The 144,179-nt window shown below is 36.1% G+C and overlaps 6 protein-coding genes and 1 long non-coding RNA gene across 12 annotated transcripts; 3 read left to right on the top strand and 4 right to left on the bottom strand.

Moving 5' to 3' along the window:
* The first annotated feature begins 242 nt into the window (after window positions 1–242).
* On the top strand, window positions 243–5,946 carry LOC135154832 (macrophage mannose receptor 1-like). The gene is made up of 5 exons (XM_064103019.1): window positions 243–501; window positions 1,186–1,264; window positions 1,708–2,079; window positions 4,019–4,405; window positions 5,052–5,946. Exons 2-5 carry the CDS (start codon window positions 1,186–1,188, stop codon window positions 5,297–5,299), a joined length of 1,086 nt encoding a protein of 361 aa, XP_063959089.1. The 5' UTR covers window positions 243–501; the 3' UTR covers window positions 5,300–5,946.
* Window positions 5,947–13,289: 7,343 nt separating this feature from the next.
* On the top strand, window positions 13,290–29,527 carry LOC129266858 (homeobox protein Hox-A4a-like). Its single transcript, XM_064103215.1, has 4 exons — window positions 13,290–13,437; window positions 25,926–26,241; window positions 27,224–27,344; window positions 28,435–29,527. The coding sequence occupies exons 1-4, from the start codon at window positions 13,290–13,292 to the stop codon at window positions 28,714–28,716; spliced, it is 867 nt and encodes a 288-aa protein (XP_063959285.1). The 3' UTR covers window positions 28,717–29,527.
* A 3,343-nt stretch (window positions 29,528–32,870) lies between these two features.
* On the bottom strand, window positions 32,871–37,031 carry LOC129266859 (uncharacterized). Its single transcript, XR_008585143.2, has 4 exons — window positions 36,944–37,031; window positions 35,902–36,110; window positions 35,054–35,119; window positions 32,871–34,442 (listed from the first exon to the last, which is right to left on the bottom strand). It is a non-coding gene; the product is annotated as an uncharacterized LOC129266859 (long non-coding RNA).
* Window positions 37,032–40,803: 3,772 nt separating this feature from the next.
* On the bottom strand, window positions 40,804–49,064 carry LOC129266860 (uncharacterized). The gene is made up of 4 exons (XM_054904641.2): window positions 48,776–49,064; window positions 45,294–45,519; window positions 42,491–42,568; window positions 40,804–41,396 (listed from the first exon to the last, which is right to left on the bottom strand). Exons 2-4 carry the CDS (start codon window positions 45,511–45,513, stop codon window positions 41,377–41,379), a joined length of 318 nt encoding a protein of 105 aa, XP_054760616.2. The 5' UTR covers window positions 45,514–45,519; window positions 48,776–49,064; the 3' UTR covers window positions 40,804–41,376.
* Window positions 49,065–51,087: 2,023 nt separating this feature from the next.
* LOC129267326 (uncharacterized) lies at window positions 51,088–95,664 on the bottom strand. 2 transcript variants are annotated; one of them, XM_064103329.1, is made up of 5 exons: window positions 95,491–95,664; window positions 56,785–56,895; window positions 56,031–56,092; window positions 53,335–53,481; window positions 51,088–52,788 (listed from the first exon to the last, which is right to left on the bottom strand). In XM_064103329.1, the coding sequence occupies exons 2-5, from the start codon at window positions 56,858–56,860 to the stop codon at window positions 52,300–52,302; spliced, it is 774 nt and encodes a 257-aa protein (XP_063959399.1). In that variant the 5' UTR covers window positions 56,861–56,895; window positions 95,491–95,664; the 3' UTR covers window positions 51,088–52,299. The 2 variants fall into 2 exon arrangements, with proteins under 2 accessions (XP_063959399.1, XP_063959398.1); XM_064103328.1 differs by lacking the exon at window positions 95,491–95,664 and adding an exon at window positions 62,891–63,140.
* LOC129266403 (lysine-specific demethylase 8-like) lies at window positions 66,280–101,022 on the top strand. The gene is made up of 10 exons (XM_064103327.1): window positions 66,280–66,406; window positions 71,727–71,874; window positions 76,931–77,118; window positions 77,757–77,922; window positions 79,924–80,077; window positions 85,604–85,795; window positions 94,109–94,241; window positions 95,526–95,689; window positions 97,305–97,478; window positions 98,537–101,022. The coding sequence occupies exons 3-10, from the start codon at window positions 76,944–76,946 to the stop codon at window positions 98,681–98,683; spliced, it is 1,305 nt and encodes a 434-aa protein (XP_063959397.1). The 5' UTR covers window positions 66,280–66,406; window positions 71,727–71,874; window positions 76,931–76,943; the 3' UTR covers window positions 98,684–101,022.
* Window positions 101,023–103,649: 2,627 nt separating this feature from the next.
* On the bottom strand, window positions 103,650–116,407 carry LOC135155014 (uncharacterized). 5 transcript variants are annotated; one of them, XM_064103322.1, is made up of 5 exons: window positions 115,985–116,407; window positions 110,657–110,916; window positions 107,615–107,758; window positions 105,787–106,962; window positions 103,650–104,886 (listed from the first exon to the last, which is right to left on the bottom strand). In XM_064103322.1, exons 1-5 carry the CDS (start codon window positions 116,161–116,163, stop codon window positions 104,747–104,749), a joined length of 1,899 nt encoding a protein of 632 aa, XP_063959392.1. In that variant the 5' UTR covers window positions 116,164–116,407; the 3' UTR covers window positions 103,650–104,746. The 5 variants fall into 5 exon arrangements, with proteins under 5 accessions (XP_063959392.1, XP_063959393.1, XP_063959395.1 ...); XM_064103323.1 differs by having other exon boundaries at window positions 115,932–116,328; XM_064103325.1 differs by lacking the exon at window positions 115,985–116,407 and adding an exon at window positions 115,815–115,833.
* Between the last annotated feature and the right edge of the window lie 27,772 nt (window positions 116,408–144,179).

Raw genomic sequence — 144,179 nt, forward strand, 5'->3', positions numbered from 1 at the left:
CAATGGTAGGTCATTTGTCTATTGTATTTGTGATTAAGTTATGATAAATCATCGATAAAGAGTCTCGGTTTCGTTTTTTGTGAGACGCACTGTATACTTATGAAACTTGCTTCCTTTTGCCAAAGTACGGCAGAAATGCTTTTCGATGAATGTACAATTATCCTTATCACAATTATTAATTGTTGATAAAATGATATCTCACGCAATATTTCGGTCCTACCCATTTTTCAATAAGTAAAAACAGGATATGAGATGGAGTGAGTGTTTAATAAAACGTGTGTGCCTGTCAGTGTGCGTAACTCCCCAAATGTCTTTATTACAATGTTTGTAATGAATGTCTTTGGCTGAAAAAATAATCTCTTGTCACACGAACGAGCACACGATGTAGATTGACTTTAGAAAGAACCTCTGAACATATTATTATCAAGGTAAAACCTCTCATATCTCTCTGTCGAATCAACAAATTGAAGACATTTCAGCCAGGCTAGTCAAGTGTAAAAGGTAAGTAAATAGTGAGGAAAGATTTTTGTTAACATTTGTTATTTGATATATTTTATATAGTCTTGGATGTTAAGTAACTTTATGAAAATATTAATATGTTTGTCTGAAATGTAGGCTTTCAAGGGATAGTTAAAATCTGAGAAAATATTTGAAAGGATGCGATTCTCTGTTTGTTTCTCTTTAGATCTTTATTTAGAAGGGAAAAAATAGTTTACATATGACTTACACTAAATATAAATAGAAGCTGTAACAATTGATGAGTATGTCCGCTGATAGATTGTTAAAGCGACAACTAGCATGGCTACACGACGTTTTTAATTATTTAGAATGTTTCTACAAACGCATTTTGAGAACTGTCACGCCATTTACCAATTTACTGCATATTTTAAACAAGGTTATATAGCAGAACAGCCAATTTCATATAGAGTCAGTGACAGAGAATGGACATGATGGAAGGAAAAAAATGGGTTCTAGGATGCCGACATTTTAGATTATAAAACAAATTATCAGGATCACAATTTATTATAATCATTGATTTACATGATTGTGAACATCAACAAGACATAAAAAACGGTAGAGAGAAGCCCATTGAATTGTTCTAGTGAGGGCAAGATCACGGTGCAATCTCATGACAAATGAATTTAACAACACTTTATTCATTGTTTCTCCATGATTCATTTTCAGATGGATGTTATTTTCTGTGTTTTCACGGTTCTTGTCACCCAACAATCCTCATATTTTTATCAGCAAGTTAATGCCCAAGGTAATTCTACTACTAGTTGTAGGAGTTGTAGTCGTAGTAGTAGTAGTAGTTGTTGTTGTAGTGGTCTGATTTTACTATTTCTATTTTCACTACTGCTTGTATACTTCTAATGATCTTCATTATACTACAAACACTAAAAATGCTACTGCTATAACTAATACTCTTATTGATATGCTGTTATTTCGTCGGTATCATTATGAACGATAAGATTGCCTTATATTCTATTACTATAAGAAAAGAAAAAGGAGACGCTAGTGGAAGAGCAAGATGAGTAAGAAGAAGAAAGAGTGATTTGAATGAAGAGGAAAATCTTAGTAATAAAGCAATATAATGTAGTCACTATCTTCGGGAATCCATGTACATTGATAAACTATGATATCCTGCTCAGTGTTTCGGCTCCCCTTACCATACCAATCCTTAAGTATGATTTTATTTTTGATCAGATGCCGAATTTAGTGGAAATGGATACATCGTGCACAACGAGTCTTGCTACTTCTTCTCAAACATCCAATCAAATTTCAGGACATCGAATCTATTTTGTAAAAATCATGGAATGCACTTGGTTTCCATACAATCTTCTAACGAGCAGTCGTTTCTTGTCGAAAAGATCATGAAGAGAGGTATTGAAGATTACTGGATAGGTCTATCAAGGTTTTCATGGTTAGATGGATCTCCTCTGTCGTATATTAACTTTCCAGAAATCAACAAGGCTCTTGATGATGACGGAAGGTGCTTCAGGTTAAGAGCCCACAGGAATAATTGGCATGATGCACCTTGTTCCCTCCAATACAAGTTTATCTGTGAAGTGGAATATGGTAAGCAATGTAAATGTCGTTTGCAATATTTCCGTTTGTCTTTTAATCAATAACTGAACTATATGTTGAAGCAGAAGAGATGTGTTTCAATATCCAGAAAAAATGCTCGTCTATCGTAATGGTACAGTCTGGGTTAGGTTTTAGCGTCCCCATACATGACATGGGAAATTAGATTGGTAGGAAGAACATCCTATTATTTTTCCTTTCTTTCTTTAAAGGTCAAGTCCACTTCAGAATTTTTTTTTTTGAATCAATAGAGAAAAATCAGACAAGCATAATGCTGAAAATTTCATCAAAATCGAATGTGAAATAAGAAAGTTATGACATTTAAAGTTTCGCTTATTTTCACAAAATAGTTATATGCACAATTTAGCCACCTGCAAATGAGGGAATCTATGATGTCCCTCAATCACTATTTCTTTTGTTTTTTATTGTTTGAATTATACAATATTTAAACAAGTGTTTGGTACTGCAAAATCGTAAGATAGCCTTAAAAACTGACATACTGAAGCTTTTCGACATGCACTCATCGGAGTAAAATCGCATGAATGACTAAAAACGCTAGAGCAAAACAATATATGATAGAACCGTAACCAGACAATGGACGCTAAACAGCGAGCCGTGATTGGCTGTCAAGCAAACAAGTTAGGCTTGGTACCAGCCGTATATTGAAGCGAAGCAACTAAAAAAAACGCAAGGGTTATTTCAATATTTCAATTTTTACAGATTTGACAATAAGGACCGACTTCACTGAACCATAACATGTTAAACAATGGTAATGCCACATGTTCAGGGAGAAATAACACTTTGTTTCACAGGACAATGATTAGAAAATTAGAATATTTCATATAATAAAATACAAAAGAAACAGTGAGTGAGTGATGTCATCAGATCCCTCATTTGCATACCGACAGGATGTGCATATAACTATTTTGTAAAATTAAGCGAAACTTCAAAATGTCATAACTTTCTTATTTTACATCCGATTCGGATGAATTTTTCAGTGTTATGCTTGTTGTATTTTTCTCTTTTTATTTAAATCAACAATGTGTTGAAATGGACTTGTCCTTTAAGGGGGGATACCCCTTCGAATTTTTTCCGCTTGCTTGATATTTGAGGTGGAATACATGTCTTTTTTTATGAAAAAAAACCTTCCTTGGAAAAAAAAACATACGGGCTTTCATATGATCTCCCTTTCAAAATACCATGAATAATCAATACTGCTCATTAATTGCTCTTACAAATCTCGATATAAATATAACCCATTTAACAAGTTCGAGAAAAAAAATTATTTTCAAAATATACTGAATACATATCTGTCTTGGATACAAAAATCAATAGAAAAAAATAATATCCATGTTGCCACTGTGACCACTGGCGGATCTAGGGGGATGCACAACCGGCCCATGCCCCCCCCCCCTTAAGAGGCACAATAAAAATTCGTAATGTCAAAAAATGCCGTTCAAACAAAAGTGTCCCCCCCCCCCCTTCGAAAGTGAAGACCTTTTTTTGCTTGTCAATTTTTTACGTGGACGAAATCCGATATTGTTTGTTGAAACCTTTTTTTAAATTTTGCTTGTTAAATTTTTATTTTTCCTCGGGAAAATAACCCCCCCCCCCTTTCGAAAAATCCTGGATCCGCCCCTGACTGTGACAATAGTAAGTATTTGTGAATCACAAATACTTACTGTGGTCACAGTGGCAACAGGATAAGTCCATGTCATTCATTCGATATTAAGGCCGGAATAAGGGTGTGGGTTCAAAATTCAATGTAGTAATTAATTTAATTTGCATTATTGACTTTTTATTGTTTGAAATTGAGGCGACACTTCGAAAAAGCCCAACATTCGTAACGGATTGGTTCAAGCGAAATAAATCCGTGACAGGGATTGAGCCAACGGCATTCTGACTCTTGATTTTTTTTTTCTTCCCACTTCAGATTTTTCTTTATTATGCCTCATGGGGGAGTTCAGACATTACGTGTATGACCAGTCCTGTTATTACTTTTCTACGCTCATTGAAAACTTCAAAACTTCAAAATCAAGATGTGAAAACTTTGGAATGCATCTCGTGTACATCGAATCCGAGGATGAAGAGCAGTTCTTGATCTCGAAGCGTGAAGACGACACTGACTATTGGATAGGGATGGCCAGTGTGGGCTGGCGAGACGGGTCACAGATCAACTACAAAAACTTCCGTGATGTTCAGAGCACGTTCGACAGGGGCGGTTTGTGCTTCCTGTTACGACATCCGGATTTTGACTGGCACGATATGACCTGTGATTCAACGCATCGTTACATCTGTGAAAAGGTGTTCGATGGGCAAGGTATTAGGGAGTGATTGCAAGCTTCTTACAACACCTAATCATTATATATACCTATCTCCCTTATACACACGCACCATCACGTAAAACCCACACACCCACACGCGCATACACCCCCCCCACACACACACACTCACACCATGTCCATTTTCCCGCCATCATCTTCAATTATATAAAAACTCTCATAATCAGTTTGCGTACAGCCGACATAAAAAATATTTGCAATTTTTCGTAAGCCTTGAAACTTATAAGGACGAACTGCTTTTCCGGTTCAATTATTTTCGACAATGACCTCCCAGGTGTTCTTGATCATTTGAAGGACATTTTCCATTACATTTGCTGAGCTCTTGAACACGCCTTGCTTTTCTTTCAATCTTTATTGATCAAAATATAAATAACAATATAAATCAAACACTTTCATTTAAATGATTAGACAAAGCAGCACTTTTGTATATTCCAGTTTATAAAGACAGATACAAAAGACAAATTAAATATCGAATCTCCATTTTTTTAAATGTACAGGTAACATACAAATATTGTTAATTTTAGACTAAAATTCGACTGATAAAATATTCCATATATGTCGCCCTACTTCTATAACTAACTCCATATGAAGAATGATTCATCTTTAATTGTTTCCCCCACACAGCCCATATGATATCCACCTCCTTCAAACTTGCAGCTGACGATGCAACGCTGGACGATGAAGCCATTATATCATCCTACTCGGTGCGCTCAGTACTTAGGTGCGCGAAGTTGTGTATGGGTGACAAAGATTGTGCTTACTTTACATTTATTGCACACGAGAGGGCGTGTTCTATTGGCCGGTCATTACTCGCAGCGGACGTTTCTCACTTGGAACCACGACATGGAGCTCGGACGTACTCCATAATTTAGAATTTAAATGAAGAATTGATTCGATGATTTCGAGTTCAATATCATTCGTGTACTAGGAATAATATGTAAGCTCTCTCGCATAATATATAGCGTTTGATTTGACTTTGAACGCTTCTTATATTAAACAAATTCATGAATATAGGCTTATAATTATCATCATCTACATATCATCTGCTCTTTTGTTAAGAATATAAACACCATTCCCTATGAATTGGATGTTTCGAGTTTACATTTGCTCATTCGTTCTGCTGTCTTTTCTTGTCTTGCTTCGTGAAAATGTGTTAATACCTTCGACACGTAGAACGTGTAAAGCATGATGATCATACCTTGGAGCTATAGCTCCATGATCATAATTTCCCCCGACGTACTACTTTAAGAAGAACACACACAAAGAACAATATCTGTGATATATTTTAATGTTTTTAGATTTTCGTTTATATATAAATACAAACGATGAACCTGTTGAATATAGGGCGACCAGCATTATAATGCATACATGTATGACAGTGTATGAATATATACAAGTTGACTGTTCATGTACAATCATGCAAATTGTCATATCCCTTTGTGAATTTGTTTATTTATCATGTTGTTTTCATTATTATGCTCATAAAGTTTTGGCAAATTAAATGTTCGATCGTAATTTCAAGGAACTATCGATCTGGAAAGATTCATATATGACCGTTGAATAATGGTATTTAAAAGAAGATAATCTGAGAAGGATAAACAAAGGGAGAGAGAGAAAGAAAAGAGAGGCAGGGAGCAAGACAGGGAAGGTGAGCTGTGAAAACGAAGATAGTTGAAATTACAAAAGGGAGAGAAAGGTGACCGTTAGGCTTATATATCCACTTTCTTTCCTTCTGTATATATTGTACACTCTAAGGAAATATTTGGTAAAAGTGCTCCATGAGGGTAATTATGTGTCCAACCAACATTGGAAATTTCTTTTGGGCATTTTTATTTATCGAGCGTGATGAAACTTTTGCCCATTTTAAAGTAATTGTTGCTTATTTTCTAACCATATATTGGACAATATGCTTCCCGCATTTGGTAAAGTACTGCTCAACATTGGTTTGAACCTCGTGGTGGTAAAAATTTTACCAATTATTTTTATACAGTGTACATGTATAATTGTTATTAGATATCATCAATATGGGGTGAGACTATTCCAAATAAATATATGTATACTCCCTGCGAGGTACTTTGGTCGCATCCTACATGATTGTAATGAAAATTGAAAATGGAGGTTATCCATATTTTCTAGAGAACTTTAGTTTTCAAAAGTTTTGAATTAAAACACACACAAAAACACAAGAGCTGTATATTCCTGCGGTCGACGACGTTGTTTCCGTAATGCGGTCGGAGTAGGCCGAAAAAGAGGCGGGCGCGTGCTCATTTCATAATTGATTGCAGAAAAATTAATAAAATCAATTACCACAAGGGTCAACGCTTTGATCGTGGAGACACGATACAGTGGTGTACATGATTATAGTCCGTTTTGACATCCTAAAGAGTGCTAGAGGTCTAAAGTTCAAATAAAGTGGCTCTTGGATACGTAAAAATGATGCACACGTAGGATACATTTTATGATTCATCAGAAAGTTTCAAATGAATGTTCATTCTACTCGGACAAAAAGGTAAAAAATCAGAAAAAAACATTATGATGATGATAATAATCATAACAAAAAAAATCCGCTTTCGGAACGACGCGACGTCCCTAAGCGTTTTACAGCTATATTATTGTCCCGGTCATCGGATCCTGGCATGCCCGTATGGCAAGCCGTTTTAACATTTATTCACATTTTCTGATATCAAGAATTATATTTCTTGATATCAAGAACTCATTTCTTGATATCGAAAATTCATCTCTTGATATCAAGAATTGAATTCCCACACCAAGTTGATATCTCATTGCCCGCACACAATACATACACTTTTCCACTGCCTACATGGGGAGCATTCAAACAAGAGTTCCATGACTCAATTGCTAGGCATACTACATTCATAGCTACTACGTATTCGATAATTTCATCATCGTTATCATTGTCATATTACTTGACCATCATTAATATCGCCATGGCTGTCAACTTAATTGTCAACATATTCATCATCATCATGATCATCATCGTCATCATCATAGCAATCACAATGGTAATCATAATGACCATGATCATCACTGTCATAGTCAGCAGCAGCATCATCGTCAACATCATCATCATTTTTGTCGACATGATCATCATCACCAACATAAACATCATCGGTCATCATCTCCACCATCATCGTCATTTCCACCACCATCATCATCACCATCACCACCATCATCATCACCAGCATCATCATCACCGTCATCATCACCATCATCATCATCATCACCACCGCCATCATCAATATCATCCCACCACCAACATCATTATCATCAACATCTTCGCCTGTATCCCAACTTTCTAACTTTGAAGGATGTCAAAATAATGCAACAAAAGTCAACCACCCGTCAAAAAGTTGAAATGATCTCATTTGTCGGTAACCAAATCAACCTGATTGACAAGGAAGGATAACTCGTACATGATATCTGCGATTATTGCCAATTTGAAGGCGGGGTTTAAGCGATGACTTGTTTCATCAGGTGGCAATTGGAGTTGATTCACACTCCGGGAGTGGCCGTGAATAGTGGGCATGATTTTTCCCCTTCCAATTAACAGTTCGAATCGAGACTTCTTCTAGAACTTTTCCTAAGTTCGAATACAGACTGTCTAACTTTGCTGCTTGAAAGTAGAAGTCCCTCTTTTTTTATTTAAGAGCCGTGAATGCTTGCATTTCAAAAACTATTTTCCTTTCCATGTTTAAGACGGTCACCTTAATGATACACATGGAGATAAAAGTAGAAATAAAACAGATCGACATAGACATGATAGAGAGAGAAAAAAAGGAGTTGAAAATAGCTGAGTGTGAGGCAGAGAGAGAGAGGGGGGGCAAGTAAAGGAGGATGTGTGTTATTGGAAGGGGTGAACAAGTAGTAGAAAATGTAGGAATGAGGAGAAAGAAGGGGGGTGAGACAGGGGAGAGGAGAGAGTGTGAGGGTGGTACGAAAAGAGACACATGGACATTAAAGTGTGCGAATGTGCTCAGTAAGGCCACTTAAATCTATCAATCAAGCAATGACCATGACAAAATCATGGACCTAGGTACATGATCAAACAAGACTCTTATTATACACAGCATGTTAAAGCTTGGTTTACCACTTATCCTGCTTATTGATATACGTCTGGTCCTTTGAAGTCAACCGCACCAGGTAGACACACCTGAAATACCTCATTAGTAGAAGAATGGTAGACCACTGACAGAAGGACAAGGAAACGTTACTCAATTATCTTTAGAGCTGGTGAGAAACAGTCCTACTAGATTTTGATTTGATAGGTACGCAAACTGATTAGGAGAGTTTTTATATAGTTTAGTGTTAAATTTTAAACTGAATTGACCACGATTAGGGCCCTACATGTTATAATTTTCGTTCGATACATTAAGATTTGCTACGCTCTACTTTGATAAAAATGCAAATAATCAAAAATGATAATTTTATGATATTGAAGATGATGGCGGGGAAATGGACATGGTGTGAGTGTGTGTGTGGAGGGGTTTTATATCATACGTGATGGTGCGTGTTGATGTGTGCGTGTGTATAAGGGAGAGATGTATATATACTATTAGGTGTTGCAAGAAACTTGCAATCAATCGCTAGTCCAGATTTGGTCCTAAAACCATTCATTATTCTGGTAATCAATTACAAAATGATGCCTGATCTTCCTCTTGCAACAAGAGGTAAAAATTAATTTGTTCTAGTTACAATTGATCTATCAATTGTCAATAGAATGATTGATTGTAAATATTTTAATGCAAAACCCATTAAAGGGATGGTCCGGGCTTAAAATATTCATACCTAAATAAATAGACTAAAATTTGCAAAGCATTATGCTGAAAATTTTATCAAAATCGGATAATAAATAACGAAGTTATTGAATTTTAAAGTTTATCAATATTTTGTGAAAACAGTTCTTTGCACATCGTCATGAATATTCATTAGGTGGGTTTATGATGTAATATCCCCACTTTCCTTTTCTTATGTTATTACATGAAATCATAATTATTATTTTTTTCATATATGAGTAAATGATGTGTCTCCATTATGATGAAATTAAGTTGCGGCAATAAATAACTAATGCACTTAATCAGTTGTCAATCCAAATGTTTTAGTTCTTGGTAGAAAAATTCCGAATAAACTTAATTTCATATAATAAAATACAAAAGAACAAGTGGGATATGACATCATCAGCCCACATAAAGAATATTCATGAAGACATGCCCAGAACTGTTTCACCGGAATAATGCAAATCTTTAAAATTCAATAACTTCGTTATTGTTATCAGATTTTGATGAAATTCTAAGCATTTTGCTTTGTGAATTTTACTCTATTTATTTAGATATAAATATTTCCAGCCTGGACCATCCCTTTAAGGGATACCGAAAGGCGGCAAATGAAAGAGGGGAGGATGAGGGGGGGGGGGGCAAATTTGGGGAAGTCTTCATCGATCCAATAATAAGACAGCTCTCAAATCATGTCATGTAATTAGTGTCATATCAACGTCATAATTCAATCGGAGAGTGAGATAATACGATCTCTATCCGCACAGCACTCCTTTGAAATTATATTTTGACACTCGACAGGAAACAGCTATATTTCAAACGCTAGTTTGGGGAAGGTTAGTTGGCGTAACCTTAATTTTGAAGTTTTGACAGGGTGTACCGCCTTGTTATCTTATGGCATTGGTGGTGATGTTTGTGTAAAACGCAGGTGTGATGCGCAGACGAGTTACTAATGAGAAACCCCGTTTATACCGAGACATAGTCCCGAAATTCTCTCAGGTGTCTTCTACGTCTTATCTTTAATAAACACTTTCTATACAATACTTTGACATTTCCGTAGCCATCATTACATGGATTTTATTTTTATTGTTTGCAGTGGTGATAAGTAACACTTGACATAATCTTAGAGCCTTCATCTTTTGACGTATAAGCAGATGCATTTCTACATGGGGAAATGATGGTGAGTGAATCAGAAAATTAACGATTGATGAAAAAATAATGAATGGAAGACTTTCTTATTTTCGCAGGACAGACTAATTTTATCTTTCAAATCCTTGCAAAAAATATACTGGTTAGTTTATACCTATGCGTTTTTGTTGTGTTCTTCTATGTTCACTGGAGGATCCGAAGGGGGGCGGCACATCTGAACCGTGACCCCACCCCCCCCCCCCCCGAGAGCCTTTAAAATATTTATAGTCTGAAATGTTTTTCTTTAATAAAATGCCCCCACCTTTTAGAAAATCCTTAATCAGCCGCTGTTCCTGGATTTTTTTAGTTTGATTTGTTCATGGTAGTCCTAAATTCAAATGGCTCTGGGCCTTGGAAAGAGGTATAGAGACGTGTACTAATCACATACATGCATGTATGGCTACTGAAGTCTGGGAACGTCCAAAAATGTCACCATCCGAAAGACATAACTATGGATCGAGCCTCGAACCCTGCTTTTACTGGTAACTTCCCCATGTAAGTTTGATTATCATGATTACAGGCGCATGCCGTCAAGCCCAGTTATGGTTCCCTTCAAACAATGATCCACCTGAGGATTGATTTTAAGAATATGCAATTCCAAGGTTATGTTTTGGGGCTTTTGTTTTGCATTTTTCATCTGCCATAAGTCGAATCTAATAATGCAAAACCTCTCATTGATGACAATCCTGTTGCATGTGGGTTGATAGCTAGACGTCTAGAGCTCGACTTAATTATTTGCTAATTGATCATGTGAACTGCTTCGAAAGTTAATGATGTGTCTTTATTGAAAATAAAAGATGTAATAAAAAGTCATCAATGTTCAGAATATTCTTGTTTTCTATTTTTCTTATGTCGAAATAGAATTCACCAAATCAAGACCAAAGGCGGTTGCAAGTAGGTTAATCAGCGTATGGAGTTTGACTTTGAAACCGACACGTGATCTGCTAAAAAAATTGAACATCAATCGGAATTGGGAAACATAATAAACATGGAATTATCTATCATTGTTTTTTTTTTCTAACTGCTAATCATATAAACCTGATAAAGCAAGACCATAGGCTTACTGCACTCCGAGTTCGTGTGTGTGTGGGCTAATCGCATTCGTGAGCTTGACTTATCCATTCATTCATAAAGGCTAGGAACACCACCGCATCTTCTCCCATCACAGGGGTTATAAAAATATTGATATAAATTTGATATGAAAACTTCGGGCTTTCTTTGGGCTAACTGTGTGTTCTCGGCAAATTGGTCATGAAAAAAAGAGAGTTTTGAGAGGAATTATGCGAAGGATATAATGGGTGGGTTTGAAACGGAAGAGACCGTTTTACACTGTAGGGAGGTAAGTGGTGGTGTGTGGAGAAGGTTAACAAAGGTGGCATAAACAACTTCTCTGCCACGACCTCAGAAACTATCCAAAGCACATACCCATGAACATGGTGAATTCAGTTATCCAAACTATAAATTTCATCTACAAGTGCTTCTAAAATCAGAAAATGATTATACAATGTAAACATTTTGTCATCAAAAACTTTTTAGTCAATTATTGTAATTTCGTCATGAATCGTTAAGCCCACTTATTTGTTTTTTCGGGGAATGTTGTTTTTAACTTCAGTTTTATCTGAAGAAAACGGAATGATTTTTCACCCGATCGCTACACACTTGCCTTAGCATTTCCCATACAATATTAAACACTTTCTTTACTAAAATATATTTAATTCTTACATCAGGAATTCTTTCAAATTTTGTTCCATACTTCGACAGTTCTGACATACCTAACAAGCTCTGATTTTCATATTATACATAAAATCATTTTACTAGATTGCATAGCGGAATTCATTTGGCGATGAGGTGTTGATACTAAAACAAAGGAAAACAAACAATTTTTTTGTAATGATAATTAAATTCCTCCAGTAATGTGCATCGACATAATTCCTGACAAACAGCGACCATTGTTGAAAGGACCTGAAAAGAAATTAATTTTTAAAATCCTTTATACTGCACTTTTTATGAGTCATTCAGTGATAAAAATTAAGTAAATAAAATCCCTTATATATGATTTTTACTTAGGTTTTCTTTTAGGACACCCATCGGTTGCTGACTTTGTAGAGACAAACTTCGGCACAGTGAGAATGGGGCATCTTTCGAGCGATTATCTCAGCATAAAAACACGATATAAATTATTATTGGCGAATAGACATCATGTCACCTTCTATTAGCATCATACTGGAGCCCTGTCCCGTTAAAAATGAGGAGGAAAAATATGAAAAATTGGAACAAACATGAGCAAGCCACCCAGGTAGACGGGTCAAGAGGACTGGTGGTAGGCTGGTCTCCGTGCTGTGATTCGAACCACAGTAACCTGCGGGCGAGGCCTGGGAGGTATGAAGGAGGGTGTGTGGAGTGGAAGAAAGGGGTGACGAGGGGGGTGTCGGAGTGGTGGTGGTGGTGTCGATGATGATGATGACGGTGATCGTAAAGACACTCATGGAGATATTATGGCGATGTTGGAGGTAGTGGTGAAGATGATAATGATGATCATGACGATGATATAGACAAGATGGTGGTGGTAAGTCTACTTGTGATGTTGACACCGACGACGACGATGAGGATGATTCGAATCGATGATGCTTGATAATGTTGATTATCATGGTAATGGTAATAATGGCGATTGATTGATTGATTGATTGATTGATTGAATTTATCTTTTCTTCATTTCAAACAAATTGACAAAGTAAGTAGGAACAAAACACAATATGAATAACAGAAATGAAAAAAAGGGAACTCACTGGAAAGCTTCGCTTGTTTATATGAGTCCCCTGAAATAAATAACTGATTACGACGATAACAATTGTCATAGAAATCATGATAATGGTGCGTGTTAACGATGGTATTCTTGGTATTAGAGAATGATATTGATCATAATGTTGATAAACGCATAGCCGATGGTGTTGATGGTTGTGAGGATGACGATGAAGATGATGATTCCGTGGGCCGCGGATGTCTTATAATGGAGCTGTGTCGGTATAGTCGTTGTAATATGATGTACACGACCCAGGTGAGGTAAATGGGTACCCGGTAGGATTTATTCTTTGAACGCTTTAGCGGCTTAGCTACAGCCGGGGTAATAATATGATACCAAGTATCAAAGCGCAGTTGAGTATATGCACATAGTAACTGCGCTATATAAATGGACATTTCATATAATTGGGTTACTTGGAATGCGAGATTTAGTTGAGCTTAGTTTTCCTCCTCTTTTCTTCTGTATTTTTAACTCTCTTAACATTTATTTGATATCGGAAAAGAGCTGTTTTAAAGCAAAGGGTGGAATGCGAAAAATCAGTGTGTATCTCAGGAGGCCAGAGGGTACCAGCTTTATGCCGGAAAGTTAAATTAATATGGACTCTGTTACTCAAGAAATTACAACGATTCTTTTTTTATGAATCGTTTGCCAGCACTGAACAAAACCGTTTACTAAAAATTATGATTCCTCTGACCATCAGTATCTTTTCCTTTTCTATTCCCTTTTTATATTGGAATGACCTTCGCTTCGTTCAAACTCCATCTACCCAAGTTCGACTTTGTAACCATGGTAAAGCAATGAAAGACTTCCCATTCGATGCAGAAAAACCCCTCCCTCTAAAACAAACACAAACAATCTCTGATCAGATCTACCTGGCGACTCAAAACAGACAACCCTTTGCCTTATTAGTGAGCAATAAAGTTTCAATCTGTAATTCGTCCCGCTTTGCTATTTGGCGGAAACCCCGCGGTTTTCTAGCCAACCCGCTGTGCTAACAGGCCTCACTCTCAGTCGAGTGAGGTATCATGTATTATCCATGCTATTACCTTCTTCTCACCGGTGTACTTTTTCTTCTTCATCAAATAGTCAAAGTACATTCAGCCAACCTTCTTGTCTTGTCATAATTCTTTGGGGCTTCTTTTTCTTGGTCACATATAAACCATGTTTTATTTTCTTTTTTAAAGTAATATGAAGACTGTTTTTTCCAAGACATTAATAGCGCAAATTCCTTAGTGATATTTTTAACATGTTTAATGTCATGATGCAAATTATAGATCTACAAATTTCCTTTTCCGTAGAACAATTTAATTATATCCATGTTTAAGGCTTTTATCTGTGTATATCAAGTAATAACTGTATTCTTTTATTTCAGCGTTTCTAGATCGAAGTGCACCCATATCCTTTTTCCTATTATAATCGAGTATTGAATATGTTGAACTTTCCAAAGGATTTAACATTATTTTTTTATCGAAACTGTCTATTTATTATGTTCATCTGAATGTGTTTATACGTATCTCTCTAAGATTCTTCATAAAAATGAACGGTAAAAACTGAAAGGGAGCGATGACCGAAAAATTGAGGATTAATGGGTGGAATGGAGAAACTACTGGAGGGGGGTGACTGAGATACAAAGAGAACGGAGAGAACTTGTAGATACGAAGGGAGGATGAAGTTCTAAGACATCTGCAGCTCTAGACATTTTTTATATCAGATCAAAAATAGACCGCCGAGTGCGTACCCCCATCATAAAGTGGGCGGGGCCAATTACACTTTTGGTCTTAACTCGGAAATGGGGTGCGGAAATAGCTGTTGGCTTTCTTTAGGAGACCCCTAGGTAGGATTCCGACACTTTTGTCTTCCTCCGTGACTTGATTGATCTGAATATTTTGACTCCTTTTATCCAACAGCTATTGCCAATTTCTCATCATTAGTGCTTTTTCTTATTTATTAACTTTTGAAGAAGCGAAACGAGTTTAGAATTTCGCCTAGCAAATCATTATAAACTAAAAGTAAAACCAAATGTTTTCTGCTATTTCAAGGCGGGCATGAATCTTTAAGACTGTTATCTCATAGGAAGAATTATATTTATATCAGAATCGATTTTCGATTTGAAGTAAAGAATATTTATCTAACTACAAACTGTTTTATAGCCATGCATTTTAGTGGTTCAAACGTTCAACCAGGTGCGCCTCCTCTCGCCATCGGCACCTCACTCCTTCGCTACCCGAGCCTAGCGGGCGGGGACGTGCCGCGTCCGGGCTTAGACGCAATTCGTCACTCACCTGCCGCAGGAAACGTTGCCGAGTTGCCTCTTGCGGACATCCAACGGATAAACAACCTCGCTATTTTGTTGCCAAACTCGACTTTAAAAACACCAAAAAGTGCAAAATTCACGAACTCATTTATTTCGCAGGCAAAGCCAGGTGCTGGAGCAACAACCATGAAAAAGTGCGGATTTTCAATTGATGATATTTTACATTCGTCATCTCGGCAATCTTTGAAATCTTCGTCACCACCACAACAGAGATGTTCCCCTTCGCCGGAGCTTCGGCGGGAAAGTCTTGCCGGTGATGCGATAACTCCGAGAGGTCATGATGCAAGCTTTAAATTCATCTCAAGACTTCAAAGCAAGTTTTATCAAGATTTAAAATTGAATGGACTTCAATTGTCATCTTTGAGGTCATCTTCAAATGTCAATCTCTTTTCTTTATCTGGTAAGTAAATACGTAATTTCCTGTAGCGCAGTAGAAAATATGTTGTTGGATATTATTGTTTATGTTTTATTAATCATCATCATTATCATCATCACCACCACCACCACCAAAATCATCATCACAATCAACATCATCGTCGTCGTCATAGTTATCATCATCATCATCATTATTATGATCATACTCATTATCATCATCATCATCATTTTCATCTTCTTCATTTGACTATTTATTAGCACACGGCTCATACTGATGTGAACTTAAAATAGTAAAACGATTAGCGAGTAGAGCCTATACTGCTATCATGGTCGTAATCGTCATCATCATGATTCACAAAAGCCCAGTGACATTGAAACTACCAACACCGTGTTCGTCATTACAATCACAACCAACTTCTTGATATAAAAAAATGAATGAAGTACATTTATTTCCAACGATAAAAGCATCAATACATTTTATAAACTTGAACAAAACAATGGAGGTAGCGACTCAGAAAGCACAGCTTGTGATGAGTGCACTGGGACATAAACAATAAATACATAGTACATGAAAAAACTTCTCTAAACAGAATAAGTTTTTTTCTTAAGTTTTGTCTTAAAGTTATTTAAAGTTGGTGCATTTCTGATGTCTGTAGGTAAATTGTTACACTTTTTGGACCTATAAACATAATTATTAACGTTTCCTCGTGATCACCATCGAATTCGTTGTCGTCGGCGTCAATAGTAGGTAGTTTTACTAGTAGAAGTAGTACTTTTGTCGTCGTATTTGATTCATGCTTACCATTCAGGGGAAGAAGATCTAATTGATGGTTAATTTTGATTAAGCACAATGGTTTATAATTGCTTTTATCCAGTGCATTATTCAAAAAATTCAAGTTGTGTTTTTGTTCGTCTCTTCCTTTATCTCCAAATGCACTCGCTTTTTTCGTTTTGTTTGTTTTCATTTTAGTTTTGAATACCGTCTAAAAAATTCACGACATTAATTTTTGTTGACATGTTTTATAAGGATATCACTGATCTGAATATCATATCATCATTAAATTTTTTAAACAATAACGGAATGATGAAGCATCCAGTTAATCATTCATGTCTAAATCAATTGTCAAAACATTAATAAAATTGTATAACCATTCCAGTGCTTTAAATCTATCGATTTGAGTTTTCAAACGAAACGACTTTAATATTTACTAAAATTAAACATGTTTAAACGATGTTTATGAAAAAAAAACACACATTTCAATCTAAACTACATAATATAACAAAATTATTGCAGTCCAGGAACTTGCAACACAATTGCAATGAAATCTCCCATACATTAACAAAAAATACGAAGCCTTTTAAAACATTGTAAAATAAGTAATATCTCCTTAATATCAACCGACTTCCATATTCAAATTAATTCCACTTATGAAAAATATACCAAATGAAATATATAAAGTAGGTAATGAATACATATTAAAGCATGATATAAAAAGGCAAATACACATAAATGCAATGTATATTTCATAGCATAACACATATGCCCTGGTCACACTAAATAAACCCGAAGTCAGTCCGATCAAAGCTACTGCGTTATTTCGAATGTCATATCGTATCATCGGTCAGTTTGGAGTTTCGTTAGTGTGACTAACTTGGGTTTAACAAGCAGGAATCCATTTGAGACTATAGTTCATAACTTCTGTAACTTCAGCATGTTCAATAAAAACAAAGGATAAAATTATGTGAAAGAGGGATGGATGAAGAACACTTTAAAGAAAGATTCATCAACTTAATCATGTTAATATATGTTTTGTTTTTAAAATTCTGTTACATAATTAAGCCGTCTTAATAATAGGTAATTTAACGTCCCCAATAGCCAAAGCAGAAACATTTAAATATAAACATCTTGTTTCCCCATTATATTTACTTCATCGACATAATCGAAGGAAATATGATTTTACAAAACTTCATGCAAATACACCCAACGCATTTGGATCAGGTATTTAATTGCCGTCGCAATAGGCGTCCCATTTGTATTTCAAATAATTGATGTCGACAATGTTGAATTGTTGTTTATAACACCCACTAAATTCCGCAACTTAAAAGTGTAAGATAGGTTGAGTTAAATATTAAAAACACACCCACACACGCACCGAAAAACAAAAAAACCTTCACTCACATTATTGTAATAACTTTTTAATCGTCAAATGGAACTCATTTTATGTCATATTATTCTTTCTTTTTGCATGTATATATATATATATATATATAACATAGGTTAAAAGGTAGACAGGTAGATAATATAAAACCTATTGTCATGACTGAGTGATTGTCCTTTTTTGGTAGAAGGGTTATTTTGTAATTTCTAGCCTGCTCTTTTCAAATGGGAAAATGGTTAGCCCCAAATATGATGAAATAAAAGATAAATACTCACACCCTCATTTGTATTTATCATGTAATATGACTACATTGTTTATATTGTGAATTATTTTGTATATTGTAATTGTAAATATTTTTGTATTGTGTTTTTGAACGCAGAAATAAATGCAAGCAAACAAACAAACAAACAATAAATATCAAAAAAGGAAAAAATCAAGTAAATGAGATTAAAAGTACAAGTGAATAAAAAATAGGGTTTTCAGTGGTTCATTTTTATCAAATGCAATTTAACAAAATAAAAACCCCAATGTTGGAGCAGGCATCGTAATAAGAGAGGTATAAGAGAGTCTTTGTGACTTTTGCCTTCTTTCTCGGACCCCACAGACGTCAGAAGACAGAGACTTTGGCTAAAGAAGGTTTATCCTGGAAAAGTGTGGAGAATAGATAAATAAATTAAGTTATACATATAGATAACGAAATTAATAGCGAAATGAATAAATGAAAAAAAATGATTAAACCAAAAAATATTGTCTTTGATCGTGTGAGTGCGGGTGTGTGGATGAGTGTGTGTATGTATACAGTACCAAGATGACATCACACTGCATATGCTGCAGTAGAGTATATACATTTTTAGTACGTGTATCTGTTAATCATTATCATCGAATGGACAAAACCAGTTAATGCGTTGGCTAGAGTAACGCCACATATTGTTCTCACCTTTCCGGCACACAATAAAAAAACATTTGCTCTTTAACTTGATAATTTGTGAAAATTCTTCCAAATTGAAACTTTCTAGTCACTTGGTACTATCTACGGCGCTCTTTCAACTTGTATAGGTGATGAAGTTTGCTATTGAGACTGCTACATGACTGTTGACATCGCTTGGAGTGTGTCTGACAAGCCATCTTACCCCCTTCTAAAATAATACCACCCATTTTCAGTTATTACTGATATAATCATCCTTCCTCATTATCAAACCATTAGCGATGTAATTGGATAATTGACTGGGTTAGGAAATTGGCCGGACCTACTTAATCGAAGGATAGTAATAATATAGCCCTCTCCCTCCCAGCCATATTGTGTTGTCTGAATAGCAGAGGTAATGAACTCTGACGGGATGGGCGGGCAATAGCATCTTATATCGACCGAGTTATGACGGCGGACAGACGGTGGAACAATCCGATGCATCGCTAGAAGATGGAACGATCAACAATTTTAGCCCATTACTATAATTCGATTGTTTGTTTGTCCGATCCGGCAATTCATGTAGATGATTTATATTACTAAAAAACAGGATTGTCATAGTTTGTTTGTTTCTAAAGCGGTGATGCATTTTTATTTTTTTTTTATTGTCGATATTCCCTTTGTTTCCATTTTCTTTGGAATTAAATATTTCGGTTTTTTATTCTATTTAATATATATATATATATATATATATATATATATATATATATATATATATATATATATATATATTGGGTCATGTATATGATGATATAAGTGATTAAACTTAGAAAATGCATAGATAATTTTCTTGCGCTTTTTCTTGCGCAAGAACGACCTTCGCTTTAAGTTAAGTGCTCTAAATCTTTTATTGCTTTAAATGCAACCGAGGCCTTATATAAAAAAAAAAAATATGGGTTTGTATAGCCGACGGTGGAAAAATATTGACGTGATAGACGATAGGAAAAGCCTACATAGCAAGATGGTCTATGAGAGGGAGAGGGTATTAATTTTTTTAAAGGGGGAGATGAAGAAGAAGAGTAAGAGAACGAAGAAGAAAAAAGAGTAGAAGAAAGGGGATGAAGAAGACAAGTAGAAAAAAAAGATAGTAAGAAGAGCTGGATTTACATGTTGGCAGGGTCAAACAAAAGGATTAAGAAATGAAAAAAAATCGACGAAAATCGGAGTAATATAATGGACTTAGACAATCAGTTGATGAGCAAGAAAAATAATGCAAAGTAGACGCAGAACATGAACAAAAGTTAGTATTCAGGAGAAGAAGAAGAATAAACAAAATTATGTTATTCTCTCTTATCTTTGTCTATTAGCTAAATTGTTCTTTTTTATCATAAAAAAATAATGCATACATGCATACAATTACATATGAATAAATTGCATTTGTTTTCCCTCATCCCACGCATTATACGTCACGAAATCATTGACCAATGGTCATTCAGCAAAATACATGACGTTCACCGATCAAAATCCGAAGAATGATAATATACACAAATTAGAAAGATTCACGCTCGCACTTATAGATGCATTATTCCAATCAGCAATCTTACGCTGGGTGAATTTTCATATTTCAAAATATGGCACCTGTCCGGTCTATTATTCCAAACTTGCCCGAGGCATTGGCCTAAAGATAGGTAAGTAATTGGAAACAATTCCTGGCTTCGGAAGTATAAACACAGGTGCTCCGGCCAGACCTAAATAAAGTAAGATTGGTCGAATAAAAGGGGTTTAATAATCCTTTGCTCATCAACGTTTGAGAGGTAAATGATCTTGACAAACATGACAAATAGACCAACAGTTACTGACCGAATGGAGAAAGACTTCTTATCTGAATAAATTACCCGAGATCCACTGGTGCATAGATGGGGTAGGTGGGTGGGGGGTGGGTTTGCATTCAAACCATCCCCTCCCCTGCCCTCCACAAAACGGTTCCATGGACATGAAAGGGAGGTAAAGAAAGCAAAGGGACGGGGGGAAATGGAAAACAATATTTTTCTGAATATTCTGTTAAAATCTATCAGAAAATTATCTTTCAATTCGAAAAAGATAAAAAGTTTTCTTGCTTACTCATTACTTTTTAAAAGCAGTTTTGCAAATAAAAGGCTAGTTTTTCCCATCAAGATCTGTAGATCTTTACGCTGCCGAGACGCTGCTACACACGTCAAAAATCCTTTAAAGGTTGTTTTGCAGTCGAATAATTATGTCCATTAATTTCTGATTAAGTAGTAAGAACATGTAGAGGTGTTGTGGCTCAGTGGATAAGTCTCCGGACTTTGCACCACAAGATCTGGGGTTCAAATCCCACCGTAGCACTCGCGTCCTTTGGCAAGGCGTTTATCTACATTTGCCACTCTACACCCAGGTGTAGTAAATGGGTACCCGGTAGGAAGGAATTCCTTGAATGCTCGAGCGTCCGATCAGAATAGCCCTGCTAAAGCCGGGTATAGTATGCAGCGCTTAGAAATGTTTGTATTAAGCGCTATGTGAATCTTGCATATCATTATTATCATTATTATTATTATTGTTATCATAATTATTAACATCTATTTGGAAAAATTAACGTTAAATTCGAAAGAAAACGTTGCTGTCTTTTCTTTAACAATGCTGTTTTATACTTCAACTTATTACATCAACATATTAAAAATTTACATTGTTGTTTGAAATTTTAAACAATCATAATTAATCTGTTGAATATTGAATATCAAAAAAACTTTAGTGTGTAAGATTTTACACACTTGTTTAAACACCTTCTGTAAAGCTCGTATAATTTTTTTTAAGTGCACACCTAGTTACCAAGAATGCGTATAGCATTTTCATATTTATCATCATATTTATCATATTTATTTTTCATATTTAAATTTAGGATAAAAGAGCATTGTACATTAAATACCTTGCTCACGGGCATAGGTGCCGCGGCCGGGGATCGAACCCCTGACTTTCCATGTATAGCCTTAGACCACTCGGCCACGGCACCTAACAGCGTTGCCGGTATTGAAAATATAAACAGCGTATTTACTGCGTGGGATATCGATCATGCCACACCTACGGCCCACACCCACCTTTCGAGTTATGCGCGCGCACATAACGCACACACACTCAATAATTATTTCGTTATTAGGCCGTTTAACGTAACTGATTAACACTAACAATGAGAGTGGGAGAGAAGAAAGATAGAAAGAGACAAACAATTCTTTGAAAAGCGATTGAACTGAAACAGCAATTTTTTGTGCATATGGTGAGCAGGTTTAGGAAGTAATGGCACACTTTAAATTTACTTATTTGTCCCCAAACGAACACGTCGAACCCTCAGCGGGCTGACGAGTAAAACGCGCCGAACTCATGGGGTGAGAGCCGCACGCTTGTCGCCCGGTGCTAGAAATAAAAGACGAGCGCCGCTAAGAATTTTGTAAGCATTTATGAATATCGCTTCTTATGTTAGTCGGTTATTCAAAGAACTGAGAAAAAAGTTGGAAACAATTAGTTTGCCAATCATAAGGTAATTAGTTTGCCAATCAAATTGCCCTGGAAAAGGGGTTTCGAAATAATTTGTACTTGAAGTGTATTTTGTAGTGATTCAGATGTTTAAATGATTATCACATTACTTAGTTATTTTGATTGGAAGGAATAGTGGCACCTTAAAACAAATACTCTTTTCTCCTAGTATGCTAGTACTAATATTTAAAATGTATTTTGTATATTTTCTTTTAAACGACATCGTAACATTCTAATATTTTGATAATGCTACAGTATATCATTTTTTTCACTCTGATCAGTTTGTTTTATTATTATTAGTTGATATATATATATATATATATATATATTTACTATTGTTTCATATCCACTATCAATCGCTATAACTTTAACGTTATCAAATTTCTGGATAAAGTACTCTAAAACCTCAGCTTGATCTCTCTATCTGCCTACATACCTACGTTTTTCTTTCTCTTTCTCTTTCTCTTTATATGTGTCTGATGTGTATATATTTTACTGTATCTTTTACTTTATTCCCCCATCTCCCCCCCCCCCCTCTCTCCCTCTCTCTCTCTCTCTCTGTGTTTGATGTTTCTGATTTTTAAGTTTCTTTTACTTCCCTCCAACTTGCTCCCTCTCTCTCTCTCTCACTGGATCGTTATTATTATTATTATTATTATTTTTTTTTTTTGGGGGGGGGGTCTTTTTACTTTCTCTCTCTCTCTCTCTCTCATTCTTTATTTCTGCTCCCATCATATACTTTCTCTATTTGATGTGTTATAACCGAGATCACCCCTTCGCACTGACCTGTTTTCTGCCGGTAACTTGAAGTTTACCCCGGATGTGATTTACTTCTCCAAGTGCATGACGGTAATTAACGGTGACACGTTAATTGTAAAATACCAGTAGGTAGCGCCTAACAGTCTCATTCGACATTTATAACGTATGGCGTGTGTGTTTCTTCTTAGTTTGGAGTAAGATTTTCTTGGAAAATGGCAAGCTATTCCAAAGAGTAGACTTAATGGGCATGTTAGCTCAGTTGGAAAACGAACTTTCGACTGATGAACGAGAAGCCATTTTATTTTTTCCTTCGAACTTTTGGTCTTTTTTTTATTCGAACCAACTCCTCCTCCACCCTGCATAAAAAGGGAAAAAAGTAATTTAAAAAAACACACACAAAACCAAGATGGAGGAGAAGGATGAACAGGAAAGTTAAAATGATAAGATGTGATGTTATTTTCCGAACATTTTATCAAAGGCTAAGACAAAATTACTTTCATATTTTCAAAAAAGGTCAAAATTTGGGCCCGCTCGCTTCGCTCGTTCGGGATTTTTCAAACGCAATGTTGCAAGACACGCCATTTTGCGCTCACACTCAAATTTATCAACCCATTATAGCTCACTAGCTTGTCGAAAAGCAAACTTTTTTCATATTGAGCCACTGACTAACAGTTTTTAGAGGATCGTGGCAAAAAACAAGCAAAACAAAAACAAATCGGGGTCGAGTAGGAAGAGAATAAACTCTACTTCCATTTCTACAAATAGGAAAGAAAAGTGTTATTTTCAAGAGAACTTAAATTTGGTGTTTTGAAATGAGAGAGGGAATGAGAGAGAGAGTGATGAAAGGAAAAGGGTGAATGAGTGGATATGAGAGTGAGTGAGTGAGTGAGTGAGTGAGAGGGAGAGAGAGGGAGACGAGGATACTTAAAGAATGTTTGGACCCCACAACGGGGTAAATAGTTTTGTTAGTGTTGGAAATGATTTTTCTATAAGCGTACCACCCTCCAGCCCAACGTCATTTTTGAATTGCATAGCGCGGCTGGTACTGGAGAGTCGAGCGGTATCCCGCTGAGACCAAGCCGAGAGGAACCCGCCTTTTATCTTGTCACTGTTGGCATGTCTCCGATTCAGTCATGGAGATGCCTCGGACAAGCTATACCAATAATAATCTTGTCATTTATCATATTTCCTTTCAAGTAATCACATTTTAGGATGTTCAACATTGTTACATTAACCCCCTGATATTATATTCAGGCATCGCGCTGGGTTTCGCAATGGTTCATGATGTTATTAATATGATTCTGTTCCCTAAGAGTATACAACTTTTAAACGTTCTTTATAAGATCGACAATTATTCAGTTCTTTTAAAATCATGTTCTTGTTTTAGTTAAATGAAATGCATATATGACAATCGTTTTCTGTAGCTATGTTGCGTTTAGGCACGAGCTTTCTACTTCCAGTTGTACAATTAAAGATTTAAATAAAAAATGAAAATAAAAAAAATAGGCTCACTCTTCCGTTTATATTTATGATTCCAATAATAATTTGCAAGAGTTATGATTAGGGTTTATAGGGAAAATACTAATGGCAAATAAAAGCGATAACCGAAACAAAATAAGCTTACCTAAACAGGCCCTCATCGGCATGCTATACGAAATGCACAATGACGTCAGAAAGGCGGTGCTCGTACGTCTGCGCATGCGTGGTTGTACCCACGCACAAGGCAGCCACCCGTGTGTCCTGAATAGCATCATTATCACAAATAATGCATTTAATTGCAAGGTATCATTTATCGCAATTACTACCCCGCTGACCCACCACCAGTGCACCTGTCTCGTCTCCTTGCCTTTAATTTACTTTGCCTAATTCATCCCGATCGCATTAAATGTCACCACAAATTTGAAGCAATTAAACAATTATATTGTCTATATCTGTTGAAGATCTGTTTTGGCTAATATTAAAACCCATGTTGGGTGCCTCAACAATTGATCTGTGTACAGAAGTCTATTATAGATTTGAACAGATATGAAAAGTAAAGACAGTATCTTGCTGACGATATGATTTTAATCAGTAACTAAGCTACGGGGCGAGGAGACGAGGGGCGGTGCCCCCATCCCTCTTCCGACGTGATTTTCTTGATACGCTATCAACAATGTAGGAAACAAAGAAATATACTAGCAAACAAAATACAAAAACATACCAATAAAATGGCCAAAGAAAGACGGGGAGACAAGGAGAGGAATACAAACGAATCAGAGCAGACTCTGTGGCGTGTTAAACAGTTTGATTATCAATCACCATTAAGAATGCACTATCGACACCATTCTTCTCTTCAAATTTGTAATAGTAGAAGGTTAAGGCCACTCAGTAGATATATAGAACTCAAGGAAGTATATAATTTGCAAATTCATAGCAAATTTCATTGTAAAATAAAAATGAAAGAATACTGCATCATCTAAGAATCTTCAAAAGTTACACAGAACTGCGATGTTCTTAAGGAAACGTGAAATTAATCCAAGCTTTAAATAGCCTTAATGATGTGTGTTTATGTTCCATTAACTGAGCTTAAAAAATCAATTTGAAATTAAGGCCTCGTGAATCTGGAGCTACATTTTCGAATGAGTTCTAATGAGTTCTGACTTTTTTTTTTTTCTCAAATCCAGATGGATTGGCTCAACTCTACACCACGACCCATCCCACAGCCACGCCCTACTACCCCACCCTCCACCATCAGCACCGTCATCATCCATCTTCCTTAACACATAGCAACCAGCATCATCCGCACTACAGCCCCCATCCAGCTCATCTTTACCCCCACCCAGGGACACACCCCTCCCTCAGTGTACCTATACCGGTGCCTGTATATCTGAGGGGTAAGACCCCGGCGGTATCGCCTGCAGAAGCGGCCAGGGCGGCCAAGAAGTGCCGGCGGAGCAGGACGGTTTTCACGGAACTTCAACTGTTAGGACTTGAGAAGAGGTATGATATGTGCACTGTACTTGAATTTGAAAATATTCCAGAAAATGCCCCGAATTATAATAATAAATAATAATAATAATTAACATTTATATAGCGCTTAATACAACAGTTTCTAAGCGCATTGGAAAGAGAAAAAAGAAGTAGCAAAATACAGTGAAAGAGAACAGGATATGGAACTAAGAGGACTGCTTAATGAGGTAAGATTTGAGGTAAGATATATGCTGAATAATCCTAATGTGTTTTACGAAATTTCAACTGTTGGCCTGATAAAAGGTATGATATGTGCACTATAATTTTGAACATAATTTTTTTTCAATGCCATGAATATAATATTTTACTAATGAGTGAACCCAGACGTCACGATTGAGACAAAGGAAAGACATAAATCTGTATTCAAGATTGTATAAGTATATTTCCGGTGTAAAAAATGCTGAGATGACTTTTGTTACATGAACAATCTGTATACAGCATACAATGATACCATCAATAATATTAGTTATATTCGTTCAGCATTGTCATTATCATCATTATTATGAAATGGATATGAAATCTAAAGATATACGTCGAAATGAAAACTAACAATTATAATGCTGATCATAATGTTAAAAATGACCACTGAAATTTTTACAATGACAATGATAATAAGAATCACAAATTTCACCAATGTTTGCAGTGATGGTGAGGGTGACGATGATGAAGATCGTTGCTTTGTTCATTATTTTGGAGGTGCCGTGGTCGGGTGTTCTAATGCGCTTCATAAGTCCGGGGTTCAATCCCCAAACCAAGGCACCTTTATCCTTGGGCAAAACATTTACCAGACATTGTTCTTTCATCCTACATTAAACCTTTTGAAATAAATTACAAAGTCACTGGCATTATTGGTACTGATATGTTAATTATATAAAAAAAAATATGGATGGATACTAGCTGGAAAAACCTAATAATAATGAAACATCTCTTTACTTTGCCTTTATTGTAATAGATTTGATAAACAGAAGTATCTATCTACTCCTGATCGATTGGAGCTGGCTGAGACATTAGGACTAAGTCAACTACAAGTCAAGACCTGGTATCAGAACAGAAGGATGAAATGGAAGAAACAGGTCAGTTTAAAAATTGAATTTTTATTTTGGGACGAACTCTTTTGTCACGAACATAACTTTGCAATGTGACGTCAGGGCGAATTCCTCTTTCTCAGTCTTGATAAATTAACTTAAAGGAATGCTCCGGGCTGAAAATAACATGATATAAACAGATAAAGAGAATTCGGGCAAGCAAAACACTTAAATTTGATCAAAATCGGACAAGGAATACCAAAGTTAAAGTTATGGCATTTTAAAGACTTGCATTATTCCGGTGAAACAGTTCTAGTCATGTCTTCATGGATATTCAGTGAGCAAATTGATGATGTCATATCCCCCCTTGTTTGTTTGTATTTTATTATATGAAATTATGTTTATTCATTTTTTTACCGAGAACTGAACAAATTGGATTGACAACTGATTTAAACCATTAGATATTCATTGCTGCAACTAATTTCATTCAAGGAGACACATTGTTCACACATTTATGAAAAAATGAAACAATTATGATTTCATGTATAAGAAAAAGGTAAGTGGAGCTGTGACGTCATATGCCCATCTAATGAATAATCATGATGACGTGCATATAACTATTTTAACAAACTTTGCTAAAGATTCGATTTGTTATCCGATTTTGATGAATTTTCCAGCATTTTGCTCAGTGAATTTTACTATTTTAGTAAAAAATCTAAATAAATATAAGATTTATTTAGATACAACTATTGTTAGCCCGGAGCATCCCTTTAACGGCTTGAGCCAAATAGAAGCCAAAACCTGATATCAGAATAAAAGAATAAAATCGAAGACACATGTCAGTTTTGAAATAAGAAGTTGTATTTGATTGGTAGTTCGAATCCCATGTTGTCTTTATTCATGTTCGATTAGCTATATTGTATACGTATTTTTAAACTTCACCTATCCAAAACATACATGGCATATTGTACGTAAGTGAGAATAAATTAAAAGAAAAGGGTCTTTTCGAAAATCGTATCTTGGTTTTGTACATTGGGGCGAAATCTAATTTCCCCTTCAAAAGAGAATCTTGAGGAATTGATTAAGGTGAGTTATTACTCAGTATCTTTTCTTTCTCCATATTTTCCCCCCTCTAAAGGTAATGCAAAGCGGTCGACAAGAGCCCCCAACCAAACCAAAAGGCCGACCAAAGAAAACTGACCTGATAGAGGAGAAAGGAACCATTTCTCCGGTATGCTCACCAGGCATTGACCACGATGCGTTATCAGATATATCGGACGAAGAAGAGATGACAGTCTCCAGTGTGACTATGAACTCATGTGTACGACAGCAGAACTTGACCCCAACGCATCAACCTGTGACCTCATTTGCATATGCTACGTCATCATCGTCTTTTCATTCTTCGGCTATGAGTTCATAAGTTATAATCTCTGTATTTATAGCCATACTGACTTTCTGAAAATAGCCTCTGTATAATGCAAATAGAACTTCGCAATTGTTTCAATAAGCATGTGTTTTTTGTTGCTATTCGTAAGAACAGGACATCAAACCCCTTTTCTTCCATAGTCCCGAATTTAGCCTCCGTGGGACAATGACGTCAAATGAGGCGCTTTTGCCCATGGGCCAAGTTAGCCCATCTTCGAGAATTCGGGCCATCATGCCTAGCGACCTCAACGTCAGGACTTACCATATTTGTAGGGGATTTGACCCGTAAGCGGTTTGGGAAGGTCATCCATGTATCGTCGAGTTCAATCGTAAAATCGAGAAAATTACAGGCCTAACAACTGATCTATAACATGATTTATTTATAATGAAAAAAACTATCAATGCTTTATCATATCATTATGTGTGTGCTATATTATACCATCGATGTGTCTTCGAATATCTCAAATTGATCTCTTCCACATCCATGGCAGGAGGCAAGTTGATTTTTATTTTTCATGCTCAAACGATCGAGCGAAACTCATCGTTTACATCGGCTTTGCCCTCAAGGATATTATATGCATCTTTGAATTTAGATGTAAAGAACTTATTTAAACTTTTGATGCATTTCTGTTATTTTATTATATTTTAAGTAAAATGCAGGTTTTGACAATTGTGAGGTTGGGGCGTCCCATCTACGTCCCCTCTCCACCACTGCGTACATGGCCATGTGTGCATTCATGTAAATTATAGTACCAAGGTGTATGCGTGTTTTCTTTGTATATATTTGTAATAAATGACTTAATACAAAAAGTGAGATTAAAATAGTTATTATTGTGTGGTCTAAGAGTTGTAGTATTGGTTATGACTGCGAATGTGGCGGTTTACTGCAACATTCGACATGCTAAGCCCTCCTGAAGGGGGGAGCAGTCCGGGGTTCGCACCCCTTCCCTATGTATGCAAGCGAAGAAAAATATAAAGATAGAAAGGATGAGAGAGAGGGGGGTCGGGGGAGATTGAGAAAGATTTGAGGGATAGGATAATCTGAAGTTAAAGTGCAGGTTGAAAATATAGGATCTGGAGACCAACTTACATTTCATTAATATTTTTAATTTATTATAAAAAAAAATTATAACAACGGATTTCTTTCTTTTTTCCCTGTTAATGAATGCAATATGCCCTAAAATATATAGCTACAATTGTCTTGCTCTTCTGTCATGAATGAAGATTGACTGATATTAAATAACATTTATAAAAAGAAACACACTCACATAGATACAAATAACGCTATGAGTAATATTAATATTTGACCCCTGACCCCACCTTTGACCCTGACATTCGAACGTTAGCCAATCTAGCTTCGCAGGAAATTTTCATAATCATGATAATTTTCTTTCCCAAATGCTCCAGGACTGCAGCACTGCAAGACATCCTACCATTATCACGCCACAGTCTGGGCGATCGGCATGCGACAGGGGCGGACCCATGATTTCAAATTTGTGGGGGTGTGTGTCACGAGTACAGAATATTAATCAATAATTTAAGAAAAAAATGTATTGAAATATCATCGAGACCCATTTTCTTGACCAAAAATTCAAGCAAAAAATAATCATGATTACATAATGTAAGTAACTGATTTTTGTTTGTTTTATGCATTCGCTCCTAAATAGCAGGAAATTATCATCCTCGACACATTTCTTATAAAAAAAAAATAAAAGTGGCATATGTCCTTTCTCACCTCTTGAAGGTAGTCAAAATAAGGAAATGCTCATTGCAGAATGCGATTTTAAAAAAAAGACAGAAAGGGGCATTAATTGCCCCCATGTGCCCCCTCCAGGTTCGCGCCGGCATAGTGAGGATAACTATTGGAGTCCCGCTAACAACACTTTCTTCCTGAAAACAAGACGAAGGAGGAAGAACAAATTTGAATCACAAATTGAACAAAGTTAAACAACGCGAGGCTACATCATCCCTTCTCGGCAGCAAGGCGGGCAAGTGGTAGACCCCCTGGGTGGGTGAAAATTTGAAGACTTCCATTCGCCGTCAGGAGACCCCCTAAGTAAACGGTTGAAGAGAAAGACGATATGGAGAGTCGAAAGGGTGTATTTCCAAGTTTGCTATTTTCGGTGTTTTTGGTGAGTTTATTTGAAATTAGTATTGTTTAAGGTAGGCCTAAAGATCACACTGGCGGTTACTCCCCTCTTGTGCAAAGATGGTTTAAATACTATTCATCCGTGAGTCCGTATAGATAAACTATTCCGTTAAGTGTAAGACAAAAAGTTCAGGAAAATTGTCGTTCGAACGATTTTCAATTATAATCGCATAATAACATTGTTTGTGGGAAATTGGAACGAATAATGACAAAATGTAATCAATAAAAATGGATACGGAAGAAATATATGAATAAAAAAATAACATTGAATTTCATGATAAATGCATAGGGCCTACATTGATTAACTATTCGATCAAACTTATCAAATCCAAAAATCTGAAAGAACCAGAAGTTACTTCGTAACATCCTTCTCAAAATGTAACGAAGTACAGAATACCACCTTTTGCAACTAACCCATGCCCCTGAATAAATCTACTTTTTGATAATAAGTCTCGCATACACAAAAGAAATGTTAAAATGTCAAAACAGTTTGTTTGGACAATAAAAGTGGGGGATAATATGACAAGAAAATTGGAATTTAATTCAGAGCCGCCGGCAACAGCTGCACACATCAGAACTCATAGAGCACGAAGAGACGCAGCAATCATCAATTTATAACTCACCCGGCCACGGCGGGGTAGAACAACCATTATTTGTCGCTTATCACATTTATTCGTAACATGCACCCCAAACAAACCGGATATATGGGGCTGTTAAGAAAAAAGGACCCTTCTTACCCTCAAATCGTCATCTGAGCGGGTGGTGCCACAACTCTGATAACATACATGTTTAGTGTTATATGTTCAGGCTACATTGGGGCTACATTAGACTCTAAACCGACCGATGGTCTCTCATGCTAATAGCTTTTGTCGGCCTGGAGTCGGCTTTACTGGCGCTACCCGGGGCGTTACCGTAGCATTACCATAACTAACATGACTGTGTATTTGTTCTTTTATTTTATTCCCTTTACAATTTACAAGATAATTATTAAATCATGAAATATAATAACATCTTTGTACTGGTTGAACCGTAAACAGAAATGATAAACAGATTTTTCACAGATCCCAACTTCTCTCTGTCTTTATCTCGTTCTCTCCCACATATAGACTATCATACACACACCCACCCTCAACCCACCCATACACCCACACACAACTAAAACCAAATCACAACACGCGCGGGCACTCAAAATACAGATGGATAATGACGAAGACTGAAGTGTGCAACAGAAAATTTGGAGGCAACTAATTCATGTAATTCTTACCGATTTTTATTTTGCATTTGGATCAAAAGTTCAAATTTGTGGATCATTTTAGAAAGGTTACCTTTTTGAATAGGTTAATCTTACATTAATGATAAACAGATAGAGATCATTAACAGATCCCAAATTTCTCTCTTGCTCACTCTGTGTGTGTCTATGTCACTCTCTCGCTCACACAGACTCTCACACTCATCCGCAAACCTCGCTCTCATACGCGCACTCATTAAATCAAACAAACATGTACGCACCCATATACACACCCACCCTAGTGCACACGCACACAACTAGAACCAAAGCACCATGAGCGCGCACACACTCAGAATACACACACAGCCAAGGATGAAAATACATAAAGCATGTACCAGCGGTAATTGGGGATTCTTGTTACCATGAAGCTATGTCCTCCCAGTGGGTAGAGCAGATCAGAACAATCAATCACATAATCAATCAATTAATCAATCCATCCATCAGTTTATCAACCAACCAATCGATCAATCAATTATTTAATTAATCTATCAATCAATCTACCAATCAATCAACCAATCAATCTATTTTTCCCCTTTTTTCTCCTTTTTAAAATAATTTTGAATTATCAGTGCATCACAACCTAAAACCAATTACAGTTTTTGAAAAAAGCAACCAATATTAGGGCCTATCATGACAATCATGACAATATTCCACAACATACATTATACACATACATTGCACGTTGGCAAAGTAAAATAATGCATTAACAAAATAAGGGATTTATTGATTTTTTTATTCGTCTTCAACATAAAGAAATAAACATCTTAACTAATACCCCATATTGAGTGACTAATAAACACATTGATTAAATTGGATGATTGAACTTGCAATGTAAACATCAATGAAACCATTTCTTCAGATATGTTACCATGGTTACTAATAACTCTTACCTCTTTAATTCATTTTCTCTCGACGTGTTTAAGGCAAAACTTGGAAGCCAAGAGAATGACATTGTCTGTAACAATAATACCAATCGTTACATAAATAGTTAAATAAATAAATAGCCTATTCTGTATGTTTCCTTACCAATTTGAATTACAGTCGGCAGCACAGTGCTATTTATCAGTCCATTTTGTAGGACTGCCTAATGCAATATGTGTAATGAGCGTTTAATATGAATTTGATAAATTGTGTTATTCAAATATCATTCAAAATCATTAGAATAACCAAGATCACTAAGCATTTCATCGTAATCTAATTGTTTGTGTCAGCTTCTGATTTTGACGGAAGGATTTCACTAAAAATATCATGAATATGTTTATTCTACATGACCAGCACTCTGTCGCTGTGTAGGATTTTAAGTTTTATCAGTTGTATGGGCCTAAAACCTCACTCTGCTAACCAGAAATAGTAGGCCTACACTTAAAAAAACTATGCAAGCGATATGGAGCATTAGCCCTTTACATAATGGGAAATAAACACAAACATGCATCTAGCTCTGCGTGAAGTCTTATATTCTTTGGAAGATCGTTGTTGTTGAAGTTGTGTCAGTCAAGAACATTTATGTACAATCACAAAAATCAGACCCACACCTAGGACCCCGTTTTACAAATAGTTGCAATTGATCCGATCAGCATCACTCCAAAATGAAAGTTTGTTCAAAATATTTACGAGATGTGATGTATGTTCTCATACATTCATCATTCTCGTGAAAATTCAGTGTGATTCTCTTTGTTTACAATGAAGAAAAATTATGGCATGGATGTATTTCCATGTAGTCAAGATTGATTTGATCAATCGTAACTATTTGTGAGACGGGGCCCAGATCGATCAACAAAGTAATACGATGTTTTCAATAAGATATAATTGGTCAAGTTGGAGTTGGTTTCATTCGTGTGCCTGCGACATTGGCAAGTTTTCGCAACATTACGCAGACGCTTTCTGCAACGTTTAGAATCTATTGATTGCCTGTCAAATCACAATGAACCGTTCAGAGGTCTTTGTCGAAGATTGGTGAACCTGGACAGCTGATCGAAACATTCTGAGCTGACCAAAAATGGCAAATATATCATTTGTCCAGTTTCCAAGATGAGACTGCTGTTTTAATTTTCGACAAAGACTGCTTTGTCATGAAGAGCTTTTGTTGTAGAATCAGTCCCCGTCGCGATTGAGAAAACTTGGTATTGATACAGTACACTATAATGTGTATGTTGCCGGACATTGGAATAAATGTGAGCATGACAAGATGAAAATAAACTGAAGGTCGGTGAATGGTGTCCAAAGCAAAAAATAGGCATCGGGAAATTAATAAATCACCATTCCAGTCAGGATCTGCTGATACGATCTAAATTGGGTCAAAAGAGAAACATAGAAATAGTTAATCTGATTAATAATTATATGAATCATGGGCACTTACTCCTACATCATAATGATAGTAATAGTTACGTTTCTATAGCACTACATACTTTGGTTTCTAAGCGCTTTACATTGTCATTATTCTTTTTATCCCGGTCATAACATCCACTACTGCTCCGCACATAAAGCTCACCATCTCCACTCCCTGGGGAGTATCCTGACCAGGCAACCATTTATCGGTGCACATGTGTCAATCTAATCACATGCGTGTACATCCTACCGGGTAGCCATTTAACACATGGGTGGAGAGTGACAAACGTGGATAAGTGCATTGTCAAAGGACATTAGTGCCGGGTGGGATTCGAACCCTCGACTCTTGGTTTAAGTGTAAAATGACAAAACCGCTACATCACGAAACCTCCACTAAAAATAAGGACCATTTCTCTCCCCCCCCCCCTTGCACCACTCTCTAAAGATCTGATTAAAATGATTTTGAAGAAAAAATAAGTTTCAAAAACATAGGTGACAATATGTAATTATGTATTGTCACCTATATTCAGTATGACTATGTACATGGTATAAGATGAAAGTATAACTCACCATATGCAGTTGCGTGTTTTATGATATTACTTCTTTCCACCGTATCTCCATCCGTAAGGAAAAACGCTGAGAAGTAAAACAAATATTCAGATCTCAACATTTCATAATTGAAAGTTTCATAATACGCAGTGCAAATCTATGTGTTTTTTTTTACATTGTAAAAGCACGATGAAACCATTTATCTTGGCATTAAAATATTAATTTTGACGGGCATAACGCCCCGAAACCTTTGGACATTTTTGTCACTCCCCCCTCCCCCATCCGAAAAAAAAAAAGTATCGACGCCCATATAGAGTGAATATTCAATATAACCACACATGGTTACATCATTAGACTTGAAATAGTATGAGATGAACAGAAAAAAATAATATTTACCGTGGAAAACACATTTTAATCAAAATTTGATGAAAGTATAAACTTTCTTTTGCATTTTTATTTTTTCCATGATGAATATAGAATCACTTTCTTGTTCTTCTTCCTCACATGTTTTAATAAACATACATTGAATATTTCCAAATGCAATCTAATTAAACACAGTTATTTCTCTGCATGCCAACATGATTATGAAGAGTTTATGAGGTGACCAAAACATAATTATCGTTCGCATTGTTTCATTCGGCGAGATATTATCTTCATGGGTCACTGCAAACGGTCCTAAACAGGTCCTTTTCAATGTCTGTTTATTAAAAAGTTTAGCTCGTACTTTGCGCTCGATTCTTCGAGACAGGCAATGATCTATTGATGAACACCATAAATGAAATGAAATTATAGGCCCTATGAAATTAAATAATGAAATAATGGAATACAGAAATCGAAATAAAAAAAATAAAAACCGACTTCTGACTTACAATGGGCGTCCTTCCTTACTCTTCCCTCTCTTTGACATATCCTCCATTCCGATGATGAGGTCGGGATCTCGCTTATACCCGTCATCATTCACCACCTCGACGTCGAATTCATCAGCAGCTGATGCCACCAGAATGAGAGCGATGGAAGCGAAGGCGAGGACGAGTAAGAGCTTGGATGCCATGATTCAGAGAATGATCAGGAGTTTTAACTAAAAAAGATATGTAATAAATATAACAAATGACCATAGATGACAACAATGAAGTGCACTAAAATCACTTCATAAAATTACACCCTTCAAAAAGAATTTCGAGATAATAAGTAATGTGCATTTCGACATATGTGTCCGTTCAAATACTCATGACTAAACTTATTTTTTGGGAAATTTTCAAATAAATAATTTGGCTATCTTCATTCATTTGATTATATTTGGGGAAGGAGGGGGGGTTGGAACTATATCTCACAAAACACCTGTAATCAAACACACGCTAAAAACTGAAATGTTGGAGGAACTTTGGTGACCGAACTTTTTCCAAATGTCATATCGAAAGCAAAAGTTACGATATGATATGTACGAAAGTAGCTCGCATATGACGTCACAAATAAAATTATCAAAATTCTAATAATTTTTGTATTTTTTGATTGATTTTCCTCAAACCTTCGCCCATGAATAATTTTTTGCTATTTTTACAATATTTTTTGTGAAATTCCCATTTAACAGCCTTGCGCAAAATTGATACCCGATCAATCCAATTTGCCCGGCAGTATGTATACAAGACCTTTGCGAACAATTGTGCCGACTCTTCCTTTCGATAATCACCAAAAACTGTAACAAGGCAAAGGCATTAAAAGCCCCATCTCTTTTGTACTTTCAAGGCTACATAATTCAATTTTAATAATTCATCGTCAGAGCTTTGGACTTGATGGGAAAGCGCAGTATAAGATATAATAATACTATTATTAGTAACAGAATGATAACAGAAAAACTTTCTTAAACCATTAAAACACATGCATTAGATGTAAACGAAAAAAATAAGTACTTACTCTCACTTGAAGATGGCGATGTATTATCCAAGGTAGCGCAGGATTATGTCTGTGTGGTGCCACCGTGTCTCCTAACACTTTTATAGCCTTCAAGACTGTATCAACTGTCAGTTAAACCGTCTTGCTTCGCCATGCCTGACGTAGCATCCTACCTCTGGGAGGATTCGATCACAACATTAACCTAGTACTAATCAAAACAAAAGGATTTTGGAAGACACCTTTTCAAGGCTTTTAATGACAGAGCCTACCAATCTCATTTTGATCGATTACGTAATATCCTATAGCATTACCGATTCGGGTCAGTCACGGTAAATTTATAACGGTGAAATTCAAAGGTGGAAAAATCTACTAATATCACTCGATATTGTCAAGGGGGTTATAAACATCGCACGCCACTTCACAATTGACCCCCTAGCTGTCCGATATGTCTAAAATATGGCCAGAATCAGGTGTGATGTTTTGATTAAAAGTCACTCGTTGGATTAATGCTACTGACCTTTTGGAAAAAAAATAAATCAATACCCTATATATGTGTTGGACGATGTCAATGTCTTACTGTTTTACTATAATTAAAGTGAAGTTAATAATAATAATGATAATGATAATAGTAGTAATAATAATAATAATGATAATAATAATAATAATATTAATAATAATAATAATAATGATGATAATAATAATAATAGTAATAATAATAATAATAAAATGTTTATAAGCTAAATATATAGAAAATCAGTTAAATGACACATCACTATCACTATGACCAGGCCTAACACGTAGAAGGTGGATGCAGCTATACCCCCCCCCCCCCCACCTCCTCATACCATGGACACCATTGAGCCTGACTAAGAAATTAAGATGGCAAAGGGGAAAATAATTCCAAGCAATTTGATACGAGAAATGTTGCACCTTCAGCCACAGATATGTTTGCAATTGATAAACGAAAGCAACAGAGCTAATCTGGTCCCTTCACCCCCCCCCCCCCCATGTGGAGCGTTGTGGCCCAGTGGATTAGTCTTCGGACTTTGAAACAGAGGGTCGTGGGTTCGAATCCCAGCCATGGCGTAATTTCCTTCAGCAAGAAACTGATACACAATGTGCTGCACTCAACCCAGGTGAGGTAAATGGGTACCGGTAGGAAGTAATTCCTTAAAAAGCTGTGTGCACTATGAACGCCTAGCTTAGCCGGGTATTATATAGGAGCGCCTTGAGCACCTAACAAGGTGGATATGTGCGCAATATAAATACCCTATATTATGAACAGGTTGAATCGTACACAAATGATACACATTTTTCACAGATACCAACTCTATCTCTCTCTTTTTGTCTCTATATTTTTCTTTCTCTATCCCCCCCCCCCCCTGTCTGCCTCTCTCTATCTCGCTCTCACACACACATATAATCTCCCTCACACACAAACACACACTGACAATCTAACTCTCCTTATACACGGACACAATCGTCACTAAATCATCACAAACATGCGCCTCAACACACAAACACACACTCACACCCACACACACAACTAGAACCATATCACACACCACACGCTCAAAATAGACACACAGGTACATCCACTCCGTCCACAAATCCGGGGGGGGGGGGCAGTCAAATATATTGCTGTACACACGTGTGACCAAGGAATTTCCAAACACCCCTAAACGAGTTTTTCACTGTGTGCAAAATAACCCCCTAAACAAGTTTTTCGCGGGCTTTATTTACACATTTTGGTCCCTAAACAAGTTGCTGCCAAAATATGACCTCGGGGAAAAAGCTTGGGGAAAAAACGTACCATAAACACGTTTGGCTAGTCTTTAAAACAAAAGCTTTGTGGGAAAAACATACCCTAAATACGTTTGATCCCACGATTAGTCTTTCAAAACCACCCTTTTTCTTGAAAATCGGTGTTTTTTTATACCCTTAACGAGTCCCCGCGCGGACCGCGTCCAAAACTGAAAAACAACCCTTTAAACGCATTTGTTTGGTCACGCGTGCGTACAGCAATATATTTGACTGCCCCCCCCCCCTCCGGGCACAAATTCCACATGTACTTCTCTCCTCGTCAGCCCACCCCCCCCCCCCCCCCCCCCGCGAAATGAAATATTCCAATTGCCCTCTATATTCAATCAAATTTGTTGAACAAATGATATGATAAGTACAGGCAATTAGTTTTAAGGCAGGAACCTGTCGCGGACGAGACTATGATGGCGGGCTTCCCGTGGCGAAGGGCATTCGTAGAATTCCGCTCAACAGTCCCAAAATGAAATTAGAATCAATCACAGCAGTTACTGAAAGTGGGTCATAGATGATTTAATTCTGAATTTTAAGGCAATTATGAATATTTAGTTGTTGTTTTATTTTAATGAATATGGATATCTTTAGTGATAAACCGGAAAAATATGAAATATTTAGATGGGACCTTGATCATTTGACATTCCCCCCCCCCCCCAACAGAAAAAAAGATAAATAAACTAATAAAACGATGAAAAATGGTCCTGAGTGCCGTAAGTTGCATAAAGATATAATCATAGTGGCATTCGATCAGGGGCCCGTTGCAGAAAGAGTTGTGATCAAACGCAACTCAAAAAATCTTGCGCAACTTGATTTTCAGCCAATGAAGCACCCGTATTCGGGACTTGCGCTTGATGTTTTGACTTGCGTTTAAAAGCAACTCTTTCTGCAACAGGCCCCTGATCAGTAATATGTCATATTCAAGATATTCTTTTTTTAGCACAGAGTAAGGGAAAAAGTGTGGGGCGCCATTTTTCATTTGTCAGTTTATGCATGTTCAGCGTCAATATTTCAGCTTGTTCAATATCCTGACCATCATTATTCCCACTGCCTTCGACCTTCATCATCGTCATCAATGTCACCATCATCATCATCATCATCGCCAGTACCACCATCAGCACCATCATCATCATCACCATCATCACCGTCATCATCCTCATCCTCATCATCATCACCATCATCACCATCATCATCATCATCATCATCACGATCATCATCATAATCATCATAATCATCATCATCCTCACCATCATCATCATCATCATCATCATCATCACCATCATCATCATCATCATCCTCATCATCCTCATCATCCTCATCATCATCATCCTCATCATCCTCATCATCATCATCATCATCATCATCACCATCATCATCATCATCATCATCATCATCATCACCATCATCATCATCATCATCCTCATCATCATCACCATCATCATCATCATCATCATCATCATCATCACCATCATCATCATCATCATCCTCATCATCATCATCATCATCCTCATCACCATCATCATCATCATCCTCATCACCATCATCATCATCATCATCCTCATCATCATCATCACCATCATCATCATCACCATCATCATCATCCTCATCATCATCATCATTACCATCATCATCATCATCATCATCATCAGATCATTATCTTCCTGTTCATCTTCAATATATCTTCATTACCAAAATTATGACATTTTGATTATTTTGTTTCTAATCTAAGAAAATATCCCCGCTCTGCTTATCGATTAATTTGGAGATGTCACTTTATTCAGGTATGTAGTCTGCTAAAGATGACAATCCTTCTCCTGCAAGTTGCAAATTAATGTAATCATCATCATTTTACAATAGGTCAGTTTTGTTTGGAATGAAACAAAAATCACCGTGTAATGTCAATGATTGAAAAAAAACTTGTTATGAATCCTATATAAATAAAGGATAAAAATATAAATAAAGAAAATCAAAGTTTGGTGTATCAATCTAAATAAATAGACTCAACTGCCCAAAGGGGTGTAAAACCAAAATCGTTGCAATCATCAAACGACACCAGACGACATGCAATGTTGCTCTGCAGGTGATGTATTTATTCGAATTGATCAGTCGATTTAAATTTTCTACATTAAATATATAATGAAATGTCCATTATTACATTTAACCCATCATCTATTTATATTTCCAAGAACAAGCACATCCCACTTAGTACCTTTTTAAATATATTGGATATGGCATTGTACACTAAACCTGAGGCATATTATGACAAGTACTGCCCTGCATTAACCTTCAAGTAATACAGCCCCCTCTACGATGAAAAGTTTAGATGGTTTCAAAACCAAGCCAATACAGAAAGCCTCGATGATAACCGAATTAAAAATAAAATCCAAAAGCATGGCGCAATGCATGCGAATTCATACTAATATCCCATCATGGGCTAACTTACAAATAGAACGATAAATCCATCATACGAAATAAAATTGTCACTACGGTACTGTTTGAAGGGGGTGACTTTGTTGGGCTTCGGCATATACCAGAAGAAGAGCAGAAAATCTTATAATTAAAGTGACTGTTTAGGGAAATAATTGTCGACATTACAGTCAGTCCCAGCTGTGGCTACCGTTCCATGTGATGGCTGAGGGTGATTATTTTCCATTGGATATTCCTACATTAAATAACAAAGAAGAAGAAATTATCAATATTGTGAATTACATAACACGGTAAGCGGTAACTTAAAGATAATTTCATTTATTCTCACTTGCCATATTCATATTGTCCCATTTTATACACGAATCGTTGATAATTGGTAAATGAACTTTCTCTGTTTTGCGGCTTTTTTGTTCGTAATCATGATGATTATTGTATAAACGAAGCCATAACGTACTTGATGAAAAAGATTTGAAATTATGAATTCAAATAAAACTCACTTCTTTACATGTTTGTACACTGCCAAAACGCCGGTGTTGATATAACACCTGCCCGGTATCTATATCACCAGAGAGGTGTTGAAACAATACCAATTTAGAATCAAGCAAATATTGGCTTAGGTCTAATTGATGTTGCTTAAATGCCAAATTGATGTTAGCCTAACGCCAAAACCGGTGTTGTTTCAACACCTCTCTGGTGTGGACCGATATAGATACCAGGCTGGTGTAAAATTAACACCGGTATTTTTTAAGTGTATGTGTAAATGGCAAGGTAACTATTGGTAGTTACCGCAAACAGTGATTATAAAAACAAAACCTTTGAAATCATGATTAATTGTTACAATGTCATCGTGGAGTTAGATCTTTATTTACACAAGCAAAGGGGCTCGTTAAAACTCAACTATTAGGGAGTTTCCGCTCCCATCATGCCCATAGCGCACGACGTATTCAAGAACACAGTAACTGTTCTGAAAATGACTGTCAAATGACACAGAGCAGCTGGGAGGTCTTTGTCGAAAACTGGTGAACCGGAGGAATAGCAGTTTCGTCCTAAGTTTCGGAGTTGACGAAAAATAATTATGAATATATCGTTGGTCCAGAGTCAAAGATGAAATTGCCGTTTTGATTCACCAATTTTCGACAATGTCTTCTTGGTTGTGCTTTGTCACGAAGGGAATTTGAAATTACATTTTCTATGTTCGTGAATCCGTCTTGTGTCGTGGAAGTGAAACACACAAATATCATGACCCGGACACAACATGTCAAAAGAAAGTACAAAACAGGTTTTTACTAAACCCCAAAAGCATATGATTGATCAAACTAAGTATCTCACCGAAGCAATGGAATATCTTGTGTGGTGGTTTCTTGAAGCACCAACATTCTTGGGAAGATCCCGGAATCGGAGGACACACTGGAATGTGATGAAGAAAATTTATTATTATCAAAAGTAGTGGTAGTAGTAGTAGAAGAAGCAGCAGTAGCAGCAATAGTAGTAGTATAAAAGTAGAGTAGTAGTAGTAGTAGTAGTAGTAGTAGCAGTAGTAGTAGTAGTAGTAGTGTATTCATCATCATCATCATCTTATTGGTGCCTTAAAGCTCAAGTCCATCCCAGAAGAATGTTGTTTTGAATCAATAGAGATATATCATACAAGCATAGCGCTGAAAACTTTATCAAAATCGGATGTAAAATAAGAAGTTACGGCATTTCAAAGTTCACTAAATTTTTCACCGAACAGATCTATGGATAACTAAGTGACATGCAAATGCATGAAGAATCAATGATGACAATTATTTTCTTCATTACAACAAAGTTTGAGTATCTGAATATGCAAGAATATTATTTAACAGTCCAAACTCCGGATCCATCGGCTTTGCCTAGAACTTATCAAAGGTACATCGTGCGTGTATTCCAATGGTGATAGGCATCATTTATACAGTGTACATGGTATAACATGATAAAATGACTAATCATACTAATGAAAGTGGTTTTAGGAATGATCAGCAAACTGCTTCGGATGAAAAGAGTTAATAGAATAACTATGTTGATGTGTGTATGAACTGAAAATATGCCCAGTGTTCGTACAAAATTCGACCAAAATTGTACTTAAATCCCTGGTCAATTTCACTCCAACCAACCATTGATTTAAAATGATTAGACATACCGTAAACAGGCATGATACTCCAAATTTCATTCAAATTAGAAGTAAAATTATATGTATTATTGTACTCGTATTATCTCCTTATGGTGAAGTAAGATGATCATACGTTTTTCGTACGGATTCACGATTATCGCAAGGTCGATAAGGTCTAATATATATTTTTTTTTCAAAATGGTAAGATCGTTTCCTTTAAATACATTGTAGGGACCATTAAAGGGGCTTTCACAATTGCCCGTGCGATCGTTGCGATCATTAATACATGTTGCATAGAATCACAAAGGTCGTAAGCAGTCGCACTACCAATTGTGAAAGGGACTTTACTCATGGTCATCATACGACTGTTGCAGGGGCATCGTAGCATCGTATAATACACATGCATCGTACGATAAACATAGGGTCATCACACGTTCACCATATGGACATCGTACGATATCTGTAGCTCTCGGAACGGCCTCTTTACGACTTTTTCTCTGGTCCTTTACGACTCCCAACACATGAAATCGTACGGTTGTCGTAAATAATGTTAACATCAAAATTGTAGGCCGTGACGACAAAATACGATGCCCCTACAAAGCCGCAGACGAATCCATCCTACGATGATCGCAGCTAACATGCTAATGTAAAATGGGCATGAATGATGACATAGCGTGCAAGGGGGGACGGTGCGAATAAGGTGAATTTAATGACTTTGCACATAAACCCGTGACGACCTACGATCCCCTACAAGCCGTAGACGAATCTATCGTACGATGATCGCAGCTAACATGCTAATGCAAAGTCGGCATGAATGATGACATGGCGTGCAATGGGGAGAGGTGCGAATATGATACGTGAACGGCGAATTTACGGACTTTGCACATTGATGAACACAAAGATGAAAAAGGATGGTAAGAGTACGAAACCTGACTCTCTTGGATGAAATATCACAAAAATAATGGTAATGAGAACATGGTGAATGATGATTTGTTATATTTATGAATCATGAACTACTTACTGACGTACTTGGTATTGGCTATCATTCGGTTATCTTGCCGGTTGTTTGATTGTTTCGATTTCTGTTTCTGTTTCTTTTTCTTTTTCTCCTTCTGTTTCTTTTTCTTTTTTTCCTTCTCTTTCTTTTTCTTTTTATCCTTCTTTTTCCTTTTCTCCATTTCGTCTATCGATTGCGTTTGGTATAAAATGATAAGCAATAAAGTCAGAAAATTCATTTCTTAAAGATAATCATGCCTAGATGGGCTGTACGGAGTCCCTAAGGTAACATACTGGCATAACATAATTTGTTCTGGATAACTCGTTCCCATTAAATACCTGGTTCTCTCGACATGTTCCCTAGATCTTTAACTCGTTCCGACAACTCGGCTAAATCATACGGCATTTTCTAATTTTACAGGGTGTGCACGCAACCCTCACCCCTCCCCCCTCCTGCATCATTACCTGACTGTTACGAGGTTACCTTATGAGAACGAGTTATATGTCGAGAGAAAAGTTTAGGAATTCATGGCAATTGGTTTGGCAAAAAGAAATCACGTCTCCTCGGGGGCTCCTTATAGATTTGCTTTTCAGCGGACCTTTTTGCACCTAATTTTCCATTGAAGACAGGGCATACAGATTGAATTTTAATTACAGTCTATTTCTCCATTTAAAAATGTCGGCATATAACCGTTTCCATGTTGATATATATACATATTAGCTATAAAAAAAATTATGAATGATATCAAACGCTTACTTGAAAAGCAAAATAGAGGAAAAGTAATTATGAAAGTAATCATAATACATTCAAATAAAATATTACCGGTGCCCTTTTTATAGTTGCTTTAAACTTGAAATCATAGTGTTCTTTTATATCATTGCATTGCATCTGCAAAATAACCTATTAACGAAATGAATAAATTCTTTTGTAGTAAGCTTCTGAAGAAAGAACGATACGAAGTAAATAGTTTGAAAAAATGACAACAATGATAAAGCCCTTTTACTTACTGAAGTATCGTCTGTTGGCCTTGGCTCTGTTAGTATCTCTCTTGACTGCGAGTGAGGGTTGAAGACTGTCAATGAACTGGTCTAGCGAATACCCATCGAGTGCATACCCGCCATCGTCCGCATACCCATTGGCCATACCGTCATCGTCGAGGTCAATCATGGCGCATACAGACCCAACGAGGACGACAACGAGGGCGACTGCGAGTAGCTTTGAAGCCATGGTTGACTGAAATAACAGAGCACGTGACGATTAATAATGAGATAAGATTTCAAACATCACCTTAAATTGATGTTTTACTTGTTCATTCATGAATTCATTTATTTATTTATTTATCTATTTATTGCATCATTCATGTATTTATCTATTTATTGATGTATTAATTTATTTACTCATTTATTTATTCATATATTTATTAACATATTTGGTATTTATGTATTTATTGTATTATTTATTTAGTTATTTATTCAATCAATTTGGGCATGTCTATTCGCTTTGTCAACATGGTCAATGTTTGGTTCTTGTCTACTAAAAGTTTCCACGCTAGAAAACTCTTTCGGTGGTACATATAATTTCCCACACCTAATGATTTTCAAATTATTTAAAAAGAAATTTATTTATTTCTTTCTTTATTAAAACATTTTTATACAGGATAACAAGCTCAGATTGACTTTTTTTCAGCATGGTCCTGTTAACATAAAATAACAATATATACATAAAAGATAAAAGTGTAACTTAGGTTCTATACAAGCAAATATATTGTGAATAAAGAATAAATAGTACTTCCGTAGTCTATTACCAGATACATAGGCGGCGGAAGCGGGGGGACGGGGGACCTGTCCCCCCCCCCCTAAATTTGAGGTAGGGGACGATCCCCCTAAATTCTTTGTTGATAACCTTTTTTTTTTTCTTTTTTTTTTTGGTTGTCAATTTTGTTTGGTGGACCCCCTCAAATTTTGGTTGATAACCTTTTTTTGGGGGGTCAAACAATTGTGGTGGTTTCCCCTAGATTTTTTTGGCTTCCGCCGCCAATGACCAGATAACGCTCTAAACATGCGTATGAAGCATGCCACCATGTACATAAATAAATCAATAATTTCATTAACAAATTAACAAAAATAAAAAAAGGAAAAAGAAATGAATAATTATTTAAAAAAAAACAAATATATCAAGGGCGTAGGCTGGGGTGCGCTGGATGCATGTGCACCCTCCCGCTGAGGCGAAGGAATTCCGACACTGGCAAGCAAAACGAAATGTGTACCCCTCCTGCTTTCAACAGCTGATTTTCCAAACGTTAGTTCCACCTCCCCAAGATGTGCAGTGTGCACCCCATACCACTTTAGTTCTACCTGCCCATGCTCAAACCAGTCTATAAAAAAACAATATAAAAATAACAAAAAACGTCTTTAATAACTAGAAACTCCAAAACTTAACGAGGCAAGAAAGACGCCCTTCAGTCTCATGTGTAACCAAACGTGAACACAGAAGACTTACTTTACATTACGATACGTCAGGCAAACATCTTTTCAAAAGATGACATTTGAAGTAATATTGGCTCTGTAAATTGGTTGGATTCGGACAAATGAAGCGATTCAGAGCCGCCGAGCAAGATAACGTTTACTACAAGTCATGACCAACGTTTATTGGGCGATTAGAGGGAACATTATCAGTGATATGCTGACAGGAAACGTTAAATACATTTTTGGGGGGTAAATATTCCAATGAAGAACTCATTAAAAATGAATATGAAGTGAAGGTTTAGAAGAGAAAGATTGATCAAAGAAAATAATAACATTTTAATTGTTGTCCTCTCTGAAATAACAATTTTCAACTATTAAAAATATAACAATAATAAATTATTAGATGATTTTTAACAATTCATGTGAGATTTAATAAAGATTCGCTGATTTCTTCTTTCATCAATCATCCATACAATACCATTACTGAAAAGAAAGACAATATTATTTTTTTATGGATGTTAATGCAAACTTGTAGGCCTGGAATATATTTCCTCTATTGGTTTTTCATATTATTTGGAATGGTTTTTCCCAGAACGTTACCAATTCAAAAATATTTTGCAATTTGCATATAAGAAGATTTTGTTAGAGCATGGCCTTACGCAGCAGGGGAGTGGTAGGGGACAAGGCAGTTACGCCCCCCCCCCCCACACACACACACACACACAATTTTGAAAACTTCCAATTTTCTGACAATTTCACAAAATTCACCAAAGTGTGAACGAAATCCTTCAATTTCACTCTCACAAAGGCAAAAGCGCATCACTGACCATTTTTTGTACCCTATAGGTTGAATTACAGACGATCTGTAAACTATACCAATTGATGAGAGACCTATGGTTGGTGTTTAACACGGGAACTTGACCACCGTTGACAATGGTAATTGGAATAGCATGTGGTGCATGGAATTAAACTAGATTTAGTCTACTACGCTTGTCAATCTTCGCCATCTCACTAAGATAGCATCTCATCCGTGACGTCACAATACAGACTGGCGGCAGCAAAGGTGTTTGTCCAACACAATATAAGCACAAACAACAAGCTAAAGAGGCATATAACATGAACACAGAATTTATCTTAATACTCACGAAAATTCGAGAAAAAATAGGAATGAAAGAAGATTGACTGAAAGAGAAATACCATTTTCAGATTCTTTCTAACATTACTATGACATTGTACAGTTCCTTTCTTTAAACTCGTTGCGTGCAAATTTGCCAATAATTGCCATTACATAAGGTCGATTATTGGGGACTTAAATTCAATATTTGATATTTTTATCATTTTGAAAAAAGTGCAGAATTTAGCAATCATTATCATTATTATCTATCCCTAGCTTAGACTTGCAATTTTGATTGATTGCTTTGATTTCTGCATTCAATGCCTCAAATATAAGTACAGTTTCAGCTCTGTAGAGTTTATATATAGTTGATCTGAACGACTGAAGAAATATCAGTTTAATAAGATCAAACAGCTTTATTCTTGTGATTTAAAAGTACGATAAACATTCACTTTCTAAATGAAAAACTCTACACGGTATAATATTTAATAATCTGAAAAATGTCTTGATATTATAGATATATTTTCTTTCATGAAATTTGAACTATTTAAGGTTAAATTGTAAACAATACTGAATGTTTGCGAAATGGGCCTACAGACATATTAGCCGTCATTATTGTATTTCATCAGTTAACAACAGTTTCAGAAATCATAAGAGATGCTTAATTCTATATAGTATTAAAGTCCTGAACCAATACCACTGCCCGTATTCTGGTCTTTCCTCATACATGTCATAATTGTACATAAATAAATAGGCCCCTTGGTCGTAAATGATGGTAGGAAATCGGACCATTAATTTAAAAGAATCGGAAGCTCGTGGTATTTTCTTATAGGTATAGAGAAAGAGAAGAGATACAAAATAAAATAATCAGAGACATACAAATGAAAATTTTGAAAAAGGTATTACTTACAGTTGTTCGAAATTAGGATATCTTGGCAGAATCGACAGAGTGGTTTCTTCTCAGATGACTTCAAACTATCCTTTCGCTGATCCCTGATGATGGACGGTTTATATAGCATCCAAATAGAAGGATCATCCACCAAGAGCAATGCGAAATCAAACTTGACCGAGTTACATATTCATTAATTAGTCGAACAGGATAATGATGCGCGATGCTTTTAGGGCGTGTCTTTCTCGAAGAAATAACGCGATCGAAGGAGGGACGTTGATAAGATGTGCACCATCGATTATAATCTCATATCGCGATCACAAATTCGATTGTTTTTTTTAAGGAGGTGGCATGGAAGTGCCGTGACCGTGTGGTATAAGGCACCTGACTACACACGTCGGGGTTCGATTCCTGTCACGGCACCTCGGCCCTTGAGCAAGGCAATTTCTTTTTTCTATTACTTATATTGATTTATGTTTTCTTTTATAATTGTTTTTACTATTGTATGTTTGTATTTTTAAATGTATGTGTACTGGATACCTCAGAAGAACAGCCTGTGGTTGAAGAGTGCTATCCAGTCTACGAGTGGATAATAAATAAATGAATTAATGAATGAATGAATGAATGAATGAAATAAATAAATAAATAAATAAATAAATGTATTGCTGAATTATCTTACATTAAACGAATTAAAAAAGCTACGCGTATCATTGATGCCAACGTGAGCCGTATGGTTTTAAAATATATATTTATATGTATTAAGAGGAAATAACATGAAAAACTTTTAAAATGTAAATAAAGATTTGAAAAATACATTTTATTTCCGCACTTCATATTCAATTATATCCTGACGTCATGTACCTTTATGAGGAAACTCAAGAAACAGCTCCCAGAGGTCCGTTCAACTTTAGTATCTTATGTTGCTGACTGATATTCTCATTCTCTGTTTTGATAAATTTTCTAGATTTTCTAGCATTTTCTTTGTTAACAAGCATCTGAAGGTACAGGTAAAATATATAATAGTCAAAAACTAGATAGGTTTATAGAATCTTTCCTCATGCTCCATGAAGGAAAATTTAGGGTATCTACTTTATAGGAGCTCCGCCAGCATACTTTGATTTAGGGGATGGGGAGGTTGGAGACAATCTAAAGTTGTCCCCTTTCTTCCCATTCACAAATTGGGCTATTGCAGACTTAAACGAGAAAAAAAGTCTGGCACTCTTTTTTCTTCATTCCCTCCATTTACTCATTTTCTTCCGTTTTTCTGTTTTTTATACGTACAAAAAATCAAAGGACATTCTCCCCTACCCCCCCCCCTCGCTCTGGCGTCGGCAGATCACCAGTCGTGCGTAAAACATAAGCACATTTTAACCTAATTCAAAAGACGATCCACTGGCGGATCCAGGGGGTGGGAGCACAGCCGGCCCGTGCCCCCCCCCCCCTTGAGAAGCAAAATTAAAATTTGTAATGTAAAAATGCCGTTGAAACAGAAGTGTGCCCCCCCCCCCTTGGAAGTGAAGACATATTTTGTTTTGCTTGTCAAAAATGTGCCCCCCCCCCTCCTTTTGGAAAATCCTGGATCCGCCCCTGAACATACCCAATATCCTCATTTCTCCCAAAAGTAAAGCAAAGGTAGTCCAAAATCAATGATCAATGTTCACAAGTTCTAGTGCCAAGGCCAACAAACAACAACTTCTTCAATTCAATAAAATCCACTCGTGTTGTAATATCAAACTCATACAAATATAAACGGCCAAATGTTTATAGTGCTGCAATATAACTCTTCACATCGTGAGCCATCAATCAATATTCAATGCGGGAAAATCTCATTTGACCTTCATAAGTCAACGTGCCTGATATTCTTAATTCAGAGAAGGTGTCAAATCAGTGCAATAGTAATTACTATCGCACTTAAGGGTGAAATATATTATTGATAATCTATAACACATGTCAGGTGACTTTACATAGATGATTTCATCAATTATTGTTTCCTTCTTCGTTCAACAGATTCATTTTATTCATTTATTTTCCTAACTACAAGGTTTTACTTGTGTTTTTGATTTAGTTTCTCTTGGATTGTTTTACTTTGTAATAGACAAGATGATTTTCCACGAAGACATAAAAACAAGTCTCCTCTTCTTCGTAATCTGTCACTCTCTCTTTGTCTTTCTATCTCCAATTCTCCCCCTCCCTCTCCCCCTTCTCCCCCCCCCTTCTCTCTCTCCCTCTTTCTCTCGCGATGTGGATGGGAACCCTCTATCTGTTATCTGTATACAGAGATATAATGTACACTACAGAATATAGACATAAAGACACATGAAGCTTTTCTTTTTATCGTTTCTTCTTTAATGTTTTATCAGTATATCGTACAATCTTTACATACAATTTGAAATAAGAAATTATTATGGGCACTTAAGTTAACCCTTGCCAACTCGAACCTGTACCTGTATACCTGTACCTTATACCTGTACAAAGTCTACGAGAAGGACAGAATTCAGTATTCAACGGCGTATATTAATACACTTTGCAAATCGATGGAGAATGCTTCTGTGAATTAGCATGTGATACGAAAGTGATAGACCGATTGCTTGAAAATGTTGAATAATAATTAGGGGATTTCGCTAATATATTTTGCTTTTTTATGGAGAAATATATAATAAGAGCTCAGATATAAATGGCATAATATAATTTGATTGCACATCTACTCTATGATGGACTTGACTCTTTCTGTTACTGAAAAAAGGTCAAAAGTTTCGATTTCAAGATTAACCTTGGAATATAAAGTGTATAATTTTTTAATTATTATTTTACAATACATAATAATATTCACGTTGATAACACTATTTTTTGTAATTTGCAGGGGGAGGGGGGATTTTTCCATATTATATAGGCTGCTATATGAAATTCTGATTCGGGGGGGGGGGTGCACGCACACCACTTCCCCCCCCCCCCCCCGTCCCCCATGGTCGCCGCCAATTGTAGGAACCAAATGTTGGAAGCATTATTTCCTTGAATATTATAATAGATGATTAGTTCGTTGAAGAAACGTGGCTACAATTAAAGAATTTCATAATTCCATTGGAAGTTGAACAAATATCAAAATAAAAAAAGGGGGCTCTATAACTCATATTGAAGGAAATGTCATGTTAGATGGTTAATATATAAATATATTTTCTATTAAGGACTTCACGAAGAAAGCGGGGGTAAGAATAAACGCTATAGTGATTATGATGCGAACTATTTTCTTTTATTTACACTAAGGATAAATCGAGTTGTTCTTTGAACTAAAGTACGTTTTGGATTGGCGTTTCAGTACAATTAGCTTTTAGTAGCAATACTCAACAGCAGCAAAAAAAATTGGATCAATACGTATTTATATCTTGCTTCTATTCAGCTTCCCTCTTATAATTCCATACAGTAGAGGTGTTCGGTATTATTTTGCACAGAGTCCTAAAATGCTTTTGGCTCAGAAATTAATCTCATTTGCGAGTGCAATACATATGACAATTATCTTTTGCTACATATTGCAATCGTTGATAAATTTGTCAATTTTCATATAAAGCATTCAAGCCCAACACACTGTCCATACATGTGTACTCTGAAGCACTCCCCATTGGCACATACTCGTGTGCAAGATCGAGGTAATTCGCATTCGCTTTCTTGTCATTTCTCTGCTCGTCTCCTGATTGGTCCGCTGGCGATGTCACGTGCAATCCTGGCAGCGTGCGACTCCGCTGCATGGACCTGTCACCGACCGCACCGGCGCTGCCACTGCAGGCACCGTCCGGGATCATATACTCATTTTCACGCATCGGTAGACGATCGGAGTGAGATCGGTTCACGTTCGCTTCTCGTGGTTGAGCCGACGCCTGGTAATATTTGACATCCGATGATTTCAGGGTGAGGCAGATCTTTACATCTCCCATATTCCCGCTAGGCCCTATCTCCGCCGTGGTCTCACACACCATTGGGGACATCGTATTGGGGTTCGTAGGTCCTTGGTAGTCGATATCTCTACATACAACAGCAGGCTCCTGCATCACATCAAGAAAGAAATTAGATGATTTCCAATGGTATGTTGATAAATTGAAATATATGATATATATATATATATATATATATATATATATATATATATATATATATATATATATATATATATATATATATATATATATATATATATATATATATTTATATATATTGAAAACAAATGTTTACGCACGTTTAAAAATTCAGAAATGACATGTGAAATTAGAAAAAAAGTGAGATCAGACGCTAAAGGATACAACAATAATATTTGTTTAAAGATGTAAATTTATGACGTCATTCTATTTTTAAGTTAAATATTACGTGAAAAAAAAATCAGATCCACCCCCTCCCCCCCCCCCCTCACCGAACAAAGTTTCTTGCAGGTGCACCCACCGAATAACCTAATAAATTAGTGTTGTGTGTTTAATACATTTTTTTTTTATTCTAAGTCTCATTAAACAACTGTTCTTGAATAGTTACTGAGCTCTCTTGAAAATACAACTCAATCAATGTAACAACTTTTTTTCCTTTTTATTTAACGGATTTACCTCCGGTATATTTTGAAGCTGTGACGTAGTTGTGTATCCGCTTGATGGCGCAGGTGGTTGGTCATCAAACTCTATATAAGGGGAAATGTCGCCATCTGTTGGTCTGGTTGTATTGCTGTTGGAACCTTGCTGTCGTTTTCTGCTTGACTTAATGAGTGAAAAAGTGAGCAAGAATTACACTACTACTGTATAAACTTGATAAAGGGAAGATGCATGAAGAAGGGGAATAGAGCAAAATGAAATGGTTATGCCACTGGCGGATCCACGGGGGGGGGGGGGGCACAGCCGGCTCGTGCCCACCCCCTTTGAGAGGCACAATTAAAACTTGTAATCAGCGGCGTACCCAGGATTTTCCAAAAGGGGGGCAAATTTTTTGGAGGATATTTTGTCCGCTAACAAATTTAAGGATTTCGTACCAGAAAAGAAATTGACAAGCAAAAAAAAAAAAGGTCTTCAAGTTCATTAGAAATTATTAATTTTGCTTCTCAAAGGGGGGGGGGGCACGTCCCCTGGAACAGTTGTGACTCGTCAGGGGGGGCAAGGGTACGTCCCCTGCATGAGTTGTGACTCGTCAGGGGGGGGCAGTCTGCCCCTCTTAGGTACGCTATTGCTTGTAATGTAAAAATGCCGTTAAAACGGTGTGCCCCCCCCCCTTTCTGCTTGTCAATTTTTATGTTGACGAAATGTACTCGAAATGAACTCAATTTTTGGTTCAAATTGGTTGTCAATTTTTTTTCTCGGGAAAATGTGCCCCCCCCCCTTTGGAAAATCCTGGATCCGCCCCTGGGTTATGCTACAGTCTACCAACGAAACCGACCCTAAACCGACTAATGGTCACGCCCAATTTACCAGACCATTCAATGGGCCTAATTTTGCTATCATTTTCACAGAACATCGGGTAAATTGGACCCGAGGTTTCGGGAATTAAGGATGCCCTTTTTTCGAATGGTCTGGTAAATTGGACCCAAAGTTTTGGGGAGTGCCCTTTTCTAGAATGGTGGGGTTTCACGATTGCCTTGGCCCGACGCGACAGCCGCCAGTGTGATGACGTCATAAGCCCATTCGGCGTTGTGACTGTTGCAATATTTGGAATCATATGACAGTCGCATGAAAGCGACTCAAGGACCCTGTTGCATGGAATCTTTGATTTGGATTGGCTGTTGACCTGCGTTACCATGGTAGTTACCATTGGATGGCAAAGTTACCACAATGGTAACTTTGGTTATGCAACCATAGCAACGGAGCCCAGACCGATTGAAAAAACATTGATCGGTTTGAAATTAGTTTTTCATGCGTGTGACAGAAACATTTTAGTCAGTACAGTATTGTCATAACTGTCGAAACGGGAGTGTTTATTACCAATTTCCTCACCACTCTCAATTTATACAAATAATGTATCAATAAGTTTAGAGTATCGATGGCCTATAAACACGACTTTTTAATTTGCAGGCAAGATTGCCTAATTGAATAGGCAGGATTGCCTACTTTTTTAGTTGAATTACGGAATCCTTTGACTACGTTTTGTTTTTTAACACTAAGGCCTTTGTATCAGACATGGTGACAATTCAATGAAGAAAAAAACAGAAGCCCGTTTAATAAAACTTGTAAAAAACAAAACAAATGTGCAATAACAGTTTAAAGCTGCTGAACTCATTCTAAGGATGATAAAGGTCAATTATCAATAACGTAAACTTGAGAAGAAAAGGAAAAAAGAAATATATACAAAGAGCAAATAGGGACTAAATAGTCTAGATTAATTTTGTTCGATGAATACTCATTTGCCGAGTGGTTAAAGGTGAGATAAGAATGAAAAAAATTGGATCATGATTAGCGGGAATAAAAGTGCTATATAAAATGATCATAGACCCTTTTATATATTTATATTCAATATATATTGAAAGTTAAAACAAAAATGATCATAGCTCCATCACAGGCCATAAAATAGACTTGCAAACGTGGAAATAGAACAATGATGCATATGAAAAGTCAAGATTTCAAATAATCTTTAAGATCATATTGGGAGATGATACAACATTCCAAATTTTGAGCAAAATTCATATCGTTGTATTTATATCAAAATTCATATTTTTTTACATTGTGGTGTTATTTAATGTGATTTAAAGTCCTAAGTTGATAAAATTGTAAAGATGAGTGATTTATCAATGGCATTGATTTGATCAATGTCATCAGTAACTTATCGTACACTACTACACTTAACTTGAAGAATATGATAGGCAACATATTTTTTGTACAAATTATACCCCGCTTCCACAAATATACCTGGATTAGAAATGATTCTGTAAGAATAGATTGAGCGCGGGTCTGGAGCGGATCGACCGCGCGAGAAATTTTGCATGTTTAGAATGCAAAATTGGGCCAATTTAAGCACTTTGACTGAATTCAAACAGGAATCCACTCATAAACAGTAGCATAAAGCGTTCGATGATTAAAAAAATATTTCCTCTGTCTTGAAAAGACGGGGAATGAGTGTGCATGTTTCTCGATCTCCGAGAAGTGTGGGAAAATATCCCCCATCCACCCGTGATTTACGCCCGTGAATTGGATACAGCAGGAGTAAAGAAGGAATTTAGACGCTTATCATGCTTATATATAGACGGAATTATTTTAGGTCGGTTGATTCTCAAAATTGGTGCCTTAGAATATGAGGATGCCATACATTTGTTTAAGATACTTACTCCTCTCTGTAAGCGCTCAATCTTCCTGATGGCCGAAGATGCATTTGGGATTTGAAATGAATCTTGAAAAAAAAAATGACAATGAAATGTTAAAAAGGGGTTTTGTGATATAAGTAATCCGTTTAGATGATATTTACCGTATCATTAGCTTAATAGACTTTATTGACAGTGATTTGTTTACGTTCATTATGCAGTCATGGATGATGCAATTGAAGGCTTTTATTTCCATTGTGTCTTTCTTTTCCAGTTCATTTCATTTTTGTCAAATAATTAAATCATCAAATCATCGTCTTCATCATCACCATCATCATCATCATCATCATCACTATCACCATCATTATCATAATCATCATAATGACCATCATCATCATCATCATCACCATCTCCATCATCATCGTCGATCACCATCATCATAACCATCATTATCATCATCACCATTATCATCATAATCATCATAATGACCATCAACATCATCATCACCATCGTCATCACCACATTTTTACAGAATTCTTTACTTTGAGGGCAGGACGCGTAAAAACTTTGAAGAAGCTCGAAAGCGAGGGAGCGAAGCGACCGAGCTTGTCATTGGGACAATTTTCAATTTCTAATGTAGAAATTAAAGATTCCATGCACATTTTTGGTGAATTTTTTCAAAATTTTCAGTAAATGGAAGTTTTCAAAATTTCTGGGGAGACAACTGCATGATCACCACTACCACCACCATCATCATCATCTTGTCTGTGACTTGACTTACTTGGTGCTTTGGGTCTTATTGTCCATACGACGAAGACTACAAAGATGACTACACTCAGAAAGATGAAAACAGCCATTAGTATGGCAAATTCCTTGGACTGCAAGACATGTTCTGCAATCAAAGATAATACATCGTTATATAACGCGTATAATCGTGAAACCGACTCCAAACCGACACAAGCTATTAAGGCCTGGTCACACCGCCCGAGCAATGTTGGAGCGGTCGTGGAGCGGTAGGGAGAGAGGGTCGAATTTCGACAACGCTCGTCACCGATCACAACATTGGGGGAAAACAATCGAAAACATGGGCGTTGCCTTAGCAGTGGACCGCTGAAGCCAGCGTAGCTTTAGCGTTGGTTTAACGGTGGCGAGCGTTGGTTTAGCGGTGACTCGAGCGTTGATAGAGCGGATTTCTGCGCATGCGGGCGTCGCACAGTGGGCCAGAATGAGTTGAAAGTGCGCCAAAATTATTTTCCGTGTTATATTTTTACTTTAACATGAAGATTAAGGGTAATTTGGGGCGTAGAATCGACTGAACATAATTTAAAGCCCATATAACGTCACTTTGATACCAAATTTTGATTGGCTGCTTAAAACCTGTCTGTGAAAAAAAAAATTACGCTAAACAATGTGAAGTATACAAACTTTGTGTTATGTTTTACATAAAGATTGATCAGAGTGAATGTTGGTTTATGCTTCTCACATGCCTAAAAAGTGTGTATGAGATCCTGAAAATAATTTTATGGCATCAAAATGATCATTAGATTAAAAAAATACTAAAATCTGAAAAATATTAACCGTGCTTTATCAAGCTGTTTAGACTTGGTTAAAACGCAGAGTATATAACACAACGAATGTTTTACTTTGATGAGGGTTTTTGGCTGAAATTATTCTACAAGTAACTTTTATCTCTGGAAGAGGGCTGGGTTGCCCTTATATGCGTTATCAACCCTCATTTTGTTTACATAATGCCCGGAATTTCATGGAATGGAAGGGGAATCGTCCCTGCCGTGCAAAATTGCAAAAATGAACGGCAATGTATACACCCCACACGGTGCGCTGCGATGACTGCACGGTATAAAAATAACCGTTTTTTAACAGGTTTTTGGGGTGATGTCTCAAGTAAAATCGGCTCTAACATAAAAACAGACAAAAACGGGCAGCTAAATTTGGTATCAACTTAAAGCTTAGACACCGGGCGAAATGATGATGATAGAGTTTATTAAAACGGAAATCCACGGAAATCAAAACGTTTCTCATGTAAATGCAAAAAAACATGGATTATCAGCCCATTTCGATTCCAAATGAGCTCCTTATTCATTTCTCCCCGTATTTATAGCCAAATTCTGGTACCGCTCCGACACCTCCATACCAACGCTAAACCAAGGTTCATCACCACAATGGATCGCTACTTTAACGCCCAGCACCAATCCAGCAATCCCGTGTCCGCTCGGAAACGCTTACAACCGCTCCCCCAAAGTTTGTGAATCGTTTAATCACCGGCCGGGCAACGCTGGCGAAGCAGCGGTTGTCCAGCGTTCAAGATTTCTGCGTTGGCCTAGCGGACCCAAGCGTTCACGAACTTTCGTCTAGCGGTGCCAAACTTTGACTGGGCGTTGTTAGAGCGGTAGTCAACTTTGCTGGAGCGGAAAATTGCCCGCTCCTCACCGCTCGCAATATTTTGAGCAGCTCAAAACTTTCGGAGCGGTAGGAGGGACCATCAGCGGTGGCCGAGGGTATTCGGCGTTGCCTTAACGGAGGCCAACTTTGGTTAAACGGTGGTGAACGGTAGCGAGCGGTGATGATTTTTTCTCTCCGCTCCACGACCGCTCCAACAACGCTCGGGCGGTGTGACCAGGCCTTACGTCAATACTAATCGGACATAACCTTAGTCGGTTTGAAATCGATTTCATTCACTCGAAAAACAGAAAGAGTTTTTTTTTCCCAATATTGGGTTGAAAGGGAACGTGCATGTTTGCAGGTAATTTTTCCCTCCAATATTTGGCAAAATGCATGTTTGAAGGATAAATTTCAACGCAACATTGCGTAAAAATTTACAAAATATTTGGTATCTTTTTACCCAACAAACATGCATGTTCCCATTTTACCCAATATTGGGTAAACTGTTTTTAGAGCGTTGGTAAGACTGAAGCATTATTTGTTTCTATTTTTTATTTTATTTTTTTTATTCATTTCTACCATCCGTATAATTTCGAATGCATGGTCACTTTATTAATGTAATAATCTGTTGACAAAAGACTGATTTCCTAGACTAAGAAGCAAACGCAGGCTTGTAATTAATTACGTCACGAGCTTGTTGATCTCTTAAAGAAATTTGTGAATGCAATATATATATATATGTATATATATATTATATATATATATGTATATATATATTATATATATATATATATATATATATATATATATATATATATATATATATATATATATATATATTATAATAATTTCAAAAGTCTCTCTACGTTAAGGTTTTGTGACTTGACGTAGCTTTCACGCGCATTGCGTTTCAAGGAATAAATTCTTGTCCGGCACCAATTCACGTAACCTGGGTTGAGTCCACCATGCACCTTAAGTCATGGATGGGATTCGAACCCACATCCGTTTGGTTCAAAGCCCGGAGACTAATCCACTGGAACAAATCGTTCCGTGTTTTTATCAATTTTAGGTTAGAGACATTCAAATCGGTCAGTAATGAATGTAAGTTTGATGACAATGTATTAATGTCAAAAATATAATACAATGATTCAACCACAGATTCAACCCAAAATATAACATTTTTTGTATGATTTAGAGAAGCAACACCCCCCCCCCCCCTTCCCCCAAAAAAAATATTGGGTAAAAGTACTCCATGAGGGTAATCATGTGTCCAACCAACATTGTGCATTTTTATTTATCCAGTGTGATGAAAATTTTGTCAATTCTAAAGTAATTGCTGCTTATTTTTTTAAACCTAAATGGACAATATGCTTCCCGCATTGGGTAAAATACTGCCCAAAATGGGTTGGACACATAATTACCCTCGTGGTGGTAAAAATTTTACCCAATATTTTTTTTACAGTACATCCACCCTTAACCAGTACGCCAACGCGCAGGTGGAACATTCTCATGAACAGATTACTCTTCTCATAAAATTGTCCTTCCTTAATAATCATTCAGAACATTTGACAACTCTTTCGAAAGTGAAAATAACCAATATATCTCGGATGAATCATAATGTGCTTTTTATCGATGTAATTATGAAAAAAAATAACTTTCAATTTGACAATCTATTCACAAATGATTTCCAAATTTTGATCAATATTGTTTGCAATATTTTCACGACTTTCCATGGTATACATGTTGACTTTGAGTGTACCTTGATTGGAACAAATATGATAAATAAATCAAATCAATCCATGAAATAATATATATATTCTTTATATTACTATCAACGAGAGCAATCTTGTCTCTCATAACAGCCATATATTTTGACCTACACATTTAAAACGCTCTTTAAAATTAACACTCTTCACTATATATGAACCTTACAGTACACTCTTAAAATAGTTAGGCAAAAAATGCCCAACTTTTAACCAACCCTGGGCAACATACTGTCCACAAAACTATTGTTTAAAATGTGCCCAAAATGGGTAATAAAAACTAATATTTGAGTAATAGATTTGCTCAATTGGATAATGATTGCCCAGGATATATTTATAGATAATTATTACCAACATACATTACCAAAAACAATGGACAGTATGTTGCCCAACATTTTAAGTTCGTAGTTTAAGAAAGTGTATAAACAATTTCATTTTCAATATTTAAATTAAGCAGTTAAGCATGGACGTTTAAACATAAGAAAATACAGTGATTAGCGTTGTATGTAATTTTAAACTGCGTTTTTACTGTGAAAGTACACTCTAAAAAATATTGGGTAAAAATGCTCCATGAGGGTAATTATGTGACCAACCAATATTGGGCATTTCTTTCGGGCATTTTTATTTATCCAGTGTGAAGAAAATTTTGCCCATTCTAAAGTAATTGCTACTTATTTTTAAACCTTACTGGACAATATGCTTCCCGCATTGTGTAAAATACTGGACATATTATAATAACCCTCGTGCTGGTTAAAATTTTACCCAATATTTTCTACCGCGTATTTTCCTTCAATAGTTTTAATCTTCAAGCATGCAACAACATGATTCCTTCTTTAACTATAGTAACAATAATAAAACTTAAATGTATTTTTTAGCAAAAAATACTAACAAAGCCGATTAAGTACAGGTCAGTTGCGGGGAAATTATATATGATTATGCTTTAAAGGACAAGTCCACCCCAACAAAAAGTTCATTTGAATAAAAAGAAAAAAATCCATCAAGCATAACACTGACAATTTCATCAAAATCGGGTGTAAAATAAGAAAGTTATGACATTTCAAAGTTTCGCTTAATTTCACAAAACAGTTATATGCACTTCGTGGCTGGTATGCAATTGAGGAGACTATGACATCATCCACTCACTATTTATTTTGTATTTTATTATATGAAATATTCTAATTTTATCCTCATTGTCAAGTGATACAACGATTAATTCCTCGCTGAACATATGGAATTAGCATTGTTTAATACTATATGTTCCAGTCAAGTTGGTCCTTATTGTCAAATCTATTAAAAATGAAATATTGTAAAATTCAAACAATAAAAAACAAAAGAAATAGTGAGTGATGGACATCATCGACTGAGTCACCTAGTTGTGCATATCACTGTTTTGTGAAAAAATAAGCGAAACTTTAAAATGTCATAACTTTCTTACTTTACATCCGATTTTGATGACATTTTCAGCACTATGCTAGTTTGATTTTTCTCTATTTATTCAAGTCAGCATTTTCCTGGGGTGGACTTGGCCTTTAAATATGAATGTTTATTTCATCATTTGACATTTTCTTATATACTTTCATCTGCGTACAGAAGATAGAGAATTTTTATCAAGATAGTCCCGAATTGGTATCGGTTATATTCTTTGCTTCTGTCCTTAATAATCAGAATAAAATCCCTGTATCATATATGTGTGAAATATGAATCAGATATGAAGAAAATCAATCGAATTCAATGTCAAAGAAAAAAGGCCATATTTTTGTTAGATTGTTGGGGGGGTTGTTTAGACCTACAGCACGTGTTTACTCTAAAAAGATAGGAAGAAATCGAGTCAGTTTAGACCCTGAAATCAGTCAGTTTGGGTCATATTCCAATTTCAATTTTCATTTTCAAAATAATTCAATTCAATTTTCAATTCAATTCTTTATTTCATTTCCATTCAAACATAATACAAAGTAATATAAAACGGATAAAATTTTACAGATAAACATTCTTATCTCGTAGAAATATTAAAAAACAGTATAAAATTGAGCATAATTGGAAATGAGGGGGTCCACTAAAAGCAATGCTTGTAAAGTGTGGATCCCCCTTGGAAAAAATAGTAAATTGTCAACTTAATCATAATATGCAGGAAAGAAAAAAAAGAAGGATCGAAAAGTTGGAAATCAGATTGTAGGGCTAGTCACACAAGGCAAAGATTTCATAACATCCAACCCACTTATATATTATATATATATTTATATATATACATAAATATCCTTCATCAGGATCTAAACCCATATATGAAATACAAAATATAGGCCTACTAATAACAATGATAAATACAATGCAATGCAAATATATAACGTTATATATTGCATTGAATTGTATTTATCATTGTTATTAGTAGGCCTATATTTTGTATTTTATATATTGGCTTAGATCCTGATGAAGGGCATGTGCCCGAAAGCTTGATAAAGACGGGTATTGATTGACCTTGCTACGGCCCTCCCCATACACTTGATCTCAAATATGATTATGAAGGAGACCCGTACACGTACATCGCCAAGATTGATTACTTAATCATATTATATGTGTCTCAACAGGCTAAATCGGCAGCTCCTATAACTGTTATGTTAAAATAGTGTGGCAACGAAAAAACATTATATACAAAGAGAAATATGAATATGATGATCATCGCAAAATCAATGAACAAATCAGTTGAAAATCAATATTGAATTTACTTACCAAAGAACAGGAATGCTAGCCATAGTGCAAATCTTGGTATGTCATGAAAAGCCATGATTTCATTTTCCTTGGGAAATAATATGATAGAATTTCCAATGTTCTTCAGAATTAGACAAGATTAGCAAAACCTATTCGTTTTTTTCTAGAGCGAAGCACATGCAACACAATCAAGAGTTCATTTAGCATGCATGTTCAGTAACAAGCCGTTCGATATTGCAAAAAAGAGAGATGTGTTTCCTGCCTGTCTGTCACTCACTCTATCATTTATCATTTTCATATCACTTTCGGAATTACATCGAGGAGCCTGTTATCAAAAGTTGATTTGCTTTCGATCATAATATGAGGAAACTTATCATTTTCAAGTGAATATTTTACAAGTATACACATCACGCACTTCCCCTGATATGTCAAACTTAAAGCAATATTTATCAATATTTTTGTTAATGGTGTACAACTTTGTATACGCTGTCAAAAAAATGACATGATGTAACAATTTAATAGGTTGTGAAAATTATATTCCCTACATCAAAGAATCTGGCAGTATCTGATATGAATATTTATGAGAACGTTTGAGATCTGGTCTCAGTATAGTTAAGATACGTAACATGCTTTTTAATGGGTGATAAAGTGAATTTGAACAAAGTGCAATCATTTGTGTGTGAGGGAGAGGGTGTGGGTGTGTGTGTGTCTGACTGGAACTCCTTGCTCATTTGGACTTTCATGGCTTCTTATGCATGATATTGATTGACTCAAATTCTAGATCAAAATCACTCACACTTTCCTGGTTTCCAAAAATAGTCATGATAGTAGGAGGTATAGTGATAAACCATCATGGAATTGTTTTGGTTGCATGAATAATTGGGAGGATTGATTGATTATTTTGATTGATTGATTGGTTGGTTGGTTGGTTGGTTGGTTGGTTGGTTGGTTGGTTGGTTGGTTGGTTGGTTGGTTGGTTGGTTGGTTGGTTGGTTGGTTGGTTGGTTGGTTGGTTGGTTGGTTGGTTGGTTGGTTGATTGATTGATTGATTGATGGGTTGATTGATTGATTGATTATTTGATTGATTATTTGATTGATTGATTGATTGATGGAACAGATCGAACAATTCAATCAAATTTAGTGCACCATCTGAACCAGCGGCGTAACAGGGGTCGGTGGCCAGGGGGGGGGGGGCAAGAGCCAAAAATTTCCCGGTCAAATGGTGTAATGAGGCGACTATTTTTAGAGGGCCAGACATTGCGTATCAGGCAGAATTTATCTTTAAAAATAAAGTTGCGAGCGAGCGAGCAAATTTTTTTTACATTTTTAATTCAAAATTCCACTTGTGTGATAGATTTTGACATGATATCCAGAGAATAATATATTTCACTCTTCTCTCTTTCCATTCCTTTTTTTGTGGTCTGTATGCCACTGTGAACATGATTCTTTGCGGCAGTAGCGTGAAGAGTAAAAAACGAGAGGTGCAGTATGTCGCATGTGCTAAAAAGCTGCGTAATATAAGTCCCGAGCGAGCGAAGCGAGCGAGAATAAAAATCAAATTTTTATGAGAATTTAACTTTGAGGTTTTTTTTAATTATTTTTTTCAGTAAATAAAATCATATCCTACACTTTTCCTTTGCTTTACTTTCCTCCTTTTTTTCTCTTGGTTGTAGAACATTTGCCGGGACCATGGCCCAACCCTTCCATACTCATATACGGCAGTGCTATGCGGTTGGGGTCCGTCTGGAGCTCCCGGAACTTTTTGATATCAAAGCCATATTTAAACCTCGCAGATTGCCGCTATTTTTAATCAAATCGCGGGTATATAAATATAGCTTTTACACAACACATTTATTCAACCCAGTTGAATCAAATATTTTGAGAGGGCAAAACATAGCAATATGGGAAAAAATTAAAAGTCGCCAGCGTGCAAAGCGAGCTGGAAAAATAAGCCTCTTGAAATTAAATTTTAATTATGTGATAGATATCCATTATATTCAGCAAATAACACATTTCATTGTTTCCATTCATTTCATTATACGTTGTCTCCTATAATTTCTTTTATTTCCTCTTGGGAGTGGAACCAAGACCCCCCCCCCCCCCCGCGCCTATACGCCAGTGATTGAACGTAAAGCTTTATGTAGGAAGGGTCCCTACAGGGGGGCGTTATAGAGCCATTTGAAGGTTATAGATGAAGAGCCCCTATTGCGTGGGGTCTGGGGCAAAGCCCCGGGAGCTTATTTGCATGAATTTTAGCAAGCTTATAGCACAATGTTTTATGCAGTCCATCTTTCTTTCCGCTCTTTATTTTCTATCCTCGGCAGCCCGGTCATGTATTATTATTTTTTCTTGTCCCTTTTCTTTGTTTTCCAATATAGCTTTTGACTAATTCCATTCTACCTTCATTTCCCGCTATTGTTTGCCATTTTGTCATCTTTTAAATTATATCCAATCATGCTATTGCATTACATAGGCCTATTTCGGAATGATTTGTTCTTTCTCAAATGTCCTTTCGTTCCTTTTCCCGCTTTCCTTCCTTTTCCATTAAAAATATTGTTTTTCTTCTTCGTTTTCTTTTCACTTTTCCATTTCATTTTCCCTTTCCTCCTTTCTTTTTCCCCTTCCTTTTCCCTTTCCCTTTCTTTCTCCCTCCTTTTTCTCCGTTTTTTTTTTCCCGGTGAAATCCGCCAGAGGGGCAACTTGCCCCCCCTGCCCCCCCCCCCCCCCGCCTATTACGCCTCTGACCATCTCAGAAAATGGGAAATTTTCACCCGAATAGAGGTGACGAGAAATGCACGGATACCATGGATTGATACGATACTGATAGTACAGGAGGCTGTGTACTTCCGAGTGTGTGTGTGGGGGGGGGGTACGGGTGCTGTGCGTGTGGGTGGGAGTACGTGTGTGTGTCCGATTGTGTTTGTTTGTGCTGGGGCTTTAGATGACGGGGGGGGGGGTTGAAGACAGATTAAACTTCTCACAGACCTAATTCAGTCAAATTATGCATGTTCATTATGTTTAAACAATTATCAATGATGTATTTCTTTTTATATGAAAAATGAAAATGTTTTGTTGATTCTACTGAAATTTATGGGTTGGTTTTTTTTTGGAGAGAAATAAAACATTACTTTAAAAAGAAATCAATCAACACTTTATGGTTCGATCTGTTCGATCTTTTGGGGGTAACAAGAATCCCAAAATAACCCCAATAATTCGTTTTAAATCGTATACTTTCTCCTCTGTTAAAACATGTTTACACCAGGAGTTGGGTCACAGGCAAAGGCCATGCCACAGGAGCAGGGTCGCACCCCCTTTTCCCAGGCGCATACGACCAAAGATAGTATCTTTGATTTATTACCACGCATGCTCATTCCAATCCAAGAAGGGAGATCCCCGACAAAATAAACTTCACTCGCGCGTCGTTAAGCTCCTGTAAAGGCTGTATGTAGGGCTGCAAGCCGACGGCGACGTGGACAAATCTTTTGGGTTTTCTCTTCTATTTTATGTCTAATTTGCTTTCCAGGCTCATCAGAAAAGGTAGATTCTGAAGTAATTAATTTTGGCTTCATTTTGTTAATTGACGTTTGTTTGCATGTCGCAGTGCTTCTTATAAATGCTTGAAGTTTTCGGTAGCTGTAAATTCTATGCGAAGGCCCTAGCTCCGGCCCCCCGATCCGTCCGGTACGTTGAGCCGAGCCGAGCCAGGAATCCGCTGGTGCATGATGTTATTACCGTGCTATAACATTTGTATAATAACGCTACTCACTACAGATCTATATTATTGAATACCATGGCAAGCTCTATTTAATGTCGTCCTTAGCTGGTTCAGAGACTGTATCTACAGCTAAGTACACATGTAGATATTTCGGCCTACTTGTGCAGAAGCTGTAAATAATTGTAAATTAATGTAATTTGTAAACGAAACAATCTAGGCCTAGTCATATTTTTGTCCCAGATTTTTGTGTATGATCAGACTTAGTCTTAGACCAAAAGCTTCAGACTCTGTTTTATTGGTTCCGCTAAACTCCGTTGGCTCCACTCACCAATTACAGAGACCAAAGTTCTAATTCGATCTGTACAGGGACTCAATGGCCATATGTTTAACTTTATGTATTAAGTTCGGATAAACCAGGGTAGTGAAGTTGCGCGACAGCCGAAGTAAGCCACTGTTTTTTGTCCTTTAAAGTTTATTTTTTTCCTGTTTTGGTGCATTTCAGGCCAAAGTGGAATAATAATCTTTATTTTGGTCCAGTTTTTTTAATATATTTTTATGAAATAAAGACAAAAATCGATGAGCCCCGTCGGGGGGATTTTGCATTATTTACCCCCTAATGGCGGCTGCACGATCGCGAGCCGTCTGTGAACAAGGAGAAATTTTTTTAAAATGTTTAAAAACTCCTCAAATTTGACGGCTGCCAGCTGTCTAGGCCAAATAATGAACGATGTGCGAGAAGAGCCAATTGATATAACGGGTACCGCACCCCTTCCGATATCACTGCTTCTCGCTAGCATAGCGGGAAGAGGTCTTGACTGCAGTTACAACGAGGTGAGTTCGAATCCCAAGTTAACGCAACACCAGAAATCTGAAGTGAAGAAACCGGAAGTCCCAACAATCTTTGTTATTTTAGGTAGGGGGGGGGGGTACATATGGAAGTCTTTCCTAAAAAATATGCAACGCTGTTTAATATTCAAACCTTAAACTTGAAGGAGTTGTTTAAACAGTTTAATTAAACAAGTGTTTAAAAATCTTTAAAAAACAATAAATTATGCATGGTTGTTTAAACGGTAATAAACAACTGCTTTATATACATGTAGTAAACAGCGTTGTATAAAAATCAATCAGCATTTTTACTGTGTGTCAAAGTTCATCCAGATTGTTGACATTACAGGTGAAAATGACTTTTTTTTAATCTAAAGTTTTGATGATCACATAATTTATGCCTATTTGTGAAATCATTTGATCCAACAATTTTTATTTACAATTTCTTTGTAATCTCACTAGTTTATAAAGACACATATTGATTTTATTTTTAAATAGTGTTTGTAATGCTTGAAATTTGAATGTAGATCTATAGGCCTACAGTAAAATAAAAATTACACAGAATGTAAGTTACCTCAACTACATTTTTTTTTTAATGTTATAAGTTTTTAACTTTTTAAATGACCCCCTCATATACATATATACTGTTCTCTTCTTGTCTGATTTAAGTATTGTTCAGATTTTGGTTTATTGTTTTGTGTAGTGTATGTTTTCTTTATGCATTGGAATATATTGTACTGTATTACTATTCTGTAATAATCATCTTTACACTGTATTGTTCTTTTTATGAAGTGTGGAAATAAATGAATGAATCAATCAATCAATCATCATAACTTGGTTTATATCACTACTGAACTTTTGTTTGTAATTTGAAAGTTTAATCAAAGTTCAAACAAAAAATGCCCAACTGTTCACATTGCGATTTTCACAATTAGTTAAAACTTTAAACAATACCTAGACCTAATCAATCAGTTCATGGTAGTAAAGCATTTTTTACTTTGGTATATGAATGTATATGAAATTATGAATTTTGAAAAATAAATTTGATCAATAGGCATTGTTGATTAGTCTTTAGCTCAGCATATAAAACTGTACTTGTAGTACCGTAACGTAAAATCTCTTTGTTGACTTCATTTACATCCAAACTGTTGCTGCGCTAGCGCCATGAGCGTCTCTGCACTATGTGTGCACTCAATAGTTTAATTTAGTCTAAATTAATTATTGGAAACAAATTTTAATTTTTCACTTTTGCATTTGATTTTTAGAATTGATTTAGAAGCATATCCTTCTGTAATTATGTGCTCCAGAACAGATTTATTTTGTGTTCTTAATTGTTGAAATACTTGTATGTGCAATTGTAGTGGGGTTGAATTGCATTTATAATGAAAAATAAGTGGGAGGGAATCAGAAAATTTGATAATGATGATAATAGGAAAATGATGATTGAAATGATAGTGATGAAGGTGATGATAATAATTAGGAAATATGGAGAAGAATGAGGTGGAGAAAAAGAAGACAGATGGGGAAGAAGAAAAGAAGAAGAGGAAAAATAAGAAATATAATTCAGCAATGAATACTCGCCATTCATATAAATCATGTAAGTCAATTACTGGCTATTGCTAGATAACAGGTCAAGTCCACCCCAGAAAAAGGTTGATTTGAATCTAAAGAGAAAAATCAAACAAGCGTAACGCTGAAAATTTCATCGAAATATGGTGTACAGAAAGTCATGACTTAACTCTTAATGTGTCATGAACACATTTTCGTGCAATGGTCATACAGCTATTGTTATGCCTATTGCATTTTGAGGAGTGCATTGCATGCATGAGTGATTCCATTGTTCAGTTCAGCTTATGGTCAAGAGGTTTAACATTATTGTCTCAGTAGTGATTCCCTTTTTTTGTAAATAAAACAATTGAATATAGACTCTTTGAAAAAAGATGGCACTCGCTGATTCCAGTGAATGGCACATTAAGAGTTATCTCTCTTAAAGTTATGCTTAGTTTTCACAATATGCACAACTCAGTGATATGCAAATGAGAGATTCAATGATTTTCTTCTTATAATATTTCAATTTTTACAGATACATGTACCTTTAGGACCACCATAACTAAATCATTAAATGTTAATTGTAAAAGAACTTAATTTCACATGTTCAGGGAGGAATAAAACACTGTTTCATAAGACGAGGAGAAAATTAGAATATTTCATATAATGAAATACAAATGAAATAGTGAGTGGGTGACATCATCAGTCCCCTCATTTGCATATCGACCAGGATGTGCATAACTATTTTGCGAAATTAAGTAAAAATTAAAAATGTCATAACTTTCTTATTTTACTTCCGATTTTGATGAAATTCTCAGTGCTTTGCTTGTTGGATTTTTCTCTTTTTATTCAAATAAACCTTTAGTTGGGGTGAATGTCCTTTAACTGTGAATCCTGAATACTTTCAGTAAAAGTTCTCTCCCTTTCTGCGGCCCCTGCCATCCATGTAAAAAAAAACATAGGCTCTACATTGTATTTTTTGTTGCATACATGTAGTGCTAAACAAATAGTCTGTTAGTTACAAATGAGTTCTTACTGATAGCGTTGAATTGATAATACATTCCAGTTACCTGGCAACTTATTTATTTTATACCAGGTTACCTAATATATGTACAGAGGAAATAAATTGTTGAATTGCCTCTTTGCACAGTTCTCCCCATTTGTTTTCATCACACATGGTCTAATCCTAACTCATCTTTAATCGGTCCGTCTACTAAACCGTAGGTCTATTATCTTAGTCACCATATTTTCACATTGGCTTCATTTTTTCCCCCTAGACCATGTAAGTGAAAAAAACATTACATGTCACAAATCCCTACTTTAAAGGTCAAGTCCACCCCAGAAAAATATTGATTTGAATAATTAGAGAAAAATCAAAGTAGCATAATGCTGAAAATTTCATTAAAATCAGATTTAAAATAAGAAAAAAAAATTATGACATTTTAAAGTTTCGCTTATTTTTTCACAAAACAGTGTTATGCACAATTCAGTGTCATGCAAATGAGACAGTCGATGATGTCCCTTACTCATTATTTCTTTTGTTTTTTATTGTTTGAATTATACAATGAATTCATTTTATACATGTACATATTTGACAATAAGGACCAAACATGTTTGGTCTTTATTTGTTTTTCTCTTTCCCCTATTTCTTACCTCAAGTGATAAACCCCTCTCTATCTTTCTTTCTCTGATTGCTGTTATATTCTCTCATTCTAAAAACTAAGTTATTCTCAGATGACTGAACTGAGACATACTGTAAGTATAATCAGTACACCTGATGGATTTACTTAAAGCTCAAGTCCACCCTAATCAGGTTGATTTGTGTTAGGTAATAAAACCAATATTTCTTCAATTGTTTAAACACCATTCCTAGCATAAACTAGCAGGTGAATGAGGTAATCTTTAAGCATTTTTCAAGAGATGGAATTTTAGTCTTTGAAGTAATTAAATTGATTTGCTTGATGCTTACTATGTTTTCCAAATGTAATCAATAATAAAAATTTATTTATGTTTTTCTCTCCTGAAATTAATACACTGCCAATTACTGAAAGCTATTCTGTATTTTTTTTACTATTTTCACTTTGATATATTTCTTGTATTTTTGTTGTTTACCAACAATTGACATGCATGTTATTATGTAAATTCAGATTATCAGTTAATGAAATGTCAACGTCAATGTATTATTTATTTATTTATTTCTTATACATGTAGGTCTTCTTTATACAGGGTAGCCCTTTCAATATCGAGTATTGTTCTGCCAAGGGGCCCTGTCTATACAGATAAAAACATTTAAAATGTACACAATAAATTACAAAGTAAAACCTTACATAATACATGATAATAATAAACAAAACAAAATAGTATTATACTTCGGATATTAATCTGTACAACCCTGTACATTTCTGTCTACAGTTGTCTATATGTGAGAATTAAACGTTTCTCTCTTGTACATTTACAGCTGGTGCTCTTTGCCATATGCTTGAAGTATGGCAAACAACCGCCGTGATTTATCGGATCAATGTTTGCTGTATAATGAACTCAAGTCCTCTCCTCTCTGAGAGCTAATTACATACATCGGACCAATACTGAATTAACACGTTAAATCTGCCACATCATATTCCTATCTGAGCTCAGATCCACATCATCACCATAAATCGTTGCTTGATCCTGCTCAAGTTATCGCCACGTGGGATATCATGTATACTCTATGAATGTTTCAGTGGGTTTTTGACACCGCAAGAGATTTATTGAGGAACCTTTTATTATCAGGCTTTATATACAGGACAGGGTTTGGTTCATTCAGCTGTGTTCAAAACAAAAACCAGTTATACTGTATGTGAGGTGTAGAGCCGTTCACATGTGCACAACAATTGCTGTGTGTGACATCAATAGAAGAAAGAGTTTTCTGCTATTTTAGGTAAGTGATAAAAGACTACATGTAGGGCCTATGTGGTTGTTTACACACATAATTGATAGTGTTTTTTTTTGTTACAAAAAGAGTGCTTAAAGGACAAGTCCACCCCAACAAAAAGTTGATTTGAATAAAAAGAGAAAAATCCAACAAGCATAACACTGAAAATTTCATCAAAATCGGATGTAAAATAAGAAAGTTATGACATTTTAAAGTTTCGCTTAATTTCACAAAACAGTTATATGCACATCCTGGCTGGTATGCAAATGAGGAGACTATGACGTCATCCACTCACTATTTCTTTTGTATTTTATTATATGAAATATGAAATATTCTTATATTCTCCTCATTGTCAAGTGATACAACAATTAATTCCTCACTGAACATGTGGAATCAGCATTGTTTAATACTATATGGTTCAGTCAAGTTGGTCCTTATTGTCAAATCTGTAAAAAATAAAATATTGTATAATTCAAACAATAAAAAACAAAAGAAATAGTGAGTGATGGACATCATCGACTGACTCACCTAATTGTGCATTATCACATGTTTTGTTAAAAATAAGCGAAACTTTAAAATGTCATAACTTTCTTATTTTACATCCGATTTTGATGAAATTTTCAGAACTATGCTAGTTTGAGTTTTCTTTATTTATTCAAGTCAGCATTTTCCTGGGGTGGACTTGACCTTTAATTGACCACCATATATAGAGTGGCATGATGGAGCAGTCCACATACACATCTATTGCTGTTTATAAGACCCTCTTAGCTTAAGGTCTTTCACTGGCCTTACACTAACTTCCCTTTGTGTCTGCCTACTCCTTTTCTTTCATCCCCTTCTCTAACCTGATTGGTCATCACTACTCTCTAATGCCCTTTTTGTCTCCTTGTTTCTAGTATTGCTGTTGCATGTCTGTGGTCTATATTATGGTTGTTCCACTTTTTATGTTTGTCATTTTGCCTCCGACGAAGATTCTGCTAGGATCGAAAGCTTAGGCCCCTTTTGACTTTCTAATTTACTCCATTGGCTCTCTTTTATTAGATAAGCAGTTTTCAGCAGCTTCTTTTTGCTGTTTATAAGAAAGAGTTTTCTGCTAATAACCATAGGTAATTGATAATGTAATATCTGTGCATAAATCATGTTTCAAGCAAATGACCTTGTACACTTGGACCCTGTAGGTCTTCACATTTAGGCCTTCATTTTTATTTTTTACTGTTTTTATTATTTTAAAATAATAAGAAGTAGAGTTTTTACTTAGGAGTTGAGGAAAATATGTCCTACAGAGCTGTTCACATTTCATACCCTTTCTTTTCAAGATGCCAATTTCAAATTTACCTGTATAAAGTATAGGCTAAATAGTAGGGTTATTTTTACACACTTGATTATTGATGTTTTAACTCTATTCTTAAATGTCAGCAGGTATTAAGACTGTAGAAATGTTCCCAATAATGTTTTCAATAAAGCAAGTAGTAAAACTACCTATTTCTCATAATTCAATTTATTTTCAAGGACCTATTCTTTGGAATAATTTACCGCATTATATTAAAACATGCCGAACCCTCAATTCTTTCAAACGTTATTATAAATTACGTCTTTTAAGTTTGTATTCTTAATTTGCTTGTATAACTACGCTATATATTTTGAATGTATGTGTTAATATATGTTTTCATTTATGTTATCTTTTTTGTAATATTTATTGATTTTGTCTTATAGTTGTTGGGTCAACGCTCAATAAGGCTATCTGCTCTTTTTTGTTGGCCCCTCATTCTCATAAATATGTTTTTTGTATGTTGTCACAATGTTTTACTTATGTACCTTATGTATGTTTTTCATGTTTTTATTGAGAGTGTAAATAAATTGAATTGAATTGAATTAGTAGGCATGATGTACAGTGAAAAATGAAAATCTATGGCTGTTCATACATGTTATTACTCACCATAACAGTGGGAATTGTTCAAAATACACAATATTTTAATGTTTCAAATCTATATTTCATTTTGTTACATTTTAATAGCAAATAATCGCTAGTCTTTGTGTTACCGGGCCATGATGTACACATATGCACATTATTATGCTGCTTTTATCAGATATCCTCCCACTATTTTTTCTTTGTCTTGAACCATATGGTCCTCATTCATAAAAGATCACTCCAACAATATTTTCTAACACTTCATTGTCTTCATGCAGCTACAGATTGCATGTACAATGTAAAGCAGGCTATTGGAAAGGTGTATGATACCTTTTTAATAAATAATAGTAATAATAATAATAGTGATATTTTATATAGCGCGCACACCGTCCAGAGACGCTCATGGCGCTAGGCCAGCAACAGTTCCTTTAGATAGCAAATATTATATACACGTACATTACAAACAGCTACTTAGATATAAATAGAAATCTTGAGTCACTACAAGTATAATCCTGGAATGGAAATTCCCAGCTACATCCTGGTGGGGCCTGGTGCCCTTGTGCTTGCTGCCCCGTTCACCGACAATTTAAGGGGCAAGCCCGGTCAGCTCAGTACTCACAGGAGCTCTAGCAAATAAGGGCACCAGCCCCCATGGGAAGCTAGTCAGACCAGCGTGTGATGACACAGAGTGTACCTTAAATGCATACAAAACAAATATTATTTCTTTAAAAATGTACATAATTATACAGTGTATATAGATTTAGTTGTGAAGGTATTAAAGGTTGAACATATAGGTCTTAAGGTGTACTTTAAATGTTTCATGTACTTTAATGGAGCAAAGTGACTGAGGAAGTTGATTCCACAACTTGGCCGCAGCATGTGAGAAGGACCTATCCCCCCAAGAATGTCGGGTACGAGGAATCAGAAGCAAATTGTCACTTCCAGATCTTTACTGGTTTTGAAAGCACTTTAAATGATACTGTGTGACATCATTGTAGGTACAGAACCTGATTGAAACTTTGATCTGCAGGTGGCTCTTCATACAAGACTACCACAAGTCTCTGTAGGCTGCAAATTCAGACCCTGTTAAACTTAAGTTAAGGGTTTGCACAGCAGATTTTAAAAGTACTCTCTCATAGACTGTCCATAAATACACAAATTTAAAAATGCCATTAGCTTTCAGCATTATCTTTTTTTTTTATTCAAATCAACTTTCCCTAAGGACTGTAGCTCTGATTAGACCTAAATAAAACTTCAATTTGCTAAACCAATGCTAGCCATTAGACGATAGATATTGAGGCCTGCTATTATATGTGTTTGTACGATAGATATTGAGGCCTGCTATTACATGTGTTTGTACATGTAATTTTTTTTTATCCCCCTCTAGTATAGCGCTATTAAGCAAATAATCACTGTTGTTGAAGGTGATGGGCAAACTATCACTTACGAGGCAAGCTGGATGTAGCAAAGCTGAGGAAAGATAGCAAGTACATCCAGCTTGCCGAGGAAGTGATAGTTTGCCTCATCACCAGAAATCAAGAGGTGATTATATGCTTTATATTCCGCATCGAGAACCTCAATAAACAAAGAAACCGATATCAATACGTCTCTTTAAGATTTTTTTTTTTTAATCAACTTTCTGTTGAAAAAAAAATCCATTGAGACGACTATGCTTGTTTTAATGCTAGCGCTGTATGTAATCTGTGCGCAAGCATCCAAGATCTTGCTCTAACAAGATTTATTTGGACATCACAAAGGAAGTTTACAATCACAACAAAACAATCGAGGGGCGATGCACTTTTTTGCGCATATGTACACAGCGTGCGCCCATCAAGATCTTGCACGATCAACACTGCAGGTGATGGAGAAGGATGGACCAAAAAATTTGAGTGGCAAAATGTGCACGTACTCAAAATAATTCATAACTCGTTATGATCCAGTGGCTGAAAAGGATCAGCGAAACAAAAGAGGTTTATCACTGCAAGTGATGATTGATGGGGAAACTATACCCTTTATCACGTCTTAGTATACCGGATATAAAGTATTTTAGCCGAGTTATAACAAGTGGTGATCAGATCAGTCATATTGTAACATGCAATCAGAAGCATACATGTATAGATATGCATGGTCGCAAGTTGTAATCAATCTTGATAGACAATCAATAACCACTTGTGATTACGGAGAATTCATATGTGATTTATCAACACTGGTGATAATGATTGATAGAGTAGGTCCATTGAAGGTTGCAGTAACTTCATGAGGGGGGGGACTCATGTATAAAGGCAGTATGTGTACCACCATGTATATAGTGTCCGTAAGAACCCCTTTTCAAGCCTTGCCAGCCGTTTCCTCTAAAGCATATCGAACCAAAGATTGTGGGTTCGAGTCCACCCCGGGCGGATGACTGAAGCCAGTGCGTTGTGTGTAAACGTCTCTCCCCTGTTCCATAGATGCAGGCTATGTTACAGTGGAAAATAGTCCATCTCTTGGAAAAGACGTTATTGGAGGCCCCGTGTAGAGGAGAGTCACCACCTTTGCACGTTAAGAACCCACTGCACTATTCCTATATATATGTAAGAGTAGGGGGAAACCCCGGTGTTGTGGTATACCTGCACTCCCCCTAATCAGTTTAAGGAGAGACCTGCGGGTCACAGTGATTCAGTACGCTTTTCACCTCCCAGGCCCAGGTGACGCCAAACAAATAATAATGATATAATTTTCACCCTTTTTCATTGACCAAACCGTTCTCCCCCATTCGTATTTAATAGCCTCTCATAAAGTCATAATAATAGGCATATGTTCTCAGAGACCCATTGTTCATGTTAACTTCCAGTTATCAAGCATCCCCATTTGCAGAGGGACATCTGATTCATGTAGTTCTTGAAGCCCCTCATCTCATAAACAACTTCTATTCTTGAGCCAATGGTTTCAGATGGTTGGGCTACATACCCCTCCCTATACCCTGATCAAATCCAGTACCCCCCCCCCCCACCTTGGGAATAACTGCTCAAAGGGGGTATAGAGGGATTAGACCAAATTGCATAATTAGACCAAATGGCAATTCACCATGTAGGGTATTCATGTATATATCCAAAGTTCAAAATATAGTTCTGAAATTTTTTCATAATTTGTGTCTTGTTTTCTTTTTTTTAGATTATTATTATAGATGAAATACAGCACAATGGCTCTTTCAGGTCCACTCCTCCTGCTTGCTGTGTTGTTGGGTATATGTCAAGCCAAAGTCAACTTCCCGAAGGACAACAGGGTGGATGTGGAGTTTCCTCCGAAGATCACCTACAGGAAAGATGGTGTCATTTCAACTGGGCATCTTAGACCGTTTGGTAGGTGATGATCATGGTCATTCTTGAGGTCGTGCTAAGGTGAAAATTACTCTGATGATGATGATGATGGTGGTGATGATGATATTGATGATGATGATGATGGTGATGGTGATGATGATGATGGTGGTGATGGTGATGATGATGATGATGATGATGATGATGGTGATGATGATGATGATGGTGATGGTGATGATGATGGTGGTGGTGATGATGATGATGATGATGGTGATGGTGATGATGATGATGATGATGATGATGATGATGATGGTGGAGATGGTGGTGATGATGATGATGATGATGATGATGGTGATGGTGATGGTGGTGGTGGTGGTGGTGTTAGTGGTGATTGATGGTGGATAATAGTGACTGCCCCAATGATTATGGTGATATACATGTACATGTATGTGATGATTAAAATTGTAATGCCAGAGATCATGATGATGATGATGAAACATTAAGATAATCATTATTGATGAATACTGGTCTAACAGACATAAAACAGTCTTACCAATCATTTACTTTCCATACCAATAGTAATAACCATCTACTTACTGAAATTCCACCATACACAGAATTCCCACTGACACTGACAGACATGACTCACATAAACTCCTAACTCCCTCCTTCTCTTTTTGCAGGATACCAAAAGAAACCTACGAGTCGTGTCAGGGAATACAGGGAGCCGCTTCCTCCTAAGAACTTCTGGGAGGACCATGTCCGTCACCGGGAGCCTTGCGTCTATAGGGGCGCTGTCACCGATTCGCCAGCAATGACAAACTGGACTGATGACTACTTGAATAAAGAGTAATTTGGTTCAAGGAGATTTAACCCTAACTAGGCCGGGCTTTTTTGGCTGTTCTGTGGCCGGGGGGGTTGATTCAACCCCCCCTGAGATTTCGGCCGCCGATCACGCGAGCACCGCAAAAATTTGCATGCTGGTAGTGTGCGATGTAATCTACAAGGCTGTATGGTTAATTTTTCCAAAATAATGAGATTTTATTTTATATGAATTAATTATGCTAATTTGTGCATAAATCATACTTTTTGCTCTAATTCACTAAATAAAGCTCCTAGAATGCTAATTTTTGGTAAAAATATTCTTTGTAGCATTCTTAACAATGGCAATTGAAAAAAACTTCGGTTTGGAAATCAATTTCTTATGTATTTTATTGTTTTATGAATTTCTTATGTATTTCACTGTTTTTCAACCTTTTGTTTTTCTTTGTTTTTTTCACCAGATTTATTGCACAACCTTTTTGAAGCATAATTATGCTAAAATCAATTGATTTCAGCTGTTTAAAGTAAAAATAATCATATCTTTATGAATAAGATGAGAAAACTCAATTTGCATTGACTTTGTATACAAAATCATGTTTTGGAACAATTTTTAGTCTGACATGCACTTACAAAATGTTGCGTAATTTCGGAACTGCGTACCCGGGCGTCGTAAATTTGGTGTCAAAAGATGCGCGAGACTTAAAAGTATAAACTCTGCAAATGGCGCGGTCAAAAAATTTCGCGCGGCGGAATGATCGCAGAAAATGTTGAGGGGGGGTTGATTCAACCCCCCCGGCCTGTTTAGGGTTAAGATTGGGGAGTCTGATTTTTTTTCCTAATCTGTTCAAACTATATTATTTTTAGCCTGGAGTACCCCTTCAAATACTCCAAAATGAACATAATAGGAAAACTTATTTTTCACATATAATAATCTGGTCATTTTATAGGGCGCCAAGATATATTCGTAAAATATCTATACACTAGAAATTGGTCATTCCAACACATGACTTTACATGTATGCACATCCCTCAATTCCCTGGGAAGTATTGTCATTACTATGTTGCATTATTATTGTTGTTATTATTATTTTCATTATTATTAGTAGTAGTAGAATAGTAGTAGTAGTAGTAGTAGTAGTAGAGGTTCTATGATATTTGCTCCAGCGAAATTTGCTCCGCTCTAAATTCCACACACTAATCGAATGACCAACTTCAACCCTGGGTTTAACACTATACCCTACCCTACAACTACAGATAAAACCCTATTGCAACCCTAAACCTTAGTCGAAATTAAGCCCGGAGCAATTGTCGCAAGAGCAAATGTCATATCACTGTAGTAGTAGTAATAGTACTAGTGGTAGTGTTACTACTACTACTACTACTATTGTTATCATCACTATCATTACTTGGAGGGCCACTTCCATTGATGAGTGGATACTAGGCCTGACCAAAGAAACGCGTAAAAAGGATCTCTTTTTCAAGAATTGGCACGTTACGTACGTAACATGATAAGGGTGTCAAAAACACTAAAATACTGAAGAAAAGGGTATATTTGATATTTTGATAGGAAAGCTATAGGTTTACGGTCAAATTTGCGTGGGTATAAAAAAGATTGAAATGCTTTATAAAGGATGTATTCTTTGCCCCAACACTTAATATGTTCAGAGTCCGATTGGGCGAGGTGTGGGAGGTGGGGTGGTACTAAACCCAGTGTTAGTAAAGGTACAGCCGACATCCGTGATCACGTCATAACAATTAAAATATCGGCGTCCTTGTTTTAGGGGTCATTCAGGGAATATTTGTCAAGAGTACCGTTTTGATTCCAATATTTGTTATGGGTAGGGTTTTATACGCCAATGGGGATGCATTTTCAGAATATGGAAAACACTTGTTTAGGGTGCTTTTCGAAACCTCATGGTTGCGCCTGGTATCCCCTTGTCAACATAAGTGCCCCCCCCCCCCCGGTATCATTATTATGTTGCATCATACTATTTATAGTATTATGTAACTTTTTTCATCCTCGACCCAGGTACGGTGACCTTGATGTCTTGGTAGAGTTAAAAAAGGAGCAGCGAGGATCCAGAAACAAAAGAATGAAGATCTCCAAGTTCCTGAGCCATTATGGTGTTGAAGACTGGTATGTGGTGACAGTTCTACCGGACGAGATGAGACATGAAATACAGGTGATTCACCTATTCATCCAATCAGATTGAAGGATTTCAGTAGCTTTTAACTGTTATTGTAAATTTGCTATTGTATCAGGTTTTATGAAACTGCCCCAATGGTGCAGCAGCAGGTGCTCCCAAATGATTTTTCCAGAAGTGAAAAAAGAAAGAAGAAGAAACAGGGGGAAAGGAAGAAAGAAGATCAGAAAAAAGAGTTTGCCAAATTGAGAATAAATATCATTACATTCAGGTCATCACCCCCCCCCCCCCCATCAAAATATCCCTGTGCCGTTCCTGACACTTACCGTAGCAGATTCTAATTCGACCAATAAAATTTCTTTCACTTTCCTATTATTTGTATATCTACTAAAAGGATATTCAAAAACTTTTTTTAATATTTTCAAGTCTTCAAAATAAATATTTCATTTCTTGTTATGTTGTAATATTAAGTGCAAACAGTTTTTTTGGTTCAGACAGGAATCACCTGAGCTTTTCAGACTAAGCTATACCTTTTTTTTAAAAAGATATCTGCATTAGAAAATTTGTGTTTCTTTACCACCAAATTAAAGAGAGGTACATGTAGACGTAATTCTCTATCTCTTTCATGGTGGTTTATTTCTAGGAACCCGATAGCTTGTTGTGTGGAAACTTCAAGTGGTTCATGATTATCAATCTCTTTCATTGTGGTATTTGCAAGGTACCCAAACCCTGCTGTGTGATACCTTCAAAATAGCATATGATTACCAATCTCTCTCATTGTGGTTCTTTGCTAGGTACCCAAACCCTGCTGTGTGGTACCTTCAAAATAGCATATGATTATCAATCTCTTTCATTGTGGTATTTGCAAGGTACCCAAACCCTGCTGTGTGATACCTTCAAAATAGCATATGATTACCAATCTCTTTCATTGTGGTTCTTTGCTAGGTACCCAAACCCTGCTGTGTGGTACCTTCAAAATAGCATATGATTATCAATCTCTTTCATTGTGGTATTTGCAAGGTACCCAAACCCTGCTGTGTGATACCTTCAAAATAGCATATGATTATCAATCTCTTTCATTGTGGTTCTTTGCTAGGTACCCAAACCCTGCTGTGTGATACCTTCAAAATAGCATATGATTATCAATCTCTTTCATTGTGGTATTTGCAAGGTACCCAAACCCTGCTGTGTGATACCTTCAAAATAGCATATGATTACCAATCTCTTTCATTGTGGTATTTGCAAGGTACCCAAACCCTGCTGTGTGATACCTTCAAAATAGCATATGATTATCAATCTCTTTCATTGTGGTATTTGCAAGGTACCCAAACCCTGCTGTGTGGTACCTTCAAAATAGCATATGATTATCAATCTCTTTCATTGTGGTTCTTTGCTAGGTACCCAAACCCTGCTGTGTGATACCTTCAAAATAGCATATGATTATCAATCTCTTTCATTGTGGTATTTGCAAGGTACCCAAACCCTGCTGTGTGGTACCTTCAAAATAGCATATGATTATCAATCTCTTTCATTGTGGTATTTGCAAGGTACCCAAACCCTGCTGTGTGATACCTTCAAAATAGCATATGATTATCAATCTCTTTCATTGTGGTTCTTTGCTAGGTACCCAAACCCTGCTGTGTGGTACCTTCAAAATAGCATATGATTATCAATCTCTTTCATTGTGGTTCTTTGCTAGGTACCCAAACCCTGCTGTGTGGTACCTTCAAAATAGCATATGATTATCAATCTCTTTCATTGTGGTATTTGCAAGGTACCCAAACCCTGCTGTGTGATACCTTCAAAATAGCATATGATTACCAATCTCTTTCATTGTGGTTCTTTGCTAGGTACCCAAACCCTGCTGTGTGATACCTTCAAAATAGCATATGATTATCAATCTCTTTCATTGTGGTATTTGCAAGGTACCCAAACCCTGCTGTGTGATACCTTCAAAATAGCATATGATTATCAATCTCTTTCATTGTGGTATTTGCAAGGTACCCAAACCCTGCTGTGTGGTACCTTCAAAATAGCATATGATTACCAATCTCTTTCATTGTGGTATTTGCAAGGTACCCAAACCCTGCTGTGTGGTACCTTCAAAATAGCATATGATTATCAATCTCTTTCATTGTGGTATTTGCAAGGTACCCAAACCCTGCTGTGTGATACCTTCAAAATAGCATATGATTACCAATCTCTTTCATTGTGGTTCTTTGCTAGGTACCCAAACCCTGCTGTGTGATACCTTCAAAATAGCATATGATTATCAATCTCTTTCATTGTGGTATTTGCAAGGTACCCAAACCCTGCTGTGTGGTACCTTCAAAATAGCATATGATTATCAATCTCTTTCATTGTGGTATTTGCAAGGTACCCAAACCCTGCTGTGTGATACCTTCAAAATAGCATATGATTACCAATCTCTTTCATTGTGGTTCTTTGCTAGGTACCCAAACCCTGCTGTGTGATACCTTCAAAATAGCATATGATTATCAATCTCTTTCATTGTGGTATTTGCAAGGTACCCAAACCCTGCTGTGTGGTACCTTCAAAATAGCATATGATTATCAATCTCTTTCATTGTGGTTCTTTGCTAGGTACCCAAACCCTGCTGTGTGATACCTTCAAAATAGCATATGATTATCAATCTCTTTCATTGTGGTATTTGCAAGGTACCCAAACCCTGCTGTGTGGTACCTTCAAAATAGCATATGATTACCAATCTCTTTCATTGTGGTTCTTTGCTAGGTACCCAAACCCTGCTGTGTGGTACCTTCAAAATAGCATATGATTATCAATCTCTTTCATTGTGGTATTTGCAAGGTACCCAAACCCTGCTGTGTGATACCTTCAAAATGGCATATAATTACCAATCTCTTTCATTGTGGTATTTGCAAGGTACCCAAACCCTGCTGTGTGATACCTTCAAAATAGCATATGATTATCAATCTCTTTCATTGTGGTTCTTTGCTAGGTACCCAAACCCTGCTGTGTGATACCTTCAAAATAGCATATGATTATCAATCTCTTTCATTGTGGTATTTGCAAGGTACCCAAACCCTGCTGTGTGATACCTTCAAAATAGCATATGATTATCAATCTCTTTCATTGTGGTATTTGCTAGGTACCCAAACCCTGCTGTGTGATACCTTCAAAATAGCATATGATTATCAATCTCTTTCATTGTGGTTCTTTGCTAGGTACCCAAACCCTGCTGTGTGGTACCTTCAAAATAGCATATAATTACCAATCTCTTTCATTGTGGTTCTTTGCTAGGTACCCAAACCCTGCTGTGTGGTACCTTCAAAATAGCATATGATTATCAATCTCTTTCATTGTGGTTCTTTGCTAGGTACCCAAACCCTGCTGTGTGGTACCTTCAAAATAGCATATGATTATCAATCTCTTTCATTGTGGTTCTTTGCTAGGTACCCAAACCCTGCTGTGTGGTACCTTCAAAATAGCATATGATTATCAATCTCTTTCATTGTGGTTCTTTGCTAGGTACCCAAACCCTGCTGTGTGATACCTTCAAAATAGCATATGATTATCAATCTCTTTCATTGTGGTTCTTTGCTAGGTACCCAAACCCTGCTGTGTGATACCTTCAAAATAGCATATGATTATCAATCTCTTTCATTGTGGTTCTTTGCTAGGTACCCAAACCCTGCTGTGTGGTACCTTCAAAATAGCATATGATTACCAATCTCTCTCATTGTGGTTCTTTGCTAGGTACCCAAACCCTGCTGTGTGGTACCTTCAAAATAGCATATGATTATCAATCTCTTTCATTGTGGTTCTTTGCTAGGTACCCAAACCCTGCTGTGTGGTACCTTCAAAATAGCATATGATTATCAATCTCTTTCATTGTGGTATTTGCAAGGTACCCAAACCCTGCTGTGTGGTACCTTCAAAATAGCATATGATTATCAATCTCTTTCATTGTGGTTCTTTGCTAGGTACCCAAACCCTGCTGTGTGATACCTTCAAAATAGCATATGATTATCAATCTCTTTCATTGTGGTTCTTTGCTAGGTACCCAAACCCTGCTGTGTGGTACCTTCAAAATAGCATATGATTACCAATCTCTCTCATTGTGGTTCTTTGCTAGGTACCCAAACCCTGCTGTGTGGTACCTTCAAAATAGCATATGATTATCAATCTCTTTCATTGTGGTTCTTTGCTAGGTACCCAAACCCTGCTGTGTGGTACCTTCAAAATAGCATATGATTATCAATCTCTTTCATTGTGGTTCTTTGCTAGGTACCCAAACCCTGCTGTGTGGTACCTTCAAAATAGCATATGATTATCAATCTCTTTCATTGTGGTTCTTTGCTAGGTACCCAAAACCTGCTGTGTGATACCTTCAAAATAGCATATGATTATCAATCTCTTTCATTGTGGTTCTTTGCTAGGTACCCAAACCCTGCTGTGTGGTACCTTCAAAATAGCATATAATTACCAATCTCTTTCATTGTGGTATTTGCAAGGTACCCAAACCCTGCTGTGTGGTACCTTCAAAATGGCATATAATTACCAATCTCTCTCATTGTGGTTCTTTGCTAGGTACCCAAACCCTGCTGTGTGGTACCTTCAAAATAGCATATGATTATCAATCTCTTTCATTGTGGTTCTTTGCTAGGTACCCAAACCCTGCTGTGTGGTACCTTCAAAATAGCATATGATTATCAATCTCTTTCATTGTGGTTCTTTGCTAGGTACCCAAACCCTGCTGTGTGGTACCTTCAAAATAGCATATGATTATCAATCTCTTTCATTGTGGTTCTTTGCTAGGTACCCAAACCCTGCTGTGTGATACCTTCAAAATAGCATATGATTATCAATCTCTTTCATTGTGGTTCTTTGCTAGGTACCCAAACCCTGCTGTGTGGTACCTTCAAAATGGCATATAATTACCAATCTCTCTCATTGTGGTTCTTTGCTAGGTACCCAAACCCTGCTGTGTGGTACCTTCAAAATAGCATATGATTATCAATCTCTTTCATTGTGGTTCTTTGCTAGGTACCCAAACCCTGCTGTGTGGTACCTTCAAAATAGCATATGATTATCAATCTCTTTCATTGTGGTTCTTTGCTAGGTACCCAAACCCTGCTGTGTGGTACCTTCAAAATAGCATATGATTATCAATCTCTTTCATTGTGGTTCTTTGCTAGGTACCCAAACCCTGCTGTGTGATACCTTCAAAATAGCATATGATTATCAATCTCTTTCATTGTGGTTCTTTGCTAGGTACCCAAACCCTGCTGTGTGGTACCTTCAAAATAGCATATGATTATCAATCTCTTTCATTGTGGTTCTTTGCTAGGTACCCAAAAACTGCTGTTTGGTACCTTCAAATGGCACATTATTGTCTATCTCTTTCATTGTGGTTCTTTGCTAGGTACCCAAACCCTGCTGTGTGGTACATGTACCTTCAAAATAGCATATGATTATCAATCTCTTTCATTGTGGTTCTTTGCTAGGTACCCAAACCCTGCTGTGTGGTACCTTCAAAATGGCATATAATTACCAATCTCTTTCATTGTGGTTCTTTGCTAGGTACCCAAGAGCCTGCTATGTGGTACCTTCAAGCGGTTCATCCAGGAGACCAACCTATGGATCAGCAGCGGAGGAACAGCATCGGTCATCCACTATGACGCTGATCACAACCTTCACTGCCTACTGGCTGGGAAAAAGAACTTCATCATGATACACCCAAAGTTTGCCAAGTACTTGGAAATGGCAGAAAAGGTAAGGTTGTTGGATTGCTTGAGGGAGGGAGGGAGAGAGAGAGAATGGATGAGAGATTAAAGAGAGAGAGGAAGATGAGAGGCGGGGTGGTAGGGATGAGAGAAAGAGGGAGTGTGGGAAGAATAGATTAGATGCGGGGAAGAGGAGTTGAAGGAAGAGAGGAAATAAAGGATGGGGAGGAGTGGAATGTTGAAGGGTGGAAAAAAGGAGCTGAAAGAAGGGAGGGAGAGAAACAAAACAAAAAACCAAGAGAAGAAGTGAAGATAGAGGTAAGAAGGAAGAGTGGAAGAGATTGAGCAAAGAATGGAGGAAAATGAATGGAAGGAAGGGAGTGAGGCAGAGGGAAAGGAGAGAAAGTATGAGGGAGAAAAGGTGGGATGGATAGAAGACTTGGAGAGAAAGGAAAAGAAAGAATGAGAGGAAGGGAAGAAGGATGAAGGAGGAAAAATAAATGGGATGGTAAAGGAAAGAATGAGTGGAGAGGGGGCAATGAGGGGGTGAAAATGAAAATAAGAAATATCCACATACCTGTATTATGGTTTAATAGATTACATATTTTTTTATATTATGAAATTTTAGATATTCTAAACGTCTCTGCCCCAATGGTAGTTTTCAGTCACTTGATCAGAAGTCTTTCCTTGCTCTACAAAAATAAAGTGTAATTGCCCTTTCTTTAGCAGAGCAGATGATATTTCATTAATAACCATTAATACGCTCCCCGGATATCATTAGCTTATATTCTTGAAACATGACCCGATCACTCAAAATGTGTTTTGGTTTCTGTCATGAATACACATTGTTATCCTGCCAATCAAGATATTTGATACAATAAAAGCTTCCAAAGATTATTACTAATTTCCATTGATTGAGGATATTAATTGTTCCCCCTGTTAGCTTTCAATTGATACTTAAGTACATGTAAAACTAATGGTTTTTTCATTTCTATCGAAAGACAATGACATGTTTGACTTCCACTAATGTAGACTCCTACTTATACTTAGCAATTAATTTTCTTGTTTGTATCCTCGTACCACATTTCCTAATAGTAATGCACCCCTCCCCCCCAAAAAAAACAGCTAGATAACTTAAATGAATGAATGAATGAAAGAATGAAGTGAATGGATAATTATATATTAAATGAATAAATAAATAAATGAATGAATAAATAAATAAATAAAGAAATGAATAAATAGATAAATGAATAACAGATTAAGAAACACAATGTAAGAAAAGTGTTTCATATCTTTGATTTCCACTGATAATAAAATTGAAAAGGGTAATGTTTACTTTAATCCATTATCAAATACGTTGTATTATGTAGTTGTGATGTTAGGTACATGTATGGGGGTTTTTTAAAGAAGAAATGTACGAAAGTTGAGATAATCACCAAATAGTCTAGGAGATAGGGGGCTTTATTCAGAATTTTTGGTGGGGAAGGTTTGACAAGCTTATCCGGGGTAAAATTGTGCGCTGAATCCAAAAATGTCACTCTTATTGACCGTACTCATGCCATTTTGGCAAATTTTTGACCAAAAATGACAATTTTGACCACTCTTTGGAAAATGGTCCATTAACAGAATGCTTTTGTAGCCACATGCAATTAAAAGGGTCTATCTTATTAAAGTAAAAATGCACCCAAATTCCAGATAAAGTGGTTTCATTTGCCAAATCACAATAGAAGTGGTCATTTTGGTTATATTTTGGCCAAAAATGCAAATTTACATGATTTTTTGTCCGAAATGTGTTACAATTATTGATCAGAGCTACGATTGGATGTCTGTAAAAATCCACATTTATTTTCAAAATGTGCGCTGGAACAATCAACCTCATGTAATTTATTCCGTTAGTTTTGACCTGTTAGGGTCATTTTGGGTACTTTAGACATAACTAACCATTCGCGCAGTTTTGCATTATTAACTGTTCAAATAGGCAGGAAATTGAGGTCTTCAGCATGTTTTATCTTCTTCCCTTATAAAATGATAATGCATTCAAAGTCCTTATTGTGTAGAATTTCATGCTGATTCCAAATATATCAGTCTTAATGACCCTATTCAATTGCTTATGCTCATTTTGGCCACTTATGGCCCTCAAAATGACCAACGACATCAGTTCAATTTATCCAAAAATACTTTGAATGTTACCAGAATCGTAACAAGGGTGTGCTGTGACACCTAACTCTGGTGAATGAATCTTTAAAATTGAGCATCCCCAAAGTTGACTACCTTGGTCATTTTGGCCACCTTGACCCCCGGGATTGAGCCCTGCTCATTGTGTATATTAATCCAGGCTATATCAAACATGATGAGGATAAATTTAAGATTGCGTTAATATTAGCATCAACTATTGTTAAATGGGGAAAGTTTGAAAGCTTCTGGGTGGAAATCAATGAAATGATTCCACACAGACCAGTTTTATTGGCCTAACTATTGGACCCTGTGGTTATTTTGACCACGTTTCCCTCAATATTGACTAGTGACCACACATGCTTTGATGATTCAAAACTGGCTCATATGTAGGTCAGTATCATTATCAGCATGAGCTACCATTGATCGGTGAAGAGTGTTAAAAAATTTGATAAAATCCTTTACATCGAGCATACATAAGGTTGTTTGACCATGCACTGTGGTCATTTACATGATTTTAGCCACCTTGACCACACAGTAAATGTTTATGGAAACCTCACATATATGGGGCAGCAAATTCAGGAATGAGACATTTTAGCATCATTTACATGTAATGTTAGGACATTTTTCTAGATTAATGATTCCAAATATATCAGTCTTAATTACCATTTATGAGCTAGTGGTCATTTTGGTCGCTTTTGGTCCCGACAATGACCAATCATATTTGCATGTATCAAAAAGGATTCAAATGTTGTTGTCGCTCCGTATTGTTAATAAGATGTATTATTGATTTCAATATAATACTGCTAATAGTACATAATCAAAATGTTGTAACCATTTTGGCAATTTTGACCATTTATCCCATGTATGACTTTTGTAAATAAACATAACTGAGGAGCAATTGTGGAAATGCGTTTCAGTTCCTTTCGATTGGAAATATTGCAAGCTCACCTTGAGTAAAAAATTGTGCCAAATACATCCAGCCATGGCGTAATTTCCTTCAGCAAGAAACTGATCCGCAGTGTGCTGCACTCAACCCAGGTGAGGTAAATGGGTACCGGTAGGAAGTAATTCCTTAAAAAGCTGTGTGCGCTATGAACGCCTAGCTTAGCCGGGTAATATAGGAGCGCCTTGAGCACCTAACAAGGTGGATATGTGCGCAATATAAATACCCTATATTATTATTATTATTATCACCACTGTCTAATACGGCCCAATTGGTCATTGTATGGTCCTTGAATAGCCATAACATCATTCCCTCCTTTTTAATTTAAATTATACAGAGAACTATGTTCTAGAAGAAGGCACTAATCCTCAATTCAAAGGTGCGTCATTACAAAGCAATCGGTCAAAGTAAATTTCACGAATAGATTTGACCATGATGCATTTTTTATTACTTTTGCCATTTTGTATAATGTTTCACAAACCTCATATTGGCATGATTGGTAAAGTTGAAAACTTGCCCTAAGTAATATTGTTAAAGAGTGACCAAAAATCGGCACAGAGAATAATTTCATATAGAGAATGTGTTTTATTACCCAGTATTCTTCAAAAGAATTAAGGGTTAATTTGCTGCTCACCAATCATGCCAATGTGAGGTTTGCAAAGCATTGTAAAAAAAAAAAGATGGTCAAAATGAATGATAGTCAAAACTCTTAGTGAACTTCACTGTGACCTATTTCGCTTTGTAAATTCTCAGGCTATTTAGGACCAAAGGGGGCCAAAGGGGCCACAGTAGACAGTCACAAGATATTTGGCACAATTTTTACTCAAGGTGAGCCTTTTATATTTCCCATCAAAAGGGATTGAACGCATTTCATCAAGTTCATAGACCTACAATTGCTGCTCAGTCATGTTTATTTCAAAATTCACACATTGGATAAACAGTCAAAGTAGCCAAAATGGTCACATTTTGATTATGTACTATTGTTAATATCATATTGAATTAAATAATTTGTCACTGATTATGATTGATACAACAAATCTTACAAAAATACAGAGCAACAACATTGGAATACTTTTGATGCATCCACTTGTCATTGCTAATTGTAGGGACCAAAATGACCAATAAATAGTAATTAAGACTGATATATTTGAAATCATGGTATTAATCTGATTCAAAAAGTTTTTGCAATATGTCCTATCTAATATAAAATGATGCTAATAATATCTCATTCCTGAATTTGTTTCCATGAATAGGGGAAGGCGGGGTAAGTTGAGCATAGGGGCAAGTTGAGCCACCACCCCCAGGCCAATAATGAATGAGTCAGACATTATGGCGGTGTCATGTATTGATGACCCATTTACATAACCCTTAACCCCACCACATTGTTTTCAACTTTGAAACAAAAAGTACTTTTTAGAGGGAAAAATACAAATTTCAGCCAAAAAAGTAAAAAAGGGTGTGAAATAGATAAGTGTTTTTTACACACACACGTCTTTACATATAAAAAGACATAAGAACAACATTGTCAGTCCAGGTATGGATCTTCATTCTTGTCACAGTCTTTTACATGATGGATGCATAAGAAATGTGTAGATGCGAAATTATCTCATTAAGTTCGGACTGGGGTAAGTTGAGCCTGCCAACATGGGGCAAGTTGAGCCATTGTAATTCTTATGGTAATGTAAATTAAAAAAAACAATCAAACCTTAAAAAGCCATCGATATGCAGGCAGAAAAGAGCAAATTCACATGACAGTTCTTTTACTTTTAGAAAATGTTAGTATTTATAAAGAATTAGCAAGTGAAAAGACTTTAAATTAAAAATTGACATGCTGGTTCTTCCCGCATACATTTTGTACATAGTTTTTGTGGCTCAAATTACCCTAAAAGGTGACACAACTTACCCCACAGATGGGGCAAGTTGTGCCACTTGACATCGTTTTTTTCAAACGTCACAACTACTTTCAGTGTGGGGGTAGAACGTTGTATATAGGTGAAAAAGATTTCCCAAGAATCATATTCAAAGGCAAGGTACTTATTTCTACAATATTATTAGTCATATCAATTATGTCATGCAAAATGCAAAAAGTGTCACAACTTACCCCGCCTTCCCCTATTTACAAAATGTTCAATGTGCCTAAAATCATGAAAATGACCAAAGTGCATGGTCAAACAACTTTATGTACTTGATGTAAAGGTTTTTATCACATTCATTAAACTCTTGATTATTGGTGTTGTACATGTAGCTCACGCTACATTTGAGCCCCTTTTAAATCAAATAATGTGTGGTCACTAGTCATTATTGAGGAAAAAGTGATCAAAATAACCACAGGGTCCAATAGTTCGGCCAATAACACTGGTTTATATGGAACCATTGCATTGATTTTCACCCAAAAGCTTTCAACTCTTCCCTTTTAACAATAATTGATTCTAATATTAACACAATCCTGAATTGTCTCCTCACCATGGTCGCTATAGGCTGATTTAGTATACACATTGGGCAGGGGACAATGTGGCCAAAATGACCAAGGTGGTCAAAATATTTTTTGGACGCTCAATTTAAATGATTAATACACCAGTGTTACTGTAGGTGTCACAGCACACCCTTGTAACGATTCTAGTAACATTCAAGTATTTTGGGATAAATTGAAGTATTGAACAGATGGTATTGGTCATTTGGGGGGCCAAAAATTGGCCAAAATGACCATAATCTTTTAAATGGGGTCATTAAGACTGACATATTTGGAATCAGCATGAAATTCTACACAAGAAGGACCTATGCATCATTCCCATTTTATAAAGGAGGAAGATAAAGCACACCGCAGGCCCTCAAATTCCGACCGATTTGCACAGTTTTGCACTAAATGGTCAGTTATGTCTTTAGTACCCAAAATGACCCTCATAGGTCAAAAGTCAAAACTAATGAAAACTATTGGAATTAATTGCATGAGGTTGATTGTTATGATCCAGCGCACATTTTGAAAATAAATGTGGATTTCCAAAGACATCCAATCGTAGCTCTGATCAATATTTGTAATACATTTCGGACAAAAAGTCATGAAAATTGTCATTTTTGGCCAAAACATGGCCAAAATGATCACTTCTATTGTAATTTGGCAAATGATACCACTTTATCTGGAATCTGGGTTCATTTTTGTCTCGCCCACCAGAGGTGAAGGCGAGACTTACAGTTTTTGTAGGGATCCAAATGTCGTCCGTCGTCCGTCTGTCACAAACCTAATGACAAAGCTCCACAACCATAAGTCGCTTTTGAACTAAACTTGGATGGTAGATGGTTGGGGGACCTGCATGTTATGCTGCAGTCGGAGGTCTCACGGTAAGGTCAAAGGTCATTTTCAGGTCAACGTTAAAAATTTCATGCAGATCAACATTAAAGTTTACATGCAAGACTCTCTTATGACACCTAACTCCGCAACCGTAAGTTACTTTTCAACCAAACTTGGATGGTAGATGGACTTGAGGGACCCGCATGTTATGCTACAGTCGGAGATCACATGGTGAGGTCAAAGGTCATTTTCAGGTCAACGTTAAAGTTTGCATGCAAGACTCTTATGACACTTAACTCCGCAACCGTAAGTCGCTTTTCAACCAAACTTGGATGGTAGATGGACTTGGGGGACCTGCATGTTATGCTGCAGTCAGAGGTCACATGATAAGGTCAAAGGTCAATTTCAGGTCAATGTTAAAGTTTACATGCAAAACTCTCTTATGAGACCTAATTCCGCAACCGTAAGACACTTTTCAATAAAACTTGGATGGTAGATATACTTAGGCGACCTGCATGTTGTGCTGCAGTCGGAGGTCACATGGTAAGGTCAAAGGTAATTTTCAGGTCAACATTAAAGTTTACGTGCAAGGCTCTTATTCCATCCCAGTCATTTCACAATAAAGTTTTGATACAATTCTGTTGCGTGCCCTCGCAAATCACAATATTTCTGGTTATTTTCATAAGTGGACGAGACGCAAAATCGCTTTTGCCTTGTTACTTATGATAGACCCTTTAATTGCTTGTGGCTACAAAAGCATTCTGTTAAGGGACCATTTTCCAAAGAGTGGTCAAAATGTTCATTTTTGGTAAAAAATTGCCAAAATGGTCAAAATGGCGTGAGTACGGTCAATAAGAGTGACATTTTTTTAATCAGCGTACAATTTTACCTCGTATAAGCTTGTCATACCTTCCCCACCAAAAAATCTGAATAAAGCCCCCTATCTCCTAGACTAAAACAATCTTTGCCTTCTTATGTTTATTCAGTCCATAGTTATTTGGCTTTAATGGTATCTTTTTATAGAACCTTATTTTTTCTGATCTTGATTTTACAAACTTGATGTTAATATGATCTACATGTACCTATTCCAGTCTTTGGGCTTTGTCTCGATGTTTATATTACCTACATTGTCACGGCCCTATATTTGGGTCCGGAAAGAAAAGAGAGAGGTAGACTTGTGAACGGATACTCAGTACAACAAAACCCTGACACTTTGAGTAAATTTTATAATAACATTTAATTAATGATGTATACAAAAGTATTTGTTCCAATCCTCATAGACACAACAGTTATTGATTTTTTCATTCCTTTTATTTTAGCCCTTTTTTGAAGAATCTGGCTATTCTAAAGTTGATGTTGAAATGATCAACTTGTTCTTGTAGCTGAGTTTCAGTTTTTCTTGGATGTCTATATAACCAATGTGTTTTATAACCGATTGATATTCATCACATTGCTTGCATATTTCCTTTTATTTCTGCCCTTTCTTGTTGGATCTGGCTATTCTCAACTTGATATTGATGTGACCGCCATGTTCAAATACACTTACCTACATGTATCTTCATTCACAGTGATTCTTGTTTATGATTTATTCCTGTGTCTGCTATTTGTTTCAATTCAGGGGCCCGTCTTACAAAGATTTGCGATTGATCTGATCAATCACAACTATAGATGGCCAGCAGCATCAACATCTATGTTTGTTCAAAATATCTTCTAACTATGATTTGTATTCATGCATTCCATGTTTTCTTGAAAATTCACTGTGCTTCTCATTGTTTACCAAGGACATTTGTGCAAATTTCCAGTAGAAAAAATTATGACACTGATGGATTTCCATAGAGTCACGATCAATCGTAACTCTTTGTAAGACGGGCCCAGATTAATAAGCTTGGCCTCCACATGTTCAATGAGTCAACATTGTAATATTTATTATGATTATTGGTCGTTTCTTTCTCTTTCAGCCCAATTTTGTCGGATCTGGTTATTCTAAACTTGACGTTGATATGATCAATATGTTTCAGTATCCCGACGTAGCTAAAGTCCAGTGGACCTGGGCAACACTCAATCCTGGTGATTGTCTATATATTCCCGCAGGTAAGGATATTCCCTCTTCAGTACTAAAATGCTAATGTTGATTTGCAGATAAACGCTAGTTGTCATAACGATTTAAAAACGAATAGGTGGAAATATCTTTAATGTTTTCTATGTATTGCCCTTCTCTTTTCTGTAATCTCCAGAATTTTAAAGTTTGAGGAAGAAAAGCCCACACTCCTACAATGATTTAAAACCCTCTGTGATCAAAATTTTACTCCATGACATGATACTGATTTGTTTTATTATTGTTGTCTTGTATGTATTTATATTGAGCACCGGTGCGAGCACTAATTGGCCGGTGGCTTCGGCCAATCACAGAGCGGCTCACACCCGAGTTGAGCCAGACAATAGCGTGCAGCCGGGCACGCCACCCCTCGCCGACGCTATATAACCCGTGCGCAGCAGCGTCTTTGCTCATTGCCTGACAAAGTCTAGCAGCTTGCAGACAAAACGTCGCTTTCCAACTACGTTTGATACATTGTGAGACAATTGGTTATTTCTTCTACTCAACCCTTAACCACGATTAACCACATTATATTTTTATGTTTGATGTTCAATAATGTGTTTGGTTCTTATTTTCAATTTTGATCTTCATGTACGATTACCTTGTAATTACTGTGAACAAGTTCTGTTACTACTCCTTGGATCTTTGAATTATGTATCCATGCTTAAACCAAATAAATAGAATAAAATGAAAAATATAAATAAATATATGAAGGTGTGTACTTTATTCTTTTGTCAAGCAATGGTGAATTTTTTTTTTTCAAATGCATGCACTGAAGAATCTGTCTAGTTTGTATTGAAATTTTGGATCAACAATAACAGTCGATACATCGTTGTAGCTTATGGTATTTTTCTTTCAAAAGTAGGAATAATAATAAAATATATAGCGCCATCTATCCAGAAATATTCTATTCCGAGGCGCACAAGAAAACAAAGAATGAGAGAGTTTTGATGAGTGTCAAAGTGCCAATAACTAATACTGTTAAAATACATAAGACTTCAGTTTAGATTTGAAGGTCTCCAGTGATATGATTTTTAAATTCAACGGCCAATTATTCCTGATAGAATGTGCTGAGGCAGAGAAAGCTTGCGCACCATTTGCTACACGTGTCTTGGGAGTCTTAAGAAGTTGCTGGTGTGATGATCTTAGGCTACGAGTCACTGTATAAGGCATGACAAGGTCTTGTAGATATTTTGGTGCCATACCATTAAATAAACAACTTAAAAATCATTTTGTCCTACTTACAGTAATTTCTTCAATATCCTCGTTTCTAAATCCAGGTTATCTACACCAGGTTCGTTCTCATGGCAGGAGTGTATCAGCTACCATTCTCTTCACATCTCTGCCCACGTTTGATGACTCAGACTGTAGCAGAGATGTTATAAATACCTACACCGGTCTGGATGAGGTCAGAGTTCTCTGGACATATAAAAAGGGAGACAGAGTGAGTATCTATGGGAAAATATATATTCATTTATCTACACTACTTCACTACTTATCTGTGTATCTATATATTTCTATATCTGTCTGTCTATCCTCGCTTTTATTAGCTTTTGGCAAGGCCTCGTGACTTTGCTATATTCCTCATCAAGTAGTGGGTGATACAAGACTAGTAGCGACCCCGAGTTAGCGCAAGGTCAAGCAAACTTAGTCGTGAGGCCTTTTGAAACCTGGAGCAGACTTGAATGTATGAATTATTCGTGAGCATGCCAATGCACCAATCAGCACCATCGGTCTTTGTACGGGGTCATACAGGGTTCATTGATGCGAACGATACCTCGCTGATTGGCCGAATCGGAAACAATGGTTAACATAAGAAATCCTAGTCAGGTTCCTAAAGGCCCTGTGACTGGGCTCGCAATCCTTGCATTCACTAAGCCTTTCCTGAATAGTCTGTTTTCCATTCGGTAGGCATTTGATATAAATATTGTTACTGACACAGGTCGTTGTTTAAAGGCTACGTTTTTACAAGACTTATATTTCACTAGCTTCCGAGGTGGTGTACAAAACAAACAGCGAATATCCTGAGATTTCGTATTTTGTGATACAGAGAGAGACTCTATATTCCATGAGGCGTAGCCAAGTTCAATAGAGCATCTCTTATCCACCTTGTATGAAATCTTGTACCTTCACGTCTGTGCCAATAAAAATGGGCATGGTGATCACAAATAAGTCACCAGAAATTGTTCTCTGTAAATAATGAAAGGGTCTCCAAAAGGTAAAAATGGCATATTGGTTCATCCAAAATTGTAATTCTTATTATATGTACTCTCAAAATGAGTTTTAATGTTGAATAAAAGATGAGATATAGGAGTTTTTTTAACACCATATTTTGGACAGTTTGGAAGTTTCAGAGATTGCACAGTAAGCTCATCTCATGCTTGAATGAACTGTTAAAATACGGTGGTTCCCTATGATCATACTGTTACTAAACTCCGGATCATCACAATATCATTATCAGGCTTAGTCCACAATCTGTTCAATAAAGCACAAGCACACATTTCCATGTGGTTATCTTTAAATTAACGTATGTACAAGGGTTTGTCGCTCGCAGTCATCTCTGATCGGAGAACCACCATTTTCTCGTACTCTAGCCTTAGTCTGAACTCCAGACTATAATATCAAAGTACATACCCGTCACATGAACCTTGAAAATCAGTCCTTGTTTTGCCCTATATATTTAAAGCTGCAAATGAGTTTCTTCCACATCCAATCAAGTACTTCTGCAGGTTATTGTTGATCAGTTTTGACAAGCTACATGTATTAATCAGTTTAAAGCCGAGGATGCACTTTTTCAATCTCAATAAAAATCTCAGAATTCATTTTTGTTGACTTATGGTTGGTTTTGCAGAGGCGCACTTCACAAATATAGCCCTACTGCTCTCCAAGGGACAGTCTTACCTGGGCATCTGTGTTTGATGCTCAGGTTTCTTTCGTTTGTCCTCTAACGTGTCTGATTTTGGGAATGCTCTATATAAATATCCTGTATTACTATTATGTTGTATGAAGATAAATTCTAACCCTGCTTCTCTCTCTCTCTCTCTCTAACCTTCCTAAAGGTGATTGAGATGGGTTACATGAACCCTGAAGCTCTCCGAGACAGTTTTCTCACACTGCTCGGAGAATCCCATCAACTCAACTTTGAGAAGTTCAAGTATTACTTCATGGATATCACCAAAGAGGATGAAGATGAGACAAACTCCAGGGATATAGAGTATCCGATGGCTGAAGAGGTATGGCATGCATTCAAAATTATCAACAATTTTACAAACAGAATGGCGAAAACCCCTCATTTGTAACTCAAAGCTCTACATCTAGATACCTGGGCTCGTATTCAAGCGAAATTATTGATTTTACTTAGCTAAGAAAAATGTAACTTCTGAAGGTTTCCATGGCGAAGAAGAATAATGTAGTAGGTTTTACGGTACACCATGTATCTTTCTTGGGCAATTGTTGAAGAAAGAAAATTGCTTAAATCCTGTATTTATATCACATTTGAGCCAAATTTAAGGAAAATATTTACTAATAATCATTGTGCGTGATAAAGCTTGAGCCAAATAATGTGCAATGATGAATAGACCAATGGGACCACAATGTCTCTAGATTTTAGAGTGGGAACTTTTGTTACACTTAACAGTCCTGTGTCATTTTGCTTCAAAGATTAATACAAACTTTGAATGAATTCCACAACTATTAAAGAGTTTCACTCAAATTCTCAGTAGCGTGCATCATATTGTTGTTAATATTGTTTGTCTGTCAATGCAACGAGGACCAGCCAATCATCCAGGGGTTTGTAGTATTTTGGCTTGTTTGGTCTTATGGATAGTCAGGCCAATCAAGGATTGCCAACACTGTAGCGGCAGCTGCCAGTATTCCGTCCACAATTACAGAGACTATTCAGGCCATTATATTACTATGTATGCATCACCCGCACAGGTCGGATCATACTCACAGGACGTGCACTACATGGTATTCATTATTGAGGTTATGTGTAAGATACCATATACAGTTAAAGCTGCTTATAGTGAAAAACCTTTCTTTATAGTGGCCTTCAAACTTGTTTCCCATTGGAAAGGAATGTGTGTTCTAGAACCTTTCTATAAGGGCAACCTGTCTGCAGTGGCCACTTTTCTGTTTTGCTAGGACAGCCTTAATTGACAGGTCTGACTCTATAGCATAAGTGTAACTCCAAGTAACACTTAACTGTTTGTCAAACACCACCCCCCCCCCCCCCAAACATAGCAAGTCAAATTGAATCAACTTGTTTTCCTATCTTCTCTCTAAAATCCAGGCTTTTAAGATGTTTGACCATGAAAACAAAGGTTACGTTACGAGAGAAGAAATCGTAGAGATGGACGTGGAGTACTTCAAAGACTTTGCCAGGATCCTAGATCTTCCAAGCGGTCCCACTGCAGACGATATGCACGATGAGTTATAACCTCTAGCTCTTCTAGTACCCCTTCAGTCACGCCTCTGAAACTGGCTCCAGGGCTCCTGTCTTACAAAGAGTCTCGACTGATCTGATCAAACGCAAATGTGGAACTGGGGGCGATTTCATAAAGCTGTTTGTAAGTGAAGAGCGACTTTAAGAACGACTGGTGATCCTTTCTTATGTGCTAAACCATCGCTAATGAATATACCATTTACCACAAGAAAGGATCACCAGTCGTTCTTAAAGTCGCCTCAACTTACAAACAGCTCTATGAAACACCCACCAGATGTGTTCAAACTGTTTTCTAGATATCTGATGTATACTCATGCATTCATTGTTGTCTTGACAATTTGGTGTGTTCCTCTTTGTTTACAAAGGACATTGTGCAAACTGCATGCAGAGCTGCCAAGTGGTACTGGTTTTCAGTAATTATTACTGAAAAATGAGAAAAAATACTGGTGGTTTCATGCAAATTACTGATTTCTAAAGTGTCAGTTAATGCGTCTTATGGTATTTCTGTGGAAATACTGATTTTCTCACCAAAATACTGATTTTCAGCCTTTCAAAAAATAGTGAAATGTTCTTGATCAGGTTGGCATCTCTGTTTCTGTAGTAAAAGATTATGACAGTGATGGATTTCTACAGAGTTGAGGTTGATTGAATCAGTTGCAACTCTTGGTAAGACAGGGCCCAGATCGATCAAGATCGTTGACAGACTATCGGTTGGTTGGGGTAAGTTTCATTGGTGCGAGTGAAACCTTATTTATTGTAGACTGTCAGGATTTGATGTCTTGTAATAGCTTTCTATTGTATCTTGGATGGGGGTGGTTTGGGGGTACCATGACATTTGCTCCGGTAACAATTGCTCTGCTCGAAATTCCATCTATTAATAGAATGACCAACTTGAACCCTGGATTTAACACTATACCCTACCTTAAGACTAACCCTAAACCAAACATAAACCCCTAATGCAACTCTAACCCTATATCATAGATGAAATAAAGCTTGGAGCAAAAGTTGTGTGACCGGGTTTTGTGTCAGTGCCTTGAAATTGTATAAACAGATTCTAATTTTATATAGCACAACTAAAAAAAAGAACTTTTCTTGTAATTTTAGTTAAATCAGAGAGAGAGAAAATACTGGTAACTTATAACCATTGAACTCTACAACAGATAATAGCCTAGAATTGCGCTAGAATATGAATTTGGGAGGCGCGATAGCTCCGTCGGTAGAGCGGGGTATTCGGATTCTGGTGACCCGGGTTAGATTCCCACTTGGTGCGCTAGTAGCTTTTGGTAAGACATTTATCCTCATTACCAGGTCCCTCGGAGAGGACCTTAAGCCACCGGTCCTCTGGTTGCTTGCTTACAATCATTCATGCTTTCTTTAACAATTGGGTAAAAAATCACCACCATTTACCATTTAAATTTTTATATATTCAACTCATAAATATTTTTCTACTGTACTATTGTAATTGAAACTGACATCTCAAGGCTAACCTACGTAGTATACATGTATATACTTAGTATATCTATATATTGAATAGAAAACTGTTTTATTATACCCCTGGTGTAGTGGTATTCACAGTACTGTCTTCCATTTTTATCTTTGTCTTTCATTTTATCAAGCAATACGAAATATAGTTTCAAATTTTTTTTTATTGCTTTCTGCATGGTATATGATATTTAAATCTTAAACATTGAATCATGCTATAATAATTAATCATATTATTGTGCCTTTGATATGGTTTACAGTATTAAAACATTTAAGTACAAAGCATTATAAAGCATTTTTTTAAATCTTGATGAATATGATGCTGTTATAATTGTGCCTTATTATACGTTATGCTAGGCCTATCTATAAATGTTTTTGAAAGGAATGTGAGGATAACATAACAGTACCCTATTCAGTATCTATACTATTTGAAATTACTGAAAAAGGCCCCCGGTACTACAATACTGCAAGAATCTTCAGGATTGAAGGAGGCAGTCAGTGTAGGTTGAAGAAGAATTATATTGATCTAACTATGTGTATGAGAAGGATTTCTGCAACCCCCAGCCCCCCCCCCCTCTTCTTTTTTTTGTCCGTAAAACTAATTAATTTTCATGAAAAAAATAAACTGATACAAGATAAATTTCATCTGGAGTATAGCCTTTCACCTTGAAGAGATTAGAATACTTAAAGCCATTCCAGAAGACTAAAAACAAATCCAGAAGTTGAGATGATAATTATATGAAATGGAACAAATATACTTCGGTATTTTACTTTCCTCTTCTTTTTTAAAGTAAATCATATTCTTTTATTTTAATGAAAATATATTTTGTGGGCCAGTTTGTGTATGTTTATTTTTGAAAGCTTATGAGCTTTTGGTATGCTTGTATGTTAGTATTGTTTATTATTTGTTTTCCACTTCTGGTGAACTCTTTTACCATGACATTTTAAATGTTACTGAATCAATGAGTAAATTGATGAAATAGAAGCCACAAACAAGGATCAAAAGATTGACGTGTCATTCAGGTAATCAATTTTTATTTGGTTTTGTACAAGTTATCCTTATTTCTTTGAAAGAATGTTAAATGGTCTTTTGTCTCATTCCTCCTGGTCTAGTCCTTGATTGCCCACAATCAATCCATCTAATAAACACTTGGTCTCATTTCCATTTAACTCATTTATTGTTTCGTCAAATTTCCAGATAGACTACCCAGATGATCTTTGTAGGTTTCCATGGTGGAGTTTGTAACGTGGAGAAGGTTTACGGTTCACCATGTGTAATATGAAGAAGGGAAAGGAAATACAGGCAGAAAAATTGAAATGGAAAGACGAGAAAGGATGAAAAGAGGAAATTAGAAGTATTCTTTGAAGTCCTGAAAAGGACTGTAAACCAGATGAGATGAGCTGAATATTAGAGGTATTCCTCAAGACGGCCGACAGTCAACCTGCCCGAAACGTCAAGTAACCTCTCTTCACTTCAACCTGCTACTAAAATCATAGCTACTTAAGCCACATTTAGCTCATCTCATCTGGTTTACAGTCCTTTTCAGGACTTGACTCACTTCAAGAAAAGAATACCTATAATTTCCTCTTGTCATCCTTTCTCGTCTTTCCATTTCAATTTTCTGCCTGTATTTTCCCTTTCCCTTCTTCATATTACACATGGTGAACCGTAAACCGTCTCCACATTATAGACTGCCCGTTTTGTATAATATCCACTTTGTCTTACACCCAATAAAAGTCCATATGATTAAGGGAACTGGACCCAACTTTTATTTTATGAAGTGTGATTTTACTAGATAGATGAAGTGGAAATGACACCATCTGGAATTAAGACTAAAAGACAGACCAATTGAGTATTAAATGAGAACATCTGGAATTAAGACTAAATGACAGACCAATAATTAGACCAAGGGATGATCAGACCAACATTGGAAGATTTCAAGTCCGGTGTTGGTGTTGGTGTTAGAAGCACAATTTAGATTGTGTTTTCTAGCTTCAAAACCGACTCTGATTTTGCACAAATGATACAGATCACAATATTGATGGTTCAACACTGAGTGAGTGGCTTTTCAGGACCAATTTCATTTAACTGTTTGCTATGCTCATGTAAAAAATGTAAACACCAAAAGGTCAACACTGAACTCGAAATCGTCCATTTAATTAGACCAATTTGATATAAGTAGGTAAGTCTGCAAGCACAGACTCAGATTTACACTTTAACCAAAACCAGGTCTGGTGTGAAGACTAGACTCCAAACTCTCCATCGGTATCAATTAAAGGCCACCGCACACCTTACGACTGTTCGTGATCCGATTTTGGAACAAATAGCATTTTGCTCATTTTCTGAAAATGTGAATGGAACATATCATTTTATTTGAGGTTAAAATTAATTGAAAGGATACTAATGTAACCATTTTGAAAGATTGCAAGCCTTTATTTTGGAGTAAAGGCCCAATTAGTTTCAAATTGTAGCCAATCGTACGACTGCTATGACGTCATTACGACTAGATATTAAATTCGCTTTTATTCTAATAAGGATGAGAGCATAGTCACAGGTTTGAAAATAGGAAATCTTACGATGATTTAGAACATTACACAGCGAGATATTCCAAGTCTCAATAGTAGCATCAAATTCTACTACATTTTATTCTGAAATCGGGTCGCAGACCAATCGTAAGGTGTGTGGTTGCCTTAAGAACCAGCCACAGCACATAGTAAATCTAGTCTTCCTACTTCAGACTCTGCATTATGCACTATACCAATTGCGAAAACAAGGGTCTGTGTCTGCAGACTATTAGCAAGTTTAGCCATGATGGTGTTAAATAATCTGATAAACAGACCTGTAAGTAGTCCAAGTCGGCTTCATCTCACCCACTGGTGTCCGTTTGAAGTATTTTTCTACAGTATCCCAAATGTGGCCTTCAGTCCATGTCTTCCTCACCCCCCCCCCCCCCCCCCCCACCCATCCCCTTGCTCTTACTCTTTCGCAATCACTCCGAACTTTTCGCATTAACTACGGGGAAACTCTCCAACGCATCAATTCCTTCGAAAATGCAAGTCAAATCACAATGGAGAGCTGAGAGGCTTTTGTTGAAAATTGGTGGACCGGGACAGCATCTAAATCTCTTGACTCTGGACAACAAAATATTTGCAATTGTTCGTCCGTTGCAAATCTTTGGATGATCTGCTGTCCCAGTCCACCAACTTTCGACAAAAACCTCTCAGCTCTTCATTGTGATTTTAATTGCATTTTCAAAGGAATCGATGCGTTGTAGAGAGTTTCAAATGCGAAAACTTTATCAATCCTCTATTTCACTTTCTTTTTATTTGTGAAATTCTCTTTCTCTGCCCCCTCCTTTCTCTCGTTTTCTTTTCTCCCAGCATCTTCCGCATCTTCTATTTCTATTGGTTCAATATTTTACCACCTCAATATTACAGCGTCTTTATTCCAAGATTATCAAACAAAAAAAATTGATCATTATTCAGCATAAAAGAATAAACTTTTATTTACATCAGGTCCAATAATTTTCATTTTGTCCATTGTATAGTATGCAGCTTTTATATAAATCGATGGTTAATGCCTTCTAAAATATGACCCCAAAGGGATTCCTTTTTATAATTGCCGTAGAGTAAGCAAAAGGCAACCTTACGTGGAATAATTGCATAAGTTGAAGCAATTTGTTCAGTCCGAAATGAACAAAACATCTCGTATAAACACAAGATTATTTTAGCTCATACGTCGAAATGATATTTGTTTCCCCAAGGGATTCGACTTCATACTTCGCTTTCAAGTTTTTCATATATTTGCCTCGTGCCCTCTACGTCAGGTATAATAAAGCAATGATACCGTTCATGATTCAGCAACTGCACTGCAAAAACTCAGGTGTTGATTTAACACAAGCCCGGAATCTAGTATATATGTCCACATCAAGGGAGTGTTAAACAGCAACAGTTTCGTTTTGGTCTAACACCAGAAAGGTGTTCATACAACACCAATTAGTATCGGTTTGAATCCAGACTGGTGTTGTTTCAATACTTCTCTGGTGTAGACATATATAGATTCCGGGCTGGTGTTAAATCAACACCGGGGTTTTTGCAGTGTGCTACAGGTCACATGGGCCTATTAACAATAGGAAGGCAAAATATATTCATTCGAGCCAACCCATTTTCATTTTTGTATATAGCTAATTGACAAAGTGTTCGAATATGATTGTCCATCTAACATTGATTCCATGGACGGTAACTACTGAAATTTCTTTTCACAAAGTGGGAAGAAATATCACCAAGTTTGGAACTAAATATAACTGGCGGAAGGATTAGGGCTATTTTACTGTAAGTTTCAGGTGATGAATTTGATCCATCAGGAGATGTCCTAATAAATGCCGATTTATTTTGTTTTAAATGAGCTGGTCGACGGACCCTTTTCTGGTCAGATATGGATTGTCAGACATCCACTGGTAGTAAACATTCGACCCCCGAATTTAATCCTTATTTTTTATGATTTTAACACACAAATCTATGGGAAATGTTTTATTCCGTTGAAACCTCAGCAACTGCTACAGCTCTTAAAATCCGTCATGTAGGGTTCTGTGTATTCTCCTGAAACTTTGGTTTAATAAAGCGTGGAGGACTCATGCTGAAGAATAGAACGCCCTCTATGGACAGGAGGAATATGAAAGATATTCTGTAGCTACCCGTTATGTCCGCAAGCATTCCTGTCGGAGAAGAGAAAACGAAAGAAATAAAATGTCATTGCAATCGAAATGTTATTTGATCTTGGAACTAAGAAAATACAGTAGCTCAGCTTCAGGTCGATCTTACATGGGAAGATAGGCAAAAGTCAAATCGAAGATTTTTTTTTCTTTAACATCGTATTTCAGTGGGCTTAAAGGTAGGCCTATTGCCTGAAGGAAATACAAGTGCTATATTTCAGGTAGCTTACCAGTTGGTCAACATCCACCTTGAATACTTTCCCTTGGATTTGGTCTCGTCCAACATAGTCTAATCTTAGTTCCGTCTACAACAATTTGGGCTAATATCCTCATGGTCTGACATCACTCAGTATATAGATGGTTACAAGAATACTGTTTGTGAACCAAATTTTCATTTGACAGAGTAAAAGGTTATACTGAGACGAACCGGAAATTACATCAAATGGGCTAGACCGAGTGTAGGGTAGACAAATCAGCCATTCGAGCAAATTGACAGAAATGGATTTATCCCCTGAGATGCTAGGTAGTTTTCGCTTTTACTACGGGGAAACTTTCTACAACGCATCGATTTCTTTGAAACTACAATTAAAATCACAGTGGAGAGCTGAAAGGCTTTTGTCGAAAGTTGGTGGACCGGGACAGCAGATCAGTCGAAGATTGCACTGGATGAACAATTGCAAATATGTCGTTGTCCGGAGTCAAGAACTTCCCAACTTGTCCCTGTCCACCAAATTTCGTCAAAAGCCTCTCAGCTCTCCATTGTCATTTGACTTGCATTTTCAAAGGAATTGGTGTGTTGTAGAGAGTTTCCCCGTAGTAAATGCGGAAATTGTGGATTATGACTATCTAAAAATCATACCACTACTTGTAGACCGAATGAAAATAAACTGTTGTACTACATACCTGTAAGGTAAGTTCCGAATAGTGCACCTATTCCAAAAGCAATCTGTATCACGGCAAAGACTTGCGGAAAGGCCGAGCGAGGTGTTCGTTCCTTTGAGACGTAAATCATGAACATGTTCTCTTCGTTGATGGCAAATGACGTAATGAATGATGTAACAATCATGACAGGAAAGCTGGAGAAGTAGATGTCCGCAAGCATCGATGCAACATTGGCTATTCTGAATAGAAAGAAGAGATCATAGGCGGAGATGCATCGAGGACCCAGAAGGACACCACTTAAGATGCGAGAAACGAAACAAGCAATGGACGTGGAGTACAGAAGACAGTTCAACGCATAGATGGACTTTCCTTGGCTCTGGGCTCGCGGTATAAAGAAGGAGTGCCAACCTCCGTGTACCATGGCAACTAATGAATTTGAAATCACCAGGACGATGAGGCATTTGTCCTGGATGTAGATGGAGTTCTTCAAAGCTTGACGAACTCTGTTAAAGGGGAGCTGTCCAGTTTTATATGAAGATGAATGGTCGTTGTTCTTTGACCTGCACAGGTTGTTCTTTTCTTCTTGATGTTGCTCTCTGGTTTGGGGTTGACTGATTTCCATCAGTGAGCATAATTCACTAGATCCATCTCCATTGTCTCCTTGGGATGTTGTTACAGTGGCTGGAGGAGGGATATCTTTTGATGATCCCTCATGGTGTCGACACAATGTTCCATAGGGTTCTTTGTCATCAGGTTGAACTGCCTCAGAGAACTGTCTTTGATGGTGTCCCGAATTATGCACAGCGGGTGCACTCTCCGAAACCTTTACGATATTTGTCACTTCTGATGGACATTTATTAATCAAGCCGTCAATCATGTCCTTATCCTCGAAAGACGTTTCTTCAGAATGGCTCTGCCATTTGGATGAATCCGAAGGTCCTTCCGTTTTTGACTTGTCGCGAATAGTTGTATCTACCATCATGGTGAGAGGTATAATATTAGAGGTGATCGCCCCCATGATCAGCATGGCGCCCCTCCAGCCATAGACATCCATCAGGTAGGCTGCAAGTAAAGGACTAACCAGCATCCCAAAGGCATAACCTGACTTGCTGATGCCGAAAAGGGTGTGGAAATGGTCATGGGCGTGTACGTCCAAACAGATCACCAGACACTGAGATAGAATATTTCCACCTAGACCTGTATTGGTCAAACAATTAAGATTGTTGTTTTGATTTTGTAGATGATCATATGGTGAAATAACATGATGAGATGGTCAACATAGCAAAGATTGTGGTAAGGATGAGAGAGTCTACTGTGATAATAAGGAGGAGGAGGATGATGGTATTGATGACGACGACGATGATGATGATGTGGATGAAGACTATAAACATAGTAATCATTATCATGATCATTTCTATCTCTATAGCAAGTATCGTAATAATCATAATTTCCATCAATGTCACTATCATAGTCATCACAACTGTCAACATAATTATCAACTTCATCATCAAAACGGTAATTCATTGTTATTACTGTCATCGCCATTATCTTCCTCGCTTTGACCTTTGTCATCATCATTATCATCACATCACCACCAACACCACCCATACTGTCATCGTCATCATGATCATCCCCTTCGGCATGAAAATGAGATCTGGGGCCTTTCGTGATCAATTTCAGTATTGTAACTAATGGTAACTTTGCCATCCAATGGTAAATACCAGGGTAACAGTGACCAACAGCCATTCAAATCAAGGATTCCATGCAAGTTACCATTGCAATGCAAAATGACCATAATATGGTAACCCAAATACAAGTACATTAGTAGCTTATAATTAGCCGTACTAACCTGCAAAGGATAGACAGACAGCCAGTTCAATGTTATTGGTCACTGTGGAACTTAGAAGAAGACCCAACGGTGCTAAAACAGATCCTGTGATGAGTAGAGGGCGTCTTAACCAAGCGTAGCTGTAAAGACTTGCCACTACCGGTCCTATGATATTCAACAGAAGAACAACAGTCAAAGTTTTAATTAACAGTGATTATTATATGCGCCTGCATGGCTAGAAAGCCGAGGTCATAGCAAAGGGCCCAAGGCTACGCAATTAAGGCTTTCATGCCTCTGATGCCAGGGACTTTTGATCTCCAAGACCAAAACCAAGGATTTTAGACTTTCGAGGCCAAAGACCAGACATCCATGACCAACAATGACTATTTAAAACAAAAACAAACTCCCGTACTTGCAGAAAATGGCCATTTAAGGACGTTCCACAGTTAAAGTGAAATCCATGTCATTTTCACCAAACTTTGCATATTGATACTTTAGAACCTTAATATTCGAAATATGCAAAAATTAATATAGATCCATGTGCTTGGTTTTTTGCCATAAAACTTCAAAGTTCACCCAAATTGATGTTCTTAACAATTGCGCATTCAAAAGAATTTGGCATTTTTAGACCGCCCAAGATTACTACAATGAGTTTAAACCTCTATTACTCAGTCAAAATACATGAAAAAGTAAATAATTGTATCGTTAGAATGGAGAATCTATTTATAGTGCTATTTGTTTGCAATTTTAAGTTTAACAGCACTGTCAGATCTTAAAAATGTCGTAAAAGATAACAAAATCCCAATCTAAAAAATGTAAAATTTCAGTAACAAACTACAAACGTACAATAAATGCTGCACTTTATTCAAAATCCATGTCATTTTCACCAAAATTTGCAGAGTTGTAGAGGAAGGTATACCTAAGAGGTACAAACATTAAAAAATATGGGTTCATGTGCTTGTTTTTAAACTATCAGCATTTTTATTAGAGCAAATGTGCTTTTGAAAACACCAAAAATGCGCCGAATGCTTAGTATCTATGTGAAGAAAAAATCAAAACCACTCTGCCATTTATTTAAACTCGGGGTAATATTCGTGATTCTTGGCAGCACTGCAGAGTAAAGTATTTTGAAATTGTAGAGAATATTTTTTTGAATGGTCCATGGAATAATTCAATTTTTTAGCTACATGAAATATCGCATCGGATCTGCAGTTAAATGCAGAAGATGATAAAAAATCAGCTCATACCCGCAGCTAATTAATCACCTGTTCATCCATTGTGACGTCAGCGCGCAGAGTATAAACCTTTGGTGTAAACCAACGAACGTAGAGGTCAGCAACACACAAGCGTGTTGCTATAAGGAAGGTCAACTCGATACGCGCATGCAGCTGAGCTGCGCGCGTATTTTATTGTTCATGCCAACGAAATCAAATGCCGATCCAATACAACAACAAATTAGTAGCGATCAAAAAACGAATATGAAAGAATATGACTACAACAATATCAAAGATAACTTAAAAAATATGTTGAGGAATATACATACATATAAAAACATACTTTGATATTTAAAACTTTACAAATATAAGTTTCAGGAAACTAAAATCATAACCAAATCGGTGATTGTTGTTATCAGCGATTTCACCAGACGGCTGTATTAGGTGATTTGCGTCGAGACGATTTTGTGACCACTCGCAAAGCATTTCGGGATTGAATATAACCACCTTATTTTCTCTGAGCTCTTCGCTGAACCCATCATCACAGTGCAGCTGCAGCGCAGCGCGCAGCCAATGCAATGCATCCGATGCATGGGTTGTTTTATCGCCGTCCATGCCAAGGTCTCGGACTCAGAGTTGAAATTTAGACCCGGATTTCGGGGATACAGCGCCTTTATTTCAGATTTATAGACTTAAAAGTCAAATGACATTTAAAATTTGAAATCTAACCTTGAACAATCATCGTTGATAAACATCAGCCCTGAAGCCATTACACTTCAAATCAGGCCAGGCAAATTAGACGTCATTGTCTAAGTTGCTAGATCTATGACGAGTCGCCTGAAGCCCCAGCGCATCATCAACGTCACTAGCTAGCTGCGCGACCGGCCCAGACTCGGCGCACCCAGGCCAGAAAAATGACCTCGATTATTACGGTGGTTGTCTATGCATTTATTAGTGGTGCAGCGAAATTCAGCAGAAGAAAATAAGAGATATGAGGTATCCTCGTCACAGGCTTAATATTCCAAAATGAGGAAAAATGTCAAAATCATGATTATTTAAGCTAAATATTTTCTTTAAAAATGTAAGTAATATTTTTAATATTTATACTCAGAATAACCGATCTAATAATTGTTCATTAAAAAATATTTGAAATTAACAAATGAAAAAAAATCAACTCGACAAATTTCCCAAAACCCCACCTTATTTTTTAAAGTGGTCACAAAATTCGAGCGGAGTTGACCTTCCTTAGAGCAACACGCTTGTGTGTTGCTGCCCTCTACGTTCGTTGGTGTAAACTATGCGTAGATCATAATGCGCACAAAGAAAACCCACATTGCAAAGCGCTACTCAGGGGAGCGTTTCATGAAAGGACTTGTCAGACGTTTTATCCGACAAGTCCCATTTTATCCGACAGTTGCCATAGTAACAGTGCTTCTTAGCCAATCAACATAAGGAAAGATGTCAGATCTGACAACTTGTCGGACAAAAATGTTGATGAAACACTCCCCAGGTCTACGTTGCGCATGGATGAAAAATAACACATTGAAGAGTCCTTCTGGAATTACCTTCTTACTTGAACACGAAAATTACAAAATTCATCGGAATAATCTGGCTAGAAAGGAGACAGTGCCGTGCAGAGTGTTCACATAGAACGTGGACATGTGTTTCACCCTCTTGAGATGCTCTGTTAAAATGTCATGATGTGAAGAAAATTACCCTGTTGTTCATAATTCTCCACACTGCAACCGCAAGGGTTGACATGGGACTTAGTTTTCTTTCAAGCAGGGAACTGTGGGCCTATTATTCTACCAAACTTTTAAAAAGAATGAATGGAAGCATCTTGACTTACCCGGTCCGAACGTGAACGCATTGAATAAGCCCAGCGAAATGCCAATGTCTGCAGATGATATCCCCAAGGTGTCTTTGAACTCTGAGAAGAAGACACCGACCGATGTAACAGTGCCGAGAACGAAACAGGTCTGTACGAACAAGACAATAACCACCCAACCAGTGGCCATGTTCATCGACTGAAGCAATGAGGAGGCCATCGTCACCTTTATTTTGCTTCCTTGTTGCAGAATCGGTTGTAGGTCCAGGTCCCGCGGTATTCTTGAAAATAGAGAAGATATGAATTAAAATTTGTGTTTAGAATCTTTATAGGGATGGGAAGTACACGATTAAATTGCAACATGTCGTTCACAAATTGCAACTACAGTCCTGGGGAGCGTTTCATCAATATTTTTATCCGACAAGTTGTCAGATCTGACATCTTTCCATGATTTTGATTGGCTGAGAGGAACTTTTCCTATGGTAACTGTCGGATAAAATGAGATTTGTCGGATAAAACGTCCGACAAGTCCTTTCATGAAACGCCCCCCAGGTAAAAGTTATGGAAAGGGTGGCATGCGGTGTGATCGAGGTCCCCTCTTTTCTCGAAATTCTTCATCAATGGGCGGGCCATATAATGATTCATGATTTTTTTTATTCATGATAGCCTCGTAAAGGATGAGGAAAAAAGAGAACGAGAATAAAGAGGGATACACATGATATAATTGTCTGCAGAGTAATAATATGACGATTCGTGTTTATGATGCTTTAAGATATATTGCTGCAAAATGCCGTTACTGATTCAAGTAAAAGGGATCTGATAAGTGCTTATGTATAAATTGGTGATACGTTAGGACGATTGGATACTATTTCCTATAGTATGGTGGAATTGTCTTTAATGATGTATACTTATGGTTGTGTAATGAACGTTTATAGGTTATGGGATTAAAGTCCGTACATTTCGTAGATATAGCTTAAAGAATGATCGTATGTACAAAGATTATTCATAATTTTGATGTTATAACTTCTCGGTAAATCATTTTATCGTTAACTAGAAAGTCCTATATCCATGGTAACTCGTGCTTTGTATCGTAGCAGTGCCGTACCTACGATTTTCCAGAAGGGGGGGGGGCAAATTTGTTGGAGGATATTTCGCCCGCCAAAATATTTGACAAGCAAAGAACAAAAAAATCTTCAAGTTCAAAAGAGCGGCCACTTCTGGCTCATGGCTCGTCAGGGATCAGTTATTACTTGTCGGGAGTTGGGGGCAGGGGTACGTCCTTTGCATGACTCGTCCCCCCCCCCCCCCCATAGGTACGCTAATGTATCGTAGTGAATAAAGTAAAAGGAAGATCGGAGGTGATACATTTTCGTAAGACTCCTGCCTTATTTCTTGTTTATGTGTTCGTATGACAGACGTGGTTGTGCTCGGTAATGATAAAAATGATGCTGATGATTGAAATAACGGTGATAATGTTGACGATGATAATGTTTGAAATAATTGTGAGATGTTGATATGATACTGCTGTGAAAGATAATAAGCCCGTTCGTAGTTCCACTCTGCGCATGATCTGAAGATTCTGCGCATGATCAGAGGAAGTTCATTTGTACTTAAGTGACACGGTGGTTTGAAATTTAATGAGATAAGCACCAACTACATGTCTCGATTATTCATATATTCTTTTTAATTGTGTTTTTCATTTACATCTCTAAAAATACAACAATGCGTTCACAAACGACTGGTATTTCACGGTTGCCAAGTACATTGTACAACATGCTATATAATTATGCATTCAAAGTAGAAATGCAATTGATACCGTCATAGATTGTTAATTGATGTGATATTCTAGTCACCTGGTCCATTCAATTTCTTCATCCCGCTATGTAAGGCATGCATACGCAATATCTTGCTTTGAAATCTGCCTATCTTAATGAAAAAAATGAAAGGTCATTTGACCAAAATTGTTCATGAAGTAACTACGAACTGGTCTATAGCGCTGATTTTGATGATGCTAATGTTTGAAATAGGGCCTACGTATGAAGGGTATATTCATTAGCTAGGTTAGGGTAAAATCCATTTATTTAGGGTCAGGGTAAAGTCTATTTCATTAGGGTCAGGGTAAAGTCAATTTCGATGTGAATGTGTGTGTTTGAAATATGTAAAGGGTAAAGTCCATTTCATTAGGGTAAGTCCAGACAGTCAAACTAATTATAAAAAAAAAACATCCATTCGCTCGTGTACAAAAAATACCCTACTACTTTTTTCTAAGTCCGCTATAACTTTCTCCTAATAAAAGATATCCCATTCACTCTTGTACAAAAAATATCCATCAGAATTGTTTGAAGTCCACAATGCCTTTCTCGTAATAAACTCTGCCTCATTCACTCGTGTACTAATTCAAAACGTGTGTACTACTTATGGGATGCCCATGTTGAGTCGAACACAATGAAATAAAGACAAACTTGTGAGTTCTTGAATGACGACAACAATTAAAATTGTATCTATAATACCAAGAGGTCTGGCATTTTGATTTATTCAAAATATGAAATGATGCGATAAAACACAATAAAATATTGGGTTGTATTATGGTACTGACAATACAATATGCATGATTGGTCTTGGTTATATACATGCTATATACGGGTCGCTAATACCACGAGTACAGTGCATTTCTTACTAAATGCCTTTAGCTCACAGATTAAGTACTAGCTCACCCATAAAATTCAACGGTTGAATTCGTATTATTTGTACAATCAATGTTTACGCCACTAGCGTACCTACGGGGGGGGGGGACAGATGGGGCAGACCACCCCCCCCCCTCTATATTCAGTTGGGTTTAACGGTTTAAAGTTTAATGGTGAACCCGAGCACAAATCACAAATAGGCCTAATCACTCCTTTGTGGTGAGTGTTGAATGTAGATAACAACAATACAATGTTCGGCGAGCTCAGAGAAACAAATTATATGAAATGTAATATTTCGTCACCTTACTTAATAAAACTAAAACATGACAGAACTTGAACATTCAAAATATATACTTTTTTCTGGTGGGTTGACCAAGGAGATATCACTCCTTGGGTTGACAAACCTTTGAGTACCACTGTACATGTAATAAATATACATGTATATAAGCGTACCACAGACACATTTTCGTGCCAATATTGCACTTGTTATACAATCGCAATAATTCATTTTTCTTATGCAGGCTTACGAGTGGATCAAAATTAGGTTAATTTCCCGACGAGGGGCACTCGGCGGATTTTGAACGGGAAGGGGTATGCGCGGTCCCAAAGTCTGAAACCACACCCTTGCGGAACTGGACTTGCTTTGAAATGAGGAGCTTAAGAACAATATAGCCCTCTGCAAACGGGGGTGATTGGGGACTGGAATTTAACATGAAGAGAACTTCAAGAACTGACTCAATTTGATGGGGGCGGGGAGAATGGTTTCGTCAATGAAAAAGGGTGAAAACGATCTCCCTGGTAGTTGCTTGCGAGCCGTGGAAAGGGGTCCTTTAAGCTGTGGCCACATCCCGTCGTACTTGCACGTGCGCGCAGTCTACGTGCGAAAACGTGGGCAAAAATCGGGAAACTCGTACGTCACGCACGTGGTGAGTACCGACTCGGTACGGATTTGGCAGTGCGCAGACACGACGCAGAACTTTTAGTGCAGGAGGAACTTTCGCTGCGTGCAGGCTACGTTCGAGCTACGGATTTGCCCCACGTGCGCGCACGCACGCCCTCGGTACTGCAAAAGTACGCACAACGCACCGAATCCGTGAGACTTTTTAGATATTCGCCGCGGCCACTTCCTGTACCGAAGGTGCACTTAGCAAGTGCGCGTTGCCGCACGGATAATTGCGTGACCCGTGCTACTCGGCACTTTCCCAATGTAATTATTCAAATGAACGTGAAGAACTCACGTGCTCGTGCGGAGTAAGCATGTGATCAGCACTTACAACGCACGTCGTGCTCAAATATAAACAAGAAAACACAAAGTCATATTCTATTACCATGTTCCACATAATGACCTTATTCTTATTTATTCACACACTATATAATACATTAATTTCATGAACTATGTCTAAAGTTCATTATCATGAGTGCTTGAAGAGTTGTAGAATGTAAACAAATGCAATCGAATCGTGTATCATGAGTTCAAACAAAGACAGTGTATTAGTCCGCCAAATAAAACAAAAAAAGAATTAAAAAAAATGATTTTTCATAGATTTCTATGAAATGAGATAATGCTTATTACGAGTTCCTGCGTTCACACAACGAGATCCTGCCATTGATATATAGTCAATATCATACTGACTATATATCAATGGTGTAGATACTTTCAATGTTTCAGGAGTCACCGCGCCTTGGAACCTGGACTGAAACTCGCCATCACTCTTCGCTTTTTGGCAACGGGAAGCAAGTCCATTGCGTATGACTTCCGGGTGGCACACAATCACACGTAGACAATTCCTTCTTTTTTCTAAAAGGAAAGGCAATCCCCCTCCCCATAATGGAGAATATAAGTTTTAATTGGCATTATAATTGGAGTTAGTTTTGCCCAAACCTTTCTAATAGTACATGGACCTTTTCTATTCAAGAAGGATTGCTTCAAAACTGTCAATATTCTTTATTACAAAATTGAGGAGTTAGAAGTAGCGAATGAAATAATTGTTTATAACACGTCAAGTAATATTTGCCGTCCAAGTTATCGATGTTAATAAAGGTGCCACGTCTTGCTCATGCCCTGTCACTTGAAGCTGCTCTGCCAGTATCAAAAGTATTTGGAGTCTCTGTGGTAGAAGAGGCGGCATTTTGAAGGACGTCAGAAGATCAATCTCTATAAATATACCCCACCACATGGGGGGGGGGGGGGCTTACGTTCATCGCAAGTGCATGCAGTTGCAACCTGCGCGTAAGTAAGAACGGCGTACGTGAGCAGCACGTGTAAGTACGGCCTCCATTCCAAAATGTGTCGAACGCACGGAGATCGTACGTTGTAAGCAGGTACAACCTTGGGTACAACTCACTCCACACGTGCGCGACGTACATTGCACGCAATCGCTCACTGCAAGGCGTGACACGCGGGCAGCGCACGCACTACGTACTTACACCTTGCGTAGTCGTACGAGTGACGTGCGTCGACGCACTTGCTCCCTGCGTTCGCGACTTTTCCCTACGTTTTCAGAAAAACGCAGCGACCGTAGCCTCTCCCAAAAAACGTACGGCCAAAAAAACCGTACGGCGGCTTGTGACCAGGGCTTAAGGGCCGCACATACCCGTTCTGCGGTTATTACGTGAGTGCCCACCACCGGCCCATTAATTCCTGGCCAAACTGAATGAGATTTACCTGCAACCAAAATGTTCCGGGGCGGGGTTCGATCCTATAAAAGATGGCTCAATCTGCGGGTTACAATAATGCAATCGAAAAGTATTAATGATATTCCAGCCGACTTGATCGAGGAGCTTCAAACACAATTGACTCGATTCCCAGACATCAACCTTGCAGGGAGTAGAGTCCAGCTTCATGTGACCCTACAATAATGTTAATGGCTGCTTTATAGTCTTTCCATTTTCTTGTAGGTCCATATATTGTCCTCCAAACGACGTCCGAAACTGGTCAGAGAGGTATTAAAAGTTGGCCGTGGACGCTTTTAAAACGCATCAATTCACGATGATTGGCTATACGCTCTCTGTTTATTGTAGGTCTATACATATTTATCGTCAGTGCTTTGTAAGTATTGACAGTCATAGTATTTATATTTGATAGCACAATGAGTAGATCTTTGATCTTTCGATTTAGTAGGTCACATAACAGTGTTAACGATTCCACTTTACTATTGCGAAATGGGGAAGGTTTGCTGACGCCTTTTTTTTTGGGGGGGGGGGGCATGTCATTTTTTTATCGAGACAAAATGCCAAATAGTTTTGACTGATGACCCTTTTTTTGTTTGCTTGTCTAAATTCAAAACCACATTCGAACCCCTTCCTTGATATCCCTGGCTATGGAGTTGACTAAATAGCTAGGTTATCAAAGTTCCAATTGACTCGGGTGATGAGAGGAACCTATTGCAATCGGTTGTACACTTTTGCAGTTCGTTTTTGTTGTCTATGGATGTTTTCTTTTCTGTCATAAATGAAAAGCATGATCAAACAAGCCATTCGCAAAAGAAAAATAACTTGAACGCACTCAACGTACGTGACAGTGAACAACCGTGAATATACATGCAAGCCCTTCATACGTGTCATAATAAATAAGCTTTGCTAGCACGAAGGGGCCCAGGACAGGCAGCACAAATTTGGCTATTAAATTAATCCAGATATCATCAATTATTAGGCAGCATAAATTTGATTACCAGTATTAGTGGTGTAATGAGCCGAATATTTTGAGCGGGCCAGATATGGCCTAAAGGGAAAAATTGAGTATCTGAAAATAAAAACGGCCCAAGTCCAAATTTTGGCGAAATTGAGTTAAATATGGAAAATTGTTCTTTATAAAATGACTCATCTTGTGTATAAATGATAAATCTAAAATCATCTCAGAAATGCCTTAAATAAAGGAGGAAAATCTGGTATGAATGTAAGAAAAGCCCAAGTCCTGGGAGCCGTTTCATAAAGCTGTTCATAAGTTAAGAGCGACTTTAAGAACGACTGGTGAACCTTTCTTACGCGCTAAACCATCGCCAAGAACATTTTGGTGCACACCATTTACCACAAGAAAGGATCACCAGTCGTTCTTAAAGTCGCTCTTAACTTACGAACAGCTTATGAAACACCCACCAGGACTTGGGCTTTTCTTACATTCATTTCATAGCGCCCTCTCTTATTACATCTACTACTTATTACAGAAGTCGAACAGTCTAATATGTATATGAATGTAAGAATGACCCAAGTCCATATGAATCTATAAACGACCCAAGTCCACCAGACAAAGGGCCCCGCCCACAATTAACATGAATATTAACATGATTAATGTTCATAAAAAATGTACACTTAAATTTGTTTTAGATGTTCTCTGATAGCTTATGGCTAAATATACTTTAATTGCCCAAATTTAAAAAATAACAATTTTTCTCTCGAAATGGCCTCCTATGGACGTGGGCCTTTTTTGTATTCATATACTCAATTTATAGAAGAAAAAAAAGTAGCGAAGGCGAAGTAAGCGAGCAAAAATTTCGACCTTTCATTACAAAATTTAATTTTTTTGACATAACATACAGAAAACGATATCATATTTTACTTTCCTCTCTTTCCTTTTGTTTCCTCAGTTTTCTCTTTTTTTGTCATGAAAAATGGGGGAGGGGCAAGCGTCACCAACCATCCCCCCCCCCCTCCCCTATCTGTACTGCACTGATCAGTATCCTTTTAGCCAAACGATCACCCAACGTAGGCTAAATAAAATGTTGCAGAACCCTCGAGAATTGAAATCAACTTATAAAAATTAATATTCTCCCCATCCCTCTTAAGAATTCAACTGAATTTTCGAATTCATAACGTTTGCGATGAAGTAATTTGCTTTTCTTCTTCTCCTTTATTTTTGTTTGAAATAAATTCTGAATTTATGTGCTTATTCATTTTGCTTTCAATCATTGATTTCAATGTTTTCTTTCATGAAACAATTTACATTCGATCATGATTGGTCTGTCCCGAAATGATAGATCAAATTTGATAATTGTAATTCAACATATGATTTCGGAGAGGAAAAAATCAATCAATCGACATGATCTCACAATGTAAATTTGCAATCAATAATTGCTTGTAAGACTTTATAAGTACGTTATTAAAAGATTCCCCCAAACACCTTGCAGTGTTCTTAACAAACAAAAATGACAAAATGCAGGGCCCTATGAACGATTTTTGAAGAGGGATGCTGGTTTTGAAAAAAAACCGGTAATCAAAAATAAACCTTTCGCTTATAGTTTTAGCATACCAATCTGATTTCCAGGAGGTGCTGCCTATGAGAGTGAATAAAACACGTAGCACCTCCAGACAAATCTTAGGGGTGCTTCATCAACCCCCACCCCTAATTAAACACCCCTGTTTCCCTGGCCCATGAAAAAAAAATGGTATAATGGCATACCAAATGCTAAATAATAAGTAGACAAACTGGTTGTAGACAAAATGTAGGATTAGACCAAAACAAGTTAGACCAAGCGGGTATAGATCAAATGGCACTTTACCTAAAAACGTAAACGAGACATCGAGACGAATGGGATGAGTATTTAGAGACTAAACAGGATATCATTACCTCAGCGAACCTTCGACAAAGTTTACCTCCATAATAAACTCTATGAGAAAGTAAACAAACGTACATAAAAATTATCATAAACACTAAACTGAGAACGACAAGGTCAATTTCTCACCGTGTACATATCACTCTTGATCAGCATGTGAAGAGCTTAACTCCAAAAGGGGATTAATCCACTTTTGACCAAACTCGACCAAATGCAAATATTTGTATGTTAGACGTTGGAATAAAATGCACCATATCGCGTTTGAAAATATTTGGGGGAAGGTTGGCAAGAAATGATTACAAATTTGAGTTTTATTTATAAAAAGGAGGCAAATCAAAAACAGCTTTATTCCAAAGCGAGCTTTAAGTTAATTTTACCACTTACTTACAATTACCACATACCTACACGTACCTACAATGAAACAATTTGCATTCGATCATGATTGGTCTGTCCTGAAACGATAGATCAAATTTCATTATTGTAATTCAACGTATGATTTCGGAGAAATTCAATTCAGATTTTAAGTTCTAGTCATGTTGTCGATACAACCACAGCCGGCTCGCCCCCCCCCCCCTTGAGAGGCACAATTAAAATTTGTATTGTAAAAATGCCGTTAAAACACAACTGTGCCCCCCCCCCCCCCCCTGAAAGTGAGGACTTTTTTTCTTGTTTCTTTTTTTTTACTTGTCTATTTTTTTTGTTGACGAAATGTACTTAATTTTTGGTTAAATTTTTTTTTGGCTTGTCAAATTTTTCCTCGGGAAAATGTGCCCCCCACCCCCTTTGGGGGCAAAATCCTGGATACAACTTCACGTCATCAGTGCAAAGTTTGAGATAAACGATAGATTTGCGCTATTATTATGAGGAAGTCAGGGCAGATGATAAAACATTACATCCAAAATATTAAAATTTGTTTCTCTTGGCTCGCCGAGCATTGTATAGTTGTCAAGATATTCAGCATGAAGAAGTGTATTTTGTGGTGAGGTCAAATAATATGAGCACAACTGTACATGTTTATAGACACTCGAAGAAAAAATATATATTTTAGGCTGGTTAAAACATAAACCTACTAACTGCTGGTTAAATGAAATGTCAAACGAATGGAGAGTTATTTTATTAACCAACAACCGGTTAGAGTGTATACCCCCCCCCCCCCCCCGACAGAAGGGCGTTTTATCTTTCAGGTGCACCATGGGAACACTGCATGGGGTGTATTTTATTTCATTCGTTCGTTTTTATGTTCCAGTTAGGCACTATTGTTTCATTAAAAAAAAAATCAAACATTCATATTGATTGATTTCTATACTAAATAAGTCGAAAGGGGGCGTTTGAAATACTGTATCCAAGCAGCTTCCACGGAGTGGCATTAACGCATTCTTGGTTGTATACGGTACAGACCAAACAAACTCAATCTTCGATTTTCGATCATTTTTAAACGCCCTCTACCATGTCTACGTTGATATTCGCATGATCTCATACCTATAAACTGGAACTAGAGGAGTCTATAACTTATTATGGAAAGTTAAGTATAGATATGAATTTACCGATATTATGATCATGATATTAAATCCGAATTAAATCTTAGTCATTTTCACACCGAAACTTGGACATCGATGCAAACTAGTTGTTATTTTTCATTATTCATTCATTATATCATCGTTATTCTTTTATTCATTCATTAAATTCTTTATGAATTTATTTTCCTAATTAAATAAATTCAATTAATTCATAGATTCACCCATCCATCTATTTTATTCATTCATAATTCATTGTCAATTTGTTCACCCAGTCTCAAAGAGTTGCGTCTTGAAAGCACCCTCTCTTTTTGTTGCGATTAACAACAAATGAAAAGTCGGTGCACAGCTTTGTAGTTAGTCCTTAGTTTTACTCAATCTTTTTTCTGATTTTTTTTCTGACTTATGATTTTCATTACAGATTGAGAATGCAATTTTAAACACATAGGAGTAATGCCGAAAATTTGATTACAAATTGTAATTTCCTCCTATTAAAGCCTCTTTATTTACTATCTATTGTCCACGGCGGACTATTTTGCATATTAATGAGTCAGAAAGAAGAGGATCGAGGGTATTTGAATTCCAGGTCATCGTGACTTAGCCGTGAACCAGAATAGCCTGGTGGTTAAGTCGCTGCCCGGAAAGCAGTAGATGGCTGGTTCGAATCCCATTGGTTCCAATTTTTTCTGACTTATGATTTTCATTACAGATCGAGCATGCGATCTTAAACACATATAGGAGTAGTGCCGAAAATTTGTTTACATATTGTGATTTCCTCCTATTAAAGCCTCTTTATTTGCTCCCAGACGAACGTTTGTCCTGAAGTCGTGATACCTAATATCAATGCATGATTCGTGTCACGATGTAAACCGTGGTCTAAATCGTAGAGTAATCGTAGCGATCGTATCAGATCGTATCAGATCGTATCTGATCGTATTAGATCTTGAGGTCAGTCGTGGCAACCGTATTGATTGTAGAAAAAAAAGTAGGACTGCTCCAAAAATTTCGCGATCAGCAACGAAAGTACAATCATAACGGATCGCACGAAAGCGGGAACAAGGTATAAAGGATATGACAAAGATGTGATTTATCTTATGAAATAAATTGCAAATTCGACCTTTTTTATGATAGATACATTACAAATGTTCACATTATTTTTATATGGTGCCGTTTAAAAAAGAATATCTGTGTTGTTGTTTTCCTTGTTGTTGTTTTTGTTGATAAAACCAATTCTCAAGCACAGAATGATCGAAGAATTATAACCTTTATCTGTACGTAGCTTCGTGATATTCAATCACTAAATTTGTAACATAAGTGCTCAAATCTTTTGGGGTTTGTTTTCTTTTAGAATAACGGTTCAAAAACCAAAAGTTTTGATGGCCACTACATTAAAGGGGGCTTTCACGATTGCTATTGCAATCGTTTGCGTTCATTAGATCACAATATTATTGTTGCGCACAATCGAAACGGTTGTAAGCAGTCATACCACGGTTACCACCAGTGTAAAAGGGGCTTTGAATGAGACATGATAGTAACCAACTATTAGTATATTGGCAAGCTTCAGATGGGCTTTAAATATCTGTACGTTTCTGTGCAGTGTGCGAATGAAAGGTTGCCCCCTGCTTTTTAATGATGTGTTCTCGGGGATGCACGGTCGATTACACCTATATTTTCAGAGTGAAGGGGGAAAATAATCCTAGTTTTCCCTAACATACTCTAATGAGCACAAAAAGAACACATCCATGCGCAAACCAAACCATCACGACATCTTATTAATTTGGTTCTTCTTGATGTATTCACTGATTTCAAATCCCCAATCTCCCATAACAGATTCCAAGGTCTCTTGTTAACCATTCCTTCGTGACGTGTTGCCAGTCTCTTGATTTATCCTGATGCCTTAAAAGTGTCGGACTGGTACTTAGATTGTCATGATAGGTTTTTAATAGTGCTTCCCACTTCGCCCGCTTTCAGCCTCCAAGAATAGGCTCGGATGACTGGAAGGAAACACGAACGGACGATTTAAAGAGCCATACACTTCATGGATGTAATTTCTGAAGGTTTCCATCATCAGGACCAACATGCAAACGAAATAATACATGGTGTACCATGAAACCACTACATGTACTTGGTGAAATGCATGGTGAGATATTTGATCTAATCATGTCGACATAATAGCCTTGTCACGGCATGTCGACATGTTTTGACACATAGAACTTTAACTTGTCAACATAGCGAGATACGTTATCTTGCCGAGTCGACTAATAAGTACGCCGCCGTCATGGTGGGTAACGTATCTACTATATCTCGTCCTGTCGACAAAAATCGATTTATAAGTCGACTTGGCAAGATACATATCTAGGACTAAACATGATAAGTCGACTAATGCTGTAGTTACATTTACCGTACGGTGTCCGCACTGTGAGTCGAAAACAGCTTTTTACGGATTTTCATACGAACCACATACAGGAAGCTGGTACAAAAATGATAAAAAACGGCCGTTTTCGACTCACCGTACGGCCATCTTAGGCCCGATGTGATTGCGCCATTAGCAGGATAATGTATATCGCCATGATTGTCGACACAGTAACGCAATCCAGTCGACATTGTATGATTTTATATCTTGCCATCTAATCAATTAGGTATGTTGCTTTAAATTACCTGTAGAAATGTTGTGTAAATAACCGACTAAAACTTCATGTTCCTATTGTAGTAACTACCTGTGTTGACCAAGAAGGATTATGATTTAACGGGCCGTTTGTTAGCTACAATAGTTCGTGTTGAAATCACGTTTGTCACTCGGTCGGATGTTGGTGTGATGTTTATTTTAGAACATGTACGTAAATGGTGAGAAGAATGCATCTAGTTTGAGGCTGCAAAGTATAGAGTAATCCTGTTCATTGTTCACTGGCGGACCCAGGTTTCGTGGAGGTGGGGGGCAGAAAATATTGTACCAATTACTATTTTTTTTTAAATCGCCAAGCCCTCCTTTTTTTTCTTTTGCATGAACTGCCCAAACTCTCGCAAAAATGATACAAGCAGCCCCCCTAAAAATAAATAATAGGGATGTATGAGCCCCTTTTCGTCTCCATATAGGCATAGAATGATATCAGCGGATTTCCCAAGGGGCGGCCCAGGGGCGGCACATCCGCAATATCCACCATACATGTGCAACAATAATGGTAAAATATGTCTTTATCTTGTGCACTGGGCTCATTTGTCATCTGGGGCCAGACGACCCTGTCATAGCTGATTCAGGGGGGGGGGCATTCCGTCGGGAACGCCGCCCATTTTAGATACACCAAGAGTTACGTAATTGATGCACAATACTCAGTAACGTAATGACGAAAGCATTTTCACATGTTAGAGGGGGCCAGATATGGCGAATTGAACAAAATTCCTTTACAAAAAATATGCCATAAAGGGAAGTGGGCGAGCAAAAAAAATGTGAGCCTTTGATACAAAAATCAAATCTTGTGATAGATTTTTGAAGTAATATTCATTACAATATTTACATTATATAAACCACGTTTCACAATTTTCTTTTCCTTCCCCCTTTTCTCGTATTCAATGGACGTAAAAAGTTAGGGGCCAATTGCCCCAAGCCCCCTACCTCCATACCAGTGGGTCTACCAATAAAGCTTGAATGTTTGCTTTACATGTAATTTTGTCTTTAGCAACAAATCAAATTATGGTGTTCTCTTGGAAGTATATACGGTATCTCGGTTTTAAGTGGAAAATACAAAATGTCAAATAGTGCTCACTGCTGAGCTTTAATGCAAATTCCATGAATAATTATTAGTTTAATGTTTGATGAGAAAGCATCCCCACCTGAATCACATCAACCATGTCAACGCAAATCTAGAGCTCGTCTTCATGATTTGTATGAAGGAAAAGAAAAGAGAAACGGGCTGTATTTGATATTTGTAATTGGTTTTCGCACTTCAACGTTATGAAACCCCTGGGGCCTGCTATTTTGTCAACAATCTTACGGTGTATAGGCTTTCTCCCCATTCTCTTCTAAATCTTTTCCCTTCCTTTATATTGTAGTCTTTCCAAGACATTGCAAGTTAAACTAACGAACCAATAGCTTTAGGCGATCATTATATCCGATGAAAATGGCGTTCTAAACCTGCACTAGGTAGCCAGAGAGGGGGTTAACGACGGCAATTTTGTTAAGGAAATGGCGGTTTGAATGGAGACGCCTCTAGTTCCCTTCTTCGAGGAACTTCTAATTGCTTTGTGATAATTCTATCACGTGGTTTGGTGACAGGACTGGAGGAGGGGGAGACGACCGAAGTATGACGTAATTTGGTTCCTCAAAATTGAAAAATGTAGGGTATTACAAAAAATATACCGGATCGAATCATACCTCTTCCCTTGATCATACACATCTTTCTTCTTTCTTAATATCTTTACCCCCTTTTACTAACTTGAAAAAATCATAACCTATCCCCCCTTACGCCTCCCCCTGATGGACGGCAGAAACTTTTATCATCGTGGTCATATCTTCATCCCACTACACAATGCTCATTCCTAATTATAGGCCTAATACCTTCCTATATATTCATCTGCGGCGATGGGGGGGGGGGGGCTGATCGTGTTTATGGGACAGGTGGTATCGCCCCCCCCCCTCCCCCCACCCAGAGGGACAAAAAATCTTACGAAATCGCTGCATATGAATGCTATTATGACTTTAAAAAAAATGACCTCTGCTTACCGATAGCTTGTGGTTTTATACTTGGGAGGGGTCGTATACAGAATCTCCCCCAAATTTTCATAATATTGAGTTTTTTAAGAGGCCATGCTCTATAAAATGCATTTTTCAAAATGATACTATTTCGAGAAATTTCGATGTACCAATGCAGTCACCATATATATAAATAAGCCATGCAACTTGTAGAGCTCTGTTCACAACAATGTAATCACCATGCACTTGGAGTGCTTCGTGAATTTTCAATCTCTTCTTGTCGTTGTGACTACTGACAAAGTGTGTATTTATTTTGTCTTGAAATCTGACATATTGCTTCCAAAAGCCCTTCAGAATGTTCAGGTACCGAGGATGTATATCCCATCATTAACGGATGAGTCTGTGATACAAAACAAGGCAAGGATCATCCAGAAACCTTATACTGAGCATTACTACAAAAGGGGGTATTAAATCACGCAATCGTGGCAGTACCACGACTAAAGATCTTCATGACTTTACTCATGCAGTACTCAAGTGAAGTGCCCTTTTTCCTTCTCGTTGCAGCTTTGTATTTAATGTCATCATCTAAGGTGATTTGCATCTTCATGGCTATTGCCTACACTGTTAAAAACGACATTAAAAAAAATAAGTATGTGGGTTAAACATGTCACTTTAACATTATTTAAAGTTTTAATCAAGTTGTTTTAACAGTTTAACAATTGAAAAATAAAGATAATTGTTTGATAGTTTAGATAACATATTTTTGGAGTAAGGGGCTTAAACTTTCAAACAACGATTTTACAGTGTAGGCCTCCTATGACTTGAAAGAGGAGGGGGAGGGTGAAACTGAAGAAAATAGTAAGTAGGGGCGACGCTGAAGGGGGCAGGGGAGTCTGTGAGAAAATGGAGAAATGAGACTGAAAGGCATGTAAAGGTTTTGTGGCTCAGTGGATAAGTCTTAGGACTTTGTACCACAAGATCCGGGGTTCAAATCCCATCGCAGCACTAGCGTCCTTTGGCAAGGCGTTAATCTAGATTTGTAAATTGATATCCGGTTCCGTGAATGCTCGAGCGCCCGATAAAGCCGTGCTAAAGCCAGGGTAATAGTAGGCCCTATGAAGCGCCTAGCGCTGTACATGTATGTTGCATTATGAAAAGGGAGAGTTTCATCGTTTCAGTTCTCTAGTACCCTTTATCATTTAATTGCGAACAATGGCAGCATTTTGAGGTCGTCGTCCCCGCGTCCCATCGTACTTCACTTACACCCCTCCCCCCCGATTTCGTATATTGTCATTATTTCGTTTGGTCTTTTTCACTGCAAATACCGGTAAACCTAAGTAGGTTTGGGTCTAATTTTATGATACCAGGGTTATCCTTCTTCAGGCCGAACACATTTAGTCTAAAATTAATTGGGTCTAACTGGTTATATGTGAAACAACAAAGCTAGGTCATCTCGCCAATTGAACTACTGCAATGTTTGAATTTGTATGATTATACAGTAAAAAAGACACTCAATCTCAGTCGAGCGCATGATATGTTTTATACATTAATAATATTACGCTGGTTAAAGGGGATGTTCAACCTGAAGAAAAAGTAATAAACAATATTGGTGCAGGTTTGAGGAAAATCCGTTAAAGATAAAGAAAGTTATAAGAACTTTAAGTTTTGGATTTGTAACGTCATAAACAAGCAGCTGCCAAAAAACATTTGTCTATTGATATACAAAAAGCACAGTAAAAGCCATTTTTAATTTTCTGAGAAAATGAATTTTCATTGATTTTTTTTACCATTCGGTATGTAGGATACTGCTCGCATATGACTTCATCCACAAATCCAAAACTTAAAATTCTAATAACTTTCTTAATCTTTAACGGATTTTCCTAAAACCTTCGCCAATGTTTTTATTTTTTTCTGCTATTTTTACAACAAACTTTTCTTCAGGTTAAACTTCCCCTTTAAATCTTTTTAAAAACATGATGATAAGTTCCACGAATGACTTTAAGTATTCCAAAGTACGACAGGCTTTATTTTGAGATTATATTATCGTTTATGATTTTATATCTATGTTTTGGAGCCACACGCATGTACTAAAAAAACTGTATTGACGAAGACAGCGAATATAAAGTCAATTAAAAATCATTAAATCTCAGTTTTATGATTACAATCATTTTAATGTTTATTTCATTTTTCTTTTGTAATATTTTGTTGATGTCCCTTTGATATTTTCCACAGATATTGGTAATGTTGGGTAAATTTTTCGTATATCTTGTTATGTTTGCCCATGAAAACAAAGTATAGGAATATATGTATCAAATTGTTGTACCGTAAATTCAGTCAGTGTTTGAGTGCTAATTTTCATCCGAAAGATGCCATAAATATTGTAATCATGGTAATCAATGTCATATAGTGTAGTAGGTTTCACAGTGCATCAATAATCAATGTCCTTTAAAAAAACTGAAAAGGGTGTTTTAATAAAAACAAAAAAAAAGTTAGCTTGCCTTCTAAGCTGTAGTTGCACATCCATGCTCTAGACTGTACCAAAATTATTGGAAGCCAACAATGTCAAAAGTTTTTCTTGTCAAATTACTAAGACCCTTTTCATGTTTTATTGGTAAAGAACTGTTGTTTATGTAATTCTACCAGATTTATTTTATCACAAATTTGGATGTGAAATTAGGTGCTGATAATTTAATTTATTCCTTTCAGCTTGTAGGACACATTTGGCTCCCCATAATAATCATAAATTTGAACCACAGTTTAAGCTTGACCTGGGTACAGAATACGGACTAAAAACATACACACTACTAACGTATTTCTAGCTAGGAATGTAGAAGAATTAACTTTGACGAAAATCCGTTAAAGATAAAGAAAGTTATAAGAGTTTTAAGTTTTGGATTTGTAACGTCATAAACAAGCAGCTGCCAAAAAACATTTGTCTATTGATATACAAAAAGCACAGTAAAAGCCATTTTTAATTTTCTGAGAAAATGAATTTTCATTGATTTTTTTTACCATTCGGTATGTAGGAATACTGCTCGCATATGACTTCATCCAATCCAAAACTTAAAATTCTAATAACTTTCTTAATCTTTAACAGATTTTTCTCAAACCTTCGCCAATTTTTTGTTATTTTTTTTGCTATTTTTACAACAACTTTTGTTCAGGTTAAACTTCCCCTTAAATTTTTTTGAAAACATGATGATAAGTTCCACGAATGACTTTAAGTATTCCGAAGTACGACAGGCCTCATGTTGACATTTGTTATCGTGTATGATTTAATATGTCTATGTTTTGGAGCCACACGAATGTACTAAAAAAAACTGTATTGACGAAGACAGCAAATATAAAGTCAATTAATAATTATTAAATCTCAGTTTTATGATTACAATCATTTTTAATGTTTATTTCATTTTTCTTTTGTAATATTTTGTCGATATCCTATTGATGTTTTCCTCAGATATTGTTAATGTTGGGTAATTTTTGTTTATATCTTGTTATGTTTGCCCATGAAAATATAGGAATATATGCCTTCAACTGTTGTACCGTAAATTCAGTCAGTGTTTGAGTACTAATTTTCATCTGAGAGGTGACATAATTATTATAATCAATTTCCTACCCAAAAAATGAAAAGGGTGTTTTAATAAAAAAAAAAAAAAAGTTAGCTTGCCTTCTAAGCTGTAGTTGCACATCCATGCTCTAGACTGTACCAAAATTATTGGAAGCCAACAATGTCAAAAGTTTTTCTTGTCAAATTACTAAGACCCTTTTCATGTGTTAATGGTAAAGAACTGTTGTTTATGTAATTCTACCAGATTTATTTTATCACAAATTTGGATGTGAAATTAGGTGCTGATAATTTAATTTATTCCTTTCAGCTTGTAGGACACATTTGGCTCCCCATAATAATCATAAATTTGAACCACAGTTTAAGCTTGACCTGGGTACAGAATACGGACTAAAAACATACACACTACTAACGTATTTCTAGCTAGGAATGTAGAAGAATTAACTTTGACGAAAATCCGTTAAAGATAAAGAAAGTTATAAGAGTTTTAAGTTTTGGATTTGTAACGTCATAAACAAGCAGCTGCCAAAAAACATTTGTCTATTGATATACAAAAAGCACAGTAAAAGCCATTTTTAATTTTCTGAGAAAATGAATTTTCATTGATTTTTTTTACCATTCGGTATGTAGGAATACTGCTCGCATATGACTTCATCCAATCCAAAACTTAAAATTCTAATAACTTTCTTAATCTTTAACAGATTTTTCTCAAACCTTCGCCAATTTTTTGTTATTTTTTTTGCTATTTTTACAACAACTTTTGTTCAGGTTAAACTTCCCCTTAAATTTTTTTGAAAACATGATGATAAGTTCCACGAATGACTTTAAGTATTCCGAAGTACGACAGGCCTCATGTTGACATTTGTTATCGTGTATGATTTAATATGTCTATGTTTTGGAGCCACACGAATGTACTAAAAAAAACTGTATTGACGAAGACAGCAAATATAAAGTCAATTAATAATTATTAAATCTCAGTTTTATGATTACAATCATTTTTAATGTTTATTTCATTTTTCTTTTGTAATATTTTGTCGATATCCTATTGATGTTTTCCTCAGATATTGTTAATGTTGGGTAATTTTTGTTTATATCTTGTTATGTTTGCCCATGAAAATATAGGAATATATGCCTTAAACTGTTGTACCGTAAATTCAGTCAGTGTTTGAGTACTAATTTTCATCTGAGAGGTGACATAATTATTATAATCAATTTCCTACCCAAAAAATGAAAAGGGTGTTTTAATAAAATAAAAAAAAAGTTAGCTTGCCTTCTAAGCTGTAGTTGCACATCCATGCTCTAGACTGTACCAAAATTATTGGAAGCCAACAATGTCAAAAGTTTTTCTTGTCAAATTACTAAGACCCTTTTCATGTGTTAATGGTAAAGAACTGTTGTTTATGTAATTCTACCAGATTTATTTTATCACAAATTTGGATGTGAAATTAGGTGCTGATAATTTAATTTATTCCTTTCAGCTTGTAGGACACATTTGGCTCCCCATAATAATCATAAATTTGAACCACAGTTTAAGCTTGACCTGGGTACAGAATACGGACTAAAAACTTACACACTACTAACGTATTTCTAGCTAGGAATGTAGAATAATTAACTTTGACGAAAATCCGTTAATTTAAAAGAAAAAGAAAGTTATAAGAATTTTAAGTTATGGATTTGTAACGTCATAAACAAGCAGCTGCCAAAAAACATTTGTCTATTGATATACAAAAAGCACAGTAAAAGCCATTTTCAATTTTCTGAGAAAATGAATTTTCATTGATTTTTTTTTACCATTCGGTATGTAGGAATGCGGCTCGCCTATGACTTTATCCAATCCAAAACTTAAAATTCTAATAACTTTCTTAATCTTTAACGGATTTTCCTTAAACCTTCGCCAATGTTTTATTATTTTTTTGCTATTTTTACAACAACTTTTGTTCAGGTTAAACTTCCCCTTAATTTTGTTTGAAAACATGATGATAAGTTCCACGAATGACTTTAAGTATTCCAAAGTACGACAGGCCTCATGTTGACATTTGTTATCGTGTATGATTTAATAGGTCTATGTTTTGGAGCCACAATCATGTACTAAAAAAACTGTATTGACGAAGACAGCAAATATAAAGTCAATTAATAATTATTAAATCTCAGTTTTATGATTACAATCATTTTTAATGTTTATTTCATTTTTCTTTTGTAATATTTTGTCGATATCCTATTGATGTTTTCCTCAGATATTGTTGATGTTGTGTAATTTTGTTTATATCTTGTTATGTTTGCCCATGAAAATGTTGGAATATATGCCTTAAACTGTTGTACCGTAAATTCAGTCAGTGTTTGAGTACTAATTTTCATCTGAGAGGTGACATAATTATTATAATCAATTTCCTATCAAAAAAATGGAAAGGGTGTTTTAATAAAAACAAAAAAAAAGTTAGCTTGCCTTCTAAGATGTAGTTGCAAATCCATGCTCTAGACTGTACCAAAATTATTGGAAGCCAACAATGTCAAAAGTTTTTTCTTGTCAATTTACTAAGACCCTTTTCATGTTTTAATAGTAAGTACTGTTGTTTATGTAATTCTACCAGATTTATTTTATCACAAATTTGGATGTGAAATTAGGTGCTAATAATTTAATTTATTCCTTTCAGCTTGTAGGACACATTTGGTTCCCCATAATAATAATAAATTTGAACCACAGTTTAAGCTCGACCCGGGTACAGAATACGGACTAAAAACTTACACACTACTAACGTATTTCTAGCTAGGAATGTAGAAGAATTAACTTTGACGAAAATCCGTTAAAGATAAAGAAAGTTATAAGAGTTTTAAGTTTTGGATTTGTAACGTCATAAACAAGCAGCTGCCAACAAATTTTGTCTATTGATATACAAAAAGCACAGTAAAAGCCATTTTTAATTTTCAGAGAAAATGAATTTTCATTGATTTTTTTTTACCATTCGGTATGTAGGAATACTGCTCGCATATGACTTCATCCAATCCAAAACTTAAAATTCTAATAACTTTCTTAATCTTTAACAGATTTTTCTCAAACCTTCGCCAATGTTTTATTTTTTTTTTTGCTATTTTTACAACAACTTTTCTTCAGGTTAAACTTCCCCTTAATTTTTTTGAAAACATGATGATAAGTTCCACGAACGACTTTAAGTATTCCCAAGTACGACAGGCCTCATGTTGACATTTGTTATCGTGTATGATTTAATATGTCTATGTTTTGGAGCCACACGAATGTACTAAAAAAACTGTATTGACGAAGACAGCAAATATAAAGTCAATTAATAATTATTAAATCTCAGTTTTATGATTACAATCATTTTTAATGTTTATTTCATTTTTCTTTTGTAATATTTTGTCGATATCCTATTGATGTTTTCCTCAGATATTGGTGATGTTGGGTAATTTTGTTTATATCTTGTTATGTTTGCCCATGAAAATATAGGAATATATGCCGTAAACTGTTGTACCGTAAATTCAGTCAGTGTTTGAGTACTAATTTTCATCTGAGAGGTGACATAATTATTATAATCAATTTCCTATCAAAAAACTGAAAAGGGTGTTTTAATAAAAAACAAAAAGGTTAGCTTGCCTTCTAAGCTGTAGTTGCAAATCCATGCTCTAGACTATACCAAAATTATTGGAAGCCAACAATGTCAAAAGTTTTTTCTTGTCAATTTACTAAGACCCTTTTCATGTTTTAATGGTAAAGTACTGTTGTTTATGTAATTCTACCAGACTTATTTTATCACAAATTTGGATGTGAAATTAGGTGCTGATAATTTAATTTATTCCTTTCAGCTTGTAGGACACATTTGGTTCCCCATAATAATAATAAATTTGAACCACAGTTTAAGCTCGAACCGGGTACAGAATACGGACTAAAAACTTACACACTACTAACGTATTTCTAGCTAGGAATGTAGAATAATTAACTTTGACGAAAATCCGTTAATTTAAAAGAAAAAGAAAGTTATAAGAATTTTAAGTTATGGATTTGTAACGTCATAAACAAGCAGCTGCCAAAAAACATTTGTCTATTGATATACAAAAAGCACAGTAAAAGCCATTTTTAATTTTCTGAGAAAATGAATTTTCATTGATTTTTTTTTACCATTCGGTATGTAGGAATACTGCTCGCATATCACTTCATCCAATCCAAAACTTAAAATTCTAATAACTTTCTTAATCTTTAACAGATTTTTCTCGAACCTTCGCCAATGTTTTATTATTGTTTTGCTATTTTTACAACAAATTTTTCTTCAGGTTAAACTCCCCCTTTAAATCTTTTCAAAAACATGATGATAAGTTCCACGAATGACTTTAAGTATTCCAAAGTACGACAGGCTTTATTTTGACATTTGTTATCGTGTATGATTTAATATGTCTATGTTTTGGAGCCACAATCATGTACTAAAAAAATGTATTGAGGAAGACAGCGAATATAAAGTCAATTAATGATTATTTAATCTCAGTTTTATGATTACAATCATTTTTAATGTTTATTTTATTTTTCTTTTGTAATATTTTGTAGATGTCCTTTTGATGTTTTCCACAGATATTGGTAATGTTGCGTAAATTTTTCTTATATCTTGTTGTGTTTGCCTTTGAAAAAAAATATAGGAATATATGTCTCAAATTGTTATGCCGTAAATTCAGTCAGTGTTTGAGTACTAATTTTCATCTGAAAGATGCCATAGATATTGTAATCAATGTCATATAGTGTAGTAGGTTTCACAGTACATCAATTATCAATGTCCTATAAAAAAAAAAAAACTTAAAAGGGTGATTTAATAAAAACCAAAAAAAAGTTAGCTTGGCTTCTGAACTCTAGTTGCAAACCCATGCTCTTTGTCTCTACCAAAATTATGGAAAGCCAACAATGTCAAAAGTTTTTATTGTCAAATTACTGAGACCCTTTTCATGTTTTAATGGTAAAGTACTGTTGTTTATGTAATTCTACCAGACTTATTTTATCACAAATTTGGATGTGAAATTAAGTGCTAATAATTTAATTAATTCCTTTCAGCTTGTAGGACACATTTGGCTCCCCATAATAATCATAAATTTGAACCACAGTTTAAGCTTGACCTGGGTACAGAATACGGACTAAAAACTTACACACTACTAACGTATTTCTAGCTAGGAATGTAGAATAATTAACTTTGACGAAAATCCGTTAAAGATAAAGAAAGTTATAAGAATTTTAAGTTATGGATTTGTAACGTCATAAACAAGCAGCTGCCAAAAAACATTTGTCTATTGATATACAAAAAGCACAGTAAAAGCCATTTTCAATTTTCTGAGAAAATGAATTTTCATTGATTTTTTTTACCATTCGGTATGTAGGAATGCGGCTCGCGTATGACTTCATCCAATCCAAAACTTAAAATTCTAATAACTTTCTTAATCTTTAACGGATTTTCCTTAAACCTTCGCCAATGTTTTATTATTTTTTTTGCTATTTTTACAACAACTTTTGTTCAGGTTAAACTTCCCCTTAATTTTTTTTGAAAACATGATGATAAGTTCCACGAAAGACTTTAAGTATTCCAAAGTACGACAGGCCTCATGTTGACATTTGTTATCGTGTATGATTTATTTGTCTATGTTTTGGAGCCACAAGCATGTACTAAAAAACTGTATTGAGGAAGACAGCGAATATAAAGTCAATTGATAATTATTAAATCTCAGTTTTATGATTACAATCATTTTTAATGTTTATTTTATTTTTCTTTTGTAATATTTTGTCGATGTCTCTTTGATGTTTTCCACAGATATTGGTAATGTTGGGTAAATTTTTCGTATATCTTGTTTTGTTTGCTCATGAAAAAAAGTATAGGAATGAATGTATCAAATTGTTGTACCGTAAATTCAGTCAGTGATTGAGTGCTAATTTTCATCCGAAAGATGCCATAAATATTGTAATCATGGTAATCAATGTCATATAGTGTAGTAGGTTTCACAGTACATCAATAATCAATTTCCTATCAAAATACTGAAAAGGGTGTTTTAATAAAAACAAAAAAGTTAGCTTGCCTTCTAAGCTGTAGTTGCAAATCCATGCTCTAGTCTCTACCAAAATTATTGGAAGCCAACAATGTCAAAAGTTTTTTCTTGTCAATTTACTAAGATCCTTGTCATGTTTTAATGGTAAAGTACTGTTGTTTATGTAATTCTACCAGACTTATTTTATCACAAATTTGGATGTGAAATTAAGTGCAAATAATTTAATTAATTCCTTTCAGCTTGTAGGACATATTTGGCTCCCCATAATAATCATAAATTTGAACCACAGTTTAAGCTTGACCTGGGTACAGAATACGGACTAAAAACTTACTCACTACTAACGTATTTCTAGCTAGGAATGTAGAATAATTAACTTTGACGAAAATCCGTTAAAGATAAAGAAAGTTATAAGAGTTTTAAGTTATGGATTTGTAACGTCATAAACAAGCAGCTGCCAAAAAACATTTGTCTATTGATATACAAAAAGCACAGTAGAAGCCATTTTCAATTTTCTGAGAAAATGAATTTTCATTGAATTTTTTTACCATTCGGTATGTAGGAATACTGCTCGCATATGACTTCATCCAATCCAAAACTTAAAATTCTAATAACTTTCTTAATCTTTCACAGATTTTTCTCAAACCTTCGCCAATGTTTTATTTTTTTTTTTGCTATTTTTACAACAACTTTTGTTCAGGTTAAACTTCCCCTTAATTTTTTTTGAAAACATGATGATAAGTTCCATGAACGACTTTAAGTATTCCGAAGTACGACAGGCCTCATGTTGACATTTGTTATCGTGTATGATTTAATATGTCTATGTTTTGGAGCCACACGAATGTACTAAAAAAACTGTATTGACGAAGACAGCAAATATAAAGTCAATTAATAATTATTAAATCTCAGTTTTATGATTACAATCATTTTTAATGTTTATTTCATTTTTCTTTTGTAATATTTTGTCGATATCCTATTGATGTTTTCCTCAGATATTGGTGATGTTGGGTAATTTTGTTTATATCTTGTTATGTTTGCCCATGAAAATATAGGAATATATGCCGTAAACTGTTGTACCGTAAATTCAGTCAGTGTTTGAGTACTAATTTTCATCTGAGAGGTGACATAATTATTATAATCAATTTCCTATAAAAAAACTGAAAAGGGTGTTTTAATAAAAAACAAAAAGGTTAGCTTGCCTTCTAAGATGTAGTTGCAAATCCATGCTCTAGACTATACCAAAATTATTGGAAGCCAACAATGTCAAAAGTTTTTTCTTGTCAATTTACTAAGACCCTTTTCATGTTTTAATGGTAAAGTACTGTTGTTTATGTAATTCTACCAGACTTATTTTATCACAAATTTGGATGTGAAATTAGGTGCTGATAATTTAATTTATTCCTTTCAGCTTGTAGGACACATTTGGTTCCCCATAATAATAATAAATTTGAACCACAGTTTAAGCTCGACCCGGGTACAGAATACGGACTAAAAACTTACACACTACTAACGTATTTCTAGCTAGGAATGTAGAATAATTAACTTTGACGAAAATCCGTTAATTTAAAAGAAAAAGAAAGTTATAAGAATTTTAAGTTATGGATTTGTAACGTCATAAACAAGCAGCTGCCAAAAAACATTTGTCTATTGATATACAAAAAGCACAGTAAAAGCCATTTTTAATTTTCTGAGAAAATGAATTTTCATTGATTTTTTTTTACCATTCGGTATGTAGGAATACTGCTCGCATATCACTTCATCCAATCCAAAACTTAAAATTCTAATAACTTTCTTAATCTTTAACAGATTTTTCTCGAACCTTCGCCAATGTTTTATTATTGTTTTGCTATTTTTACAACAAATTTTTCTTCAGGTTAAACTCCCCCTTTAAATCTTTTCAAAAACATGATGATAAGTTCCACGAATGACTTTAAGTATTCCAAAGTACGACAGGCTTTATTTTGACATTTGTTATCGTGTATGATTTAATATGTCTATGTTTTGGAGCCACAATCATGTACTAAAAAACTGTATTGAGGAAGACAGCGAATATAAAGTCAATTAATGATTATTTAATCTCAGTTTTATGATTACAATCATTTTTAATGTTTATTTTATTTTTCTTTTGTAATATTTTGTAGATGTCCTTTTGATGTTTTCCACAGATATTGGTAATGTTGCGTAAATTTTTCTTATATCTTGTTGTGTTTGCCTTTGAAAAAAAATATAGGAATATATGTCTCAAATTGTTATGCCGTAAATTCAGTCAGTGTTTGAGTACTAATTTTCATCTGAAAGATGCCATAGATATTGTAATCAATGTCATATAGTGTAGTAGGTTTCACAGTACATCAATTATCAATGTCCTATAAAAAAAAAAAAACTTAAAAGGGTGATTTAATAAAAACCAAAAAAAGTTAGCTTGGCTTCTGAACTCTAGTTGCAAACCCATGCTCTTTGTCTCTACCAAAATTATGGAAAGCCAACAATGTCAAAAGTTTTTATTGTCAAATTACTGAGACCCTTTTCATGTTTTAATGGTAAAGTACTGTTGTTTATGTAATTCTACCAGACTTATTTTATCACAAATTTGGATGTGAAATTAAGTGCTAATAATTTAATTAATTCCTTTCAGCTTGTAGGACACATTTGGCTCCCCATAATAATCATAAATTTGAACCACAGTTTAAGCTTGACCTGGGTACAGAATACGGACTAAAAACTTACACACTACTAACGTATTTCTAGCTAGGAATGTAGAATAATTAACTTTGACGAAAATCCGTTAAAGATAAAGAAAGTTATAAGAATTTTAAGTTATGGATTTGTAACGTCATAAACAAGCAGCTGCCAAAAAACATTTGTCTATTGATATACAAAAAGCACAGTAAAAGCCATTTTCAATTTTCTGAGAAAATGAATTTTCATTGATTTTTTTTACCATTCGGTATGTAGGAATGCGGCTCGCGTATGACTTCATCCAATCCAAAACTTAAAATTCTAATAACTTTCTTAATCTTTAACGGATTTTCCTTAAACCTTCGCCAATGTTTTATTATTTTTTTTGCTATTTTTACAACAACTTTTGTTCAGGTTAAACTTCCCCTTAATTTTTTTTGAAAACATGATGATAAGTTCCACGAAAGACTTTAAGTATTCCAAAGTACGACAGGCCTCATGTTGACATTTGTTATCGTGTATGATTTATTTGTCTATGTTTTGGAGCCACAAGCATGTACTAAAAAACTGTATTGAGGAAGACAGCGAATATAAAGTCAATTGATAATTATTAAATCTCAGTTTTATGATTACAATCATTTTTAATGTTTATTTTATTTTTCTTTTGTAATATTTTGTCGATGTCTCTTTGATGTTTTCCACAGATATTGGTAATGTTGGGTAAATTTTTCGTATATCTTGTTTTGTTTGCTCATGAAAAAAAAGTATAGGAATGAATGTATCAAATTGTTGTACCGTAAATTCAGTCAGTGATTGAGTGCTAATTTTCATCCGAAAGATGCCATAAATATTGTAATCATGGTAATCAATGTCATATAGTGTAGTAGGTTTCACAGTACATCAATAATCAATTTCCTATCAAAATACTGAAAAGGGTGTTTTAATAAAAACAAAAAAGTTAGCTTGCCTTCTAAGCTGTAGTTGCAAATCCATGCTCTAGTCTCTATCAAAATTATTGGAAGCCAACAATGTCAAAAGTTTTTTCTTGTCAATTTACTAAGATCCTTTTCATGTTTTAATGGTAAAGTACTGTTGTTTATGTAATTCTACCAGACTTATTTTATCACAAATTTGGATGTGAAATTAAGTGCAAATAATTTAATTAATTCCTTTCAGCTTGTAGGACACATTTGGCTCCCCATAATAATCATAAATTTGAACCACAGTTTAAGCTTGACCTGGGTACAGAATACGGACTAAAAACTTACTCACTACTAACGTATTTCTAGCTAGGAATGTAGAATAATTAACTTTGACGAAAATCCGTTAAAGATAAAGAAAGTTATAAGAGTTTTAAGTTATGGATTTGTAACGTCATAAACAAGCAGCTGCCAAAAAACATTTGTCTATTGATATACAAAAAGCACAGTAGAAGCCATTTTCAATTTTCTGAGAAAATGAATTTTCATTGAATTTTTTTACCATTCGGTATGTAGGAATACTGCTCGCATATGACTTCATCCAATCCGAAACTTAAAATTCTAATAACTTTCTTAATCTTTCACAGATTTTTCTCAAACCTTCGCCAATGTTTTATTTTTTTTTTTGCTATTTTTACAACAACTTTTGTTCAGGTTAAACTTCCCCTTAATTTTTTTTGAAAACATGATGATAAGTTCCATGAACGACTTTAAGTATTCCGAAGTACGACAGGCCTCATGTTGACATTTGTTATCGTGTATGATTTAATATGTCTATGTTTTGGAGCCACACGAATGTACTAAAAAAACTGTATTGACGAAGACAGCAAATATAAAGTCAATTAATAATTATTAAATCTCAGTTTTATGATTACAATCATTTTTAATGTTTATTTCATTTTTCTTTTGTAATATTTTGTCGATATCCTATTGATGTTTTCCTCAGATATTGGTGATGTTGGGTAATTTTGTTTATATCTTGTTATGTTTGCCCATGAAAATGTAGGAATATATGCCTTAAACTGTTGTATCGTAAATTCAGTCAGTGTTTGAGTACTAATTTTCATCTGAGAGGTGACATAATTATTATAATCAATTTCCTATCAAAATACTGAAAAGGGTGTTTTAATAAAAACAAAAAGGTTAGCTTGCCTTCTAAGATGTAGTTGCAACTCCATGCTCTAGACTGTACCATAATTATTGGAAGTCAACAATGTCAAAAGTTTTTCTTGTCAATTTACTAAGACTCTTTTCATGTTTTAATGGTAAAGTACTGTTGTTTATGTAATTCTACCAGATTTATTTTATCACAAATTTGGATGTGAAATTAGGTGCTGATAATTTAATTTATTCCTTTCAGCTTGTAGGACATATTTGGCTCCCCATAATAATCATAAATTTGAACCACAGTTTAAGCTTGACCTGGGTACAGAATACGGACTAAAAACTTACACACTACTGACGTATTTCTAGCTAGGAATGTAGAAGAATTAACTTTGACGAAAATAAAGATAAAGAAAGTTATAAAAATTTTAAGTTTTGGATTTGTAACTTCATTAACAAGCAGCTGCCAAAAAACATTTGTCTATTGATGTACAAAAAGCACAGTAAAAGCCATTTTCAATTTTCTGAGAAAATGAATTTTCATTGATTTTTTCCATTCGGTATATAGGAATGCTGCTCGCATATGAGTTCATCCAATCCAAAACTTAAAATTCGAATAACTTTCTTAATCTTTAACGGATTTTCCTCAAACCTTCGCCAATGTTTTATTATTTTTTCTGCTATTTTTACAACAACTTTTCTTCAGGTTAAACTTCCCCTTAAATTTTTTTGAAAACATGATGATAAGTTCCACGAATGACTTTAAGTATTCCAAAGTACGACAGGCTTTATTTTGAGATTTTATTATCGTTTATGATTTTATATCTATGTTTTGGAGCCACACGCATGTACTAAAAAAATGTATTGACGAAGACAGCGAATATAAAGTCAATTAATAATCATTACATCTCAGTTTTATGATTACAATCATTTTAATGTTTATTTCATTTTTCTTTTGTAATATTTTGTTGATGTCCCTTTGATATTTTCCACAGATATTGGTAATGTTGGGTAAATTTTTCGTATATCTTGTTATGTTTGCCCATGAAAAAAAAGTATAGGAATATATGTATCAAATTGTTGTACCGTAAATTCAGTCAGTGTTTGAGTGCTAATTTTCACCTGAAAGATGCCATAAATATTGTAATCATGGTAATCAATGTCATATAGTGTAGTAGGTTTCACAGTGCATCAATAATCAATGTCCTTTAAAAAAAACTGAAAAGGGTGTTTTAATAAAAAACAAAAAAGTTAGCTTGCATTCTAAGCTGTAGTTGCAAATCCACGCTCTAGACTGTACCATAATTATTGGAAGCCAACAATGTCAAAAGTTTTTCTTGTCAAATTACTAAGACCCTTTTCATGTTTTAATGGTAAAGAACTGTTGTTTATGTAATTCTACCAGACTTCTCCCGATACTCCCCTTCTAGCATACCGACGCCCACCGAATCTCAGGGACCTCATTGTTCGTGCTGAAGTGCCCTCCCTCACTAACCATTCTTCTCCCATACAGCATGGCACCTTCAAATGCACCAGCAACAGGTGCATCATATGTGAAATACACCTTCACGAGGGCGATACTTTCACCAGCAACTCTACCAGCCTGTCTCACCAAATCAAGGGCAACATCACATGCACTACCACTAATGTTGTATATCTCATCACTTGCAGAGTTTGTAGGGTACAATACATAGGGGAAACCAAGACCACACTCAAGAAACGATTCTACGGGCACAGATCCACCGTCAACACAGCAAAGCTGGACACTCCAGTTGGCCGCCATTTTAACCTCCCCAACCACTCCATCACTGACATGATGCTACAGGGCATCGAATCTTTAGGTACCCGTCCTGACTCAGTCCGTACTAGCAGGGAGAAGCTCTGGATGAGACGACTTCGCACCACCCAACCTCATGGCCTGAACATCCAAGAGGGGAACGACTGATTTTTCTTTCCTATCCACTTTCAATTTATATATACATATAATTTTTCCCCTCAGCTCTTTTGAATAGTTACATTATAGTTTCTTACTCTACTTTCCTCCCATATCTCATACAAGCTCAGCTCCAATTTTTCCTTCCTTATTCAGGCGATATAATAATAATTATATATATATATATATATATTTGTTTTTTCTCCACTCACCTCTTTTAGATTTACCACATTTGCTTATTTACATGTATACTATGGTTTCTTCATAATACACCCCCTCTCTTCTATATTTGCTTTTACCTTTTTAGGCAATTTGCTTCCTCTTTTTCACATATACAGAATTTTTTTTCTTTCCTACTATATAGTCTTATGTTTTTTCCCGTCACACCTAGCGGATTACCATATCAGTTACACCATATGTGTATATATTTATATATTTTTTCATATACATTTCTTTTTTGGATATATTTATATACATATCACTTATAGATACATATTTACACTTACCTTCTTCTCTTAGTTTGTTTAATGCTTTATCATATATACTTATATGTCTTTTGCACATTATCAGTTGTTCCCCATTCTTTTTCTTCTTTTTCCCCCCCACTCTTATGCACCAGTTTATTAAGCCTTTCTTTGTAACCTGTTTGACCCACCTCTCACTAATTCTCTAGTTATTCATCCCTCTATCACTGTTTTGTTCCAGATCCTGTTTGATGTTGCCTGCCTCATTATCTTAATCCCTCTTGGCCTTACTTACACTAACTTCCCTTTGTGTCTGCCTACTCCTTTTCTTTCATCCCCTTCACTAACCTGATTGGTCTTCTCTACTCACTAATGCCCCTTTTGTCTCCTTGTTTCTAGTGTTGCTGTAGCTTGTTTGTGGTCTATATTATGGTTGTTCCACTTTATATGTTTGTCATTTTGCCTCCGACGAAGATTCTGCTAGGATCGAAAGCTTAGGCCCCTTTTTGACTTTAGACTTATTTTATCACAAATTTGGATGTGAAATTAGGTGCTGATAATTTAATTTATTCCTTTCAGCTTGTAGGACACATTTGGCTCCCCATAATAATCATAATTTTGAACCACAGTTTAAGCTCGACCTGGGTACAGAATACGTACTAAAAACTTACACACTATACTAACGTATTTCTAGCTAGGAATGTAGAAGAATTAACTTTGACGAAAATCCGTTAAAGATAAAGAAAGTTATAAGAATTTTAAGTTATGGATTTGTAACGTCATAAACAAGCAGCTGCCAAAAAACATTTGTCTATTGATATACAAAAAGCACAGTAAAAGCCATTTTCAATTTTCTGAGAAAATGAATTTTCATTGATTTTTTTTTACCATTCGGTATGTAGGAATGCGGCTCGCGTATGACTTCATCCAATCCAAAACTTAAAATTATAATAACTTTCTTAATCTTTAACGGATTTTCCTCAAACCTTCGCCAATGTTTTATTTTTTTTTTTTGCTATTTTTACAACAACTTTTGTTCAGGTTAAACTTCCCCTTAATTTTTTTTGAAAACATGATAATAAGTTCCACGAATGACTTTAAGTATTCCGAAGTACGACAGGCCTCATGTTGACATTTGTTATCGTGTATGATTTAATATGTCTATGTTTTGGAGCCACAAGCATGTACTAAAAAAACTGTATTGACGAAGGCAGCGAATATAAAGTCAATTAATAATCATTAAATCTCAGTCTTATGATTACAATCATTTTTAATGTTTATTTCATTTTTCTTTTGTAATATTTTGTCGATATCCTATTGATGTTTTCCTCAGATATTGGTGATGTTGGGTAATTTTGTTTATATCTTGTTATGTTTGCCCATGAAAATGTAGGAATATATGCCTTAAACTGTTGTATCGTAAATTCAGTCAGTGTTTGAGTACTAATTTTCATCTGAGAGGTGACATAATTATTATCATCAATTTCCTATCAAAATACTGAAAAGGGTCTTTTAATAAAAACAAAAAGGTTAGCTTGCCTTCTAAGATGTAGTTGCAACTCCATGCTCTAGACTGTACCAAAATTATTGGAAGTCAACAATGTCAAAAGTTTTTTCTTGTCAAATTACTGAGATCCTTTTCACGTTTTATTGGTAAAGAACTGTTGTTTATGTAATTCTACCAGATTTATTTTATCACAAATTTGGATGTGAAATTAGGTGCTGATAATTTAATTTATTCCTTTCAGCTTGTAGGACACATTTGGCTCCCCATAATAATCATAAATTTGAACCACAGTTTAAGCTTGACCTGGGTACAGAAAATGGACTAAAAACTTACACACTACTGACGTATTTCTAGCTAGGAATGTAGAAGAATTAACTTTGACGAAAATAAAGATAAAGAAAGTTATAAAAATTTTAAGTTTTGGATTTGTAACTTCATTAACAAGCAGCTGCCAAAAAACATTTGTCTATTGATGTACAAAAAGCACAGTAAAAGCCATTTTCAATTTTCTGAGAAAATGAATTTTCATTGATTTTTTCCATTCGGTATATAGGAATGCTGCTCGCATATGAGTTCATCCAATCCAAAACTTAAAATTCGAATAACTTTCTTAATCTTTAACGGATTTTCCTCAAACCTTCGCCAATGTTTTATTATTTTTTCTGCTATTTTTACAACAACTTTTGTTCAGGTTAAACTTCCCCTTAAATTTTTTTGAAAACATGATGATAAGTTCCACGAATGACTTTAAGTATTCCAAAGTACGACAGGCTTTATTTTGAGATTTTATTATCGTTTATGATTTTATATCTATGTTTTGGAGCCACACGCATGTACTAAAAAAATGTATTGACGAA

The sequence above is a fragment of the Lytechinus pictus genome, chromosome 8 (assembly GCF_037042905.1).
Source record: "Lytechinus pictus isolate F3 Inbred chromosome 8, Lp3.0, whole genome shotgun sequence".
In the NCBI taxonomy this organism is placed as follows: domain Eukaryota; kingdom Metazoa; phylum Echinodermata; class Echinoidea; order Temnopleuroida; family Toxopneustidae; genus Lytechinus; species Lytechinus pictus.

Bases quoted from the DNA above. Each gene is read 5' to 3' on its own strand.
- LOC135155014 (XM_064103322.1), bottom strand. From the start codon at position 116,163: ATGAAGCTGGACTCTACTCCCTGCAAGGTTGATGTCTGGGAATCGAGT. The intron at 107,759-110,656 runs GTAAGTCAAGAT...TGAATATCATAG, and splicing joins TGCGTTCACGTTCGGACCGG to GACCGGTAGTGGCAAGTCTT. The intron at 104,887-105,786 runs GTATGTAGTACA...CTTCTCCGACAG, and splicing joins ATTCGGAACTTACCTTACAG to GAATGCTTGCGGACATAACG.
- LOC129267326 (XM_064103328.1), bottom strand. From the start codon at position 62,945: ATGGCTTTTCATGACATACCAAGATTTGCACTATGGCTAGCATTCCTG. The intron at 56,093-56,784 runs GTAAGTCAAGTC...TTTTTTTTCAAG, and splicing joins AATAAGACCCAAAGCACCAA to ATTCATTTCAAATCCCAAAT. The intron at 52,789-53,334 runs GTAAATCCGTTA...GATGTGATGCAG, and splicing joins AGCTTCAAAATATACCGGAG to GAGCCTGCTGTTGTATGTAG.
- LOC129266858 (XM_064103215.1), top strand. From the start codon at position 13,290: ATGGTATTCTTGGTATTAGAGAATGATATTGATCATAATGTTGATAAA. The intron at 13,438-25,925 runs GTAATATGATGT...TCTCAAATCCAG, and splicing joins GCTGTGTCGGTATAGTCGTT to ATGGATTGGCTCAACTCTAC. The intron at 27,345-28,434 runs GTCAGTTTAAAA...CCCCCTCTAAAG, and splicing joins GGATGAAATGGAAGAAACAG to GTAATGCAAAGCGGTCGACA.
- LOC135154832 (XM_064103019.1), top strand. From the start codon at position 1,186: ATGGATGTTATTTTCTGTGTTTTCACGGTTCTTGTCACCCAACAATCC. The intron at 2,080-4,018 runs GTAAGCAATGTA...TTCCCACTTCAG, and splicing joins TATCTGTGAAGTGGAATATG to ATTTTTCTTTATTATGCCTC. The intron at 4,406-5,051 runs GTATTAGGGAGT...TCCCCCACACAG, and splicing joins AAAGGTGTTCGATGGGCAAG to CCCATATGATATCCACCTCC.
- LOC129266860 (XM_054904641.2), bottom strand. From the start codon at position 45,513: ATGGCTTCAAAGCTACTCGCAGTCGCCCTCGTTGTCGTCCTCGTTGGG. The intron at 42,569-45,293 runs GTAAGTAAAAGG...ATCACATTCCAG, and splicing joins GGCCAACAGACGATACTTCA to TGTGTCCTCCGATTCCGGGA. The intron at 41,397-42,490 runs GTGAGATACTTA...TATTTAATGTAG, and splicing joins CAAGATATTCCATTGCTTCG to GAATATCCAATGGAAAATAA.
- LOC129266403 (XM_064103327.1), top strand. From the start codon at position 76,944: ATGAAATACAGCACAATGGCTCTTTCAGGTCCACTCCTCCTGCTTGCT. The intron at 95,690-97,304 runs GTGAGTATCTAT...ACCTTCCTAAAG, and splicing joins CATATAAAAAGGGAGACAGA to GTGATTGAGATGGGTTACAT. The intron at 97,479-98,536 runs GTATGGCATGCA...TCTAAAATCCAG, and splicing joins AGTATCCGATGGCTGAAGAG to GCTTTTAAGATGTTTGACCA.